Source organism: Mauremys mutica, chromosome 1 (assembly GCF_020497125.1).
Source record: "Mauremys mutica isolate MM-2020 ecotype Southern chromosome 1, ASM2049712v1, whole genome shotgun sequence".
Classification (NCBI taxonomy): domain Eukaryota; kingdom Metazoa; phylum Chordata; order Testudines; family Geoemydidae; genus Mauremys; species Mauremys mutica.
Window position 1 is genome coordinate 155,524,523 of NC_059072.1, and position 103,410 is coordinate 155,627,932.

General features: G+C 48.4%; 1 protein-coding gene across 3 annotated transcripts; it reads right to left on the reverse strand.

Annotated features, from left to right (window-relative positions):
* Positions 1–2,268: 2,268 nt before the first annotated feature.
* SIDT1 (SID1 transmembrane family member 1) lies at positions 2,269–94,038 on the reverse strand. Of its 3 annotated transcripts, XM_045001034.1 has the most exons (28): positions 93,970–94,038; positions 63,402–63,523; positions 61,593–61,763; positions 51,111–51,156; positions 46,798–46,899; positions 45,196–45,279; positions 43,222–43,315; positions 43,049–43,120; positions 42,524–42,617; positions 41,035–41,078; positions 34,985–35,056; positions 33,936–34,112; positions 33,696–33,779; positions 33,224–33,372; positions 32,128–32,201; positions 30,974–31,040; positions 29,250–29,323; positions 28,354–28,477; positions 26,461–26,578; positions 25,605–25,741; positions 21,302–21,410; positions 20,779–20,793; positions 19,718–19,794; positions 18,061–18,107; positions 15,776–15,881; positions 14,779–14,889; positions 12,167–12,280; positions 2,269–10,436 (listed from the first exon to the last, which is right to left on the reverse strand). In XM_045001034.1, exons 3-28 carry the CDS (start codon positions 61,694–61,696, stop codon positions 10,374–10,376), a joined length of 2,358 nt encoding a protein of 785 aa, XP_044856969.1. In that variant the 5' UTR covers positions 61,697–61,763; positions 63,402–63,523; positions 93,970–94,038; the 3' UTR covers positions 2,269–10,373. The 3 variants fall into 3 exon arrangements, with proteins under 3 accessions (XP_044856969.1, XP_044856970.1, XP_044856971.1); XM_045001035.1 differs by lacking the exon at positions 20,779–20,793; XM_045001036.1 differs by lacking the exons at positions 20,779–20,793; positions 33,696–33,779; positions 33,936–34,112 and having other exon boundaries at positions 93,970–94,031.
* Between the last annotated feature and the right edge of the window lie 9,372 nt (positions 94,039–103,410).

The window sequence follows — 103,410 nt, forward strand, 5'->3', positions numbered from 1 at the left end:
AAACAAACTAGAAAGCTTGATAATGGACCCTCTCCTGAAAGGGCCATGATAAATACCCCTTGGCCATTCTGTTGCACTCCATCCTTTTTCTGAAAAGGGGGTCAATGTTTGGCTGCTTAATCAGTCCGAATGGGTGCATGGTGATGACCTGTTTGCCTGAAAGATTGTCTGTTCTCCTGAAACAGCTTTTTCTGGATTTCCCTCCTAAAGGGCACATCATTTTCTACCTGGAGAAATGGCCCTGCACTTGCTTTCCTAACAACAACTTCCCAGTGACCAGCTAGATTGTTACAAAACATACATTCCTTATGGGTGCCTGAATTAAGGATTTACTGCCCACCTCACCTACTTTAAGGTGGCAATCTAGAACTAAATCAATCTATCTACTTTTTCCTCCCCGTGGTCCTCTTCTGTTTGTTTAATTATCCACAGGAACAGCAGTCAAAAGCCAAATTGCAGAGAGCCAAATTCTGCTCTTATTTAATCCAAATTTACAACAACGTAACTTCACTGAGGCCACGTTTACACTTACCGGGACGGTCGACGCGGCGAGTTCGACTGCTCGGAGTTCGAACTATCGCGTCTGATCTAGACGCGATAGTTCGAACCCCGGAAGTGCTAGTTCGAACTCCGGTACTCCACCGCGGCAGGAGGAGTTGCCGGAGTCGACCTTCGAGCCGCGGAGTTCGCTTCCGCGGCGTCTGGACGGGTAAGTAAGTCGAACTAGGGTAGTTCGAATTCAGCTACGTTATTCACGTAGCTGAATTCGCGTACCCTAGTTCGACCCCCGAGCTTAGTGTAGACCAGGGCTGAGTTACTCAGGCTTCACGCTTGTGTAAATGAGAAGAAAGTTTGTCCCTAACGTAAATCTATCAGCAGGAGTTGGCTGGTCATAACTTAGTTCTGATCCTTTGGGACAGGCAACCAAGTGCTAGATCTTGACAGATGACTGTGTGCTTACTAATGGCTAGGACACAGGTACAAACTAAAAAGTTACTTTTTTTTATTATTATTATTGTGCTAAGATGGCATTGTATGAAAGAAGACATTTCTCATCTTACTCCCCTAGGAGATTGTATACACGGAGACATAGCCTGGAGTAGTTATCCTTGTTCTGCACTACCTCCTTGCCTATATGCTCTTATTCCTCACTGAAGAGTGCCTTTGGGCAGTTTAGCTTAAAAGGCGTTCAGTGCAGAATGAGAGCGTCCACACAGAGAGCTACTGTAGAGTAGCTGTTGTGCTTCAGATTCACAACCTAGCTTGTTTTGCAATAGCTTCCCTGTGTAGACAAGCCCTAAAGCTTTCTCTATATATTGTCTTAAGGTAAATATATATGTATCTTCTCCAGTAGCCTAAGAACACAGGCTCCCTTAAGGCACCTTTTCCTATTATTATTTGTTGCTCACACCCAAGGCTACTGGTTTGTCACAGGATTCACAGGTGTCAGGTGGTTTTGGTTAAAGTTGATAGTGTGAAGAAATGCAAAAGAGAAAGCAATCCCCCCTCTCTCTCCCACCTTGTTGATGCTGCTGGACTAAACATCATTCATCAGTAGAGGGGATTTCAACTTAATTAAATAGCTTTTAACAGTTTTTATTGCAAATGAAGGTTTGATTAAAATAACAGGACCAGGACACTTGGATGGAGATATAGATATATAGATAGATATATATATATAGCCAAACTGTGACTGTGTAGGTTACAGTGAGAAAGGACTAGCCTTGCTGGTAAGTGTGGTCTTTCTGCAAACTCTTTCCAGTGCAAGCTGGGAGCAGGTGTTTCTGTTCATTTTTGGATTGGCAAGAGGAAAGACTTAACATCTGAAGTACTTTCAGTGGGAACAAGTATTTCTGTTTTCTCTAACACCGAAATGGTTATGTTTAGGTTTCAGATTAATGGGAAGACTTTGATGTAAGGCAAGTCTTCAACATGTTATTTTCTGGACAAGTCAATTTGGAAAAGGGGCTTCTGTAACTTCTCCTGACGAGAGAACTCTATTTTTATAATTATTACATATCTTCAGTGTACATTAATGACCAGAAATTCAGAGGCATTATGCAAACTGAGAGCACCTTTTTTTAAATAGCAACATGAGTTCAGCATGTTCAGTTAAAATATAAATAGGAATTTCTACAGGCAAATGTTCCCCTCATCAAATATCTATGGCACCAACAGCCACTTGGCATCTATTTCTACTAAATATCAATTGACAATTAAAAAGACAAAGTATTTTTAGAATCAATTTAAAAATTCCTCTCCCCCCAACATACCCCTGAAACTGGAATTTTTTCTTCCTCATGAGTGAGCACTATTTTGTTGTCAGAGGATGCTAGCTATATTTTGGTTACTTTTTTTTTATTGAAGAGAAAAGATACAAGCAGAATTACCAGAATTTTACACAACAAAGAATAATAAAGAATTCTGAGACCATCAACCTTCACAGTATTTCTTCTTTTTGCATTGTGATGGTATTGCCACATCTGGCAAGCACGGTGTATAAGTTCCAGCTTCCCCTAGGTCAGTTCAACAAACAATAGCTAAAGGACATAGGGAGTGGGTCACATCCACTTTAGTGCAATGTTTGTCTCCTTTTAACATGCATCCTGTGAGGAATCTTGAAGAATCAGGGTAGGACCAGGTTCAGTTTGAAGTAGACTATGTAATAATACTTTAACAGTTTTCATCAAAAGAGTTGGTCTCAAAGTGTCTTACAAAAATGAGCAAGTATTTATCCCCATTTTTAGTAGCTAGAGAAACCTCATGCACAAAGAAGTGAAGTGATGTGCCCAAGATCACAGACTGTCAGTAACAGACTCAGATTAGAACACAAAACTTTCGACTACTATTCCTCTGCTCTGATCACTAAACTGCGGTGTAGATGCAAGTACAGAATCTCTGCAAAATGCTCTGGTATTCTCTGTGAGCAGTACTGCCTGAATTTTGCAGATTTCCAACTGCACTTTAAAGTTGTGCACTGCTGCCACCATGATAGGTGACTGTAATGCAATTTCAGAAAGCCAGTGGCCTGGCAGCATCCCAGAGACCCAGTGACTACCCAGAGAAAAGAACTCAAATTGTTATTTCTAACCTACTGTTGTCCTTTAATCTTGTTCCGAGCCATTCTTGACCCAGGTCCAGAGGCTATATCACCAACAGACTATTTTTCTGTAGTTTGCTTCCATATAACTATATTTAGCTGAACACTTACTGAGAGCTGTGATTCTCCTTTCTCTATTCCCCGTTTCCCCTTTTGGAGAACTGGTTTGTCCTAAATCGATCTTCCTTTGACTTGAAACTGTTGGGAGGAAAAGGTGTAAGAAGTAAGATAAATTTATGCCAAATTGTTCTAGCGCTTGTTTCGATGTCATATGGTATAAAGGCCCCTATTAATTAGTTGTGTCCACACTCAGTTTTTCTGGTAATATTTCCAACTCTCTCTAGCACTGGTCCAGCATTCTCGGTCATAACGTGGGCGGGAGCGCTAGTGTTTTAAGCACCACGTTGTGTAATGCTGCTCAGAACAGGTCTACATCACACGGAAGGCCAGCTGCTGCCAACACCCTATCTGCACTAGCACTCCTGCAGTTCCCAACACCCATGACAGCTAAGCCTACTGTAGGCAAGGCCATGGTGTCACAAAACCTTCTTCTATTCATGGTAATGACAGTTACTTTAAGTGTGCAACTTGTAAAGCAACATATTACTTGTTTATTTGCAGATAACCACATTTTTAATTGATAGAGTAAATACAATAGAACAGTTATCATTTGCAATGCACTGTATCTGTAAATGGGTGGCCTTCTTTAGTGGCTAAGTGTTCGTGTGGACACACAACTATGCCGCATAAGAGAAGTTTAGGTATTTCGCTACCCCTCACTACATTGTCCCATTTTCCCAATCTTAATATAGACTCCAACTTTGTCATGCCATTCTCTTGCATAGCCCACAAACATGGGGATGACTAAAATGATAATGTACAGTACCCATTTCCCCACAAACACAGGGAGAAGGAATGCCAATATGGATTTCACCACAGGAAAGTAATCAAAGATGCTCTTGATTTCCATAACGTAATATTTTTATTTATACTCAATCCAGAATTTTCTGCTGTATACAATCGGCTCCAAGCTGTACATTACCTGGTTATAGTCCCAGTGGAAACTCCCACTACTATTTTGTAAGGGAAAAAGGAACTCCAGAGCAGAAATGTATAATAAACATGATCAGGAACATCTTGCAATTGTAAATAAGATCTTGTTCTGTTTATTTTGACATCTTTTTACAAATGTGTTGCTTTCAGGTGTAAATATCCCAACCATGATCTTGTTCAAAGTTCTGAGATTTTTATTGTTAAATGTAACACTTTGTTTAATGGTTGTAATAATTATTTGTATAGATATGAACATTATAGTATTTTATTAAAAAAATTTAAAATTACTGTTTGTGTACTGTGTTCTTTTTGGACGATGTTTAGAATATATCAAGTTTCTAGAAAAAACAAAGTTGTAAATTAATTTGTCTTAATACTTTTTTAAAAAATTAAACATTTGAAGCTCAGGAAATTCCAGAGGTGATTTTTTTAGGGACACTCTCACTTGTAAAAACGAGGAGTCCAGTGGCACCTTAAAGACTAACATTTATTTTGGCATAAGCTTTTGTGGGTAAAAAACCCCACTTCAGCTGCATAGACTCACTTGTAGCAAACCCATGGATTTTTCTCAACTGTTCTCCAGTGCGAAAGCACCAGAATGAGGCACTACATTTCTCATCTGCTCTTCCACTTCTGTTTGGTTTCTGTTAGTAACAGTAGTCCTTCCTTTGTGACTGAGGTTTCAAGGCCCTCCAGCAATAGTGGGCAATGAGATGGAGCAGCTTTCACTTGCTACTGCTGCAAACACAGCTGCTGAAGTTGTGAAGAAAATCTGCCTGCTACAAGCACCTTGCACACAAGACCTCAGCTGATTGGAGATAAAGTATATTTGATTGACATTTGGTTCCTAAATTTAGCTGAGCTGGATTGGAATGTTGGCAGCAAACAGAACTTGCCATTCTGACTGTAGAATCCTGCCCACAAAATGCTCATTAAATTGTACAAATCAGAGATGGGAAAGATCAGTGGATCTCCTTGTTTATTTCCCACCCTTAAGGCCAGGGCAGGATTGTTTCCTATGATGTGTATGCTTATGCTTTGCTTAGTCTAGTTTTAAATGTCCCAAGCAATGGGGCTTCCCTCTTCCCCTGGAAGACTGTTCCCTTCCTCTCCTTTGTATCTCTCTCTCAGGAAGTTTTCCTTAGTATTCAGCCTTGATAATTAAGTTTTCTTTGAATATTGCATCCCCTTCTAGTTACATAAACTCTTCTCTCTTGCTGGTAACTGGCTTCAGATGGCTGTAGTTCTCGTGTCTCTCCCCCTGTTCCATTGGTGGTTGTGCATAGCCTTTTCTCTGAGTTCTCCTGGATGATCTGATTGCTTTTTCTACATATGGATAATGTAAGTTTCATTTCCGAACTGTACTAAGTCCAGCCTGTATCCTATAGAGTTCATTGCACTTCTCAGCTGGCTCACATCAGTCCGCCCTAGCACTCCTTGACTGAGGGTCTATCATGCAATGCCTAAGTGCAAGGCCTGTTCACATCTTACTGTTTCACAAATGCACAAACTCCAAACAGATTATAAACGCAAAAGAACAGAAGCCCAGGAAGAAATTGGGGAAATAAAGTACCCGCTGCAACCACTAGGAAGTAGATTCTCTCAACTGCTTTCTGTTTGTATTTTAAGTCTACGTGTAAATTCAACAGAGAAAATAAAGGACTGCAGATAGTTTAAAAGAGGGGAGGATGCCAAAAGGGTTGACAGGTGGGAAACACCTAGTGGGTAGATTACCTAGGATGGGAGTGACAAGGGAGACTTAGGCTGAGTATTTACACCACCTAACATCTAGGCACCCTCCTATCCAGTGGACTTCACAGCTCTAAGTTAGGTGCCCAGGTTTGCCCAACAACGCAGGGGTCAATATAGGTGCCCAAGAATGGGAGCCACAAAAGCCAGCAAGCGGAGCGAGTGCTGCTTAAGCTAGTAGGAGGAAGTGAGTAGGAATTTAACTCCATCCCTCAAAGGGGTTTAAATGCCTAATTCTGGGCTGGACTGTGGCACCTCCCTCCACTCAGGATTGTCAGCTGTGAACCCTCTCTAGGAGTTAGGTGCCTAAATCACATCAGCCTTTTCTTGCCGGAAAAAAAAAAAGCAAGCCAAGGTGATGGTGGTGCTGTGCCACCCTTAGCCCCAGGCAGTGGAAAACCTGGGGGTCAAATACTCGGTCTAGTTTGGAGCAAGGACTTGAACCTCTCAGGGGAGGGTGTCCTAACCAGTGGCTTTCAAGCACTGCTGTTGAAACTGTTTCACAATGTATGCAAGAGTTAGTCATGGATGCAGAGAAGGGGCCTGGAATGTGGGTCTCCAAAGAGCATGTCCTGCTGCCCCACTGGGCCACAGCGTAATATTTGCCAGCCCAATAGTGGCCTTTGTGTGGGGTGGGCATGCACTGACCACACCCACTAGTCTTGGACCAGCAGGTGAGTTGGGTGGGGCATGGCTAGTATGTGAAACTCACTGAGGCTTAGGCATGAGTGAGGCACTGAGCAGTTTAGCCTCATCAGGCCTTGGGCAGCTTTGCACATGTGCACCAGCAGCCATTTAGGTGCCATGGGCCATCCCCAGCAGCAGCGTATGGGCCTAGGGCCATTAAGCATCTCCAGATTTACGCATTAACTGAGCAGGTATTCTGCGTATCTAAATGTACCTTCGCAACTAGGCACCTAAATCCCTTTGTGGATGTAGCCACTCAGTTGTCCACAGGTACCAATACATGATGGTTCTTTACTGGACATCTACAATCTTAGTGCTAAGCTTGATTTAAAACCCACAAATAGTCGCACTTCTGTCCTGTCCCTTTGGAGACTACTCCATCCCCCTGCTACCTCTGGTGGGTGAGCAACTTTTCCTCATATTCAGCCTACAGTGCCTGCCTTAGTTTCATGCCCTTCCTTCAAACTAGCTCTCTCCCACACCCTGCTGTGTAACTCCTCTTCGTCCTTTGTGGTTATACTCTTCACATTTGCACAGTAGGCTCATGGTCCCCTTGATTTAGCCAAACTGAATGGGTAGCACTTTTAATGTTTCTATGTCAGTCCCTCCAACTGTTGCGCTGACATCTACTCGCCCCCTTCTCCAAGTTGGCACTAGCTGGCTGGTACCATGGTGCCCAGCAGGGAATGTAATTGGCCCCATGTGGTTGTGCCAGAGCCACAATATAACTATATATTTATACACACATGAGAGCAAGGCCCTTGTTACCCATTGTCTAAGCACAAGCTCTGACTGCAAGGGTGAGATGACAGCCCTACGTTAGCTGGAGTGGGGGAAGCAGGGTGATGGGAGTGGGGAAAAGGACTTACAGCCCTAATCTTCCTCATCCTAGCAATTGTTTTGCAGTTACACTCAGTGTAGGGCTTATGCCTAGCTGAGCTGGATCAGTGAGACCTGAGCCAAGTGAGCCTCCGAGGGAAGCTGCTCTCTGTCATCAGAAAGACCTGAGCTCTGCCGGTGCGCGCTCAGCTGCTGGCTGTCCACCTGGATGGTGCAGTGAGACTAGGAGAAGGCATTCACTAGCCTGGTCTAATTGACAGCAGGGCCACCACGTGTCCGCCTGCACCCAGCTCTGTCATGGCTCCCTGCTCTCCCAGAGGGGTGTCCCCCTCTGACTGAGCTGGTGGCTGCTGTGTGGCCGTAGCCATGGTGCACCCAGGATATTAGAGGGACAAGGAGGGTGAGGTAATAGCTTTTACTGGACCCATTTCTGTTGGTGAGTTCCTTACTAAGTCAAAGTAGAGGGGTGTTCAGATACTGCTTAGGGTAGCACCAGAGGGCCACAGGTAGGGCTACGTCTAAGGCTGTTTGCATGAACTTTATACATGTAAAAGCTCCCCCTTACTACAGGTAATATGGGAACTTACTGTCCAAAAATATATATATAAAAATAAATCCCTATTAGGGACCTTCCTGAACCTGTTTCTCCCTCATTCATATTAGTCTCCTCCTCCTCCGCAGCTTTGTTCCATTGTGCAGCAGATCGTGGACTGTCATTTATTCTAAACAAAGAACATATGGTGAGAGCTGTTGGGAGATTTTGTAACAGATGTGGATTATTCACAATCCAACAAGTTCACCTCTGCCAGCAGTGAAATAAACTGACTGGCGAACAGTTGAGGGGTTGCAGTTTCTTTCCCCCAGTTTAGCCAAAACATTAGGCCAACCTTTTCAAAAGGGGTCACTGATTTTGGGTACCCAACATGAGAAACCTTCAACCCAAGTTTCTACTCATTACGCCCACTGCCAGCAGTGTGATTGTACAGGTATGGGTAAGGGCAGAATTGGGTCTGCACAACTTTTCTTAGCGGTTCTAATACGTAAGATAAGAAGAACCCAGCTTGAAGTTAGAGGGCTGGGAATTAGAAAAAACCCTCATTTATTTGTGGTCTTAAATTTCAACCAATTACCGGTAATAGGACATCTTCTAGGAGCGGGACACTTCCGCTCACAGCTTCACCGTAGACTTTTTCCCCAAAGTAAATGCTAGCAGCCCAGGGCCTCTGTGCAATAGTTACCATAGAATTAAACACCCCCACCCCACACACACTCCCCTTTTTGACAATTCAACAATACTCCAATAGCAACTTTTTAAAAAAGTTGCAGGAGGCCTCACTAATTGATACTATTTTTAAATTCAAAATTAGCAACGTGGGTCACCTTTCGGCCACAGCACCTGCAACATTTCACACCTTGTTCTTGTTTTTAAAATGATGTGGCAATTCTAGCAACAGTAAAAATGCAAATCCATTAACAAAAATCCAAAATCTAGGTTGTAGCTGCAGCAGGGCTGAGGGGAAATAGTGTTTGGTTCAGAATTTTATTAAACTGACATTTCTCTCCTGTGGTGGGAGCCTTCTTTGCTAGCTTTCAGTCCAGAGCAAATGATTGGTTGTAAATTCAGAAGCCCTGAAAGACTGAGGTTCATAAGGAGCTTCTTTGCTATGGGCCTGCTCTCACTGAAGTCAATAGCAAAAGTGCCACCAGTATGAACAGGACAAGGCCCTGATGCATGACTGCACTAGGCTGTAATTCCACAGCTCCCTTTTCTAAACACCCACGTAGGGAGTGGCCAGCAAAGGGAGAGCTCTAATGCAGAGTGGCGGTGTTAGGGTCACAGGATGTCATTTCAGATGCAAGAGGGGAGCTACTAGGGAACTGGTCTCCAGGCAAGAGCCAACCATGAACTCTTCCTCCACCGAAAAGCACAGGGAGGGAGGCCAAGGAGGAGCGAACACATCAGCATCTAGGGCTGCCAGAACATGGGTACTAGCAGCCCACTGCAGTGGAGCACCATCTCCCAGGGTTGTTGCTTTTTCAGGTGGAACAGTTCATTCGGCCCATTGCTCTTCCCTGGCCTGAGGTTCTTCCAGCTGCAGGATGAAGTAGCTCAAGCTTAAGGCTGGGGCTAGAGATTTGAGCCTGGCCTCTGTTTGCTACCTGTAGCCCCAGCAGGCGCTCCTCAGGCTGGCACAGGGTGAGAGCTAACACCTCCCCGGTGCAGGCTGCAGGGGCCCGTGGACGTGGTCAGATGCAGAGAGTAGCAGCGTTGACGGTAGTGGCCCGTGGGGTGCAGAGAACAGCTACAAACGTGACGGGGACCTGCATCGCCCCGGATGACCATACTCATGGGAGAGAACGTGCAACACAACACAAAGGCAGATAAAGGAGTCAAGAGCTAGTGTCAGCTGCTCTGCCCCATCCGAGGGGCTTGCTGTGTCTCATGTCCCATTGCACTGCTGGGGTTGGTGCCAGGCAGTGAGCGAGAGAAAGAGACTGCTCCCTGGGGCAGCTCAGGACTGCTGGGTGGCTTTTCTGAGGGCGGCGGAGGTTGCAGGAGAAGGTGAACACAGTTTAAGTCACCCCTGGAGGAACACACTACCCTTAATGCACACGGCCACAGCTCCCTCACTCCTGCGTGACTTCCAGCCAAAGCACTGCTCATCTGCCTTGCACCGGACTCGAGGATGCTGGATGGCCACATCTTATCCAATGAGTGGCAGGGAGGAGGAACAGGCAGGGCTCTGTCTGCCTCAGTTATTACAGAAAGCTCCTCTTTGCTGGTGTGGGATCTATCTGCTCCTCCCTCTCCGCCTGGCTGGGTTGTTTGTCTGTGCTGTTTGTACAACAGGAGGTTCATTCCCCCCAGACAATGCTGGCTGCCGGCTCTGCTCCTTCCACCGAGCAGAATGAAGAACGCCATCCCCACCCCGGCTCCTGTCGCTCAGAACACAGGGATCTTGTCTCTGCGCACGGAATCCAGGTCATCATCCAGCGTTAACAGAACCTAAAGCGAGAGGGAGAGATCATCACACAGCTCCTGCGCGCGCCACAGCTTTAACTGCCAGCTGCTTGGCATGAGATGGGGGAGCTCAGGCCACTTCCCAGCAGCGACACAGGTGCCCCCCCCTCACAAAAAAAACCATCTGAATGGGCACTGGCTGGCCCCTCGTCAGTTGCCTCAGCAGAGAGGTTGGGGCCAAAATGGGCTGTGGACAGGATCAGTGCAATCATTTAGGCGACCTAGGCGGTTGCCTAGGGCTCTAGGATTTGGGGGGGTGCCATTTTCTTTGGCAGCGACCACGGTGGCCAGATCTTCGGCCACCCTGGTCGCCGACGGCATTTAGGCGGAGGGAGCTGGGGCAGGGCCTCCTGCAGCAAGTAAGGGGGGGTGGCACGCAGGGGAACTCCCCGCTCCACCTCACCCCTGCCCTGCCTCCTCCCCGAGCACGCCATGGCTGCTTCACTTCTCCCGCCTCCCAGGCTTGCGGCACCAATCAGCTTAGGTGCTGCAAGCCTGGGAGGCGGGAGAAGTGAAGCAACGACGGCGTGCTTGGGGTGGAGGCGGAGCAGGGCTGAGCTGGGGCGGGGAGGGGGTGCCTCAGGGCAGAGGAGGGGAGCTGCCGCGGGGGGGTGGGGGGCACCTCAGGGCGGGGGCTCGGGGACGGGGGAGGGTGCAAGGTGGAAGTTTCGCCTAGGGCGCGAAACATCCTTGCACCGGCCCTGGCTGTGGAGACTGAACTCTGCCCTTCCCTTGACAGAGACGATCCTCAGAGCGAGGTGGTGTGGTGGGAGCTTGTTGTGCTTCTGCCCAGCCTGCACTTGCTCTGCGGCTGCAGACTAGAGGGCTTCTCTGCCCAGGACAGAGCCCAGCACTTTTCACCAGCACTGAAGTCATAGGAAAAGCCAACACACCAGGAAATCAAACGCCACCAGGGCAGCACTAGGCACCGCACGGCTGGGTAGGAAACAAAACTGGCTGCTCCCCCTGACTGTGCACGGCGCTTCAGGAGGGGCAGGGGAGAGGCAGCAGGGGGACAAGGGCTCAACCTCTCTCCCTCCCCCAGCCCAAGGACAGTTTGTTCTCCCACCCCCAGGGGCAGCGCGGCCCTTGGCATTGCACAGCAAGGTCAGGAAGGGCAGCAAGTTTAGTCCAGTTGGCAAATACAACTTACCTGCCGCTTTGCGTTAGGGAAGCCCAGGAGTGGCTAAAGCTCCATACTAGGGGCTTCACGGGGGTCCCTTCTGGGTGCTAGTGCGACAGCTGACAAAGAGGGAGTCTCAGATGGGGGGAGAACAAGGACAATGTCCCTCCGCCACATTATGGCTGCATCAGCCACAATCCTCCAGGGGACTCCAGGCCAGGAAGTCATGAAAAGAATGGATTGGGGTCGGGGTGGAAAACGAGCCAACCCAATCAGAGCAGGAGACAGGGCTGTTGAACTCGGCGTTGGAGCGTCCCCTTGCAGGGGTAGTCTCAGGAGCAGTGCAGGTGGAAAGACAAGTCAAGGATGGGGTTGATGCTCCCCAGAAGCAGGCTGTGCGCACAGGGGTCAGGAAGTAGCACACCACTACTAGGTGCCAGCACGGCCAAGGCTACATATGTGCCCCAGCTAGACTGAAATAGAAGAAAGATGGGGATGGGGAGCAGTGGGGGAAGACTGAGAGATGAAGAACATGAGCAGGAGAGAGAAGTGGAAGGGAATGGGCAAGAGATGGAGTGAGAGAGAAGCTCACCAAGAAGGAGAAGAACAAGGCAGCTGCTGAGAGGAAGTGCCAGACGTCATGGTCATCAAAGAAGCCCAGCAGGATGCACGGGCGATTCTTCTCTCGGGATTCCGCCGGGGTCTCCTAGGGAGAGAGGGCAGAGGGCTGAGGAAGAGCAGGCTCCCATATCCTCTCTCTCACACACAGAGAGACAGGACAGACACTTGGATGGCACACTGCTGGCATCACCCATCCGAACACTTCACAAAACTCCCCCGGCCTAACCCTTCGGCATCATGTGGGATGTCAGACCAAAGAGCTGCACCGGGGAGAGGCGTCTGTTTAGTAAGAGTGAGGGGGCAGAGAACGTGAAGGAGAGAGAGTGAGGAGGTCGCATGAGGAGACAGAGAGGGATAGAACACTGGACTTGGAGTCTGCAGACATGCGTTCTACTCCCGGATTCATAGCTTCCAAGGGCAGAAAGCACCGTGGTGACCATCTAGTCTGACACCTGGTATAAAACAGGCCATAGAATTTCCCCGGTAATTCTGGTCAAGTTACAACTTATCTTCCAGAGAGGGAGAATCCACCAAAACCCCAGGTAACTTGTTCCAATGGTAGTGACCCTCACTGTTAAAAATGTGCACCTGAGATCTACTCTCAAGCTTGTTCACTTTCAGCTTTCAGATACCCAGCTGTGTCACTGACCTGCCCAGTGACGTTGGTCCTGTTTCCCTTCCCACTCAGTCTCTCCTTTATACAGTAAACACTGTTTTATCCAGCACTTCACCAACCAGAAAGCTCTGTAAACCAGCATTTATGATCTTCATTGAAAGTCTAGTTTATAGTCTGATTGGCATGGGGCTGGCAGGGACTTGGGGCACAGGCCAGGGTGCGGGGTGCCGGATCCAGGGGCCACTCACCTCGGGCAGCTCCCGACAAGTGGCGACTAGTCCTGGCTGCTCCTAGGCAGAGGTCCAGCAAGCAGCTCTGCTTGCTGCCTCCCCGCACAGGCGCTGCCCCTGCTGCAGACCTCAACTCCTGGACTACAGACACCTTTAGCTTATAGGTCGCACAGAAAGTCTAACAGTGACTATGATTTCCCACCTATCAAGCTTTATCTCTTAACCCCAACACCACTGAAAACAGCCGTTCAAACTTTCCACTTCAACGAGATCTTCCATGTGCAGGCAACACCATCACGGTCTCAATACTGAGAGCACTACAGCTGCACAGGGATCTGGATCTATGAAATGTTTAACATTATGCAGGTAAGAGATGTGCACAATGACTTAGAAGCATTCAGAGAAATTTCTGCCCTCTGTGGTTACCAACCAGAAAAGATCTCACTGCTCCATAGTGCAGCCTCTCTAATTTTTCCCCCTACTGTTACTCACACCTTCTTGTCAACTGTTGGAAATGGGCCACCCTGATTATCACTACAAACATTTTTTTCTCCTGCTGATAATAGCTCACCTTAATTAATTACCCTCGTTACAGCTGGTGTGGCAACACCCATTTTTTCCACATTCTCTGTGTATATATATATATCTTCCTACTGTATTATCCACTGCATGCATCTGATGAAGTGGGTTTTAGCCCACAAAAGCTTATGCTCAAATACATTTGTTAGTCTCTAAGGTGCCACAAGTACTCCTGTTCTTTTTGACCTACTAAAGAAAGTCTCCATCTCTAGCTCCTTGTGGCAAACTGAGCCTAACAAACTTTGGAGAAACAAGCTGGGTAAAATAATATCTTACTGGACCAACTTCTGTTGGAAGCTTTTGAGTCACACAGAGTGATGAAACCTCTAGGAATACGTCCAACCAAAATTGGCAACCCTATTCCCAGACCTGAAGAAGAGCTCTGTGTAAGCTGGAAAGCTCGTCTCTCTCACCAATGGAAGTTGGTCCAATACAAGATGTTATCTCGCCCATCTTGTCTCTCTAATATCCTGGGACTGACACAGCTACACCACCACTGCATACAAGCTAACTTCTTTATCAGCTGCTCTGTGCTTCCTCCAGACCAAAATCTTAAATCAATATTCTGTATGAACACTGTGTTCAGGGTCCATGAATGCTGCACGGTGAGCATTCAGAGCATAGGAGAATCTAGAAAGAAAGACAAAAACCTTCCCTCTCTATACAAACAGAAGCAGGAGAAAAGACATCACCCTCCAAAGAAACAGCCACCTGCAGTAATTCTAGATCTGTCAGCTTCTACAAGATCTCATGTTACAGACCTACCAAGGCACAGCTATATTTTCTCTCTCCACCAACAGCCAGTGCTCTTTCTGGATCACTTTCACACCACCCTCTTAATTCATGGGAGCCTAAGAAGGAACACGCAGGCTCAACAGTGTGGGACATGTTGCGCTTGGCTATTCCTGTGCTAGGGTCAGTTATTTTTGGCTCACGTCTGTAATAGTCCCCATCCTTCCAATACACTGAAGGAGTTTGCCCTTTCTTTGCCATTTACTGTTATTAATGATCCAGATGCCTTTTCCTAAAGCATTTTTTTGCAGGATAAAAAGGGATATTCAGAAGTATGGACGGGGGAAGGAAAAGGGAGCAGAAGTGATGGAGGAAGAGAGGAGACAGAGAGACGGGGCTCCAGACAGATAGATGTGTGACCTTTACCTCCCAGCTGCTGAGGTTCTGGAAGAAGAAGTAAAGGGCTGCAGCCCAAACCACGGCTGTAGCCACGATGCAGAACAGTGGAATGGGCAGGAGCTTCTCAGAGCTGCGGAGCTGCAACAATCAAAAGGAACAAGGCCTGAAAAATCAGGCCAGGGAGGCAACATATATTGTCCTTTCCAGGAACCATCCAGCTGTGCACACAATCACAGCAAAGGGCACAGAGCTGGGTCCAGCACACCCCTGAAAACAGGAGGGTGTAGTCAGTAGCACAGGGCATCTATTATTCTCAATTTTGGATCAGAAAATCATCTGCCTCTTCACATTTCTGAAAGCTCTGGCTTCATTTATTGTCCTTTTGGGAGAATCTAAGGCCCAGTCTGCACTCTGCAAAGAGACAGAACAAGCAGTGTCTGGTGGGCTTGCAATGCTGTACAACGCTCTGCATCCTCTTGCTAATGCCAGCCCAGGAGTTTTACAAGCTCGGTTTGAGCCACCCAAGATGAGCTGCCTGCGATGGCTCCTTGGCAGGGCAATCACAAGTGTTGAGGCTATAACAGCTCAACCTATCCTCCTAATGCATCCCTCAATGCAGGGCATCCTGTGTGGAAATTACCCAGAACCCCCTGCTCCCAGCAACCTAGGGGCTAGGTGCTCTGGAATCCCCATAGAGTAAAGTGGACTGATGTGTGGGTCTGCCCCATGTTTCTGTAAAAAAAAGTTGATCATGTATCGCCAATGGACTCCCCCCCTCAGCCCCAACACCAAGGCCCCCCAGCACTGCAGTCAGCAAGTCCCCAGAGGGAGTTGACACTTCAATCAGAGAGGCAGCGAGCGGAGCAGACACAGGACAGCCAGCCCCACTTCACACTGCACTGCAGGCGTTGTGGAGACACAAGGAACTGCTGCATGAAAGGTCTTTGCTCCCCCATCGGGAAGGCATAGGAAATAAGGGCAGACCCCCAAGAGCACAACAGGCAGCAGGAGCTGCCTCCTTTACCTTCATGATGATGTAAAAGGCCAGATACAGCAGTAGGTTACAGATAAAGATCCCCAGCATGTAGGAGGCAAAGTCCCTTGGCCGATACACCAGTCCAAAGACAGCACTGAGAGAAGGGAGGGACAGAGACAGACACATTAACCAACTCCCTGGGGAGGGAGACTCCAGAACGCATCAACCACACACTGCTCCTGCTATCACAGGACACTTGACAGACACAGGTTTGGCCTCACAGTCCTCTGTGGTGGCAGGTAAATACTCTAGGTCCTATTTTACAAATGAGAAACTAAGGCAGGGTCGGGGGGAAGTGATTTGCCACAGGGAATCGGTGGAAGCGCTACGAACAGAACCCCGGTGTCCTAGCCCACCCTCTCCCCACCCCCATGCAGCCAACCCATATATCACGCTCCTGCCCTCACTTCTGTGGTTTCCCATCTTGTTTGCCACTATTTTGTCTTTCCTGCTCCATAGTCAGAAGCTGTGAGTGGGCACGTGAGAGTCTGAGAGGAAATGACTAGAGCGCCCCCTGCTGCCCCTCTTACTGGCTTGCAGGCCCCCCTTCCTCCCTGGCCCTACTGGGCAGCAGGGGATATCTGCCACTTGGATCCCCTTCCCAGTCAGCCTGAAATCTCTAGTCAGTTTTAAATGAAGGCGTTCAAGTAGTTTCAGGGCCTTCACCTGCCCCAGAGCCCCTGCCAACTTCTTGTCTTTTGCAGTCCCATCTTCCTGTGGCGTGCTGCTGTTTGGAAGATCCAACCCACGCAAACAATCGGGCACACAGACTATCTGTTAAAATTACACTGGACATTGACTAGGAGCATAAGCTAGGAGCTACATTACAGCTGAAAAGTTACATTCTGACACCCTAAATTCCTCCCTTGTTTTTCAGTTGAATTTGGATTCTTCTTCGCTCCCTTTCCTGGGTGGTTGTGCCGTGGATGTGGACTATTAAGCAGCCAGAGGCGGCTTCATTTCAGTGATCAGAGGGCCAGATCTTCGGCCATGCGTATGTCTCTTCCGAACCACTCGAGGGGCACAACATTCGTGGAAAGCTGCCTTACAGTGCAGCATCCTCCACGTATGAAAATCCGCAGCTAAGCCAAAGCTACGCCAGCTGTTCCCACCCTAGCCCTGGTGCAGGGGGAGTGGCAGGGGTGAAAGGGAGCTGTACCGGTAAGAACCCGCACCGGCCCATACCCAGCCCACATTAAAGCGCTGCTGCTGCGGCAGCACTTTAATGTCCCTGCCTCTTTTGCCTCCCCTGTCGGCAGCCCAGCAGCGGTGTCCGGAGCCCCAGGGCCTTTAAATCAAACACAGGAGCCCTGGGTGGCATGGGCCAGGCAGCTTGAAAGGGCTGGTTTGGGGATGCTGACCCCCCAGCCCCACCCCTGCCGCCCAAGGCCCCACCCTTTCTGGGGGTCAGAGCCCGCCCCCCCCCCCACTCGTACCAGTAAGTGGCCTAACTTACTTTCACCCCTGGGAGTGGCCAGTGCACAATGCGTTTTGGTGATCCTGGCTGTTGGAGGAAATTAAGGCGGGACAGAAAATGAAGAATTCTGCAGGGCGGATTTAAGGAGGCACAATGAAATCACTCAAACTAGGTTTTAACAAGGAATTTGCTTAAGAAAAGGCATCAAGGGAACTTTAACAAGAGGCCAGGATTTGATTTTACATCTCATCCAAAAACTGGCCCCTCTAGCAACATGGTCTAACAGCATGTCAGGGCGCTGGACGAGTCCTAACTCAGGGTGCGTCTACACAGCACCAGCAGTTCAGGGGCTGGCAAGCTTGAATACAGTTAGCATGGTGACAACAGCAGTGACGACCGCACAGTGAGGTCTAGCGAGTCGAGTACGTACCTGGGCCTTGTATTACCTACGCTGAAACCTGCGCTGCACCGTCTCCACTGCTGTTCTTAGCCATACTCGCTGGATTCAGGCTAGCTTGGGTAGGCCACCCCATGCACAGCGTGCCATACCCACAGGGGATGGATAAGTGCCACCTACAAAACCACCAACACTGCAGTCTGCAACACCTCCGTTTTGCTGGAGGTCTCCCAAGTACATATTGAGCAGGCCTGACCCATTTTAGCTTCTCAGCTCTAACAGGGTCATGCCCCTGGTTTCAGCTCTGTAAAGCCTGGAACTCACCTTCACTTTAGGGTTGCTGAACTCCAACAGAAGAATCTGAAAGAGTCCCACACGGAGACCACTACATTTCTACCCCCATTCCAGCCACCTACAAAAATCAATGCTGAAACACACGCACACCCCACTACTACTTACAAGGACCAGTTGACCAGGTTTCCAACAATGAGCAGCACCATCCTGTCCTGGGGAGAAGGCACAATAATCACTGATGATGAACGTTCAGTCTTCACCAATACTATACAAAACATGGCGAAGAGTGCAGGCAGAGAAGTTTGTCACGGCAGTTCAAGACACTCTCATGGATTTAAAATTTGCCTCTCACAAATACATGAATGCGTGACTGTCACATCCTTTTTTTGGTGAACATTTGTGCTAGGAAAACAAATCACTCCAATGTTTATGGATTTTAAGTGGAAATCTAAAAAGGAGTTCCAAGATGTTTCCGGTAATGCACCAGACCCTGAACCTCCTGGTCAGTTTTTGTGGTTTTACAAATAGTATTTTTCCTAATTCTTAAAAAAAAACAAAAAAAAAAACTAAATAATTCTCTCACACAAAGAAAGGAACTGACTACACAAGGGAACCAGGGAAAACGATTAAGCACAAAGTGCTGTCAAACACATAAGCGAACTCTTCCCTTCCCCCCCGCCCCTGACATTTTCAGTTACAGTGGGCTTGGGTAGCTCTTGTAACTAACTACAGCAACTATAACAGGTGAAAAACTTTGCAGACTTTTTAAGTGGAAGATGTCCTTTGAGCCTAGACTTGCTTTCATCACATTCAATGTTTTGGTGTTGTAGGTCTGAATTTCTATTCCTAATTAACAGTGTTTTCTTATGATCCACATGGTCATAGACTGCTTGGGAAATTCATAGTCTGTTGTGTCCCTGGAGAAGTAAAAGAAGCATCTTTTAAAAAAGTAACAGAGCCTAACTGCTCAAAAATTCAGTCACCCGGGACAGACAGGAATGGCTCAGCCCATAAGGTACACGAGGTGCCAGGCTGTAGTCAGTGCTGAACGGACTCTGACAAGAGGTGAGTTTAAGGCACTTAGGTAACAACCACATCTTGTTTTTGTCTGCAAAATGCCATCTGCCCAGGGTGAGGCAGGAATAACAGCGGCTGTAGCTCTACACCCAGCGGCGGCTCCAGGCACCAGCGCTCCAAGCGTGTGCTGGGGGCAGCAAGCCACGGGGGGGGGCGCCCTGCCGGTCCCTGCGAAGGCAGCAGTCAGGCTGCCTTCGGCGGCTTGCCTGCGGGAGGTCCGCCGGTCCCGTGGATTCGGTGGCAATTCGGCGGCGGGTATGCCGAAGCCGTGGGACCGGTGGACCTCCTGCAGGCAAGCCGCCGAAGGCAGCCTGTCTGCTGTGCTTGGGGTGGCAAAAAAGCTAGAGCCGCCCCGTCTACAGCTAAAAAAAACAACAACAGGCTTTCCCAGGGTAGGGCTGTAGGACAGCGACTATTCGGAATGCAATGCTGACCTCCCTCTGCTAACATCTTCCAAATGATAGATTTTAAAAAAATCCACCAAGAAAAATATCCCTCTTCCTTGACCAATTCACCTCAAACTCCCTGCAAAAGCCTCCTCTGGCCCAGGACAAAGTGTGTGGAATTCCAGACCAAGGACAGAAGCTTTTTTTGTTGGAGAGGGTTTAAAAAAAAAAAAAGTCTTTGTCCACTCATTTGAAGAGCCACATGTGCTGCCTGCACATGCTCTGCACAGCTTTAACCTCTCCCTAGCCAGCAACTGAGTAACTGCCAAGGACGGGCTGGGGCCCGGGAAACCACCTACCATGTACATTGGCCGGCTGCACTGCTGGAAACAGTCCGTGTACAGCACCATCACCACTCGGCGGAAAATCCCAAAGTCTGACGGAGATAAGAGGACAGGAAAGCCAATGTATCCAGCTGAGTAGCCCTGACAGGGGCAGTGAGACGGTATCGCTACCCAGGGAGCAAGGTGACACTAACTGCGGAGGGCATGCAAATGGGAAGCCCACACCCACCAAGCCGGATTGCTTTGCCATCCCTTTGGGAAGCAAATCATTGGTGCAGCAGCTCACAATGATTCACAGTGCAGGGGGCGTCAGTGCCACAAGGGGACACTGGAATACAGGCAGCTGTCAGCTGAATGGTATTTGGCCATGCAGAGTTTCAACACCCTCCTATCACCCCTTGGCATTGTCCAAGAGTCCCCCCGGCATGTACCGGGCATACTCTGTGGCTGATCCTCAGAGGGAGGCAGGAGTATGTGCTGAGGCATAGGGAAAGGCCAAGCACTCTCCACACTTCCCTTCCCTAAGGGATTTGCACCTAGGGAAAGATTCATCCGGTCCCACCCAGAGAGAAAATGGCTGCAGGGTCTTGAAGGGGCTGGAATCCTCTCCTCAGGCTGCAGGGCAGCTCCTCCTCCAGCCCCTGAAACTACTGCACTGCCCTGACTGGAGGGTTTGTGGCAGACAGTTCCACATTCCCACATCCCCTTCAGAGGCATGTGTGGAACTGGCACAGAGTCCAGAGCGCCTGCTCCGACCGCAGCCCCCTTTCTGCAGTGGAACGGAAATGGTTCTGCTGCCGTGTGCACTTCCTGTGGCCCTAGGGTGACCAGATGTCCCAATTTTATAGGGACAGTCCCTATGTTTGGGTATTTTTCTTATATAGGCGCCTATTGCCTCCCACCCTGTCCTGATTTTTCACACTTGCTGTCTGGTCACCCTATGTGGCCCACACTCTGCCACTCATTTCACTCCTAAAGAACCCACACAGCAGGCTCAAGGAACACACGTTCCCCGTCCATTTGCTCCATTGCTGCTCACTCAATCCAAACAGGGAAGAAAGGGAGCTGCTGGTTACCTGTGTCAGAGACATCTGAGGCCAAGGGCAGCAGAAGAGAAAGGAGAAAGAGGTTCATGAATGGAGCGCAACAGCTGTGTGGGGCCTCCACGTCTAGGTAGGAAAGCAGACGCCTTCCAGCTGCCTCTATGAGCGCTGGGTGGTTTAACAGCTCCAGGAATACTGGAGTGCTCCCAGGTACAGCACCACATAACAGAGCGCCACATAACAGAGAGAAACACTCTGGGCAGAGAGTCCCTGTGACAGCATCCTTGGAAGCCCTGTAGCTGGAGTGTCACAAAGTGGGTCATTGTGCTGGGTTCTCCCAGCACCGGGCAGCAGAGGTGTCAGAACAGGAAGACAATGTTAGGAGAGTGGCATTTCCCTGGGCTTGGAGCACAGGCGCTGGCAGCCAGACTGACTTTGCAGAGGTGGCATAGGCTGCCGTGGTTACTAAGTCTCGTGCCTCAATTCAGGGTGGGGAGCAAGAGGAACATAATCACCTAGGGCAAAAAGCCCATTTCTCTCAAGCCACTGGGTGTACCTATTTTGAAGCGGCCCATGTAGTAGATCTGGGTGCTGAGAGCCAGCGAGGCCACGATGTGGATGACTGAGAAGATGACCCAAAACCACACATTGTTCTTTCCAAACACCTGGGAGCAAAAACAGGAAAAATGGTGGGTTCTCAAGCATCCGTGGTTCAGCCCCCAACTCCTGCCCAGCTTTCAGAAACGCTTGCCAAATACAGAACCTGCGAAAGGATAGGGCCAAAATGTTCAACCTAAAGTCAGATTCCTAAATCCATATTTAGGTACCTAAATAAAGGTGAGCTGGTTCTCCAGGGGTGCTGAGCACCCACACGTCCAACCCGAATAAAAGGGAGCCGCAGGTGCTCAACGCCTCTGAAAGCGGGCCACTCTTGAAGCGTGCAGACTCAAAATAACCCCTAGGTGTTTGACCCCACAGATGCACAAAGGAGAGAACACAGGGAAGACTTCATGTCAGAGGAAGCCTGTTGATATACAGGCTGACCACTAGAAAGAGCACGAGTGACAGAGACAGGCGTGATCTTTCTGAGGACAGATTCTCAAAGCCCTTATTCCTGCCCAGCCATCTAGATAACATTTCTCTCAGTACCAAAAGGACATAGCTACTCAGTGTCCAGCAGTTCACCACACGTTCAGTTATGAGCTGGCAATGATGCACAAGATCTGTGTCACTGCAGTATTAAACTTTAAGATATTAATTGTATATTAGGGAGTCAGGATATATAGAGCTACTGTAAGATTCCCACAGTACAATGTCTGCCCCATGGGTGCATGCAGTACCATGGCGTTTCTCTACATGATCTCACAACATATGCAGAGAAAACAGAGTGCTACCTGCTCTAGCCGTATATTGGGTCATAGGATCCTATGTATTATTTGTGTTTGCTTTGTATTATTTGCCAGATCATAGGTCCCATCGCCCAGCATTGCGTGTTCACCCAATGAAACCCTATTGTAGTGCATACATGTACAGAGGCAGCAGTAAAGTGATTGCAGGAAGCTTGAACTGGAATTTCCCAGGATCTGTGTGATTGAACTATCAGCCTCAATGTTGCAGCGCTGTAGCTTTCTGCACATATTCCACGTGGCTCCTTGCTCCTCTCTCTCTGAGTACTAGTACAGCATGGATGAATGGCTCACATTAGAAAATCCAGGCAATCAGGGGTTACGAGTGTAACAGCCCCTCTGGCGAGTTAAACCAGGGCCCAAAGTTGATTTTGCTTTGTCAGTGTTGACTGAAATGTTACAGCATCCAGGAGGGGACTGAGAAAGCTCAGTGGGGAAACCAGTTACCCAAGTGAATGAATAACATGGCACTGAGGGGAGGCTTCCTCCCGACAGCTCCCAGCTAGGCCTCCATGCTGCTCTTGCTTGCTGCGGCTCCTGTCTCCAGGGATTTCAGTGGTTCACAGCATCTGTGAGCTAACGCCTCAGTAGCACTGACTGGCCAGGTGTGACGTGTGTGGCATGAACCTCCTTATGGCCGTGGTTCCAAGTGCGGCCTGCACGGGGCCGTGAGATCGCGAAAGCGAGGCAGTGGGCAGAGCCATGCATAGGCTGGGCACAAACCTCTCTCCTGAATCCTGGACCCCTCTGCCATTGCAGCCCTGGCCCAACTCGCTCTGTATTTCCAAGCCCTTACCTGGTACTTCTTGCCAGGTGACTTGTACCGAAGCAGGGAGCTGGTACAAAGCATTTGATCCAACCAAGTGTCTCTTTTCAAGCAATAATCAGTCAAAGGCTCAGATGCTGTGATAAAATATACAGCTCTGTGCCGGGATTCATACCAGTCGCGGCCCCCTGCTATCCCAGTCCTGGGCCCTCCCACGCTCTGCCAATGCACTGCGTTCCTGACTTGTCGCCTCATCCACCGCTCCAGTCTGGCCTGAAGCCTCACCTACCGCTTCACTCCTGGGTCTCCCCAGGAGCAGATGCACCTCACTCCTGCCCTGTAGTTCCTCCCTCCCCCCCCCATTACTCTAGCCCTGGGCCTCTCCTGAGAGAGCCCTGCCAGCTGCAATAGCCTGTACCCCACACTGCGGTGGCTTTTGTGGTGGAGCATGTGCACTAGTGATTAGACCATGACACTGCTATTACTCGTTTTCCCTCCCTGTTTAACCTATGCCAGACCCCAGATCTCCAGGGAGGCAGGCTCATGAATTAACCCCTGTGGGAACCCATTGTGTGTGTGTGTGTGTGTGTGGACTCTTGTGCATGTGAACCTTTTCTTAAGCAGCTCTCCCTGAGGACCAGCCCCCAGGAGGAGGGAGCAGGCCTGCCAGAGGGGAGGCTGAGCCTGCAGGAGACTGATTCCCTTTCCCCCCCATCTCTCTGCGAGTCCCGGACAGGAGAAACCAAGAGCCCGGAAGAGTCAGAAGGGGCCATCACCGCTACTTCTCCAGTCACTCTGATGCTGAACAGAGGGAACGAAGCTCACCCTGGAAGCCCAGAAGAGCAACAGCAGCAGCCGCACCATTTACACTCGGCTCACAGCTTTGTGGTTTCCTTCCCAGCCACATAGGTACTGGAAGTAGGGGTGCTGCCACATTCCCTAGCTTGAAGTGGTTCCCAGCATATAAAGGGTTTGCAGTTGGGTTCAATGGCTCTCAGCACTCCCACTATACAAATTGCTCCAGCACCCTTGCCCAGCCATACAAATTAGAAGCTTCTCTTTTATAAAATCATAGATTCGTAGGACTGGAAAGGACCTTGAGAGGTCATCTAGTCCAGTCCCCTGCACTCATGGCAGGACTAAGTATTATCTAAACCATTCCTGACAAGTGTTTATCTAACGTGCTCTTAAAAATCTCCAATGATGGAGATTCCACATCCTCCCTAGGCAATTTATTCCAGTGCTTAACTACCGTGACAGTTAGGAAGTTTTTCCTAATGTCCAACCTAAACCTCCCTTGCTGCAATTTAAGCCCATTGCTTCTTGTCTTATCCTTAGAGGCTAACGAGAACAATTTACCTCCCTCCTCCTTGTAACAACCTTTTACGTATTTGAAAACTGTTATCATGTTCCCTCTCAGTCTTCTCTTTTCCAGACTGAACGAACCCAATTTTTTCAGTCTTCCCTCACAGGTCATGTTTTCTAGACCTTTAATCATTTTTGTTGCTCTTCTCTGGATTTTCTCCTATTTGTCCACTTCTTTCCTGAAATGTGGGGCCCCAAACTAGACAGAATATTCCAGTTGAGGCCTAATCGGAGCAGAGTAGAGCAGTAGAATTACTTCTTGTGTCTTGCTTACAACACTCCTGCTAATACATCCCAGAATGATGTTTGCTTTTTTTTGCAGCAGCGTTACACTGTTGACTCGTATTTAGCTTGTGGTCCACTATGACCCCCAGATCCCTCTCCATAGTACTCCTTCCTAGGCAGTCATTTCCCATTTTGTATGTGTGCAACTAATTGTTCCTTCCTAAGTGGAGGACTTTGCATTTGTCCTTACTGAATTTCATCCTATTTACTTCAGACCATTTCTCCAGCTTGTCCAGATCATTTTGAATTTTAATCCCATCCTCCAAAGCACTTGCAACCCCTGCCAGCTTGGTATCATCTGCAAACTTGATAAGTGTACTCTCTATGCCATTATCTAAATCACTGATGAAGCTATTGAACAGAACCAGACCCAGAATTGATCCCTGCAGGACTCCACTCATTATGCCCTTCCAGCATGACTGTGAACCACTGATAGCTACTCTCTGGGAACATTTTCCCAACCAGTTTTGCACCCACCTTATAGTAGCTCCATCTAAGTAGCATTTCCCTAATTTGTTTATGAGAAGGTCATGTGAGATAGTATCAAAAGCTTTACTAAAGTCAAGCTATACCACATCTACCACTTCCCCCCATCCACAAGGCTTGTTACCCTGTCAAAGAAAGCTATCAGGTTGGTTTGACATGATTTGTTCTTGACAAATCCATGCTTGCTGTTACTTATCACCTTATTAGCTTCTAGATGTTTGCAAATTGATTGCTGAATTATTTGCTCCATTGTCTTTCCGGGTACAGAAGTTAAGCTGACTGCTCTGTAATTCCCCAGATTGTCCTTATTTCCCTTTTTATAGATGGGCTCTGTATTTGCCCTTTTCCAGTCTTCTGGAATCTCTCCCATCTTCCATGATTTGTCAAAGATAAAATGAGAGCCAAGGCCCTGCGGTATTGGTCACGCTCACCCAAGGGCCAGCAGGCTTTGCAGGCCCCACTACCCTATGCACCCCTCCCCCTGTACTTTTTCTCCACTGGGTCAGTGCTTCTCCTTCCTGGAGAGCAGAGTGGGTAGGAGAGAGCCATACCACTCCGACGACAGCCAGGCAAATGACCACGGCGAAGGAGGCGTAAGCAGAGTAAGCACTGGCGTTGATGTCAGGGTGGCGGGTCTGGTAAAGCTTGAGCATGCAGAGTCCTGCAATCATGTACATGAAGGAGGTGTCTGTGAAAGGAAGAGAATAGAGAGAATGAAGACAGATAGGGTTTTTCCTTACTCACTGCCCAGGGGACTGGGATGGCTTTTCAGAGAGTGTCTGTAAATCAGGGCCGAGCCCACGGGCCAGACCCTTGGCTGGCAGGTATAGCTCCCTGGAGCTCTGTCAATTTGCTCCGGCCGTTCTCCAATTTGCACTGTGAGCTCCCCGGGTGCTGTGAACCAATGCAGAATAAGAATTAAGTGCTTGGAACATGCCAGTGCAACACAGGGCCACATGGGATTATTGCTGGGAACAGACAAACTGACCTACAGGGAGACAGTTTCCAGCCTGGTGGGGCTGAGGTCCACATCTTAGATACATGGCCACTGAATCTTCTCGGGGGATAATCAGGAGCTGTCAGGGCCTCAGAGGCAAACAATTTAGGCCTTGTCTACGCTATCTTTGAACGCTGAATGCCAGAATTGAGGGGAATCATGGTTCTTGCCAGCAGAGTGCTAACAGAGTCACCTGGACAGTGCATCATCAACTGGAGTACAAAAACCACATCATTCACTAACTGGTCCCTGCACACCCAACAAGTGGGCAAACTCGGAAGAGGTCTGCAGGCCTAGCATCCCGGGGGATGCCAAAGTTCCACTTGGCTGATCTGCTTCAAACCTGAATGGGTGAAATCTGAGCCCTCCTTCCCCATAAGTTTCTCTATTGGCTGGGGTTCTCCACTTACCAAACTGGAAATTAGAGTAGTTGGGGCAGACATGGTAACAAGCACTGAGAACCCCTTCCATCATTAAAGCAATGCCCATGGCATAGAAGAGACCAAAGTGTTTGGGGATTCCATATTCCTGGAAGAGAACACAAGGGACATAGTGTTATATCCTCCCTAATCAGAGTTTACATTCCTATGGAGTTCAAACTATATTTTACACACACTCCCACTCCAATGAAGGGTAGCCACCTCTGGGGTGTCTATGGCACACAACAGCACACTGCCAGGCTACTTAGCAGTCCAAGACCCAGCCAGATGGAACTGCAGGGAGGGTTGAGGGGGCAGAATGCAGCTAACCACAGGGGAATTTGTCAGTATCCTGATACTGAAAAACCCCAGCCCAGATTCCCCACTCCCCTGCCCCTTGTGTGGGGATTTACACCTGGGCAAACGGAGCACACCACGGTGTAAGGCACTATCACGTCAGACGAGTAGCATTTTACACCTGTTTTCCACAGATGCAAATGAGAACAAAGGTGCAAGGCAGTGGGGAATTGAGCCCCCAGCCCTTCTGAGAAGAGATCTTTGCCAGGACCCAGTTTAGGACTCCTTTGAAAGTCCAGGAACACAGATCTGCTACACCAGTGGCTCTCAAACTTTTGTCCTGGTGACCCCTTTCACATAGCAAGCCGTCGAGTGCGACCCCCCGTTATAAATTAAAAACACTTAAATATATTTAACACAAAAATGCTGGATTCAAAACGGGATCTGGGGTGGGAGCTGACAGTTCGTGACCCCCCATGTAATAACCTTGTGACCCCCTGAGGGGTCCTGACCCCCAGTTTGAGAACCCCTGCCCTTCACCATACCGGGGTACTTGTTTAGAACTGAATTGGAGGAACAGCGCCACCTACTGAAGCATCAATGCCATTGCCGGCAGTACTTACGGCCTCTAATGTCACCCATGTACATACTGGGCAGACACAACATCTCTTTGCTGGGATCTGAGAAGACCAGAGTTGGAAGCAGTGCTTAATTTGTATGGAAAGAGATGCTAGGCCTCAAGCAATTTTTTTTTACATTCATAACTGAAGCAGCAAGCTCAGAGGTGCCGGGGCTATGAACTGCCAAGCCTAGAGGTGCCGGGGCTCAGCCTGGGCACAAATTAAGCACTGGTTGCTTCCTAGATCTATGGTTAAAATAAGCTTCCTGTTCAGTGCAGCTCAAGCAGAGCCGGACGAGTTCCTGTGGAATAAAATGGACTTGTCTCCACCTCCTTACAAAGGAGCGGAGAGGTTCGGGTCTCCCCCTGTGGCTTTGTGCTCTTCTCAGGGGATGTTCTGGACTTCTAAAAAAAATAAAAAAATACCCTGTGGTAAACAGGAGAGGTTCTCCATCCAAAGCTGATTGCTCAGAACTCCTCAGTCCCTTTGGCAGGGCCGAGAGCAGGCTCTCATTCATGCTGCATTAATGCTCCATGGAGTGACGTGTTTGGCACCCGGACGCCATGCGGTGATGGCCACATTACAAATCCAAAGCTTGGTCTTTCTCCATGGACTATCCCTCAAGCACCCCTACTCTCACTGCCCCCAGGGCGCTAACTAGAACAATGGCTCTACCCCCTTTCCTTCCCTGGAGGGCACTGAGAACATCCAGCTCGGATGTTGGCGGCCATGGCAGCTGCCTGAAAGGCGGTAACATTTCACCACAGCAGCACCCATGTGGAACGCGCAGCTACAACGAGCACAGAGCCGGCGCGTGCCTCAGAATGCGGCTGCCCCCCGACGAGGGGCTCACTGTCCTCTGTCCACGCAGACCCAGCAAGGAGTCCAGTCACAGGGCTCTCTCTGCTCGCTGCAGAGGCAGAGAGCCTCCTCCCCTGCCAAGGCTGAGCGGGGGCACATTCCGTACCAGCGTGTAGGGGTCTTTGGCTTCCAGCGAACGGCGGTGGAGAATGTCTCTGCGCAACACGATCAGCAGGAAGAGGCAGCCCAGCAGCACATGACCCACGTTGCTCAGGACGTTGTTGAAAGCGCTGCAGGGAAGAGGAGTTAAGGGATTTGTGGGGCACGAGTGCATATTTTAAACATCCCAGAGGACATCTTCCCACACCCAAGGTGATCCACCCCGGCAGTAAATCCATTAATCTTAGTGCCAGAAATGCCCATTGTGATACCCTGGTCTGCTCCCCTGCATGACACAGGCCACAGAACATCATCCAAATTAAAATAAGCTAAGGGTAAAAGGCCAGTGGAAAGGTTTGGTTTGTCAGGGCGAAGGGTCCCGCCCCTAAGCAGTCAAAGGCTTCAGCAGAGCTCTACAAACGGGTTGATTTTACATGCTGAACATGCGGCAACACCCAGGTACAGCAGATCCAGCTTGGCTCAGTGCTGGACTCCTAAGCCTCAGAGCACTTCTGCACTGCTGTTTGAAATGGATCATTTCTCTGGATGAAAGGTCTGACCCGTACTCCTTTGTACAGTCGCTGCTCACTTGCATGCATGTGAAAAGGTCTGAAAAATGACTTTAGCTGCAATTTGGTGGGTTTGCCCTGCGTGCCCCTGGGTGTCTCTCTCATATAACTCGGTGGAAAGCCACCCCAGCAACTGCACAGAGAGGCTCCAGTCCCATCCCTGAACGTATGGTGACCTCACACTGACTTCATAAGCTTGGCAGGTACAAAATCTTGCCTTCCCTGACCCCCTCTACAGCAATGCCAGCAATGCCCTTCCAGCATACACCACCAAGAGGATCAATCTTAAGTCCAAGTGAGCCAGCCAGCGAATGGATTCAAAGGGTTCACTCACCTCAAGACCCCCAGAGGATGAGCACAGAGGAAGTTATAGTAGCAGATATCCTGGTTACCAGTTACGTTCACCACCTGCGGAGTGGAAGGGGAACTGGTGTTAGAGCTGGGGTGAAGTGCAGTGTGCACAAGCTGAGGAGGAGGGTAAAGTGAACCTGATGAGCATAGAATTAGCATTTCATAGTAGTAGCCAACCACCACCACGGTCTGCAACCTAGCCTAGTGTTGTACCCAGAAAAATTGCCTGTCACAATCCTCTCACAGTTAACAGACACGCATCTTGGACTGAGCATCCCTGTCACACTGAAGCCTTGAGATAGAATTTAAGGCACTTACAACAAACACACAGGCCTGGCTCTTGAAAACCCCTCTTGTCCTGCTGGACGTGTGCCTTCTTTTAAAGAAACACAGGATGAATTTTAAAGAGCCAGGGCTGTAGCACAGACGTGTCTGCACCTTTCTGACCACAGGGGGGAGCTTCCGAAGGGTTTCCATCCCTCACTAGACCAGCTTCAGCTGCCAGCCCATGCATCAGACAGGGCCTCAGGGGCCATCTGCTGAATCCAGGCTTCCAGTCTATAGCATTTACTTTCCTTTATTGTTTTTAATTTGCCTGGTTTATGCGCTTTGGGCCATGTGGCAGGTAAGTTTGGACACTGGTACGGCTGTATTTATAGTTACTGCCTTGTGGCCAGATCCAGACAATAGTGCCTCAAAAATATACTTGGGGGAACGGACCGGGACTGCTTAGCCCAATCACTGGAACAAAGGAATGGTTAGCCTCAAGACCAAGGCTCACACGTGCACAGGAGATGGAGCTTTCTCAGTGACTGGCCAACGAAGGTGGAACTGGCTCCTGGAACACGTCAGGATGGTGACAATGAACCTCAGTGAAAAAACACACTTTTCTCACCAATTCCACAATACCACAGAGAGAGAGAGAGAGAGAGAGAGTGAGCGTGGGTGGCAGGTATGATAGGCCAGAGGAGGCTAAGCCGCCCCTAAGCCAAGCCCTGGCCCAGCCCACACTTCGCCAAGCCAGCGGGAGCTCAGCTCCAGCTGGAGGCCAGCAGGTGACTCAGCACTGGGGCCAGCTAGCAGCTTCTCCAGCCACTGGGGGAGGGGTGGCAGGGGGGGGCTTGGAGCTCCAATAGATGGTGGGTAGTGGTGGGGCTGCGGGGCTAGCCTCATGTGTTGCCCATGAGAGAGAGAGAGAAAGTGTGTGTGCAAGAACGCTGAGAGGAACAGGGAGAGAGAGACCCAGATCTGTGTGGGCACTTCATAGCACTGGGAGGCACTCAAATGTCATGGTGCGGGCCAGCTAAGATAATACAGTCCCTGAGTAAGGACTGATACAAACAGGATTTGGCCCATGACAGGGATCCCCATCCCCCTCAAAGCAAACCAACCAACCAGAGGCTCATGCTGGTGGGGCTGGAAGACTTGCTGAGTTCACCATTTGCAATGCTGACACCTGAATGTGGCATTTCAGGTGCCCCGCCAGGAGATGGATGTTCTGCCAGGAGCTCCCAGTGGATTTGAACTGGCTAGATGCAGGAAACACCATGTGGGGGGGTGGGGGTTGCAAATGACAGCAGTTAGAAGCATTCAGCCCCTAACCCAGACAGTGCTGGATTCTGGGGTTACCTGCATTGCGGAACCTCAGAGAGCATTAGGGGAAGAACAGAAGAGGGTCAAGCCGAGGGCAAGCCAAGGAGCACTCACCGTTTGGTATGTGATGACCAGCTGGATCACAGGCAGTGCATAGAACACGGCGATTGTGATGATGTTCCTGCAGAGGGAGAGCGCAGCAGTTACCACAGCAACGCAACCATCCGCATGCACAAGAACAGAGTCTGAGCTCTACTTATGGGTCTTCCACCCAGTTCCCACCCCCGCTTCTCACCGGCTCTTTCCCTTTAAGGAGAATGTGGTGTCTGGTGGGGAGAGCAGTGGACTGGGAGTCAGGACTCCTGGGTTCCTTCCCCAGATCGACCCCTGGCTTGCTGTGTACCCCACTCCATGTGTAAAATGGAGATAACAATACACCTACCTCCCAGAGGAGCAGGAGGAATAACAGAGATTCCTGGGTGCAAGGCACTGGAGGGAGCCAAAGCTGTCACACACAGAGGCATGTAGGCAAGTGGTTGCTCTGTACCCCTTTAAAGCATTCAGGATGAAGACCCACAGTGCTCACTGAGATAGTGCCTGACCTCATGGTACATATTCTCCTAGGGCTCTTAACCAACCCCTTCCCCCAGCCCTGCAGCTGTTCCTGGAGCTGAGGCGTAACTCACGGACAGAAAGAAGTGTTTCATATCACATCTCTCAACATCAAAAGCATGCACTGCAGCCAAGAGTCACACTGCCCTCTCACCAAGCCAGCGCCTCTGCTGCTGTCCAACTAACCCCCAGCCAACAGCCCTTTAATATATATATTAAAGGTTTCAGGTCTTAGGGGTGGGCATAGATGGCGATTTGCAGACGGTTAGGCACATGGAGCTGCAGGGTCTGGGCCAGAGTCAAATACTTATGCTAGTAGGTGAAATTTGGTGTGATGCAATGAAGCGCAGATGAAAGGTCCCATACGCAGCATGAATATGCTCAGCAGTCCATGCATACAGATGGTCCCAAGCCCTTGTGTTCACTCCTAAATACATGTGCACATGCCCATGCACACCACACACTCCAAATGTGTACACATGTACATCCGACCGACCCGTACTCTAGCCGGAAGCTTAGAGTGGGTCCTAAAAAGTGTGTGTGCGCCTCTAAGTGGACCCCCAAATGAGGGATCCGGGAATTCAAATTAAAGGCCCACATTTGAAGACTGGGCCCAGATTTAGGGACCGGCGCTCATCTGTCTGTCCTCTACTTACCAGAAATAAATTTTGTACTTTTTGCTGACTATTCGCCGATCCTTTCTGGACAAGTCTGACAGATAGAGGAACATCTGCAATATAATACAATACAGGGGAGAGAAAAAGAGAATTCATGAAGGAGAAGGAAACCTTTAGAAAGCTTGAATGCATTTGGATGATCCAAGTGGATGGGTAAAGCGTGTCCTTTCCCTATAGTAACTCTTGCGATTCTCTGAGGAAGAAAGCCCAGAACAACCTCGAATAAAAGTTCAGAAATTCTCTCTGGAACTAAGATGACAAAACAAAGAACTTTAAAAGTTGCTATTAGTAGAATTACTTTCCACTAAGACACCATTCAAACCAAGTTCTGTATGGAGACAGATCACGGGTCAATTCGTCCCTGCTGTAACAATGGATGTATTCAACAGGTAATTAAAAAAAAGGTAATAATAATTGGAGATATACCAATCTCCTAGAACTGGAAGGGACCTTGAAAGGTCATTGAGTCCAGCCTCCTACCATCACTAGCAGGACCAATTTTTACCCCAGATCCCTAAGTGGCCTCCTCAAGGATTGAACTCACAACCCTGGGTTCAGCAGGCCAATGCTCAAACCACTGAGCTATCCCTCCCCCCAGAGATTAATCTGACCAATTGTAAGTATTGGGGACAAGAGATGGTACATAGGTTCACTTGATTCCTTGTATTTTCTGCATCCCCTGTTGGTGTTCCCCATCCCCATTCTCTATGACTATGGCTCTCCTAAGGTCTCAGTATCCACCACCAACCGTTTGCTTTCTTCCACCATCCCTTCAGCCCCTTCATTTGTTTTCCAGCCTTCTAGGTTGCACCATCCTCCACCAAAGCAGCATCTCTCCAGTTTCCTAAACAATGCTGTTCATTTTAGCCTTTAATAGCACTGGTTTTCTATCAGTGCTCTGGGAAAACTTTCTGGGCCTTGGAGGATTATTAAATACATTAATCAGATGAAGGCCATTAATCTGCCCTTGAAAGAGCAGAGTTAAAAAGAGAGATGTGACCAGCAATAATGGCTGGAATCACAGAGCTGACCCCACCACACAGTGCTTAGCACAAGGACGCGACACCAGCCATACCTTAGTGCGGATGACATTCTTATCACTTTCAATTTCGGGCATGGTGTCAAAATCGCTCTCCTCCTCCACAGAGCTGTCTGTGTCAGAACCATGTGGGGGCCCACGCTCCGGGGACGATAACTGCCGGCCGCCACTGGAGCTTGACTCATCTGGAAATGAGGCAGGAAGGTTCATGGTAAAGGGTAAATCCCTCTGTACACAGAAACAAGGGAGTGTTCACCATACCAGGAGCTTCTGATGGAGGAACGCAGCATACACAGACCAAGGAATAGGTTGGTAGATGGTTGTTGCCCTATGTGGGAATTCCCACAAGATTCTGATCTAGGCTACAGGAACACTGAGCACTGCACACTCATCGTCCACCCCTCTGCTCTTCCTAGCATTTTCCCGCTCTCTCTCTTTCATTTCCATAATGTTCGCTACTTCCAACGAGCCGGCCCCCTGTGAGGTCATGAATCTGAGATGTACTAACCAGTAAAGGCTGCGGCATTCTGCCTGGTGTTAGCAGTGGCCTCTGAGTACTGCCCTGCAGATAGAGTTTGCAGGTCAAGCTTTTCTAAAAGAGGTTTTAAAACAAAAAAGAGAGAAGAAAATTAAATCCTCCAACAAGGGGAGAGGGTCAGACCCCAGCCGCTGCGTGTTTCCTGAAGCAGATGGGAACACGAATGGTCCCATGCACAGCATCAGCAGCTTCGGGACCAGTTGGCCTCACCTGTATCTTGTGTTGTGTTTGCCCAGGTTGTGTGCCAGCTCTTTGCCCACGCAGGCTCAGGGCAGCAGTGTGGATTGAGCATGCAGATTGTGGTGGTTGAAGAGGCAGGGGAGAGGGATGTCAGCTCGCTCACTTGTTTGAGAGTCTTAAGGGGCCCTTCTAAATTGTCCAGATAGTCTTAAGGGCAGAAAAAAAAACCCGACTGGAGTAGGGAGTCTTGTGTCATGGATCTGGAGTGAGATCTGGGTCAGAATATATCCCAGAAGAAAGCCCTGACTCGACTCCACTTCCCAAACCCTCATGTTATTCCCTGCACCAGAGAAGCATCTCGTTCTGACTTTCTTTCCCAGCAGATATCACACACCTGCCGGCTGGAATCCGGGTACCATTTTAAGGGCGAGAGTGTGTCCTTAGTGCAGGAATGAGCCAGGGTAGCAATCATATTAAGCACCTGGAGCAGGAATTAAAAATTCTACACTGCTGTGTGAAAACAGAGCCACTCTCTTCCCTAACATCGGTTCAAAACCCTCAGGCTTCTAGGCCCCCTGGACCTGATCTACGCCACCATGCAGGAGTCCAAGGCCCCTGTGTCTTGGTCCCGGAGCTGCAGAGCCTGGGCGTTCTTGGAGAGAGCAGTATGGCATTTGGTTAGGACTCTCTCCTCCAAGGGAGCCTGGGCAGGCTCAGCAGGAAGGAACTCACAGCCCAGCTCCCTGCAGCCTTGATAGCAGCCACAAAAAAAAAAAAAATCCCAGGGAAAACCACCTGGGGGAAGAGGAGCTGCCTAAAGCTATGGACTCCCTCCCCTCAGCCCACTCATTGCTCTGTGCTCCTCTCCTTCCCAACAAGCAGTGGGGTTATGTGGCCCCAGTCTCCTAATAAGCAGGCAGCCAGTGGGGCAGAGACTCCTCTGCAGACAATAAGACATCTTGGGGCCATGGCAGAGGTTGGGGCCTTCTACCAGACTGGCTCCTTCCCCCAGAAGCAGCCGCCCAGGCAGCCCAGGTGCCAGGAGGTGCCTGATGCTCAGGTTCCAGACTGTTCCGTACCAATAGCTCCATAGCTGCTTCCCTCGGGGGTGCCAGTCGTGATGGGATGTGAGGTAGCCACAGTCCCGGATCCTGCAACAGATACAAACAAAGAACCTTTGATCTGCTCAGACCCCATTTTAAAAAGAGAGAGAGACTTGATGGAGGAGGAGGCTCCCCGGTGTGAAGAGGAGCCCCCAACCCACCCTACACCCCTGTTCTGTTTACTGTGAAACACAGGCCTCCGTCCCTGCCCACAGGACACAAGACAAACCATAGCCCCCTTCTCTCCCCCTGCTCTCCGGCAGAGGATGCATCATAAACCACAAATCCCTGCCCTTCATTCCACTCTACGCCAATCAGAAGTGCGGCAAAGCCCAGGCCCCTTCCCTGTTCCCTCCATACTCCAGCATTGCCAACTCCTGCAATTTTCACATGAGTCCCATGAGATTTGGGGTGTTCTCAATGGCAATCATGAATTTCTGCCTTCAGTCTCACAACGTTTTGCCCTCACCCAAAATGGCAGCTAATTCCCATGATTATCACTGGAAAAGCCACACATGCCCTCAGCCCTCCATGTTCTTTTAGCCACGTTAGGAGAAAGCAAGCTGCTCCCAGCAAAGATGGCAACTGTCTCCCATCACTAGCACTGGGACAGCCTCCTAAGACTCAGAATCCACCCACATTCGCTGAGTTGAGGCAGGGGGAGCTGCCCTTCAGATAACAGCCTCATTTGACTTCGCTCTCCAGGTCTTCCTGAAACACATTATCAAAGCTGGCCAGCAAGCAAAGGGAGGGACGACCCAAGATTGCCAATATTAGCAAGGGGCAGAGGAAAACATGAGCAAGAAAATCTGTGAGGCTCTAAATCATGAAGGAGCAGTGACAAGTACAAGCCTAGTGTGGCAAACCCAGGACAAATGGCTACAAAGGGAGGGGTAGTAATTAGTCCCAGGGAGGTTAAAAGACCTCTTCCTATCCACTGAGGAGAGAGAGCCATGGGGAAATAAGGTTCAGCTGGAAAAGGAGTTACCAGGGAACTAATTATGTTCAGCTGGCCCCAACTGCTGGAGACCTTTTTAAACCCTCCCTGGCATGGAAGCAGGGGGGAGAGTGAGAGAAGCAGCCAGCAAATTAGGTGCAGCAAGGCTCTGAACCCTTCCAGCAAGGAAGACTGCACTCTGTCCCCAGAAGGGTAGAAAACCAGCACAAGGGACAGGCTGAGGGAGGGATCAGCCAGACCCTGTGTGACCTGGAAGGATTTTGCTTTGCCCAAGCCTGTGTCTCCAAGGCTAAAAAGGACTGAGCCTGCTGAGGAGAAGCAGGTACTTTGCCACACTAGATTGTGAGCTTTTTTTGCCCCTCACTCATCTCATTTGGATACACATTATGCAGCTGAAACGACTCAGTGAAGCCACACATGGGCTGCAGCACCAGTTTACACACAGCAAAGTCAAACTGAATGAGTCCAGTCAGCCAGTCACACCCATCCTTTGGACAACCAGTGTGCAAAGCTGATACATTTTATCCTAATACAGAGTCACCAGGTTTTCTCCAGCAAGGGGCTATTGCTCCTTGTACTGGCAAGTCTAGGTGCTGGACGTCTTCTTGAAAACCTAGCTAGGTTTTTCTACCATAGTATATGAGGGCCTGAAACATGTTCTACAGCCATAGAGTTTAAGGCCAGGAGGGAGCATGTCCACCAGATGATGTAGTGTGACCTCCTGTATGTCACAGGCCACCAACACCACCCAGCTCCTACCCACTAAACCCAATACCTGAAATGAGACCAAAGTACAACCACCCACAGAAGACTAGATTACTATGGGCCACAGGCAGAGAATAGGAGGGACGGAGGTGCAGCAGCACCTGAGGCACCTGCAGTGGCAGGGAAATGATCAAATGAGATATACCCAGACAACCCTGGCAAGTGATCCACCCACACACTGCAGAGGAAGGCAAAAATGTCCCTGCCAATCTGACCGGGGGGGGAAATTCCATCCTGACCGCACATAGGGGACCAGTTAGACCCACATACTGTGAGCAAGAGCCAGCCAGCCCAGCCCCTGAGAGAGAGAGAGAGAGAGAGAGAGAGAGACAGAATGCTGGGTGCTACCTCAGGGCATTGACCCACTCTGCCCAATGTCCCATCTCCAGTTGTGGCTATCCCTAAGGCTTCCACGGAAGGAGATTAAAAAAAAAAAAAAAGCATGCTCGCTTCTGGCTACTTGTTTCCATGATTTCTAGCGGTGACGGACATAGAGAGCCAGGTCCTCCCAGGCTCTACACCATCAAAAGATCTCACTTTGCCAGGACCCACTTCATTACTCTCCACTAACACACCAACTTTTGTCCATTAAGCTGTGGCTGGCACTGTCATTTTCTGCTTTATTTTCTTATTGCTAATGGAACATTGTCCAGCTTGGATGAATTTCAGAAATGGACCATGCAGCGCAGATGGCATGAAGCAGTAGTTCTCAAACTTTTGTACCGGTGACCCCTTTCACACAGCATGCCTCTGAGTGGGACCCCCCCCCTTATAAATTAAAAACACTTTTTAATATATTTAACCCCATTATAAATGCTGGATGCAAAGCCGGGTTTGGGGTGGAGGCTGACAGTCATGATCCCCTGAGGGGTCCCAACCTCCAGTTTGAGAGCCCCTGGAATACAATACTGCATGGTGTACATGTGTGCAGGGGTGCATATACATAGGCACAAGAAACCCTTCCACTCAATGACACTTGACTGGCATGACAAGTTATTATAATAGCATGATTGCCAGAGTGTTAAAGAAACAAGCTGCTACAGTATTTGTCACAGGTAGGTACGATCCTGTCCAGGATATGGCTAGGCACTGCATTTGGGGGTTGATTCCCTGTACATTCCTGATCTGCTACCTAGCGAGATGCCACCCTTTCTCCACAGATGGGAACAGTTTGTCCTCATTGCTCATTGAGCAGTCATTTTTTGTGGCTCCTGGTCGCTGGAGGAAGTCTCTCCTCAGTCACACGGGGTCACTCCTCTCTAAGTTTAGACTGTGCTTTGAACTTCCCACTTTCCATGTCTAGTTGATGGTAACTGATACTGTGTGTACAAGTCAGTGAGTCTTTGTGAGAGTGGGACAGACTGGGGCACCTCCAGGCAGGAGAGAGAGAGAGAAGCAGACAGCGCTGCTTTAAATTCACCTACCTATTTCAGCCCCACTTCCTGGAGCAGATGTGAGTCAGTTCTGGAGATGCCAGTTTGCTCTGCGGGGAAGCGTTTGCTTTGTTGGGTGTGGTGCACTTTGTGACAGGATAGAGCAACTGGTTCCTCCAGCTCTCTTCTACTTCAACAAAGTCTGAGAGGGAGCAGGGGAAGGGAGGGGCCCAAGGATAAAGCGCAGCTCAGAAGGAAGGCATTGTAGAACACAAGGGAAAGGGGAACAAGGACACAGGGTAGCAGGATATTCAAGAGATGGGGAGGAGAGAGGGGTGTCAGGAGAGACAAGTAGTGTGAACAGGGATATGCGGCATTCTCACGGGGGAGATGGATGGGCAAGGGCTATTCCAGAGGGAGGGAGAGAAAGAGGAGTGGGGTGTATTCGGAGGAACAAAAGAAAGGAGCAGGGCAAAAGAGAATCATGGGAAATTCCAAGGGGTAGGGGCAACTGAGGGCAGGCCAGGAGGGGCTGGGTATTCTGAATGACAGAGGGCCAGAGAGGAGAGCTGAGCGGGGGGCAGGGCATTCCAGACGGAGGGAGGGAGGAATAGGAATACTTAACATTTATGTAGCATTTTAAAGTGTTCACAGTGCTGTGCAGACACTAACTAATGACACAGCCCTGAGAGGCACAAGGAGAAATGCACAGAGAGATGAAGTGACTTGCCCAAAGCCACGCAGTGAGTCAGTGGAAGAGCCAGGCTGAAAACTTGGGACCTCCAGCCTCCCACTCTTGCGTTCATTCCTCCAGACTACACTGCAGAGGGGACAACATGGGAGAAAAGGGGAGCAGAAAAGGGGTGTGGGGAGGCTGAGCAGGGGTACGGGAGTGGCAATGGGAGAGGGGCAGGTAGTGCTGAGCATTTGAGGTGAGGTGAAGTGGAGTAACAGGGGAGGGGTAAGTCATCCAGGATGGAGGAGGAAACCTATGGATGAGAGAACTGAGAAGGGCAGTTCCCGTAATAGGAGAGAGAGAGAGAGAGAGAGAGCGCGCAAGCGCACCAAATGGCTGAGTGAGGCTGAGGGCATGTCTGATCACAGTCTTTTATCCTCTCTTCCAGGGAGCCCAGTCTCAAACCTCCACCTTTAGGCTAAGGGCAGCTTCTGTAGCCCATGGCCTTGCTGGAAGTGTCTGGAGCAGCATTTGTCTTTCCTCTCCTGTACTAAGGTGGCTGTGCATCGGATGCTCTGAGCATCTGCCTCCTCTGGAACAGCTAACTGGGCTCCAGAAATCTGGCTCCAGCACAGGGAGCACAAGGAAATATTGCCCCAGGCTTCACCTTCTTGGAAGATGCCCCTTCACCCTGCTGAGGTCCTGACTTCTTGTGCTCAGAAAAAGATCCCTTCTGCAACCATCTGGATATCCCCTGCCAGGCCCTGGATGGATTCCATTCTACTTCTGAATTCCACCTGGATATGGGCACATTCATTCTCAACTCCAGTGGCTTATAAAAAGAGTCTCCCCATATGTTCTACCATATTGCAGCAGAAGCTACCCCTGCCACAGAACTTTAGAACCGGAGTTCTCATTTAACACATAATATTTCCTGCCCTCATGGTTGTGAAGAGAAAACCTTCCAAACAGGACTGGAGTTAAAGCAATGCTGCATGTAGTCAGCCATCAGTCTGAACTGTTAGCTCTGAGAAGTGAATCACCCCCATTCATCTAATAATTAATTCAAATCCCTAATAATGCCAATTTACATTGTTGTTTACTATTTCATTCTAGTCTAAAAACGTCCAGTTACATGACTGTGCTTAGCTCATGGTAAATATTACAGCAGGGGAAAGTGGGTTAAGTAGTTGCTGGGATGGGAAGCTGGATATTCAAGCTCCTCCCACTGTCAAAATGTAATTCTTCTCCCCTCCTAGGGTGGAGATGAAAGGAAGGAGATGCATTCTCCCGTGACTAAACCTTCAACTTCCTCCTAGGCCCTAAACATTCAGACATAGCCTCCCAGATCTCTCCAGGAACCAGAAACCCCAACTGCCCCCATGCTAGAGCAACCAAACCTCCCAATATTAGAGGCTTTGTCTTATATATGCAACTATATCCTACTCCCCACCACACACACAGACCCATAAAAAGTGTCCTGATTTTTCACACTTGTTATCTGGTCACCCTACCCTACCTTACCGCCACCTGCCAAAACCACCATCTTCCCTTAATGACCTCTACGATGCAGTCATGCTTTTACAACACACAAATCTGGAGCATGTTGAAATGTGGGTGTCGTGTAAAGTAAACAAGACCTAATATCAAAGTAAACACCACAAGCGACGACGCGGTGCTAACTGAATTAGTCATTTGCTCCTTGAACTCTATAAACCGTGCCTTTTAAAAAAAAATTGACCCAAAGCTTAGATTGGGCAGGACACGTTTCAGTCCAAAAGAAACATTCCTGCGGCTAGTATGAGCAACTGAATATACTTGCTTAGACAGGTGACTCAGCCAGGGAGTAAAACACAAATCAATAGAGCTCCCGCCCACTCGAGAGTCCTCTGTTTAAAATGGATATTGTATAGCCCTGTTCATAGCGGACAAGGGTCCGCCTCACAAAACCGTCACAAACAGCGGTAAGTGCCCCACCCCTTCCCCGGCATCAGCCCCATGGATGGAATGCCCTTTGTTATGTCTCATGAGAAATTAACTTCCCTAGAACTGGTTTGTCCAGAGCAGGGTTATATAGCTCAATAGGAAACTCCAGCACTAAAATGCCCAATTAAAAAAAGATCCTGGGGTGAGTGGACAAAAAGGTTTGAAATTCACTGAAGGTAGCAGGGAAAAGCTGCTGTTCTGCCCGGGCAGAGAGCGTCACAGCATTCTCTATCCCTTGACGTTTTAGCACAGTTTATGAGATGCTTACCATCATCAGGACTGTATCTCCCAGCTGAAGTCTTCCTCTGAACCCTGAAAACAAGCACAGGCAGTACTCTTGAAAACTCAACAAACCCTCCAGACTTCAGCCACTATGCCAGTCTTTGCAGTAGCATCTCAAAAGCAAGACAGCAGCACTGCGTAATGCTTTAGAAAACAAATAACTGTTCAGGGCTGGGAAATGCAAACCCCAGTCTCCTGCTATCTAGATCTCCACTTCCAGCAATGCCTAACAGACAGATCCAATCTAGAAAAGGATTCACTTTCCTCTGATGCATCAGCTACTGGCCACAGTCAGAGGCATGACCAGTGATGCGATTTAATATGGCACACCCTACCCTCTGTCCTGTGTACTGGGAAAACCCACCTATCTGCTTTCCACAGCCCAGCTTCCCACACTCTGGAATCCACATGGCTTGCAAGGGATCTGAATCAGTGTAGTACACAAGAGGTAGGGTTCATGGAAGTTACTGGACAGGATCCTGAGAGCTCATCCTGTTTTCTGGCAGTGGCCAGCACCGGGTACTTGAGAGGAAGGTATAACCAACCCCCAATGCACCTGGCCAATTGTGCAATGCTTCGCATGGGGTGGGGAAGAAGATTCCTCCCTGCTGAGCCCTTATGTCCTGGAACAGAAGATACGCTTCACTTGAATCACTGCCTGAGCCAGCAGCTTGCGTAACTGCTGACACACTGGGGTTCCTTGCCCAGCACCACTTTACAATCACGCCACATGCTGCTGGGGGAACTAGCATACGGAGTCTCGCTGCTGGGAGCTCCTGCAGGGTAGCAACACCCCTCCTGCTGCCTCACTCGCCCCCAAGGGCTGCAGCGGCGGGCAGGGATGAGAGTACACACCAGCCACTCCAAGGAGATGTAGCCCACAGCTTCTGATCCCACTGCCAGCAAGCAGCAGAAAAAAGGGAGGAAAAAGCCACCATTGGGTTGGCTGAGGGAGGCTGCAGGAAGCTTCGGCCTTTCTCCAACAGCAACCTGCAGCAGGAGGAAGCATCTGGTACCATCTCAACGGCAGGCCTCTCCCCTCACTGCAGGGCAGGAGCTCAGGGGAGTGGGGAATCAAGGCACTGCTGAGCTATGAGCGGGGCTTGGCCTGGCAATTTAACAGGTTCCTTGCCTCTCTGGTGCCCTGGAGGCCTCTGCTCTGTCCTGGTTATGTCACGTTTCTTCTTTGCCCCCTAAGGGAGTGCAGGCAGAATAAGTACCAACGCACACACATGCAGCAGATGCCTGGGGTCTCTCTAGTGCCCTGGCACTTTCCTTTCTCCCTGCAGGCTGGGGCACAGGGTGCCAAACGCCCCCCATTTCTCCCTCACAGAAGGGCCCATTGGGTGACCAGGAACGCCCTTGGCCTGCTGGGCTCGGACGCCTGGCTCACTGCGAGGCGAGGCATTTCAGCTGAGGAAGAAAAAGCCGCAGGCGTAGCCTGAACATAGTCACTGTCCATCTGATTCACCCACCTGACGTAGTGCACAAAGGCGACGATCAGCGAGCCCAGGTAGAAGGAGAGGAAGCTCAGGAAGCTGAAGAGCATAGCTTGCACGTAGTCAGACTCTGGGGAAGGAGGAACAGGAGGAGGGTCAGCTTACAGGAAAACAGTCCCCTCACAGCTAACATCCCTGCCCTGTTCGCTACAGAGCCTCCTGCTGGTAGAGGCTGCGACTGAAATAGCTGGGGGGTCTCCCACTGCCAGTGGCCCAGTCTGCATGGACTCCAGTCACTGCAAGCACCACCATCCCCATCCTAGCCAGCATTTCCTCCCTGCCGGAAAAGGCTGGTGCTGGAATAGTTAAGAACATTCCCTCAGCTGACACCCCTATACCAGCCCTTGCTGTGCCTCCTGCTGGGACTGAATTAGCTGGGTGCTCCCACACACCGAGTGCCCCTGTACTAGTCCCTACCACACCTCCTGATAAGAGAAGCTGAGAGTGGAACACCTTGGAGCTGCCCAGCAATTCTGGACCATACCTCAGAGAGACATTAACCTTTAATAGAGGGTACAATGGTCACTTGAAGGCTCTTTGTTCGTTGTAGGTTCCAGGTGTGGTTGCCCTTTCCTGTAAGAAGCAAGGTGCACTGGATCAGAAACATATTATTTAACACTGCTGGGACCCGTTCGCCCCGTGGTGCAGTGTGCCAGTCCCCTAGTTCATCTTACCCTTGATAGAGGAAGGCACAGAGCCCCCGCAGGCATAGTCCTCTGGCTTTATGACAAACACAACAAAGAACTGCTCGCCTAGGAAGTCCTTCTTCTGCACAGAAACAAACAAGAGAGAGCCTTGTGAAAAGTGAGGGAGGACAGGGCTGCAGAGGAGGAGTCTCCTCTCCCATGCCCGTTAAAAGGACTCAATGTAGTTTGGAATTTGGAATGAAGGTGCAGATCCCTTTGGAAAACTTAGGCATAGTCTGCAGACCTCTAAGGATCCGCAGACCACAGGTTGAAAACCACTGCACTAGAGCAAACCCCTAATAAAGACACACCCTGGTTTGAACCTCACTTTTCCCTGGACTGGGCAGGGGTGTGAGAGGGGGTATGGGCTCTGGGGTGGGGCCAGAAATGAGAGGTTCAGGGTGTGGAGGGGCTCCGGGCTGGGGTGCAGGGGGGGTGAGGGCTCCAGCTGGGGGTGTGGGCTCTGGTGTGGGGCTGGGGGTTCAGAGTGCAGGAGTGGGTGTGGGTTCTGGGAGGGAGTTTGGGCACAGGAGGGGACTCGGGGGTGGGACAGAGGGTTGGGGTGCAGGAGGAGGTGAGGGGTGCAGGCTCTGCGAGGGAGTTAAGGTGTGGGAGGGGGTTTAACCTGGGGCAGGGGGTTGGGGTGCAGGAGGAGATGAGGGGTGCAGGCTCTGGGCAGCAGTTACTTCAGGCGACTCCTGGAAGTGGCTGGCATTTCTCTCCGGCTCCCAGGCAGCTCTGCACACTGCCCCTGTCCACAGGCACTGCCTCCACAGCTCTCATTGGCAGCAGTTCCTGGCCAATGGGAGCTGTGGAGCTGGTGCACAGGGTGGGGGCAGCGTGCAGTGCCCCCATAGCCACACCTCCGCCTAGGAGCCGGAGGGAAATGCCAACTACTTCAGGGAACCACATGGAGCCAGGGCAGGCAGGGAGCCTGCCTTAGCCCTACTGTGCTGCCAACTGGACTTCTAATGGCCCAGTCAGTGGTACTGACCAGAGCCACCAGGATCCATTTTCGACTGGGCGTTCTGGTCAAAAACCGAATGCCTGGCAAACAGGAGCGGCGCCAGGGTTTCTGGCGCCCTAGGCAGAATTTGGGGGGCGCCATTTTGTGCGCTCCCCACGGGGTGCGCGGTAGCTTCCGGTTCCGCTTCCGTCGCGCCGCTGAAGAAGGACCCTCCACCAAAATGCCGCAGGCGACAGCAGCAGTCATTGAGCTGCTCAATTGCCTGCCGCTGTTTTCCGCGGTACGTTGGCAGAAGGTCCTTCTTCGGCGGCGCAACGGGAATGGAACCGGAAGCTCCCATGTGCCCTGTGGGGAGCACACAAAATGCCGCCCCTACGAGTCCTGGCGCCCTAGGCAACCGCCTAGGGTCGCCTAATGGAAGCGCCGGCCCTGCTGGCAACCCTACTGTGAAGAAGGCCTAGCTGCCAGTCACAGTAGGAAGCAGCCCAGGGATACAGCAGAGGGTCTGAACAAACAGATCTCCTCTGCTTCATACAGGGTCCCTGGGCTGGAAGCCCAGTGTAGAGGGCAGGTCTGGATTTCCCTACCAGCCCACATAGTGTGAAGACCCTGGAGCCAGTGGCTGGCAGGCTCAAAAGCCTGAAGTTGGGCTGAATTTCTGGTATGTGGCCTTTCTGCTAAGATTGCAAAAAGGGGACCTATTTTTATGGGTAAAGCAGCATGTGACTGGATCAAGCACACAAAGTCTATTCTAGGGAGTCAGTCATTTCTTAGAGAAATAAGAACGAAATCTAGACCTTGGGAGACTTCCTTGAGGCAAGTCACCATCTCTCTCTGAAACTGGCTCCCCCATTTGTATTAAGATGTGGGCCATGCTATCCAAAAGCGCAAGAACCCCTGATCTTGAGCACCAGTATCCCGCAGATGAAATGATTAAGCAGAGAGGAGGCACACAGAGTCACTGGAAATTAGCACTGACAAAATCAGCGTCTCACCTGTACAGTGATGGCAGCTTGCTTTGTCATGGACTGGTAAACACCATTAAACTCCACATTGTGGTCCAGATCATACACAGGGCACTAAAACAGGCAGAAGTAATGTAAAAAAAAAATAAAAAATGAAAAATCCAACTGCATTTTCTGAGCCAGGGGGAGCACAAACTTGCTTTCCCCGATAGGCCTGGTGTGGAAAAAACTCCCCTAAACCTAATAAAAATAAACTCCTTTGGGCCTGTAAGTTGGCTTTGCCATCTTCCCCTCACCTCCCCACTAGGGCTTCATGAAGAGCACTGGAGGAGCCCTGCCTGGAGTCCCATAGGCAGCAACATCAGCAGCATTCAGGGGCTAGCGAAGCTGTGCTGAGAACACCAGCCATGGCCAGGGCTCAACTGGTCTCTCTCAGCAAGGTCCCAGCTTCAAACAGAGCTGCAGCTTATGACACAGCCAGGTCATTTACTCTGAATCTCTCAGTTGAAAGCCCCGATAAAGCAGAGGGGAAAAGACATTTGTTATAGCAATCTCAGCTGCTCTACTATGAGTCTAGGCTTGGTCCTCATTTTCCTGTTATCCCCAACCTCCTCACAATAGACCCCATGGCTCCATGTTTCCCCTTTCTGTACCTGCTATGTGGAGTGACAGTCACACGTTTGCCCCCATTGTCACCCTCTCTGTCATGTCATTTGAAAGGCCACTCATGAGCAGGGCTGCAGGCCGAGATTGTTGTTTCCACTTCATCACCTCCTCCCAGCTATTAGAGGCGGCTCTCAGGGTTTCAAGGCTGCTTCTTTCACTTCTCCCTCCCCTATTCACTGCTCCCTCACTCTGAGTGTGCCTCTCCATCCTGCATAGCAGGGCAGGAAGGGAGAAGAAATAGGTGGCCAGTACTGCTGCTTCCTGGCTCTGAGCAACAGCAAATTCCCCCTTCAGGAGGCAGTCATGGGAGAGGATCAGAAGTTATGAACAGGAATTCAGGAAAAGGATTGAGGGGGGAGATTGGGCCAGAGGAAAAAGGGAGGAGAAAGGGTCAGGTAAGGGGCGGGGGAACAGTGAACAAAGAAGGTTGGGAGAGGGAGAGGGATGGAGAAACAGAATGGAGGGAAAGAAGACACTGCAGGGACAAATAGGGAGGGTCCTGTGACTTATTCACAAGTCTGGGAGCCAGAATTTCCGCTATCCTCTCCCAGTTCTGCCATCACTCGCTGTGTGACTATAGAAAGGTCATGTTATCTCTCTGTGCCTCCATATACCCATCTGTAAAATGGAGAGAGAATGGTACTGTCCTACATTCCAGGCAAGGAAAAGCACCTTCAGACCTTGGGATGGGAGCATTATCATTAACTTGCTCACTACCCTCACTAATACTGGCAAAAATAGCACCTGAGGAGCTACTTAGAACTCAACAGCTAGGCCTTTCCCATTCATTCCACAGGCTCCTCGCCTCCCTTCAAACACCTTCTGGATTGTTACTCTGCAGTACTGCCCCCTGAGGCTTCATATCTTTACTGGGTTGAAATACATCACACATGGTGATGGAGGCAGGATACCAATGCCCAGAGCCTACCCTCTAGATTATCTGCCATTGCCCCTCTCTAGACTTACCACAATATCCTGGACGGAGACAACAGAACAGGGATAGACGGTTTCAGATACCACCTTGATGATGACGGAATCCACATCTGGAGGGAACTTGTACAGAAAATACTGCAGAAAAAACAGGATCAGTGCTCCCATTTGTGCATTACAGTTCAGGAGTCCCTCTGCCACTGGCTCCATAATATCCCCAAGAAAACAGAACAGCCCCCTGTATCTAGGCTGAGATGTCAGACATGGAAGGCTTCTGCAGTCCAACTAGTCACTTGGAGTTCAAGTGTTTTGAAAGGCCTTCGTATTCCTCACAATGGCTAGCCGAAGATACAGACTGCACCAGCTCCTCAATGCACAGAGTTTAACCCCAGATACCTCCATGGCACCAGAGCTGCAGCATAACTCCTGCTCATCATAATACTCCAACAGGTAATGTTTTAAAAGGTGGGATTTTACAATAAAGTGTTTTAATGTGCAACAGTTGCCTCCAGCAGTTTCTATACTATTTATAATGCCATTATATGGGGGGGGAGGGACGGAAGCCTGTAGGCTATAATTGTGATTGCCTAGCATTTTCCTCTGTTTATGACAGCCAAAAAAAATTTCAGTGATTGCTACTTTCCTCAGGCTGATCTTTTAAGTTTCAGTGAGATTGGTTTCGCCATTTCTGAGAATGATACTTGGGTAGCTTTGCCAATGTTAACCATTTTTTTCATTTCTTTGAAGAACTGTAGTGCCTCCATGCTTTGGAGCTGGGATTTAAAATTTGGCTAAGGGATAGCCCTGGAGTCACAGAAGTATCTTTTTCTATCCCCATGAAAAGTCATCCAGATTTGGACAGAGGATAAGCCTACGAAAATTGCCATTTGCACAGGCTAAGTGCAGGGTGTTAGAGACCGGCTACTAAAATCTTCAAACATTCCAGCTGCACTGAGCTTGCTTCCAGCTTTGAATTGCTCCCTGCATGACTCCAGGCAGTACATAGGCAAAGCACCAGCTGCAAGACACCCTTTGGTTTTGGCTGTGGTTTTGGTCATGCTGGCCTGTGATCCAGTGGACCATAAATTCTAATCTCAGCTCTTTCACTGATTTGTGTTAATAATTAAGTTCATTTCACAGCCCTTATATAAGACCTCATTCTCCTATCTTTGGAGACAGGCAAGAATCATTTCCCTCACAAAGCAGTTTTCCTGCTTCCAATTTTGAGCTCAAAGCAGAACCGAACCAGAATTTTTCCAAGTTTGCCAGTTTCTACTTCTGTATCCATTTTACAGACATGAGGGGCTTACTGTGAAATGAAAATCTTTCTGTGTTACAGCTGTAAATCCTAGCAAACAACAGTTGGAAAATCTGCTGAACCTGTTCCTTCAGATCTATGCAGAATCCCTTCATTCTGGCCAAAAACCACAAGAATCTGCAGCTGCCTGCCAACAGATCCTGAGAACCAGTTATACAGACACCCCACCTTTAACAGGGGTGGAAAACTTTATACTCCTCTGAGCGTAAAAGGGGTGGAACGGCCCCCTGGGTAATTCCCCAAGTACAGAATTAACATAGGACCAACGTAGGAAGGCTCTCAGCACCCTCCTGATCAGTTCCCAGCACAGGACACACTGGGGTGATTGAGGACAGCTCAAGGGAGTAACTGGAGTGATTTGTACTCCAGCTTTCCTAGCTGCAGAGTTGCCCATTGGTAGCTATGCAAAGCAGCCAGGCATGCTGTAATTTGCCCCTGGGGCCACACCAGTTCCTGGAGCAGGCCAGAATTAGCAAAGTGCAAAGGTGTCTTTAAGCTTATCCTTGTACCCTCCTTCTGCTTGCACCCCACCTTTACTGTGCCTCTTAAGAGAGTACAGATCTGGTGTGAGGTGACTAGTGCGAGCGAAAATAAAGGATTTGTTCTAGCTACCAGTGCACCTAAATTCAGAGGTGGGCAAACTTTTTGGCCTGAGGGCTGCATCGGGTTTTGTAAATTGTATGGAGGGCCGGTTAAGGGAGGGGGGCGTAGCCCGACTCCACCTCCTCTCTGCCCCCCCCGACTCCTGCCCCATCCAACCCCCCCCGTTCCCTGCCCCATCCACACACCCCCACTCCCTGTCCCCTGACTGCCCCCGCACCCCCATCCAACCCCTCCTCTCATTCCTGACGGCCCCCTGGGACCCCTGCCCCATCTAACCACCCTTCTTCCTGTCCCCTGACTGCTCCCACAACTGTCTTCTGACCAGAGCCGTCCCTAGGGGACGGTGAATCGCGATGACCACTCTGGGCCCCACGCTTTGGAGGGCCTCGCGGGCCGGGGCGATTGGCCAGCACTGGGCAGCAGGTGAACCTCTGGCTGAGGGAGGCTACCCCCTGCCCCGGGAGAGTGTGCGCCCTGGAGCACTGGGAGGGAAAGTGTGTGGTAGTGCCGCCGCTGCCGCCTCTCCATCCCCGGGAGTGCCGGGAGGGAGCGCATGCGGTGCTGCCGCAGCCTCCCCAGCCCCAGGAAGGCGGGTGGCGTGGCCCCAGCCCTCTGGAGCCCAGCAGCACCACCGAAGTGGGGCCTTGGGAAGGTGGGGGGGGGAGGCAAACCTGGCTGTTTGGGGAGGCACTGCCTCCCCCAGGCTCCCCTACCTGCCCCCAGTGCCAAGGTGTGGGCGTACCATGGATTTATATAGGAGTAGTATAATATTTTCTGTCTTCTTATCTCTCTTTCTTAACAGCTCCTAACATTGTTAGCTTTATGGACTGCTGCTGCATATTGAGCAGATGTTTTTGGAGAACTATTCACAATGACTGCAAGATCTTTCTTGAGTGGTAACAGCTAATTTAGACCTCATCATTTTGTATGTATAGCTGGGATTATGTTTAAATACTTTGAATTTCATCTGCCATTTGTTGCCCGGTCACCCAATGTCGTGAGATCCCTTTGTAACTCTTCATAATCTGCTTAGGACTTTTGTATTGCCTCCCAACTTTGCCACCTCACTATTTGCCCCTTTTCCAGATAATTTATGAATATGTCGAACAGCTCTGGTCCCAGTACAGATCCTTGAGGAACCCCACTATTTACCTCTCTCCACTGTGAAGACTGACCATTTATTCCTACCCTTTGTTTCCTATCTTTCAACCAATTACTGAGCCATGAGAAGACTTTTCCTCTTATCCCATGACAGCCTACTTTGCTTAAGAGCCTTTGATGAGGCACCTTGTCAAAGGCTTTCTGAAAGTCCAAGAACACTATATCCACTGGATCTCCCTTGTCCACATGTTTGTTGGCCCACTCAAAGAATTTGAATAGATTGGTGAGGCATGATTTCCCTTTACAAAAGCTGTGTTGACTCTTCCCCAACAAATTGTGTTCACCTAGGAGTCTGATAGTTCTGTTCTTTACTATAGTTTCAGCCAGTTTGCTTGGTACTGGAGTTAGACTAATGGCCTGTAATTGCCATATTTGCCTCTGGTCCTTTTTTAAAAATCAGGATCACATTAGTTATCTGCGAATCATCTGGTACAGAAGCTGATTTAAGCGATAGGGTACATACTCCAGTTAGTAGTTCTAAAATGTCATATCAGCGTTCCTTCAGAACTCTTGGGTGAACACCAACTTGTCCTGGTGACTAATTACTGTTTAAATTTATCAGTGTGTTCCAAAACCTCTTCTACTGACACTTCAATCTGGTACAGTTCCTCAGATTTATCAACTAGAAAGAATGGCTCCTCTCCAGTAAAGACCGATGCAGAGCAGAGATGATGGTGGGGAGGAGCAAAATTGATTGCTAGGCAGGGCTGTGGGCAGACAGACACCCCTCCCCTCCCCCCCACTTTTTTTTTTCAGACCACTCAAGCGCTGGTAGCAGTTTGAAGTCTTCATCCTTTGCCGCTTTGTCTGCATTAGAGAACTGCATCTCAGCGAACTGTAGTAGAGTGACTGAACCAATGTAAGTTGCAACAGTGCATAAGTCCACACTGGGCACTCTGTTCCAGCAGCACACAGCACCACGACTCCACACCCAGTGCAGGTTGCTGGGCCTGTGGAGTGTTGCACTCATCCCACAGCAAGGTATGATGTCTGTTTGCAACAGTTCACATTTCTGGTTTGTTCAATTGCTTGAGCTGAATGTCTCGTGTGAGGGTTAGGACATGCTCCAGGAGGGGCAGAGACTATGCAGTGCTACCCCTTCACTCCACCCATGCAGATGCCACAGCAATGGACTAGGCTGCCTCCTGAGAGGGAAGTGGATTTGACCCTATAGCTCTTTGCCATCTCTAACTGCTAGGATCATACTGGAACCCATTTGTATGTGAAAAAACACATGCAGCTGATGTCACGTAGGGCTCCTGCTTACCTGAGGCTGAGAAGGGCTGGCAGTGAAGTTAAAGGCTTTGTCTGTCCTAAAAAAGAAAGAGATCAGTAAGATGAAGACTTTCTAAAGCTCACAGCATAAATGCTCGAACACACACACAGCATCTTCAGAGAACTGCTCTTCAAAGCTTCATTCGTGAAGCACAGGGAGACATTAAGGCTGTGAGCTAAGTGTTTCTGGGGGACTAACACTTCTATGTTTGTAGGAAGAGCTCTTTTCAAACTAGTCCTACTTGCTTTAAGCACTGGGAGAGAGAGAGTCAGGCCCTTCGTGCTGGAACAGGGTGGTAGCACAGAGCTGATCTGGAACTGGAATTTCTATTCCGAGGGAAAGTCCAATATTTAAAAAATAAATAAATAAATAAATAAATAATCAATCAAATCAGAATAAAGAGTTGAAATTTCACAAAGTTCCTGCAAAATGAACTAACTGTTCAATCTAAAAAAAAAATATCTATATTTTTTTCATACTTTATTTTAAATTATTTTATATTGTACTATGATTTTTAAAATACATTTAGAAACAGATAGTTTGAAATGGAAAAATCAAAGTGTTCCATTCCAATAAAGTTAACTCTTATTAACATGCTTTGATTTAAGGTGACCAGATGTCCCAATTTTATAGGGACAATCCCGATATTTGAGGCTTAGTGTTATATAGGGGCCTATTACCCTCCACCCCCATCCTAATTTTTCATACTTGCTGTCTGGTCACCCTACTTTGATTCAATCCCCCCCCCCCCCTCCCAAAATAAAAATAAAGAGGTTTAACACATATTCTGGCTGAATATTTTGAATGCGACAAATTCGCATTGTCCAATGAAAAAAGCAATGCCAAAAACATTTCAACCAGCTTTAGTGGTGCATGGAAAAAGTGATCAGCGGGATGAGGAGCAGAGGGGATCTCAGTGCTGCTTGATCATGAGATGCTTCTGCGTAGCTATGGTGTTGGTCCTGCCTAGTTCCAGAATAAGGCCCTAGAGGAGTTTGCGGCACTAACTGCCTCATAGAACCATAGAATATTAGGGTTGGAAGGGACCTCAGGAGGTCATCTAGTCCAACCCCCTGCTCAAAGCAGGACCAATACCCAACTAAATCATCCCAGCCAGGGCTCTGTCAAGCTGGGCCTCAAAAACCTCTAAGGATGGTGATTCCACCACCTCCCTAGGTAACCCATTCCAGTGCTTCACCACCCTCCTAGTGAAATAGTGTTTCCTAATATCCAACCTAAACCTCCCCCACTTCAATATGAGGCCATTACTTCTTATTCTGTCATCTGCCACCACTGAGAACAGCCTAGCTCCATCTTCTTTGGAACCCCCCTTGAGGTAGTTGAAGACTACCCCTCACTCTTATCTTCTGCAGACTAAATAAGTCCAGTTCCCTCATATTGGCATGGGGAGGATCACACTTAAGAAGATGGGGTGAGGTGAGGTGATGAGTCATCCCTGAACTAAAGCCTGATTAAGCCACATGCTGTGATGAGTCATTCTATTGTAGGGCTCAGCCAATCTACAAACCAGGAGCGGTTTACCTCTCAGAGCAGGTATAGAAGCCTCACAGGAGAAGCAGCACCTCAGTTTGCCCAACATCATTTCGTGGCTAGAAGTTTCCCCTGCCTGATAGTGATGATAGACCCCACAGGCCTTAGCCTGCTCTGACTCCAGCCTTGTTCCCAGCCCTGCTCCATCCCTGCTCCTGCTTTGTTCCAAACTTGCTCTTGACTCCAGCTCAGACCTCTGGCTACAGTTCTTGGCCCAGCTGCCACTGCACTGACTACTAGACAGGACTGCCACTGCTCCAACCACTAGGCATGGCCCTCTATATCTTGGTGTCTAACAGTTTGAGCAGCCTGACCTGTCAGGCCCAGTGGCCAAGATGGATTGTTTATGCCTGCAGGTGTCTCCAACAGTCAAAATGAAATCTCCAGGCACGCCCTCCAGAACCAAGTGGCCAGCTACGATGGGAAAATGCTTTCCTGCACTCACAGATCCCAGTGTTGCCACGTCCCTCCACACTATAAGCTGTGACAGCTTAAGGTCTAGGCTCTAAGATCCTTCTACCAAAGAGATTTGGTGGGAACCATTAGAAGTTTTGGGGGTTTCTCAATCAATGTCACTGCTGTTCCTGTTGTGCCCAGATATGTACCCAAATAACCAAAGTAAGGTAGGGCTCATCATCAGCTTACTGGCAGGCAAAGCACTGGATTAGGCATCATCACTCTTGGAGCTGAGACCCCTGATTCTCCACAACTTTGATGAATTTGTTAGTGATTTTTTTATGTATGTTTAGTGACCCAAACCATGCCTGCTCCACTGAAGTTGCCCTGCAGTCAGGGGCGGCTCCAGGCCCCAGCACGCCAAGTGCGTGCTTGGCACGGCATGCCGCGGGGGGTGCTCTGCCAGTCGCCGGGAGGGCAGCAGGCAGCTCCAGTGGACCTCCTGCAGGCGTCCCTGCGGAGGGTCCGCTGGTCCCGTGGCTTCGGTGGAGCATCCGCAGGCGTGCCTGCGGGAGGTCCACTGGAGCCGCAGGACCAGCGGACCCTCCGCAGGCACGTCTCCGAGAGGTCCACCGGAGCCGCGGGACCGGCGACCGGCAGAGCGCCCTCCGCGGTGTGCCGCCGTGCTTGGGGCAGCGAAATCGCTAGAGCCGCCCCTGCCTGCAGTTACTCAAACAAGGCCCCTGACCCATCACAGCTTAACCCAGCCATTTCTGACACCAAAGTCCTTTCTATCCCAATAATAGCTTTCACCACTGATTCCATCCATCCGTACCACTAATCTCCCATGGCCCTGCGGCTTCTTATTTGGTTCAACATCTCCACTGCATCCAAGAGGAATTAAAATCACACAAACTCAGCCAAGGAGGACTACAAATGATATGCCGAAATCCGTTGACAGGACCCTCCCATGGTGGTTGGAGACAAGGTATGGCTCTCAACTCAACACTTAGATACCTCCCAACCCTCAAAGAAACTAGACCACTATTATCTTGGCCCATTCCAGACCATTCAACAGATCAAGATGGTGGCCTTCAAGCTCCAGTTACCCCATACTGTGAAGATACAGCTGGTACGTTTGCTTATTGAATAAATATGTGGATAACTCCTTTCCCAGATGCAAAAAACAACCTCCATCCCACCTGTCACAGTTGAGGGGAAGGAAGAATACTAGGAACAGATCCTGGATTCTAAGCTCCTCCAAGGATAAAGCATGTACCTCATGGACTGGAAACAGTATGGCTCGGCCGACCATTTGTGGGAGCTAGCTAGTAACATGCATGCACCCAACCTCTTTCAGGAATTATATTGATTGTCTCCAGAAAAGCTAGACCCAAGGATGTTGGGGAAGCATCCTGGATGGGGAGGTGATGTGAGGAGTTAGACCCTAATTAAGCCACATGCAGTGATAAGTCATTTCTGTGATAGGCTCCAGTCAATTTACAAGCCAGGAGCTGGTCTGTTGGCTCTCAGGGTAGGTATATAAGTCTCACAGGAGAAACAGCATCAACATCAGGTCATGGCTTGATCTCTCTCCTACCTGAAAATGGCGACAAACTTCACAGGCCTTAGCCTGCTCCAGCCCTGCTCTTGCTCCAGCCTGGTTCCTAGCCCAGCTCCTCCTTTGTTCCAAACCTGCTCTTGACTCTGGCTTCGACCTCTGGCTCTAGTTCCTGGCCTGGCTGCCACAGCACCGACCACTAGGCTTGACCCTCTACATCTCAGTTTCTAATATTTGGCAGCTTAGTTGGAGAATCGCATCAGCAAAAGTTTTTAGATGTTGACGACTGTGCAACAAGTATTTCTACGAGTTGTCCAGCACTTGGGTTGGAAATACTGTGGGACTAGCCTCCTTAACGTGTGCATTGTTTAAGCACCCAGGAAGGACACAGTTTGGTTCTAGGACCGATTTCATTTTCTCCTGCTCATTCAGAATCCCAGCATAACACAAGGCAATATGCAGTGTTAATCAAAAGGCTAAGAATTCACTTCCATTCAGTCTAACAGCAAGCGTGAGTGCATGCACATGAGCATGGTAGAGATGCACTTTGCTAGTGTTGCGTTTTAGTCCAGAAATTAAAGCGTTAATTATCTCACTGTGTATGCAGATGGGCTAACATGCAGTTCAAGTGAGCTACTGTAGTCCCTTTAAAAAAGTGTCTGGGGAGAGGAAAAGGTGGCACAAGGTTGGTGCTAATGTTCTGGGTGGCATTATCTGTGTTTAAGTTTGGATATGGAGCAGCTAAAGTGCTGTTCTGTATCATAGTTTTAGTCTAGATCAATCCTTGGAAATTTTAATAAAATTAACAATTCTGTTGAGCAATCAAAGTGGATTTGAGCAAAGCTTTGGAATTCTGTAGATTCTGCCCTGGCAGAGGATATATTCAATTATCTAGATCATCTGTCCTATTTCAAACCGTGATCTGTTTATTCTGTAGAATTTGGGAATCAGAGGCCACAGGAACCCAATTGTTCACAGCTTTTTCATGGAAAATAAGGGAACAGGATTATCCTGTATTATTTTGTTTGAACAATATTACTGACTTTTCTCAGAACCTGTCCACTTAAATGGCAGAGTAAAATTTAGGGCGGGGTGTGTGTGTGGAGATGTAAGCATCTGAGAGGAAATAAACATTTTGAAGAGCAACTTAGAGAGTTAAGAGAAATGTGCATTTTCCTTCCTCTTCATTGGTACTGAAGTATTTTATATTCCCTGGTCTACAGATTGAGAAACTGAGGCACATACAGGGGCTGTGACGAGCACACAGCAAGTCAGTGGCAGAGCCAGATGAGAGCTCATGATTGCCTGACTCCCCACTATGTGCCCACCTCCAGGCTATGCTGGCCCCCAGTATTCGCAGTCAGCCAAGTTCCCAGCTCTTTGTCCTGTGGCCACAGCACAGTGGGATGACAGACAAGCTGGATGCAGCGTTTGAAGCCGCAGAGGTTCAGGCTGTGAGTGAGATGACAGAAGAACTTGTACTCCTGGGAGGAGCTCCCTCTCACCATCACACAGACGCTGCTTGGCTTAGCTAGCCCACAGCCAGTCTCATCTTGGCCATGCAGCCAGGGCCCAACTTGGCCCTGGCTCCGCCCCCATCCTTTTCCCCAGGCCACATTTCCAGACACAAAAGGATCCTTCTCACACACCCAACTTTGAAGCTTCCCCCGAGCTGACCCGGGGAGCCCCCATGCCACAAAAGAATAACAAGGGGAGCCCGCCGCATCTTCTGTTAGTGACCTCTCCCAATCAACAGTCCCAGCAGGCTCCCTGCATTTGGCCTTGCATCCCCCTCCGCCTGCATCAGCCCATCTGAGAGCGTCTCTGACAGCAGCAGTGCTGAAAATAATCCTAGCCTAAATTGTCCCCCCCGCTGCAGACATGCATGCAGGGGCCAAGAAACTGACACCGCTTACCTTCGTGGGAGTGGGGACTTCCCCCTAACCCCAGCCTACAGAAGAAAGCAGAATAGCTGGTCCACAAACCCCACAGATCTCAGAGCTCCATGGGGGCACAAGGCCGTCTGCATAGAAGTCCTCTGGGTCTATGCCACCAATCTGCCAGCACAGGTTCATCGGAGCTGCTCTGCCGGGGATTCACTCATGCAGCAGAGCCCCTGACTTTCCATTGGAACCATACCACCTCTGGCTGTCCCAGCAAGTGTCAGAGAAAGATATGCTTCCTTCCCATTGCCTATCCCATTTCCACTCAGGCCTTGTCTACACTACAAGACTATTTCGAATCAACTTAGTTCGAATTTGTGGATTCGACCTTATGAAGTCGAATTTGTGTATCCATACTAAATACACTAATTCGAATTTCTGAGTCCACATTCACGGGGCCAGCGTCGACTTTGGAAGCGGTGCACTGTGGGAAGCTATCCCACAGTTCCCGCAGTCCCCGCTGCCCATTGGAATGCTGGGTAGAGCTCACAATGCCTGCTGGGGAAAAATGTGTCGAGGGTGGTTTTGGGTAACTGTCATCATTCAACCGTCACTCACAAACGCCCTCCCTCCCTGAAAGCGCCGGCGGGAAATCTGTTCGCGCACTTTTCTGGTCAGTGACAGCGCGGACGCCACAGCACTGCGAGCATGGAGCCCGCTGCGATCATCGCTGCACTTATGGCCGTTGTCAACTCCTCGCACCTTATCGTCCACCTCTGCAACAGTCAGCTGCTGAGAAATCGGGCGAGGAGGCTCCGGCAGCGCGGTGAGGAGAGTGGCGCAGACCTCTCAGAAAGCAGGGTACGCCGGGCAGTGGAGATCATGGTGGCAATGGGTCACGTTCATGGTGTGGAACGGAGATTCTGGGCCCGGAAACAAGCACGGACTGGTGGGACCGCATAGTGCTGCAGGTCTGGGATGACACAGAGTGGCTGCGAAACTTCAGGATGCGTAAGGGCACTTTCCTTGAACTGTGTGACTTGCTGTCCCCTGCCCTGAAGCGCCAGGACACCCGGATGCGAGCAGCCCTGAGTGTGCAGAAGCGAGTGGCCATAGCCCTCTGGAAACTTGCCACGCCAGACAGCTACCGCAATCGTTGAGCAACTGCTCTCAAAGGTGGTGACCCTGGGAAACGTCCAGGTTGTCATAGATGGCTTCGCCGCGATGGGATTCCCAAACTGCGGTGGGGCTATAGATGGGACTCACATCCCTATCCTGGCACCGGCCCACCAGGCCAGCGATTACATTAACCGAAAGGGCTACTTTTCCATGGTGCTGCAAGGACTGGTGGACCATAGGGGACGTTTTACCAACATCAACGTCGGGTGGGCGGGGTGATCCTCGGGGACCCAGCCTACCCGCTAATGCCCTGGCTAATGAAGCCCTATACAGGCGCCCTGGACAGAGAGAAGGAACTCTTCAACTACCAGCTGAGCAAGTGCAGAATGGTGGTGGAGTGTGCTTTCGGACGTCTCAAGGGGAGATGGCGGAGCTTACTCACTCGCTCGGACATCAGCGAAAAGAATATCCCCGTAGTTATTGCTGCATGCTGTGTGCTGCACAATCTGTATGAGAGCAAGGGCGAGGCCTTTTTGTCCGGATGGGAGGTTGAGGCAAATCGCCTGGCTGCAGTTTATGCTCAGCCAGACACCCGTGCCGAGAGAATATCAGCGGGAAGCGCTCTGTATCCGGGAGGCTTTGAAAGCAAGTTTCCTCGGAGATCAGGGTAACCTATGACTCTCCACTTGCTTTCAAGAGAAACTGACCCTGGGCCTGTGTCAGTTTCTGTCAATAAATCTTTCTTTTACTTTGCATTTCTGTTCTGGTGTTGAGACATGGACGCATACTGTGTTTGCATAGCTGCGGGTTTCTGCGTGGGAAGGGGTGATGGGTGTGGGAGAAGGGTGACTATCTGTCCGTGGATGAGGGCTCTTGTTGGGGCTCAGGGCAGCGGATAGGCTCGTGGATCCGTTGCAAGTGCATCGTAAGGGCAGCCTGCCTTCACAGTAATGGCGTGGCAGGCGCTAGGACCCTGGACAAGCATACACATTACGAAATGATCAGGGGCAGCATACACAACACAGAATGACCCTGGTGCCTACTGACTGCAGTGTGTGTGTGCCCCGCAGTTGATCCTTTCCCCAAGTCTGTACCCTGGTACTGTAGGCTATACCGTGCAAGTATGAAACTGTCCACCCCATACACCGAAAAATCCTCTGACAGGAAAGACATGACGGAAACAGTGATTAACAGCAAACATCTTTTATTAATCTAATAAACAGTGGGGGGATGAACCAGGACTTCTTGGCTGGGGAGGTCGATTGCAGAGACACTGCAGGGCCCCTGTCCTCCAGCCTGCGGTCCTGCAGGACATCAACAAGGCGACGAAGCGTGTCCGTTTGTTCCTTCATGAGACCAAGCAGCGTTTGGGTGGTCTGCTGGTCTTCCTGCCGCCACCTATCCTCACGTTCCATGAGTGTGCGATGCTGCTCACATAGGGTCTCCCTCCAGTGTTTCTGCTCTGCAGCCTCTGCTCGGGAGCAGGCCATCAGTTCAGCGAACATGTCGTCCCTAGTCTTCTTCTTTCGCCGTCTAATCATTGCCAGTCTCTGCGAGGGGGATGCCGGGGCAGTCCGGGAAGGAGCCGAAGCTGTGTGATGGGGAAAGTTAGTGATTTCCTTGTACAGATACATTTTGGCGAACAGTGAACACCGTCTAGTCAATTTCTATGAAGAAGACCGTACCGGACAACAAGTGTCACGTGGTCTCCAGAGAAGCACAACATTTTGGCCTACGCTCTGATTGGCTGCGCCATTGCACAGGAGAGCGGAGAAGTCGGGAGAGATAGCAGAATCCCTCTAGCAGAGAGTCCTGGTAAGCCTTACAGTACATTATGCTTATCAGTTAACGGATAGCTGTGCCGTCGTGCTAAAGGCAATCTGGAAATCAGATACTATGACCCTTTTGCAGCCACTCCCGACACTGCAGGGGAAAGATCAATGTATGCTTTTCCTGTGTGGCCTACAGCACGTGGCTGCTAAGCGCGGGGCTTTGTTATGCAAACTATAAGTAAACCATTAAGAACAGTAACTATTCGCTAATTGCCCTAATTAGATGCAGAACTTCAGTAACGAGATTACCCTGAGGCGTGTCTCTCGAGTGCAGAAAGAAAGGATGTTAAGGGAAGCACTTCACCGACCGGGACCCTACGCGGCCATGCTGGTAGAGGCGATGGTTCCCCTGTATCTGAGTGGCGTGGAAGAGTGAGCTTCACAGACCCACCGAGAATGGCATGCAGTGCCTCGTAGAAGCGGCATGTCTGTGCTCTGGAGCGTCCGTTTGCCGCTCTGACTTTTTGATAGCCTTGCCTCAGGTCCTTGACTTTCACGCGGCACTGCATCGCATCCCGGCTGTATCCTTTCTGTGTCATGGCTTGGGAGACCTTCTCGAAGGTCTTTGCATTACGCTTGTTGGAGCGCAGCTCCGACAGCACAGACTCCTCGCCCCACACAGCGATCAGATCCTGGACTTCCCGGTCTGTCCATGCTGGGGATCTCTTTCTATTCTTGCATTGGGCTGACTCCTCTGCTGGAGAGCTCTGCATCGTTGCAGGTGCCGCGGAGCTCGCCCCGATGTCAAAGCAAGAAATGACTCAGATCCCCGTAGACCTACAGGACTCTTGCTCAGGAAGGTGCAGGGAACCCTGCTACCAAAGCAGCCAATCCTTTCCCACCCCACACACATTGGAAGGAGCTCCCCTCTGAGCACTGATCCCAAGGATATGAACTGATTCCTTATTTCTTTTGAGGAATAAATGCACAGGCTCCTGATTGCCTGGGTGCTCTAGCTGAGCACTCTGCCAATCAGCACCTACTGCACAATGACAAACTCCAAGCTCAATTTAAACTAAAGAAAAAAATAGTGCAGAAGGTCGCTGAGTCAGACTGGGGATGGAATTCGGTAGAGGACAGGAGAATGCTATGCTCAGGTTTCAATAGAAGTAATCAGACCTCATGCTTCAGGGCCCCATGTCATCAGTGGAGCAGTCAGGAAGGAATCCCCTACCCACACAACAGTGCATAGCTATTGAGGTGAATTATGGGCAGCTTTCACCTTACTCTGAATCAGGTGTTGGCCACTGCTGGGAATTGAATATTGGTCAAATGGACCCCTAGTCTTCTCTGGTGTGGCACCTCCATTGCCACCCTGAGAGGAGGTGTGTGCATCCTGTGCTGTATCAGGCAGGTAAGGCATTAATTCCCTTCAAAGAGAGCCTGACACTAGCTGAGTCCACTTGCTGGAGAGAAGAGTTCCACTTAATCTCATCAGGACAGGTATTTAAGCAGGAAGAGGGAGTAACTTGGGGGCTCCTAGAAGGAAGGAAGGAAGGAAGTGACCTGTCCCTTTCCTTCTAGTCCAAAGATGCAACAGAACAGGGTGGCTCCAAGCCGCAGCCCTAGGCCTGACCAGTGGGCCTGAAGTCACTGGGAGGCTGACTTCCTCCCGCCTGAGGAATGGGTTTCTCCTTACCCTGAAAGCCAGGGGACCACCTTCAGACCAAGCCCGTCCAGGAGGCACAGTCTTTCATAAAAGTGAGGATGGTGCTTCATTCCTGTAGCCCAGGGAGACAGAGCCCTAAGGCATGGTGATCCTGAGGAATGACCTGAGTGACCCCACCAGATAAATGGTCTCAGCTGAGAGTCTCTGGTCCCTTGCAGCTGGAAGTGAGCCTACCTGGGGAACCACACTCAGGAAAGCTTTGGTCTAAAACAGCAAGAGCGGGGAGGCTAGTGCCTTAGATTTTTTCCCTGTTCAGTGCCCAAATGAAGCTACCAGGGCCACCCATAAAAAATGTTTCTCATCTCATGTGTTCTCCTAGGATGTGAAAAGAGCGTAATTGAAGGCACTATCCTTGTATCTACCTAGATGTGAGTGGGAGCAGTTTCCACCCTGTACAAGCGCGTGTGCGCACACACACACACACGACAATCCCACATGCACATGTTCACAAATCCTGCTTACGTGAGTTGGAAGCTCTTGAGCCTCGTGACCAGCAGCTCATACTCAATATCAAACAGTGCCATGGAAGCCACGTCTACAAATATGATCTGCTCAGAGGGTCCCATCTCAGGCGTGGGTTCCGAAGGGCAGAGTGTACGGCTCACTTCCTGGTAGTTGTAGGTCCTCTGGTAACTACAGCAGCCAAAAGGGAAAAAAGCCAACAGCCACCAAATAAAATAGAACAGAAAAATGCCCTCCTTCTATTCTAGCAGAGTTATTTAGACAGAACCTCAGACTGTGCAAGGCCATTTCCCTGGAACTCCGCTGCAGTGCGAGTCTGCCTCAGCAAGGAGAACTGAATGGGGATTAGCATTTGGAAGCTTAACCCCAGATTGCTATGAGTCAGTTATAATATAATATATGGAGATATACCTATTTCATAGAACTGGAAGGGACCTTGCAAGGTCATTGAATCAAGTCCAGTCCCCTGCCTTCACTAGCAGGACCAAGTACTGATTTTGCCCCAGATCCCTAAATGGCCCCCTCAAGGATTGACCTCACAACCCTGGGTTTAGCAGGCCAATGCTCAAACCACTGAGCTATCCCTCCCCCCCCTGGAAAGTAGTTTGGTGGTGGAGGCATGAATGCCTATCCATTGTGTGCTGCAGCATCATGCGGTTGAGGTGTGCTGGCAGTCACTGGTTAGGAACAATTACAGTTCCTGAGTTGTGCAAGTGCTAGTGATGGGATGCATGTACCAGTTATAGGCCCCCCCCACTCACAGTTTATCAACTAGATGCTCTCCATCTTGGTGGATCAAAGAGGCAGGTTCACCAACTGTTGTTGGGAAAAATCCACACGGAGGGGATATTCAGCAATTCACCTCTATTTGCAAAATGCAATGCAGACATGTTCCCTCCTGCAACTGTAGTGACTTATTCTGCGTGTCCCAGCCTACCTACCATCTGCTCCCCTGGTTCATGAAGCCAGATAGAGTAAAATCTTGACAAGAGTCAAGAACTATTTAACTACACCCCTCCAAGTAGCTGTAAAACAGGTGTGGTGTGTGTATCTCACAGACTGAACTGCCTGAGGACATAGCTTGATGCTTTTGAGAAGTGTCTCCCCTTTATTTTCTCAGCATGCCGTATTTTGCACAGCATTTGAGGGATGAGGAGGAGAAATGTATGCTGGTGAATAAGAAGAGGAAGTGCAGAGGCTATCTGCCAACTGTGAGTAGCCCAGGGGTGGCTCTAGGTATTTTGCCGCCCCAAGCATGGCAGGCAGGCTGTCTTCCGCGGCTTGCCTGCAGGAGGTCCCCAGTCCGCGGATTCGGTGGCACGCCTGCGGGAGGTCCGCTGAAGCCGCAGGAGCAGCGGACCCTCCGCAGGCATACCGCCAAAGGCAGCCTGCCTGCCGCCCTCGCGGTGACCGGCAGAGTGCCCCCCGTGGCTTGCCGCCCCAGGCACACGCTTGGCATGCTGGTGCCTGGAGCCACCTCTAGAGTAGCCCATAGCATGGTCAGTTGGCAGTGCTGCCAACCACAGGAGAGCCAGGGGCCAGGATGCGCTGCACATACACTTTGAAAACAGGGCATTGCTAAGTTGAATCAATCTGTTCAATTTACCTTGCTAATGGGAAACGTCAATCATTTTGACCAAGAGAAAATTCACAAGTTGGATGCCAGCAATTGTGAGACCATGGGAAACTTAAACAAGCCACCGCACCAAGTATTCCCAGACTTGCAGTAAAATGGTGAGATTTAGCAACTGGAGAAGGAGGGGCAACCCGCCTGTTACAAAAACTGCAAAGAAAATCTCTGCCACTTACAGGCCTCGAAAAATCAGAGGGACTTGCCATGACAGGACCCCCTTCTGCTGGCGAACTACAAACAGGATGGGATACTGCAGGTCCTCAGAGTCACTCTTCACATACACCCGCACTGCATCCACCTGTGGGAAGACAGACGGAAAGGCAAGTGTTAGTGGAAATTACACAACATGCTGCCTCAGCCCCTTCAGTCCCTTGTTCTGTTACTCCCTGGCAGCACACAGGGGTTTAGCAGAAGATACGGCTTGCTGTTTCCTCACCCAGCGGCAGAGGGGAGCGTTTGTAGGGGGTCCCTGCAGAGGTAGGTTTTAAGAAGGAAGAATGTTTCCCCATACATAGGGGGTGGCATGGGAGAAGCACACGAGTGCTTGAGGGAGGAGTGACTAGTCGAGGCTGGTGTCATTGGCAAAGCAAAGGCAGGGGTCTCAGCAAGTTACATTCAGAGATTGGCCTGGACAATAATGCTCCAGAAATAGCCAGCACCTCTTATGAGCCGTCATCTCATCAATGAGCAGTGCCTAGTCACTACTGCCTGTTCGGTACTTGGTGTAACACTTTCAAACTGGCCAGTCAGGCCTGCACCATCCCCAAACATCCCCTAGGGCCCTGAGTACAATGCCAACCCCACTCCTGAGCGGGGGAGGGGGAGGGCGGCGAGCAGGCTGTGATTGAGAGATTTCCCCCAGAGCCTGAGAAAGACACTCAAACTCCCAGAGCCTCAAGCCCAAACTGACTCCTGAATCCTCAATGGGCCAAAATAGGACTGTAAGCCTCAGAGAAGCAAAATAGCCTAGAGGTGGGGAAGTGATTTTGCCAGTAAGATGACAGTGGCAGAGCCAGATTGACCTCAGTTTCCTGAATCCCAGTGCTTGTAACACAAGACCTGCCTGTCTCCTAGAGATCACGTTGGGGCAGGGGGTAAGGGGCATTCTCTCTATATATAGACAGCTGGTCACATCCAATAGTGACTTGCCTGGCATTCCACAGGAATCTGTAGCAGGGATAAGGATGAAACCCCACTCTCCTGGATACCAGTCCAATCCTTACCCATGGGATCATCCTTTTTCTTCCTTCAGGCCCCCCGTCTCGTGCACTAACTAGACACAATCGCTGTCACATACAGCCAGGGTCAGATTATGACATTCTGAGGCCCTAAGCTGTGTCACGTGTAAGGCCCACTACCATAAAACGAAAGGAATTTATTATTTTCACAGAAAGGACATTGAATTTATAAACATGAAAGCTTTATATCTGCATATATACACAAAGGCGAGGTTGTAAAAATAGAATAATCTTCATTTTCAGCATCCCTCTCTGTAACGATGACACCATGACAAAAATAAATTTTAGACAAATTCTTTGAACTAATTATGTAAGTAAGTAAAGTAGAAGTAAACAATACAATATAAAAAATACAAAATAAAAAAAATACAGTAAATAATACAATTTACTAGACGAGTTCTCAGGAAATTTCTCTTCTCTGTTAGAGCATCTAAATTATGGAATTCCTTGTCTGAATACACAATGAGATGCTTAGAGAATATATAAATGGCAATATAGGATACAAGAAGCAATAGAAGATATAGGATGCAGATAATCCACAAGCTTAAAGCTCAACTATTAGTCATATTGATATAAATTAGGGCTGTCGATTAATCGCAGTTAAACTAATGAGATTAACTCAAAAATTAATTGAGATCTGAAAAATGAATCACAATTAATCACACTGTTAAACAATAGAATACCAAGTGAAAATTATTAAATAGGTTTTTCTATATTTTCAAATATATTGATTTCTATTACAACACAGAATACAAAGTGTACAGTGCTCACTATATAGTAACATTTTTTATTACAAATATTTGCACCGTAAAAATGATAAACAGAAATAGTATTTTTCAATTAATCTCAGACAAGTACTGTAGTGCAATCTTTCTCGTGAAAGTGTAACTTACAAACACAGATTTTTGTTACATAACTGCACTCAAAAACAAAACAAATGTAAAACTTTAGAGCCTACAAGTCCACTCAGTCCTGCTTCTTCAGCCAATCACTCAGACAAACAAGTTTGTCTACATTTCTGGGAGATACTGCTTCTTATTCACCTGAAAGTGAGAACAGGTGTTTGCATGGCATTTTTGTAGCTGGCATTGCAAGGTATTTACGTGCCAGATATGCTAACTATTCATATGCCCCTTCATGCTTCGACCATCACGCCAGAGGACATGCGTCCATGCTGATGATGCTCGTTAAAAAAATAATGCGTTAATTAAATTTGTGACTGAACTCCTTGGGGGAGAATTGTATGTCTCCTATTCCATTTTACCCGCATTCTCCCATATATTTCATGTTATAGCAGTCTCAGATGATGACCCAGCACGTTTGTTTTAAGAACACTTTCATGGCAGATTTGACAAAATGCAAAAATAAATATAAAAAGTGAGCATTGTAAATTTTGTATTCTGTGTTGTAATTGAAATCAATATATTTGAAAATGTAGAAAACATCCAAAATAATTAAATAAATGGTATTCTGTTATTGTTTAATAGCACGATTAATTGTCCAATTAATTTTTTCAATCCCTTGACAGCCCTAATATGAATTACACCCAGGTAATCAGCAAACCATCAGAAAATTGTATGTGGGTTGTATTTTTCCAATAAATTGATTTGTTTTGTTTTTATAGAAGGTTATGCTGAATTACCTAATATTGGTACTAAAATTAGTAGCAGAAAGTTTTTATTGAAACCAGTAAAAAAAAATTGTATATTATAAATATTGACATTTATATATCTATACAACAACTCTGTGTGTGTGTGTGTGTGTGTGTGTGTGTGTGTATGTGTGCGCATGTGTGCGCGTGTGCGTGCTCGCGTGTGCACCAAAAACCTGTTATTTTACCAGGCTATTTCTGTGAAAGTTAGTACTATTTTGTCTATGTTCTCACAGGAAAACAAGAGAGGATATATAATTTTTTTTTACATCATGAATAAGGAAAATTATCCTTCTTTTCATAAATGAAAAAACTTTTGATTAATTTTATTAGGGAAAAACAAAGTTTATCCAGACTATATATAATGTATATTTACAAATGTTTATTCCAATTTAATTTTTGCTACGAAACAATGAATTGTTGGGATTTTTCTTTTGCCAAATTATAAAAATACAATGCATTATGCATAGGATATGTGATTTATAAGTCTATATAAGAATTTTTACATAGCATACTACCTATAATAAAATATTATTTTACACACTCCAAACCCGCCGAGCAGAAAATCCCAGTCTTTTTTCTAGGCAGACATCTCTCTTTGCATTCGTTTCTCTATCCTCTATCTCTCCCAGGACCACTAATTAATCTTGAGTAAACACCTTGGACACACATAGTGACAACAAGCTATATGCGCGAAGAGAAAAATAATTTACCAGACTGGTAATCTCTAGACAGGCATTGAGAAAGTGAGAAAAAACTAGCCTATATTCAAGCAAATATATTGAATATTCTAGGCTTTAATAGCCTATAAATCATATATGCACATAGTTTGAAATACCTTGCTCAACAAGTATTCAGAATACTTTGATATATATCTTCCTTCACTTCTCTCAAAACCCTCTATTTATCCTTTCGTCATCACTCTCCGATATTTACTGTGAAGGTTCCCGAAACTGACAGAGGGAAGCCAACACAAATTTATCCTCCTCAAGATCCACTCGACCCAAGTCCATAAGACGATCACCTGCAGACTCAATCATGTGAAACATGGATAGCACATGAAACAGAAAGTGGCGTGCACACTAAAATACACAGTTGTACATATGTACAAATCAAAAGAAGAAAGAACACTAACATACGAGTATGAGCTTGGCAGGATTGCTTCACAACACTGGCATCTCCAACCTCACATTTTCCCCCGATTTTATCGGCAGTGAGATTTATTTAAATAAGTTATGAAGGCGCAGTCAGAATTTTACCAGTAGCGGGCCAACAAAATGCTGCCTTAGGAGACTGATAGCAGACTTATTCATAGAAATACTAATTTTACAAGTGCAATTATCATTTTTATCTCAGCCCTGGCCTTCTGCCTGTCAATAACGAACAATTAGTGAAGGGTTAGGGTAAGATAAGGGTATTGGTGTATCCAGATGTGTACGTTTTTGTCATATTTGAATGAAAATATTTATATAGAAGATTCTCTCTCTTTTTCCCATATCTCCTTTATTTATCAACTGATTTTGATAAAACTTGAAATGGAGTCAGTTTTTTCTTTTTTAGAGGACCCTCATATTGCGAGGCCCTAAACTGTAGCTTAGTTATCTTATACCTTAATCCAGCACTGCATACAGCTATTTGCCAGGCCAACTCAGCTGAGCCTCTCACGGGGCTCTGGGGAGGTCAGTTTTCAGATAGCGCAGCCAAGCACAAAGATTTTGTCTAACTGTAACAAGATGCAGTGTGGATAAGGGTTGATTCTACTATATGGAGGGACTGGAATTCTATTGCTGGCTCTACCACCGATGACCTTGTGAAACGTCTGTTGTCCTTATTTGCCCCATATGTATAAGGGGTTATTGATACTTGCTTCTCCTAGGTCAAAGGGTTGGGTTTTTTTTCCAAAAGGTGTCAGCATAGCCTACTGCTTGAATGAGTGTTGTGTGTTCCCCTGTAATGGCTGGCCAATGTAGGAGGATAAGAGACTACTGTTGCTGAGAAGTAAAAGAAATTGCTACTTTAGCTCCAGGGGCGGAGGTGAGTGCTGTGGTATGGAAGGCACTGGATTCAAACCTTGCTTTGAGAAGCAAACAAGCAGCATTTTGCCTGGCCCCACTGTATTCTTGCTCATGTTTGCTGGGAACCTGGTGCAAAGTTCTTTCGAGAAGCTGCATGCAGTGCTGACACAAGTTAGCAGCTTCCTTTTGCAAGTCATCGGGAATGTTAGGTGATAGTTAACTATTATTTCAAAAGCTTTGATCACTATGTACCAAGCACAGCCTGTTCCAACTTGGCTAAATCCTAAGAGATTTTCACCAGGACAACAACAGGCCCCTCAGCCACACTTCATCTTTCTATCCCTCAGAGCTAGACCTGTAAAAATTGCCACCTCGTCCCATAATGGCAATCGCATACCCAACAGCAGGGCACTGAAGGACAGGGAGACTGAGATAATGGCCTGCACTTTAGCTAAAGTCTTTACAGATCATGCCCAAAACAAAGGTTTACAACTGCATGTAAATGGTGGTGTGCAAGTTAAAGCACAATTATACTTGAGAAGACTTTTGTCACATTTATTCTTGCTTAATGACTCCAAGCTCATGTGGGTTCAGTTTACATCAACACACTTTCTCGCAGCCTGCGATCTAGAAGTCAAGCTAGGCTCCTTCTGCCATATCCCTCATCACTGGTAATAAAGATTCTACAGGATCGCCAACCCCTCAGCCTTCAAAATCATAAGTCAAACCTCAAAAAGTCACAAGATTTTAAATAATGATAAATGCTGGGCCCTTTTTTTTTTTTTTTGCTTTCTGCTTTCGGGGACTTGCCAGTCACATTTTCAAGCTACAGAGTAGCAGCCGTGTTAGTCTGTATCCGCAATTCTATTTTCAAGCTAGTATCTGCAGCTATGAAGGCTAGAAACAAAACTTCTTTTTTTTTTTAAATTAAAGCATGTAACGAGGCTTCATCTATCCCATATTACCTCAACTCTAGGACCTGAGGCTTTAAGGAAAACACCAAATAAGAAGAGACTGGCAATGAAATGGTGACAGCTGGCAACACTGCCAGAGACATAGGCTGAGAGTTTGATATATGAGGCAGAGTAGACTTGAGCTCCGTCCCCTGTAGTTGAATTGACTCTGCAAGACTACACCTTGGATATTGAGTCAACTCCCTGTGTAAGAAGCTGCCTTTTGTTTGTGTGTGTTTGCTATACATTTATTTTGGACAGCAGGTGAGGCAGGGAGTAAGGAAGACAGCGTGAGTACAATGAAGGAAGGTTGAAACTAAGAAGTAGGATACACAGTTGTCATTCAGGGTCTGAATCCCATTGTTGCTGCTATAGCAACACATATGGCCAGGCCACTCCTTATTTATAGAGCAAACATGCTGTCTCTTTGCAACAGGAAGTTACCACCAAGATCCTACACCAAAGCAAAAAAAATAAAATAAATAAAAATAAAAAAAAATGCTGCTTCATCTGGCTGCTGGGTCCTGATCTACAGCAAATCCGTTATCCCAAGTGACCCAGAAATCAGTGCTGTTCAGAATCCATTTTCCTCCCCCCAGTGGCCCATCTCCAGCATGCAAATTCAATTAGCTCTGAGCAGCAAGGTAACAAGTCATAAAAGAAGGGAAACTGCAGTCTGCTGCGAGCGTGGGGCCCTGGCAGCCTGCAGGAGACAAGCTGCTCTAGAGAAGCTAGATATTCCCATGCCAGATGCCAGTTTCCTCATGTTGCCATGGCAACAAGAACTAGTTTATGATGTTACAGACAAGACGGGAGTGATAGAAATTCATCCATTTAAGTCTTCTACCTTAAGCAGGGGTCCAGAAGCTTTAGAAAAAAACTCTTTTGAGGCAATTTCTTTTTTACATATTGCATGTGCACACACACTTCGTTTGAGGGGGCATTCATCAGGGTTGGTGCAAGGGCCAGTACACCCAAGGATACAGACTGGGACTGCTCTGGGGACCTGCCATAGCAGCTTCTGCAGAATGTATGTTGTCATTTAAAATAAAAGGAATCCAGTTTGTAGCACTGCTGGCAACAAAAAATTCCCAATGAAATTCCAGAGGCTGCCTGCCCAAAGCCACATGGAAAGAGAGAGCGAGACACACACACACGGCAACGATAACTGATCTTAATGGAGAAAATATGTATCTTCTCTGAGAGCACGGGTGGGGTTTGTGATTGTGTAGCTGGAGCGTGACTCATTGCCACTCCTCTCTAGTCAGGCATCCCAAACTCACCCGTCCTCCCCACCCAATGCTGGGTCATATGTATCCAAGACAGGCTGAGCTATAGGTAGTTATGTCATGTCGGAAATCAGTGACCATGCACGCATGTAATGTGCAAACCGAGTCAAGTACAGAAATAATCAGCCTCTTACCCTATTGCTACTCCTAAGTGGCACCGCCACATTTTGCCCCATTGCTAGTGATCTCAGCCAAGAGGCTAAAGGACAGAAGGGACAGTGTTGCTGAGCTCTCTTTATATGCATGGACGTGGACCCTACAAGTCATGCACATTGGTGAGGAAGCGTGTGTATTTGCATAGGAAAGCTTGCTGTTACTCCTGCCTGTGCAACTGAATAGAGCAGGGGTAGGCAACCTATGGCATGGGTGCCGAAGGCGGCACGCGAGCTGATTTTCAGTGGCATTCACACTGCCCCGGTCCTGGCCACTGGTCTGGAGGGCTCTGCGTTTTAATTTAATTTTAAATGAAGCTTCTTAAACATTTTAAAAAACCTTGTTTACTTTACATACAACAATAGTTTAGTTATATATTATAGACTTATAGAAAGAGACCTTCTAAAAACATTAACATGTATTACTGGCACGTGAAACTTTAAATTCGAGTGAATAAATGAAGACTTGGCACAGCACTTCTGAAAGGTTGCCAACCCCTGGAATAGAGACACTCAAATGAATAAGGTAAGAATAGACTAGAATTAATCTCATAGTATCTTTTGTCATTTGACAAATCGCTGTACCCTTACCAGCTCCGCACCTGTACCCTACATAGAATGAATCCTGCAACCATTCTCAGCTCAGCCAAAGGGCACTGCAAAATGGGGCAGATGGAAGAGAAGTAAGCCTAGAACAGGATGGGAGAGAGAAAAGGGAGGGTGATTATACACAGAAAGTTTACACCTGACATTTCCTGCATGTGCTGCAGATAAACAAGCCATCTAAACAAAAGGCTGGAAGATTTTTGAAATCCTAGGTCTCAAATTCTCTCCTCTTCTCTCTCTACATCCATCTGTAACAGGTTCCCCCTGGAGTGCCACCTGGAACTGGGGTACCACTGAGCCCCCTGACCCACCAGCCTGGGCTCCCTCTCACACTGTGCTGTTGTGACAAGGCCTCCAGACTTGCACTTTCACTAGCCTTCATACAGGTAGGGTCACACCCAGCTGCAGTTACATGCAGGCTCTCTGACCAGCCCCTGCATAGGAAGGCTACAGCCAAGGCAACTCCCAGCTCCCCATGCACGCATCCCCTCTGGAGTATAAACCCAAAATTATACTGTCTTGCGCTGTACAAGGAACTGTACAGCGTAAGCTCATAAAAGTTCATCCCCCCCTTCCATGTGGAGAGGAATATGCAACAGCCTTTGCCCCTGCGCTATGATTCCCATACACTTCACTCCACCTCACTGGTTTAGATAAAGCAAAAAACAGGTTTATTAACTACAAAAGATAGATTTTAAGTGATTATAAGTGATAAACAGATCAAAGCAGATTTCCTAGCAAATAAACAAAAAATGCAAACTAAACAATATACTAAATAGATTAGATATGCATTAGCAAATTCTCACCCAAAGAGAGGATACAAGCAAGCTGCAGATCATTCCAGCCAGGACTTTGTCAAGCCAGGACTTAAAAACTCTAAGGATGGAGATTCCACCACCTCCCTAGGTAACCCATTCCAGTGCTTCACCACCCTCCTAGTGAAATAGTGTTTCCTAATATCCAACCTAGACCTCCACCACTGCAACTTGAGACCATTGCTCCTTCTTCTGTCATCTGCCACCACTGAGAACAGCCGAACTCCATCCTCTTTGGAACCCCCCCACCCCTTTAGGTAGTTGAAGGCTGCTATCAAATCCCCCCTCACTCTTCTCTTCTGCAGACTAAATAAGCCCAGTTCCCTCAGCCTCTCCTCATAAATTGTGCTCCAGACCCCTAATCATTTTTGTTGCCCTCTGTTGTACTCTCTCCAATTTGTGGGGGCCCAAAACTGGATGCAATACTCCAGATGTGACCTCACCAGTGCTGAAGAGAGGGGAATAATCACTTCCCTTGATCTGCTGGCAATGCTCCTACTAATGCAGCCCAATATGTCATTAGCCTTCTTGGCAACAGGGGCACACTGTTGACTCATATCCAGCTTCTTGTCCACTGTAATCCCCAGGTCCTTTTCTGAAGAACTGCTGCTTAGCCAGTTGGTCCCAAGCCTGTAGCAATGCATGGAATTCTTCCTTCCTAAGTGCAGGACTCTGCATTTGTCCTTGTTGAATCTCACCAGGTATCTTTTGGCCCACTCCTCCAATTTGTCTAGGTCACTCTGGACCCTATCCCTACCCTCCAGCATATCTACCTCACCCCCCAGCTTAGTGTCATCCATGAACTTGCTGAAGGTGCAAACCATCCCATCATCCAGATCATTAATGAAGATGGCCATCAGGAAGTTTAGTCTTGAAATTAGATGAAGGTTTCTAACCATCAGAGGAGTGAAGTTCTGGAACAGCCTTCCAATGGGAGTAGTGGGGGCAAAAGACATATCTGGCATCAAGACTAAGCTTGATAAGTTTATGGAGGGGATGATATGATGGGATAGCCTAATTTTGGCAATTAATTGATCTTTGACTATTAGCAGTAAATATGCCCAATGGCCTGTGATGGGATGTTAGGTGGGGTGGGATCTGAGTTACTACAGAGAATTCTTTCCTGGGTGTCTGGCTGGTGAGTCTTGCCCACATGCTCAGGGTTTAGCTGATCGCCGTATTTGGGGTCAGGAAGGAATTTTCCTCCAGGGCAGATTGGCAGAAGTCCTGAGGGGTTTTCGCCTTCCTCTGCAGTGTGGGCCACAGGTCACTTGCTGGAGGATTCTCTGCACCTTGAAGTCTTTAACCCACGATTTGAGGACTTCAATAGCTCAGACATAGGTTAGGGGTTTATTACAGGAGTGGGTGGGTGAGATTCTGTGGCCTGCGTTGTGCAGGAGGTCAGACTAGATGATCATAATGGTCCCTTCTGACCTAAAAGTCTATGTCTATGTTGAACAAAACCGGCCCTAGGACAGACCCCTGGAGCACTCCGCTTGATACCGGCTACCAACTAGACATCGAGCTGTTGATCATTACCCATTGAGCCCGATGATCTAGCCAGCTTTCTAGCCACCTTACAGTCCATTCATCCAATCCATACTTCTTTTACTTGCTGGCAAGAATACTGTGGGAGACCGTATCAAAAGTTTTGCTAAAGTCACATCCACCACTTTCCCGATATCCACAGAGCCAGTTATCTCATCATAGAAGGCAATCAGGTTGGTCAGGCATGACTTGCCCTTGGTGAATCCATGTTGACTATTCCTGATCATCTTCCTCTCCTCCAAGTGCTTCAAAATGGATTCCTTGGGGACCTGCTCTATGATTTTTCCAGGGACTGAGGTGAGGCTGTAGTTCCCCTGATCCTCCTTCTCCCCTTTTTTAAAGATGAGCACTATATTTGCCTTTTTCCATTTGTCTCGGACCTCCCTGATTGCCACAAGTTTTCAAAGATAACGGCCAATGGCTCTGCAATCACACCAGCCAACTTCCTCAGATGCATTAGATCTGGCCCCATGGACTTGTGCATGTCCAGCTTTTCTAAATAGTCCTTAATCTGTTCTTTCACCGAGGGCTGCTCACCACCTCCCCATACTGTGTTGCCCAGTGCAGCAGTCTGGGAGCTGCCCTTGTCTGTGAAGACCGAGGCAAAAAAAAGCATTGGGTACTTCAGCTTTTTCCACATCATCTGTCACTATGTTGCCTCACGCATTCAGTAAGGGTCCCACACTTTCCCTGACCGTCTTCTTGTTACTAACATACCTATAGAAAACCCTTCTTGTTACCCTTCACATCTCTTGCTAAGCTGCAACTCTAAATTGTGCTTTGGCCTTCCTGATTACACCCCTGCATGCTTGAGCAATATTTTTAATACTCCTCCTCAGTCATCTGTCCAAGTTCCCACTTCTTGTAAGCTTCCTTTTTGTGTTTAAGCTCACTGAAGATTTCTCTGTTAAGCCAAGGTGATTGCCTGCCATATTTGCTATTCTTTCTACATATCAGGATGGTTTGTTCCTGCACCCTCAATAAGGCTTCTTTAAAATACAAACCGCTTTCCTGGACTCCTTTCCCCCTCATATTAGCCTCCCAGAGAATCCTGCTCACCAGTTCCCTAAGGGAGTCCAAGTCTGCTTTTCTGAAATCCAGGGTCCGTATTCTGCTGCTCTCCTTTCTTTCTTTTGTCAGGATCCTGAACTCGACCGTCTCATGGTCACTGCTGCCTAGGTTGTCACCCACTTCTACTTCCCCTACCACTTCTTCCCTGTTTGTGAGCAGCAGGTCAAGAGGAGCATGGCCCCTAGTTGGTTCCTCCAGCTCTTGTACCAGGAAGTTGTCCCCAACACTCTCCAAAAACTTCCTGGATTGTCTGTGCACTGCTGTATTGCTCTCCCAGCAGATGTCAGGTTGATTGAAGTCTCCCTGTGATCTGGCAACTTCTGTTAGTTAGTTAGTTGTCTGAAGAAAGCCTCATCTACCTCATCCTCCTGGTCTGGTGGTCTATAGCAGACGCCCACCACAACATGACCCTTGTTGCTCTCGCCTCTAAACTTAACCCAAACATGATCAGCACATATTATATAAATCCAGTTCTGTGATACTTATTTTGCTAAATTTTCTCAACACCTCAGGTACTGTGGGATAGATTCTCTTGGTGTAATCTTTGTGCCACTCAGCACAAAGAGGGCCAGATCCTCTGCCATAAATGGCCATTGGAGAATACCTGCTGGCAGCTGCCCCACTCTATCCCAGCGTAAGGGACATGCTGTGGGGAAATGGGGGCATGGCATGACAAAGCTCTCTTTTTACTGGCATCTTACATCAGCTACATGGCAACTTAACACGCAGACCAGGCCAGCAGACAAATCAGGGAGCTATAACAGCTCCCTTCTGACCCTCCTCTGTGCACTCTGAAGGACTTGGATGCAGGGGAGAAATAAGCCATGTATATTTAGGAGGATGTCACTCATGGGCAGCGGATGAACCCCAGGCTCAGGGAGGCTAGACCCCAACCAGGACCACCCCTTCTGCCTGAGGCCCTGCCACTGCCGCCAGAGCCCAGAGCCCCCCACCCCCGAGACCACCTGAGCCCTCGCAGCCCCGGAACACCGGGTGGGTGAACAGGCGGTGCGCCCTGCACCCCAGCCCCGGAGCACCAGGAGATTGGGCAGTGCACGCACACCCAGCTGGGCGTGCAGCACGGCCTCCCTCCCCCAGCCCCGGAGTGCAGGCTGGCCCCCAGTGACATGACCTTTCTATATTTTATTGCATATGCTCTGAGGGCTCCTTTGAATTTCTAACCCTCTGAGAAGGGGGATCATTGTGATAGATGGAAGGGACCCATCTGATCAGAGTCCATCTCCCTACCAGAGGAGCCTATCAAACCCAACAGAGGATGTACGGATGATACCACACCCACCTTTCAGCGCTGACTGTAGGCACTCACACGTGATGACACTGTCAGCATGTCTACATCATGCCTACCAGTACAGTTCAGGGGTTCACTGCTAGGCTGGCAGGGATATAATAAATCAATGACAGAGGCAGTTTGGCTACATCCTTGAGAGACTAACTCTTGGCTTTGAAATGATGACAGCTGCCTTCAAATGAAGTAGTCATTTTCAGCTATAAATGTGATTTAATTAATCTTAGTGATCTCTCTCCCTGCCCCCCACCCCCTTTCCCCTGAATATGGTTCATACAACACAGTCAAGCTGGTTTGATGGATTTCCTTTCACATAACTCTGGCTGAAACACCTGCTGGAAATGGAGCGGTTGTAATATTACCAAAATACTAATCTAGGAGTACTGTTGCAATATTAGGGCCTATAATCTGACTGTACAGCTAATGGTATCACTGATTAAGGAAGAGCCAGGTTTACCTAGATCAAACCTGACACACATTTTGAAAAAAAAGTGTTACTGTAACTTGAATTACTTCTGTTATGTTCTTCTTCTTTTGTTCCAAATAAAAGTAACTTGTGTTCATTTAAGCGGCATGATTGGATGGTTGCATTTTGGGAGAGCGAACAAGAAGTGCTAGTTAATTAAAAAAAGATAAGTGGTCTCAATACATTGTAACTGTGAAGAAGCCACACAACAGAGTTAACGGACACATACTCCCACATTCAACCTATTCTTGTAGGCTGGCCAGAAAAGCCGTGGCAGGACACACATTCATCTTGCTTGCAAATAAGAAACCAGATTAACTGTCGGGTCCTGGCAACAGAGGCTGGTGTAGGCGACTCCAGTGACCCTGTGACTTGAATTCCTCCCCCAACCCTTCTGATTTGATTAGTTTCTAGGCCTCAGGTTTTTGAGCCTCAAAAGAAAGTGTTGAACTGATGGGGTCATGACTGCAACATGGACGGTCAGATATAGTGGTCAGGGTGGGAGTCTGGCCGAGTCAGATACCAGGAGGTCAGAGTCTGAGACAGGCCAGTGGACAGACCAAGAATCAGGTGTCAGGAGGCAGGCAGGGTCTGCTTCCCAGGAGATCGGGGTTGAGGGCAGATTAGCAATTGAATAGTGAAGTCAAGGACAAAACAGGGTCAGGAGCTGGAGCCTAAGGTCTATCTCAAGCAGGGTCTGAAGCAGACAAGGGCAGGCAGTCTGTGTTATTGCTCAGACAGCTCCCTTCATGGCTTCCATCCTGGTTGAAACAGTGGTAGCGGCCAATCAGTGGGCTATGAGGGGCCACCACTCAGGTCCTGCTGGGCAATACTTTCTGCCAAGTCCAGCCATGCAGGGTTCTCCCATGGGAGCCCAGACTAAGCCTCCAATGGCAATGCAGAGGCCTGAGCAGCCCAGAACCCCCATGGTCATAGCTTCCAGCCCTGCAGGTTCTAACAGATGGAAGGTGCTCGTGACTGACAGGTGTAGAGACTGAAGGCTTCACAGATCCAGCCGATGCTCATTCCTCTATCCTGGATTTGCAGCACTGTTATACCTTTCAGGTCTCTTTGATGTTCTCAGCTCAATCTCATCCCAGAACCTTCCCTCCTCCCCCTCGTTCCTAAAGGGCATGCAACCAGGTACAAAGCATGAATGTGATTAGGCATCTTTAAGCCCCTTGGTTTTCAGTTTAAACCGATTTTTACTGAAAAATTCCCAGGTTTTACAAAAAGTATTATTTGTTTTTTTCTGATTTTCACCCTACTTTTGTATCATTCAAATATATAAAAATAACTTGTCTTATTAGGAAGGTAAAATATATTGCATGAAATCTATGTATTACAATAATACATTAGTCTGTGTGTATATGCAAAGCTTCCTGTTGAAGTAAGGCTATTAGTCTAGAAGATACACACAATAAACCAGACGTGCACGCACTTCAGAGCTTGTGTGCATGCCTGCTTCACGTACTTTTGAATCTCACACCCACCATGTACACATTTCAAGCTGTCAGCAGATAACGGTCTAAAGATCTGACACACTTAAATGAGAAGAAAACAAAAATCTGTATCAGAATACGTTTCAGAACACAAGGAAGTATTTGAAAGTTTAAAAAAAAAAAAAGAGAGAAAAAAGAATGATGAGTGTGTACACTGCAAATGGTTTCAGAGTAGCAGCCGTGTTAGTCTGTATCCGCAAAAAGAACAGGAGTACTTGTGGCACCTTAAAGACTAACAAATTTATTTTAGCATGAGCTTTCGTGAGCTGCAGCTCACTTCTTCGGATGGTGTGGCCCGATTATTAAATGTAAATATTTATAGACTAGTAGTTCTAAGTCTACAACAGTAAACTGTTTATTCAAATGAAAAGTTTTATTTGGGGATTAGAGATGTATTGTTTTCTTAAACTCAGAGGTGGCATTGTGTTTTGAGTTCTGTTTTAGTTCTGCAGCAAACCACATTGATTAACAGAATTCAAAGCTTTTATCTACTGAATACTTCCCCCCCCCATCTTTCCAGCCACCAAAATAAATCCCAGTATTTGCCCAGAAAAATTATTAAGTTTTTTGCACTGATTTTCACCTATTATTGTTGTTGTGGAAATAAACACTGATAAATTCCCGGGGAAAAATAAAATAAAATAAAAATGGAAAATGAAGGGCCCTAGGCATCTTCCACAGTTTACTCTCCAAACACATTGCAAACAGTTGTCATTCTCATAGGCCTCGTCTACACTTGAAACTGCCCCAGTTTTAGCAATTGGTGCAGCTGCACTGTGCAAGCCCCTAAGGTAGCCAAGGAAGCAGTGATTTGCACTAGTGGAACCTAGCCCAGTTTTAGCAAATTGTGCACAATAATGTGTGGAATCTCCCTGGGCAAACAGAGAGAGCTTGTTACAAACAGAAAACGCTATATACTTGCTGAGTAGGGCCAAGAGGGGGCAATCTGGGATTATAAACAGACACCCTGATGCAACCAAACCGACGGAGATACTAGAGCCATTCCATAACACATTTCACCTCTTGGAAAGGCAGTCCGCCATTTCATGGGAGGAGAAGGATCTTCGTTTTTACTGCACAGTACATTCACACACACCCTTCTCCCCCCAACAACACAGGATCATTACAGAGCTTTGTATCTGCCACACTGACACCCTGGGAGGAAGCTGCAATGTGTAAAGGCCTCAGGACACACTCTGCAGTACAGCTGACCAGAAAGCAACCCCTAATTAATCTTTTAATACTTTCCCAGAGAAGTCCTGTAGGCCTCATATTAATAATAGATTAATTTTTTCATCCAAGAGCTTTTACTACAACACCGTTCACTAGGCTGTTACTCTCACACCTTTCCTTTCCTGCTCCCCAGGAATGTTACTGAATAGGAGGAGATTATTTACTATTTTTCATTTGATGTCCCATCCACAGAAACCTAATCAAAACCATGCCCGCAAAAGTGGAAATGCAGTGTCGGTGCCTCTCATCCGTACGGCCCTGCCAAAGCTAGAAGGTTACTGAACAAAGTATATTTTACTGTAGCCCAGCGAACTCCTCCAGGTTCACCCCCTGCTCTCTCCCCCCTTCTCACTGGCTCCCTTGGGGTAACCTCTAGAACAGATGGCTAAAACACACTCTGCTGCAGCTCACGTCTTCCTGGATGCCCATATTGCCCCCTCCAGTCCATACACAATGCAGCTGCTATGATCATCACTCTGACACTGGCTCTCCTCTTTGAATAGCTCTCTGCTTTCCACCAGAGTTCAAGCTTCAAAGCCCTGTTCAGCTTTAATCCTTCTTGATTATCCACTCATCTCTTGTCACAACGACCTCACACCTCTGTTCCACCACCTGATGCGGACCTCAACTGCCCATTTCTCCCCATAGACTACTCAGCACTGTCCTCCATGCTGCTACATGCCTATGGCACCTCCTCCCTGAATTACTCTATAAGGCCACTACCCTCTCCTCCTAGAAATCCCTCCTCAAGGCTGCTGAACTGCCTATAAGACAACCACCAGTATCCAACACTGGATCAAATACAACATGCGAGTCTTGGGATAGAATAAAGATGGGACCAGCCCTAGCGTACCAATTACCTTTGCCCAGTGCTGCAGGGCTGCCCAGAGGGGGGGGCAAAAGGGGCAATTTGCCCCAGGCCCCGGGCCCCACAGGGGCCCCCACGAGAGTTTTTCGGGGCCCCTGGAGCGGGATCCTTCACTCGCTTCGGGGGGGCCCAGAAAACTCTTGTGGGGCCGGGCGCAGGAGCTTCTGCCACGCCTGGTCTTTGCCGGCGGGGGGTCCTTCCGCTCCAGAGTGGAAGGACCCCCCACTGGCGAATTACCGCTGAAGTTCAGCTCGGTCTTCGGCGGTAATTCGGCGGCAGGGGACCCTTCCGTTCGGGGACCTGCCAGCGAAGTACCCCGAAGACCCGTGGCGGGTGCCCCCCACCGCCAAATTACCGCCGAAGCGGGACCCACCGCCAAAGTGCAGCCCGGTCTTCGGTGGTAATTCGGCAGCGGGGGGCCCCCACCACGTCTTCGGGGCATTTCGGCAGCGGGTCCCGGAACGGAAAGGCCCCCCCGCCGCCGAAGACCCCAGGCCCCCGGAATCCTCTGGGCAGCCCTGCAGTGCTGTCCCTCTGTGAGCTCTCCTGCATGGCACTATACCTTAAAACCAGCCAGAATATGGTGTCCCGCTTGGTAAGCCAGTGCTCCGTGATCTGTGGGTTTCTGGGTTTAGTTTAAAGAGTGTTGGGTTTTGCCCTTTAAAGCCATAAATGCCTTAGGATCTGGACCTATCTGGGAGACCTCCTCTCTCCCCATGCCACAGCACCACACTCAGGATCAGCAGCTCGTGAGCTGAAGCCTCATTGGCATACGTAAGCTGGGGCTGTTGCCAGGGCATTTTCAGGCTTCGGAATTTTCACATACATTCACAAGAATCAGAAATAGACCAAATCCAGTGATCTTCAGGGCATGCTGCAAAACTTAACCCCCTCCCCCGGTATTCCAAAATGAAGGTGTAGGGGGAGGTAATTGTAGAGGTGGGAAACCATTGCAGGGTGTTGAAGCTTTGGAATTGCCTGTTTTGCTGGTGCTGGGTTATATTGCATTGTGTTGCTGTACTTCATGTATATTTAGGCATTTTTGTTGTTGTATTTTTAAATAATGCCAAAGTCACTGTAGTGTCCGACTGTGTGCTGTTTTTTTAGTGTTTGCTCCTCAAAAAGCGCCATTTTACTTGGAGTGATCCAGTCAGGATAACATAACTTGTTTTAATCATCATCCCCACCCTCATCCTCCTTTCTTCCCATTTGTTGCATCTTATTTCAGAGCTTAAAAAAAAAAAAAAAAAGGTAAGGCAACTCTCATCTTTTCATGTGCTGTATATTTATATCTGCTTACTGTATTTTTCACTCCATGCATCTAATGAAGTGGGTTTTAGCCCACGAAAGCTTAAATTTATTTGGGCATAATCTCTACGGTGCCACAAGGACTCCTCATTGTTTTTGCTGATACAGACTAACACGGCTACCCCTCTGAAACCTCTGAATAGCTAGTAATATGACATACAGGAAATGCTTACTAATGGTAATGTTATCATCTGTTGTCTGCATTCTCCACTTTTCGCATCACTCTAGGTCACTGCGTGGACTGCTTCTGTCCTTTTGAGTTTGTGACCCCTCCAGTTTTGATGCCCTGCACAGATCTGATTACAAGTGAATTTCCTTCAAAGAAAGGCCTGAAGCAGGTGCATACGGTGCTTTGTTTTATAATCTTACTTGGCCAAAGACACCTCAGGAAATTCCAAGAAGCACCCAGACCAGGTTATTACTAACAGGAACTGTCACTGCCTGAAGACAGATGCTTCACAATTTTGGCAGTCACAGCTTCATGAGTCACCTGGAAATGCTCTGCAGACATCGTTGGTCCTTGGCCTCAGGTTGAGAACACTAGTCCGCTATCTGTATATCTTACATACTTTATACAGCAAATTGCTTTGGAATCCTTTGTAATGAGGATTCCAAGTATTATCTCCATATTACAGGTGCAGACACTGAGGCACACAGAAGGGAAGGGACACACTGAGGATCACCCAGGGAGGCAGTAACTGAGGTTGAGGTCAGAACATCTCCCGTCTGATCCTAGAAATACTGGAGTAAGAGGAGAGCTGTAGGTACACTGAGATTTAAAGTCTGTATTTTTACCTGCACATTGCCTATGTTCTTTTTACGTTTTATTCTACACTTTAGGTCGAGCCCTACTGGTGCAATATGGGACAGCCCAGATGCCATCCTGAGCACTCCATCCAGAACCATGGCTTGCTGGCATCCTGTTTAAAATCCAGCTGTCCTGAACCTGCCTCACGCACCATTAGTGTGAACAGTCACGCATTCCCGGAATACCAGCTAGTCCAGAAATAACATGGGACCACCTCTGCTGCATGACTTGACATGCCCGGTGCATATGAGGTCACACCATACAGAGCATGCCATTTTGCAGATCATACCACTCTAGTCCCACCAGCGTGACCTCACATGCCTAGTGTGTGCGAGGTTATGCCAGCAGGGGTAGAGGGGTGCACTCTTCAAATTGGCATTCCCTTGGCCAGTGCCAGACAAACCCACACCTGAGTGTGTCTCAGTACCAGACGGGGGACAAGCCGCCCCAAAAAAGGGACCATCTGGGTCAAAACCAGACAAATGGCCTGCCCATGCACTGCCATCTCCCTTCCTGACAAGACTTTGGCCACAAACACAGACCTCTAAGCAATCTTGCTTGTGCAAGTCGGTAAATTATTAATCCTCCTGTCATTATCTAAAGTCAGGAGCACTAACCTCACCCATGAGCACAGACCTCTCCTGGGCTGCACCCTTGTCTAACCTGTGCTGCTTGTCTCCGGTAGGAAAAGCTATTTTATCCACCTGCAGCGCAAGGGCCAGGAAGTGCCGAGCTTCCCCGTGGCCCCCACATCCCCACGCTGGAGAATGCCACAGTGGGGATGTCAGCGCTGCAGTGGCAGCAGCATTTCCCATGGGACAATGTTATCAGTTCTAGTTAGATTCATACTCTGGGTCTGCTGAGCCTGGGGGGTGGTATCAGGGGGGCAAAGTCTGCTTCCCTCTGTTGGAGAGCAAAGGGCACCGCAGTGGGGTTCCTCTAATCAGGCAGGGAGAATTTGCGGGTACCCATGTATGGATTGAACACTTCCTGGGTGGCAGAGAGCTCAACTCTATGGTCTCCCAGAGGGAAGCCTACTATACGGAGCCTCCTGTCGGTCATAGGGAGTAGGTAGTGGAGATGCAGTGCCTACGTCTCCACTTGGTCCTGCTTTGAGCAGAGGGTTGGACTAGATGAACTTCTGAGGTCCCTTCCAACCCTAATCTTCCATGATTCCATGATTCATACTGTAATTACTCTGCTGGGAGGTGGAGGAAAGAGGAAACATCTCCCCTCCTTCCCTCCCCCCGCAGGCTGGGGAAAAGAGGGTTTTGGCCTCAGTGCAGAATCGCTGATGCAATCCCCTGCAGACGCTAGGGACACTTGTGAAGTGAAAAAGGGTAGAGAGAGGTCTCACGCTTCTCCCTGCACCCTCCTTCTACGCAACAGCAGCAGCTTCCTAAAGCACAGGCCAAAAATGGGACCATTTGAATGTGAGAGATATCTACACAATATGAAGGAGATGTTAAGTGACTCATTCAGATGACCCCATTGAGCTGAAAATAGCCCCACCCTCATACACACAATTAGCATCACCCCTGCTGCAACCATCCCTGCCTGCCCCCTCCCCATTCCCTACCAAAATTCTCATATTAAAAGCTCAGGAAAAATCCTGAAACAGAATCTTTGTTTCAATGATATGAAGCAACAGGCCAGATATGCACTGAAGGTTCTTGTCCATCCAGACGCTTGCTACCATGGTGATGAGGGCCAGGTAATGTGCCTCCCATTACTTAAAATGATACCAGTCCCTCTCTTCCTTCCCTTTGATTTTTAACATCTGAATCTGAGAACGAAGGGCGGGAAAGCCTGGACACACAGAAGTGAGATTTACACTTGGCTGTGAGTGCTTATTGGTCGGTCTTATTCCTCCTGGCTGCGTTCCATATTCTTGATCCAGCTCTGGCTCCATATTTTAATACGGAGGAGACAGGTGTCTAGTGCATTACCTCAGTGTGCCCTTGTTGCCAAGAAGGCCAACTGCAATTTGGGCTGTATAAGTAGGGGCATTGCCAGCAGATCGAGGGACGTGATCATTCCCCTCTATTCGACATTGGTGAGGCCTCATCTGGAGTACTGTGTCCAGTTTTGGGCCTCACACTACAAGGAGGATGTGGAAAAATTGGAAAGAGTCCAGCGGAGGGCAACAAAAATGATTAGGGAGCTGGAATACATGATTTATGAGGAGAGGCTGAGGGAACTGGGATTATTTAGTCTGCAGAAGAGAAGAGTGAGGGGGGATTTGATAGCTGCTTTCAACTACCTGAAAGGGGGTTCCAAACAGGATGGATCTAAACTGTTCTCAGTGGTGGTAGATGACAGAACAAGGAGCAATGGTCTCAAGTTGCAGTGGGGGAAGTTTAGATTGGATATTAGGAAAAACTTTTTCACTAGGAGTGTGGTGAAGCACTAGAATGGGTTACCTAGGGAGGTGGTGGAATCTCCTTCCTTAGAGGTTTTTAAGGTCAGGTTTGACAAAGCCCTGGCTGGGATGATTTAGTTGGGAATTGGTCCTGCTTTGAGCAGGGGGTTGGACTAGATGACCTCCTGAGGTCCCTTCCAACCCTGATATTCTATGATTCATCCGCTGGAGATAGAACATACTTGGGGAGACACAGAGTCTATCGGTGGAAATGTGCAGCGTGGTGGGTAGTAGGGTCTGGTGCTCAAAACTTGGCAACTCGTTGCTTAGGGCAGACCATGCTTAACCAGCCTTAATCCCTTTTCCACCATAATAATTTATAGATTATACAGCCAGCATAACCCTTCACAGATTTAACAACAGTTACACAAGTGAGCACATACTGATACTTCCATGTGTCCCTATGAATTCCAAGAGTTACTTTGTCTGTCTTATCTGCCACAGATCTGTAATTGACTTTTGTGCCAAGAGGACAGATGAAGAGAACAGAATGCAAAACGAAAACATTAAATTACTGATGTAGCTGAGGGTGGTGAAGCACTGGAATGGGTTACCTAGAGAAGTGGTGGAATCTCCATCCTTAGAGGTTTTTAAGGCCCAGCTTGACAAAGCCCTGGCTGGGATGATTTAGTTGGGGTTGGTCCTGCTTTGAGCAGGGGATTGGACTAGATGACCTCCTGAGCTCTGTTCCAACCTTAATAGTCTAGGATTCTAAATGCCTTCCCTCAAGATAGAGCAAGTAAGCTAATTAAAACCCTAGAAACCAAGGGACATCACCCTATCCGCATCCAAGAGAGCAGCACAGTGCCTTGTCCTGCCTTGGTAAAGACAACAATCCAGTTTTTAAAAAAGAAACCACCTTCCCCACTTCTATCCCCAGACTCTGAGTTATTTTAAGACATAGGGAATTCTAAGTGTCCTGGACCCAGGGGCGGCTCTAGGCACCAGCAAAGCAAGCAGCTGCTTGGGGCAGCCCATTTGCAGGGGCGGCAGCTGGCAGGGATTCAGCCTGGGAGCTGAGAACCAACAGGGGGCCCTGGGAGCTGTAGTTCCTTGGTTAGCTCCCTGCCTATAGAGCCAGCCCTGGAGCAGGGAAAGAACTACATTTCCCAGCATTCCCTTGGTTGCTACCAACAGGAAAGGGAGGGGGAGGGAGTATGGTAGCTGAAACCTCATGCTGCAGCTTGTTGTGAATGGAGAGCTCACTGCTAGAGCGGGTTTGCACTGTGAATGGGGAACAAGTGTGCCCAAGGAGTAGAAGGCTTTGGCCCAGATATCCCCTTCAGAAGACATCCCCAGACTGAATTAGGGATACTGGTGTGACCTCACCTTACAGCCCCCAAAGAAGGAATTGGGTGGACTAAATGGACAGTGCCCCTCTCTATCTGGAGCCAGCAAGGGAAGTATGTAGATCCCACTAGAATTTAAAATGAAAAGTAGGGGAAGGGATGCTCTGGACCTGGGCAACTTTAGATACAGTACCAGGCACGTAGGAGGATTTCCACTTCTGAGCCATGGAAGCAGAAATTGACTTTTCCTTTCCAGATTTAGCTAATATTCAGAAAGGGAATCTAGCACCTGCCTTCCAAATTTGAACACCTCAAAATTCAGGAGTGCTCAAGCTCAATTTGGGCAGCTGTTACTTCATTTCTCCAAAATAAAATATACTGATCCACTGTAATTTGCTGTAGAAAAAGTAGGATAAAATTGAGCAAGAAATGCTTCCCAGTGGTTATTAGGACTGGAATTGCTATTTTCAACAGCCATTGCCTTTTAAGTTTTATTTGTTTAAAAGGAAGACAGTGATATTGCATTGTCAATTTCCCCATAGAAACAAAGAGTGGAACAAAAGAATAATAAAGGCACCTCAACTTTTCCTCATTCATGGAGGACAGTCTTATAATATGCATCCAGATATCCTCCAATCACACAAGCTGAAAATTGTTCCACTTTACTGCAGTTCTGTAACCATATGGGAACCAATCCTGTCTGTGTTCTGTGCACATCCAAAATTCCTGCTGAATGACCCACCATGGGAGCAAGTTACCAGTGACCCAGGGCTGGGGCGGAAGGAGGGTGCAGGTGGGGGAGGGTGGGGAGAGCCCAGGGCAGGGCGGCAGGGGGTGCAGGTGGAGGAGGCAGAGCCCAGGGCTGGGGTGGCAGGGGGTGTGTGGGTGGGGGGGCACTGGTGGGAGGTATGGGGGGAGCCCAGAGCTGGGGCAGCATGAGGGGGTGTGGGGGAGAGCCCAGGGCTGGGATGGCAGGGGGTGCAGGTGTGTGTGTGGGGGGGGAAGAGCCCAGGGCTGGGGCAGCAGGGCGGTGCAGGGGGCAGCCCAGGGCTGGGGTGGGGGCAGCCAACATATTTTTTGCTTGGCACAGCAAAAAACCTAGAGCCGGCCCTGCCTGGACCATAAAGTATTCCAAAGTAGACAACTCCTGAAGACTCACTAAACAAGTAAAAGGATGCCAATAACCCCTGCCACAAACAAGTGGTTGAGGGTTTCCAATTTCTGGGAACCATATTCCAGCATTGTGCCAAAGTCACCCCCAAAACAAAAGTATCATGGTACACTTGCATTCTGGACTGCCACAGCTCCAGGCACATCCCATGCAGAGATTATTCCTGCAAGGAGCAATCTGCATGCAGGTTCATGGTGCTGTGTGGGGGAGTGGACAGTCCATTACTGGCTTTAGAGCAATATCCTAATTGGGGTGAAAGTAACTTAAAGGACGTGCCGGTATGCCGGAGTCCTGAGCAGTGTGGGGCCTCAACCGGAAGAGGTATGATCTCAACAGGAAGAGGCGTGGCCTTTCAAGATTTAAAGGCCTCTTAAATCACCCCAGAGCTACCAGCTGCAGAGGCGGCTGGGAGCCCCAGGGCTCAGGGGCAAATTAAAGGGCCCGGGGCTCTGGCTGCTGTGGCGCTCCGGGCCCTTTAAATCACTGCGAGAGCCCGGCTTCCGCTACCCTGGGGCAGCAGGGTTCGGGCTAGGGCTGGGGTAGCAGCGGCAGGGCTCCGGAGGTGCTTTAAAGGGCCCAGGGCTCCCTGCAGCGGCTGGAGACCTGTGCCCTTTAAATCACTGCCGGAGAAGTCGGTCCAGTCCGGCACGGCGTACCGGCTTATTTTCACCTCTGGTCCTAATAAGCAGGGCACGCCCTCCAACAGCTAGGCTTTATCTTGGAAGTTGCCTGCGATAATAGAGGAACTGTCCAGGGGCTTCTTGCTGTAAAAATATGAAGCAGAGCCAGGACTGACTGGGAAAATTCTGCTCTACACTCTCGCTTGGCTCTGAGCTCATCTGCTGTGTTCATTGCTGGAGCCACCAGCCAGAGCTGGGCCCAATGTATTTTGTTTAATTTACTGAACCTGAGCGTCTGTGTTTGAAGGTGGGTGGAGAAGTCAGGCAGCTGACTAAGGGTGGCAACCTCAAGTGCCACGTAAAACACATCATGAAAGGAGAGGAAAGATAAATATTGACAGTTTAACTCTATCACCATCGCCTCTAGAGCGGTATCAGGAGAGTGTTTGAAATTCATTCTCAGCAAGAAAATGGAAAAGATTATCCAACTGCAAATGCACACAGCTAAAGGGACAAAAGTGGCTTCAGTACTTAATAGCCTAAACTGAACTCTTGTCGAAGTGGAAAACTTGCTGCCACAGTACTTGGACAATGATGGGAATCTTGGTTTATGGGAACAGGAATTTGACAGAGAAAAAAGGAATGGCCGTTTCTGCTGCAGGAAGGAGCTCTCGGGAGGGTTACTGCAGCCATCTAACATGAGATTGTGAGAAAGGAAGGTTCTAGAGCACCTGAATACATCCCCAGTAGCCTACACACGCACGCTCAGCTTCCCATTCCAATGCCTCCACGTTCAGCCTGCAACAAGTGCTTGGTCCTGGGCCTGACAAGCTGAGGGCACGAAGCCAAAGCACGGGGCAGGGAACACCTCTAATCTGCAGGCACACAAGCTGTTTGAGTTACAAAGTTCAGCAGGCAAGAGACAGTGCTTCAGAAGGGGCAGAATCATGTCAATTTGGAGGTGGCCAAGAGAGACTGGCCCAGTAGGCTTTAAAGCACCTCCTGAAGCCAGAGAATTCAATTGAATCTCAGCTGAGCTGGGGGGCAGTGGCAGTGAATGAACTGACTGTCACTGCAGAATGTTTCTCCTCCTCCTCCCAACTGTTTTGAATGACATAAATCTGAGTGGGGAGTCATTGAAGGAAAATAAATATGGAGATCCAAGATGATGCAATTTCTGCCTCCCTACCTTCTCTGTAAATTGTTGTTTCCTATTGCTAATCCCCATAGACTCTTAGTGTTAAGGGCCTGGACCCATAAAGGGACATAGGTATTGTTATGCTGAGCATTGCAATGCCTAACTTTTAGGCCCCTAAACATTATAATAACTAAAAAACAAAACAACCACCAAACACCTCATCACTGGAACAGTGCAATTCATACAGCCTGTGCTGGTCACCTCCACTCCTAGACAATGAATGGAGAGAGATAGGCACCATGGAATGCGATTCACCAAAGCCAGCATGCTAGGTGGGGAGCTGCCTAAGTTAGCCAATGGCAGATGCTGATGAGAGGGATGTATCCCTAAGCTCTGCCCCACTCATGGAGCTAGTCACCGAAGTCTGGGCTGCAGGGAAGTGCCTGTCTTTGTTTGTGAGCCACAACCAGGAACCCCTCTCCTGGAGTCAGGCAGGTTAAGTCATTTCTCATGAGAATGAGTTAGGGCATCTGCCTCACTCCACACAAAATTGGAGGATGTGGTGGTGCCCACTTCATTACTTTTAGCCCTGTGGTTAAAGCACTTACCTGGGAGGTGGGAGACCTAGGTTCAGTTCCCCCTTCCGAGTGATGGGGCAAATGGGTTTGAACCAGCATTTCCCACCCTGCAGGTGCATGCTCTGACCACTGATGTATAGGATAGTGTATATCCTATATATACACACACACACACACTATCCTATACCTGGTGTAGGGCTCCCTCAATCTCTCCTGTTGAAGCTGTTCCATTGTGTACAACTATTTAAAGAGTCAGAGGGCCAAAGAGAGAGGATGAGAAGGACTCTATAGTCCAGTGGTTAGGGCACCCACTTGGGTGGTGGGAGACCCAGGAGCCATTCCCCCGTTCCAGTGACCTGCACCACCAGCAGCCAGATTCGGAATGAAACCTGAGCCAGTAGCTGGCCTCTGAGCACTTTGTCAAAAACTTGCTGACAGGATAAGCGTCGCGGTCACTGAGATTTGGCCTCTGTTCATAGCCACAGGGGCGGGGAGAGGGAAAGTGTCATCCACTAACCCTATTAGAACCAACTCCGTGTTGTGGGCTGGGCTGGATCTTTATTAGGAAGGGGCCAGGATATGAGCAGACTGTTGTAAAGTGGAGGTGTTCAGAATCCAATGCATTTGCCCAGGACAGGGAAGCTGGAGACAGGGCAATAGTTTGCAAGATCATTAGCGCAGAGTCTTGGTTTCTCGATCATCCTTTGACTATCACACTCTTTTGGGGGTCCAGCAGGTAAGTTGCCTGCTCTAGGAAAGCAGGCAACTTTCCATGATTTTGGTCAGTAAGGGGTGATGCTGTTCTTTAGTGGATTTCACAAGCCGTTATGTCCAGTGGTCTGAGGCACATACGATGGCCCAGATGTCTCTCAGAGCTTCCATTTTATGCATTTGTGCAATTGGTCCAACCTCGTTCAAGGAGGGTGAGGTTCTGATTTCTGTTTTAGCTTGTCATCCCTCATGCCCAGAGAATGTCCTGTGTGGAGTTAATCTTTGCAAGGAAGTAGCCAAAGCTCTGCACAGAGAAGACGGTTGGATGTACAATATGATTAATGCAGTTTGGGTGACTGGCAGAATTTATGGAGATGAAGACAGAATCTCTTGGATTCCTCCATAACTGTGGCATATTTCTTTTCTGCACAACATCCCTGGGTTGTTGTTGTACAGGAGCAGGGTAGGTTCTCTCACCAGCTGCATGGAGCCTTCTCTGTTTGGCCAGCAGAGTAAAATTCACTAGGACTTAGTAAAATTAACTGCTATTCCATATTTACCCTCTCCCAAGCCCTGAGGTCCCCAGTAAGGTCATCATTTAGATGTTTACTTACTTAATTGCCTGCATGAGTTTTGCAGGGCACACAATTGGCTTTGTTATTTGAATATATTTGTGCCAGAATGCACTTGTGTAATAGTGTAAAAATAAAAACCAAATTAACAGTTCCCCATTAAACAAACAGCTATGCAGAGAGCAAGGTTAGCAATTTCAGAGTGCTGCTGGGGAGACCACAATGAAGGACTTCCAGCTGTTTGAGCAATGCAGTTGCTACATGGGAAAACTCAGATGAGCCTTCCAGCCATCTAACAATTTTGTTAGCTCCTTAGGGCAGGGACCAGGTTCCCCTTTGTGTGCCGTACTGTGCCAACATAAGAAACATTTCAGTTTTGTTTTAAATATTTTCTATTTTTAAAAAAGTATGTGCAGACATTTTTTAGTCCCACCAAACAACATTTCACCCATTGGTTCCTCCAGTGCCAGAATAGCAGTGTAATTTTTTTCCAGGGCTCATACTGGGAAAAAAGAAAAGTGCTGCTATTCTAAGCTCCTCCCTTCCCATCATGGCTTCCTGTGTGCCTTACTTCTGCCAATCAATTACAGTCACTATCTCAGCTTTCCTCTGGCTCTGTGCTGCTTTCCCTCTGTTAGGAAGAATAACCTGGCCCTCCAGTCAAAATGGACAAAGTATTTGGGCCCTTCTGCAGAGAAGTCCATGAGAAAGCAAGCAAAGGGGCGGAAGAGAGTGGCTTGTTCCACTCAGTCCCCCTCCAGAGAAGCAAAACAATGCAGAGTAGCCTAGTGAACAGGCACAGAGCACCTCCTGCTGCTGGCTCCAGGGCTTCCAGGCTCTGCAGCTTGCTGGCTTCCTACCTTTTCCTCAGAGACATGACTAGTTTTGTGACAGACAATGCAGCCAATGTAGTTCAGACAAGGAGAGTGTTGCATGAGAGCCATATGTTAATATCACTCTTTGGTGCACATTCCTAAATTACCGTCACAAAGACCGAGAGAAACAATATCAGGCCATTTCATATACAAGCTTGATCCTGCAGGGTGATGTATGTGCGCTAGAAGTTTATGCTCCAGAGGAGCACAAACGAATGGAAATCTATTACAATTGTGGACATTATACAGCCTGAGAGATACTAATAATACTGCTATTCCCATTTTACACATAGAGCAACTTAGTCACAGGAAGGCAGAGTGACTTGCCTAAGGTCTCACAGCCACTCTCTTGCAGACCCAGGAATAGAAGCATCTTCCCTGGTGCTACAGCCACTAGCCTCTGCATGCACGTATGAGAGAGAGAGAGATGTAGGTCTTACACATGCCATCTCTTCCTCTAACCATGTGTGTCTATGCCCAGCACGGGAAGCGAATGACTACAGGCACTCAATGTATCTTGAGGTCAGTCAGGCCCAAGTCCTTTCTAGAAACCAGAGAGGTGTTGGGAGAACCAGCTAGGTACAACGGTCCTGCTCCCAGTCTGCCATCCAGCAAGAGCATAAGAGAAGGCGAAGCCCATCTCCCTGGCTGACTGTATTCCAGGCATGCTGCTGGCAGGCATTCTGCAACCCAGCAGCCACAGAGAAGGGCATGGCTGACTGGAGTCTACACAAAGTCTGCTAGGCAGGCCTGCTGACAGCAATTCCAGGCCCCAGGACAGGTGCTGCGCCTGCGTGGCTGGGCACGCTTTTCCAACATGGCCCAGGCTTCCAATGCCCGCCCGGCTACCTTCGCCACTGCCGGTACCGTCCCACGTGTGCCTCGGAGTCCTGCGGCCCACCTGGGCAATTTAAAAGGGGCTGGGCCTCCCAGCCGCCACGGGCCCTTCTAAATCGCCCAGACCCCTAGGTAATTGCCCCCTTTGCCTGCCCCCCAAATCAGCAAGCCTGCAGCTAGGGCATATGTTGACCCACAGGTCTTGTCATCATTACTTTGGCTCTCTGAATGTTTATCTCCTGCTTTGTGTATCTGCCCTCAGAACAGTGAAGAGAAGAGGAGTTACCCAGAGGTAGGGGGCCAGATGAAGCCAGTTAGAATCACATTTTGTAGAGATATTAAAGAAGGTTTATATTAGACATGGTTTATATGAAAAATGACTTATTGTTAATTGATGCCTCATAACTAAAGGTTTATGTTAAAAGTAAATTTGTGATTCTAACCTGCAAGCCACCAGCTGTGTCTGTGTGAAGCCTGCTCAAAGAAATACTTTGTATAAAACTTGTTAAACATTAATTAACTCTAAGTAAAGAAACAGTGAAATAGATGTGATTAAGATAGAGAATGTATGTGACTGAATGGTTAGGGAGTTACCAGTCTGAAGAATTCAGTGTTGGCTGAAGAAGGTGTCAAGTGGGATCAACCAGATGACCCACCACACCTCAAAGGAAGGAAAAACAAGCATCTGACAGAATGGAGCCAGCCATCTGCTGATTGATTTAGCAACAGCAGAATGAGGCAACTCCTATGAACTAACATAGGGAAAAATCCCTATAAAACTGGACTCTAAAGACTGAGGACTTTGAGTCTATGGTTCTGATACCAACCTCCAGGAGCATCAGATGCATCTGACACAGACTCGGCTCCATCCTCATGACCAAGGTACCTGGCCAGTAACTTGGCATGAGCAACATCTAGGCTGGTAACTATAACATCTATACAGAACCTGAATGAATGATTGTGTGGATGAATATGTGTGTGTGTGTGTATAAGGAATAAGTAGTAATAGAAATAAGTAGAAAAACATTGTCTTTTGTTTTGTTATGGTATTTACAATAAATGTGGCATCTTTGCCTTATCCCTCTTAATAAGATCCTGCTGGTTTTTATTATATTGGTACAACAATTTTCCCTCTACAGCCCTTCCAGGAGTAAGATACTCCTGCACTCAACACAGACTTGCCATAACTAGGATTAATCATCCATGCAGAAGACTTGTGGGCCTCCATCAGTTTCCATCTCCAGGCATGAAGAGCATGAAGTCGGCCAGAACACAAAATTAATCTGAATGGATGGCAGACAGCTAACGGGGAAAACTCAGGAGGAACACCAAGGCACAGCACGAAGTTAGCCAAGCTTGGCTGACTCACCACCTAGAGGCACTTTGGAGACAGGAGAGATTGTTGAAGGGGAATGAATATTAAGTCAAACTTCCACAGGAGTTGTACACTACCAGAAGGTAAACTCTGCTGTATCATTTTTTAGTACTGTACGAATCCTGATAGCGGCTCAGACTCTTGAGGTTCATTGAGCCAAAGCTCATAATGGCTAAAGCATCCTGAGAGGTTCCATTAAATTACAGCTGTTGTCCAGGTACAAAAGGGATCTGCCCACACACACAGAGTCTCAATTTAAAGTGAAGCCTCCCTCCAACCAGCAACCAAAGAAAAAGCGAGACCACAAATACCCTAGGACAGACCTACCTTTCAGAATCAATGATGGGACCAAACACAGACATATGTACACCCAGCTGTGCTCAAGAGCCCCCATATGATTGACCCTAGCACAGCCCCTGCTGCTGGTCTATATCCCCACCGTCTGGGGGAAACACATGCCTGATGCCAATTATAAGTCAGAGTTCCTTAGAGGATACTGACAAGGCTAACTGATGCCAGCAGCTATAGGGCTTCTGGCTGAATAAACCCAAGCTCCCTAGAGGCTGTGCTGGGTCCATTCTGGGTTCTCCTCACATTAGAAGCCTTTTAGAACAATAAAGTTTTCAAAATGACTTTCCTCCCTGTTCCCACCAGGGGTTGGCCATGTGGCCCCCCCTTCAGGCAGGTGTGCCCAGGGCTATATTTGAAAAAATTATTAATTAAAAAAAATAAATTAAAAATGAAGCTTGACTTTAGTTACTCAAGTATCCAGACCTCTCCATCCTACTGAAAGTCAGGTGTTCCCTGCAGGTTTAACTTCAGTGCAAAAGTCTTTGTGCTGAAGTCTGATGGGGCATGAAGCCAGGGGTTTTTGGAACACAGCTGCAATGAAGCCTGGAACTTGCTGGCTGTCTTTCGTTGCAGGAGCTTTGAATTCTTGCAATAGCATGAAAGTAGAAGGTGAGCTTGGGATGTACCAGACAGAGTTTGTTAAACATTTGGGAGTTAGTGTGGGCTGCTTGCCTACCCTGATCACCATTCCTGCCTATGGGCCTATTTTTAAAGGTTGTAGAGAGCTGAATGCCTTTAGAACAGAATTAGAAATTAATTCAGTAAAATGAACTAACTAAAATCACTAAATCTGTATTCTCTGTTAACAGACCCCTCGCTCTACAGAGTTTACTTGGCTAGCTATGCACAAATATGGCCATCATCATAGTACTAAATCACCCTGGAAAGCATAGCTCATAGCACAAATTAGCAAAAGACCCTGCAATAACACTTATTGTTTATACATGCACTGAATCTCCTCAATCCAGTGCTTCCATGAATCAGGAGAGCAAAACTTGGTTAGATCACTAGCATCAACAAAACACTGAAATAGCACTGCAGCCTTAATGGTGGATACATTTTACATAACACTTGAGGGGGAGGCAGAGAATGAAGGGAAATCCATAAAGTGCTGGATTACTTTATATTTCAGAGTGCAATTTATTTTAAAACTCCCATTTTTCTTGTTAGCATCCATTAACACCTTTTTTGTTTTATTAGAGAGCATTAGAAATATAGCTCGCAAAAAACATTCCCTAATCCATTGTCCTGTATAATTGAAGACAGGACAAGTCTGTCCATATTGGTATGCTTTAGGACAGAGGTTCTCAAACTGTGGTCCATGAGCTCCATTCAGGTGGTCCACGGATAGTTCCCTCTAAGGTGCATGCCTGTATATATGAGCTGTGTGCTTTTATTTGTAGAACAAAAGAAGATTATTATTATTATTAAGGGGATATCCCCTTAATAATAATAATAATCTTCTTTTGTTCTACAAAATAAAAGCACACAGCTCATATTTTAATATCAGTAGTCTTACCTTTCTAATGCAAGGGATGTGCCCCCTCTCTCACTCTCATTGCAGCAGCCCCCCAGCTGGGACTGGGAAAGATGGGGATCTCTCCCCCACCCCAGCAGCCACAGAGTTGGGGTTGGGAAGGAGGCCGTTTCTCCCTGGCAGCCACAGCCCTGGAGCTGGGGAAAGTTGCCTTTTTCTCTGGCTGCCACAGCCCTGCATGTCCCAAATTCTCCCCACCCCCTCTTCTCACCCCACTGCCCTCTCCCACCTACTGCCTATTCCCCACAAGGCCACCATCTCACCTTATATGTGCATCTTCTCCAGGGTCCAGGCACCTAATTAGTGGAGCCACGCCTGCACAGGCGTGCACCTTAGAGGGAACTATCCGTGGACCACCTGACCCCTCCGTGGACCACCTGACCCATCCGTGGACCTACACCTGTTAGCTAACTATTGTAAAGCGTTTTGGATAGAAGCACTATATATATATATCCAAAGCGCTTTACAATAGTTAGCTAACAGTACAAACAACATTTGGAAAGATCATTAAGTGGTCCATCGAGACCCTCAGCAATTTTCAAGTGGTTAATGGAAAAAAGAACTACTGCTTTAGCACAATCGTTTTCAACCTTTTTTCATTTGCTGACCCCTTAAAATTTTCAAATGGAGGTGGAGGCCCTTTGGAAATCTTAGACATAGTCTGCAGACTTCAGGGGTCCATGGACACAGGTTGAAAACCACTGCTTTAGGATGTAAAGATACTATATTAATGTATGAGATAATTCATATAGAACTATGATGACGGGGAAAGACTTTTAGCGTTTAGATATTATAGGGAAGGATGCTTCAGAAAAAACTAGGATAGAACATATGTTTCCTCCCACCACCACCAAAATTAAGCACACCTGTATCAGTCAACCTTTTTTTCTTACTATGAATCATCTAAATGACTTGTAATAGAGACCCTTACATCTCAACTAATGATCCGTGGTCCCATGTCTCAGAAGAGAATGCTGATCTTACTTAGACATTAAAGTGTGAAACATGATACTTACAAAAAGATTTGAGGGCGTAGATGTTTTGCCCATGTATTAGTTATTGAATTCCACTATAGCCTTTAAACATTGACCACAGAAAGTTGGGAACAGTTAGACAAAACCGGTGTGTTGCCTCCATAATTGCGTTGGTACAGCGCTATCATCTCCGCTGATGTGACCTTATTAGGCTAGCATCAATCTATGCAATTGAAGGCTGCTCAGATAAATCGGTGTGCTTTCTTCCCTTTTATTTTGGGAAATTCAGGGCTGAGAGGGAGCCCTGGAAAAGGCTCAGAGCTGCAGGTGGGGACTGGGGATAGTCACATCACAATAACGCAATCCCCAGAAAAAAGAGGGAGAGGGCATAGGCAAAGAACAGCGAGGCAGGGGGGTACATACATTTCTTGCATGGCTGGGAAGCTAACGCAGCGCAGGGGGGTGTTAGAGACCATGCATTTCCTGCCTTCCTGGGGAGGGGAAGCAAGGCACGGAGCACGATGCTGGGGACCAGCACTCCCTGCATGGCTGGAAGAGGGAAAGGAAAGGATGCCAAATCCAGGCCAGGGCTCGGGAGAGGAGCGGGAGGCTGCTGTGACCTCCCACCCTAGCAAGAAGTCTCCATTCCGCCCGGCAGCGGGGCGGGCTCGGGAGGTGGCTGGAGCCAGTGCCAGCCATGCAGGCTGGGCAGCCCTTACCTGGCCCGGCTTGCTGGTGTAATTGAAGGAGTAGAGCTCCTCGCGGTTGATGTTCACCGTCCCCGCGTAGACCCGGTCGAAAACCGCCGCTTTGGTGGGGGTGGGTCGGCTGCTCCTGCCCCCGGCCCCGGCCGGCAGCGCTGGCGGCAGCACCCCCAGGAGCCAGGGCAAGCCGCAGAGCAAGGCGAAGCCGCTCATGGTCCCCGCGTTCGGGGATCCCAAGCGCCCTTTTAAGGCGCCCGGAGCCCGAGGCTGCCTACAGCTCCGCGCCGGGCTCCCGGTGCGCTCGGCTGCTGCCCCATCCCCTGCTGCGCTCGCGAGCCCCGGCGGCGGCTGCTGCTGCTGACACACTGATAAAATATTGATACCGGGGCCGGACTGGTTTTTCTCCCCTCGCCTTCATTTCCTCCCCTGGAGGGGCTGCGGCTCGCGCCCGCCCAGCCCCAGCGCTGCCTTCCTGGAGATTTGTACAAGATCGAGCAAAATGCACATTTAAAAAGAAAAATCCTGCGTGGGAAGTTGGGAAGCCAGCCCCCGGGGGGGGGTGCTGCTGCAGGCAGACAGCCCCCCCCGGAGCCCCACTCTGCCCCCGGGGAGGGAGAGGGATCCAAAGCAATTGGCCTCGCTGTAATCATTTTTATTACTGGGGTTTTCCCCCCACTTGTAGCCCAGTGGTTTCCAAAGGGGATCGTCTTTCAGGGGAGCTTGGACTGAAAACGTTTGGGGACCGTGTTTAACCCCCATCCTTAGCTTGTTTAAAACCGACCACCTCGTTCCTGCAGAAATCCTGTCTTTGTATTGCCTCGACCCGCTGAGACGGGGAGCAAGCTCCAGTCGAGGAACACAAATCCAGGGCAAAATTCTGAAGAGCAGCTGGCTTGTCGAAAGCAGGAAACGGTCAATAGCAAGACCTGCCTTCGTATCATAACCGTATAGTTCCCATCTGTCACACGGACAGCCCCAGTTATTTTACGAGTGAAGAGGTTTTATAACATGTACGTACATATTTAAAGGAGCCTCTTTTAAAACAGAGATCTTAAATGCTGCTCCTCCAGCTCTGCTGACTGTTTTGATTTACCCGGATTGGAAATCAAGTATTCAATGCAATCTGGTTTCCCCAGGCTGCGAGACTGACTGCTAAGTGTCCGCGCCTGCAGCACTCAACTGCTTTCAGACCTAGCGCCATTCTAATTTATGCTTGGGGCTACCTTTTACTTTAAAAGGAATCCTGGTTTCGTGACACTACATACCAATAGACATAGCCGTCTATTTGAAAGTCAGCAGAGGTCTAGTCTAGCATTTTTTACAGGTCAGGAACATTTCATGGGTAAATGCTTCTGCCGAGGAGAAAAATCTAAGATGCATTAGCGCCTCTTGGTGAGTCTAAATGATTTTTATTCTGATCTTTAAAAGAAAAGAAGACACAATGTGAGCTCAGCCACAGCTGATTTAGAAAGAGTGCATCAGTCACCAAGAGCTGTCATTTTTTAAAAAAAATGGAGGGAAATACAAGATGATTTTACCTACATATTTTAAATGTTCACTAACACAAAATGTAGAGCAACCTTGTTATATAAATTATCATACCTCGTACTTCTCTAGCATTTCTTCATTTGAGGAATTCAAATGTTAATTTAGAAATCAGGTTTGTTTGTGAATTAAAGGCAAAATTATTCTCACTGTTAAAAATTTCAAACTAGAAATAAGGTGCAATTTGTCTAGCTTCACACCAAATATTGAGTTAATATAACTTCCCTACTTGATATTCCCTGGTTTATACAGTCAAGGCTGCATCAGGCCTTTTGGCTACTTTGTTGCACTTGGGAGCTCATGTTCAATTGATTAGCCACCGTAACCTCCAAGTCTTTTTCAGCATCCCTGCTTCTTATGATACAGGTCCCCTTCTGCTAACTATGGCCTGCATTCTTTGTTCCTAGATGTATATGTTTACCTCTGGCCTGTTACACTGTTTTGCTGACCTGTCTTCATTGTTACTTACCACTCACTCCCCAGTTTGTGTGACATCTGCAATGATGACTGTTTTTTTCCAGGTCATCATAAAAATACTAAATAGCAGAGGGTCAAGAACTGATGCCTACAGGACCCCACTAGAAACATCCATTCAGTGATGATTCCTTGTTTATAATTACATTTTGAGACTTGTCAGTTCGCTAATTTTTAATCCCATTTCATGTGCCATATTGATTTTATCTCTCTAGTTTCTTAATCAACATGTCATGTGGCAATAATGCCTTGCTGAAGTCTAAGTATATTATATCAACACTATTACCTTTATCAATCAGACTTGCAATCTCATCACAACAAAATATCACTAGACAAAATCTATTTTCCATAAACCCATGTTTATTAGCAGTAATTGAATTATATGCTCGTTCTTTATTAATTGAGTCCCATATCAGACATTCCATTATTCTGCCCAGAACTGATGTCAGGCTGAGAGGCCTATAATTATCTCAGTCCTCCTATTTATCCTTTTTAAATATTAGTGCAAAATTAGCTTAAGTGATTTATGTATTCATTTAATTTTTATGTATTTATTTTAACTTTACTGTTTGAATAGAAATTGAAATTCAGGTACAATCCCAAGCATGAAAAGTGACTCAGTAGCATTTGCTACACTCTGATCAAGGCCTATTTGCTCATAACACTTCCCTGTCCCTTCTCTCTCCCTGCAGCACTTCAGTCTCTTTCTGTACCCCACACAGACCAGTCCCCCTACAGGATCACCATGCCTCCTCCCAGGAATGTTTTTTTCCCCAGCAGTGCCTGAGGAACCAATGCAGCAGGACATTTCTGCTGAAGGGGGATTTTCCTCTTCAAGTGAAGAGCTTGTTTTGTGTAATTTTGCTCACACTACAATGCAAAGCCTTAACTCTAATCCCAGCAAGGTAACATGTTGACATACATGCACTGGGTGAGTGGGGGATCTGGTGTGTCTCTCTCATTGGGTTCCAGGAGCTGGGAGGGCACAAGCCTGCCCATGGCTAAAGGACCCTCCCCCAGGCTATGGGGAGGATCCACTGAGTCCATGGCCACAGAGAATAACCAAGAATGCAGACAAAGGTTGCTGCTGGAGAGGGAAAAGGCACAAGAGGTGCACTGGGAACTGCATCAGGACATCATGGGTTTGCTCAGACAAGAAACTCAGATGCTGCAGCCCATTTTAGGCACGTAGGTCAGCAGACCCCAGACTCAGCAGACATTCTAGTCCTTGGAACCCCATGGTCAAAGATGGCAGCATGATGCACATCCATGTCCCTATCAATGGTCCCTGTAATCTCTGTGCATGCATGGCCATGCAGCGATCTTGTAACTACCATGAATGCTGGGAGCACAATTGGCAACTGGGTCTGCATGCTGGGTCCTCAGTCTACTGAAACTGGGGATGCTGGGGTTGGACCTGAGCCATCAGAGAGGGGTAAGGAGAAGGCAGGAGCTCCTGGGGGGTGGGGGGAATGGTAGAAGGCTGCCTTGAGGGCTAGGACTCTTGGGAGGGGATGTTGGGCTCCTGTGTGTCTACGTGACCTGGCAAGGAGGGAGTACAGTGGCCCCAGGAAAAGGGCCCTGCACCGGTGGGTGGGCACTGCCTTTGCTACTTGCCTCACCCCTGTTGCTGCTTGGGGGCTGTGCCCCCCCCCAACCATGGTACATCCCAACCATATGGTCAGTGAGCAAGTGCTTTAAATCTTGTAAGAAACTTCAACTTGCAACCAATTGTATTGTTATAGATCTAGTGATGACAGCCTCTCTCTACCACTTCATGCTTAAGTTTCCAGTGAGATGAATGCTGCTTTTATTTTGTGCTAATCTTACTGTCTATATAATGCTGTTATATACCGTATTTTTCCGTGTATAAGATGCCCCCCACTTTTCTAACCCCAAATTCGGGTTTTTTGTTTTGTTTTTTTTCCCCCTCCTGCTTTGCCGTTCCGACCATGCCACAAGTTTTTTTGTTTTGTTTTCTTTGCGCTCCAGCCGCGCTGCAGCTGTCCCCCCCCGACTTTGCCGCTCAGGCCCAGGAAAAGGATGCGGAAGTAGGGGTAGAGGGGATGAGGAGGGCTATGCATCCCAGCTGGTCTCCGGCGGTGGCCCTGCCTGGCTCCTGCCGCGTCCCTCCCCGGCCACCCGACTCCTGCCGCCCGTCCGGCTCCCCGCGTCCCCGGCCGCCCGCTCCCCGGCTCCCCAGCTACGCGTCCCCAGGCCGCCCGCGTCCCCGCTTCCCCGGCCGCCCGGTCCCCGCTTCCCTGGCCGCCCGGTCCCAGCCCCGTCCCGGCTTCCCCGGCCGGGCTTCCCCGGCTGCCCAGTCCCAGCCCCGTCCCAGCTTCCCCGGCTGCCCGGAGAGAGGGCAGGGGAGTTCGGGGGGGGGGGGTGGATAGGGGTTGGGATTTTGGCAGCTCATCACTGGGTATGGGTAGTTTCGCATTCCCACAGTTCTCTCCTGGGCTTACTTCCGTGTATAAGACAACCCTCAATTTTTAGTTTAACTATTTTAGGAAAAAGTATAGTCTTAGACACGGAAAAATACAGGTAAATAAAAAAAGTATTAGACACTCATATGAATGAGAATATCCTCAGTTGTACTAGCTGGGTAGGGTGTTGGCCAGGGGCACTGGGGTCTATCTCCCTGGGTCTCAGAACCTAGTGGCATGGTGGCTATATCACATTGCAGTGCCTGGGGTTCAGCTGGACCAGGCTTAGTGACAATTCCATCTTGGATAGGGGCTAGGGAGGGTATCAGGAGCAGGGCAGTCAGTGACCCTGATCCCAGTGAGCCCTCTCACTGACCAGCCTCCACCACTTCCTAGCCCAGAATTGGATGTAGAGAGGCCAGGGACACCAAAATCTTCCTGCAATACAAGGTTTGGTGACCTCATAACTGTGCAGCTCACTGCTTCTTCTGTATTTGTAGCTCACACTTTGCAACTGCCACAGCAAACAGTTTAGAGTATGACACATATGCTTGGATGTGGGGGTTGTTTGAACAAGGTAAGTACAGGCACTAACAGTGGCACAGAAAAAAAAATGCAGTTTGACATTTAAAGACAATTGGCTTTTGGAAACAAACAACTGCCGTCCTAGGAAGGGGCTTCTTGAAAGTGGGAGACTTTTTTTTTGATTCAGTCAGTGTTAGCTTTAGCTTCAGAACAAAAATTACATATGATCTAAGTGACTGGAAGCTGTACTATCTAAGATGCCACTTAGTACAGAAAGCCCATGTTGATGCAGTGAAAACTCTACACAATTGGAAACATGGCTGTGGAATTCAACATTTACTAGCAGAGTCTACTGAAAGCAGATAAGCATATTGAAGTGTCAGCGAGCAAACCGAGACAAAATAAAAACACTGATTGACAATGTACTCCTTGCTATGCAAATAAGTTTATCCATGATGTCCATGCAGCACATTTGAGACGAGGTAGCGAAATAAGTTAATCTTCCTACCAGCTAGAGAAGAACGAACTGTGTATTTGAATTTGTTCAGTCTATTAACCCAGTAGGCCAAAGTGACATCATAGCAGTTCTGTAATTCATACTGATAGTTGACAAGAGCACTGACATTGTAATGCACAAAATGTTAATCCTTATCAAGTTTTGAGCTCAGAATGATGTCACCCACACAACTGCATTTGCTGGCATTACCCCTGCATGCAATGCTTGGCATATTAAAGAAGCTATCAAACAATTCTACATGGATCACAATCTGGATATACAGCTAATGCCTATGTTCACTTCAGATGGTGCCTCCAGATGGTAAGCATAACTGTGTAGCTGTACTTTTTTACAGAATGTGTACCACACTTACTACAACACTGTGGTTCCCATAAAGACCTAGGCATCACTGATGCCTGAAAACATGTACCAATGATGAAAGAAGTGGGAACACTATGACACACTGTATATACAATATTTAGCAGATCAGCTGTTAAGAAAACTAAATGTGAGATGTTGGCCAGCCTACTGGAAGATGATGTATTATTATTCAGGCCTTTGAATGAAGAGTGCTGGTTATCACATCACTCTGCTGTAAATGCCTTTCTGCAAAATCATGACGTAACAGTAGACCACTGTATTGAGAAGGTCAATGAGAATAATGATCCCGTAGTGAAGTATGGTCTCAAAAAGCTTACAGATCCCCAGTATTGTATTGCACTGACTGTGCTTGATA

Excerpts from the sequence above, each read along its gene's own strand:
- SIDT1 (XM_045001034.1), bottom strand. The coding sequence starts at position 61,696 with ATGGGACCCTCTGAGCAGATCATATTTGTAGACGTGGCTTCCATGGCA. Across the intron at positions 46,900-51,110 it reads CCAGCCCTTCTCAGCCTCAG|TATTTTCTGTACAAGTTCCC; the intron begins GTAAGCAGGAGC and ends TTTTTTCTGCAG. Across the intron at positions 25,742-26,460 it reads CTACTCTAATTTCCAGTTTG|ACACCTCCTTCATGTACATG; the intron begins GTAAGTGGAGAA and ends TTCCTTTCACAG.